The 128,577-nt window shown below is 44.2% G+C and overlaps 1 protein-coding gene across 2 annotated transcripts; it reads left to right on the forward strand.

The window, feature by feature from the left end:
• Positions 1 to 15,635: 15,635 nt before the first annotated feature.
• On the forward strand, positions 15,636 to 116,543 carry TTLL10 (tubulin tyrosine ligase like 10). Of its 2 annotated transcripts, XM_073656977.1 has the most exons (12): positions 15,646 to 15,805; positions 38,123 to 38,490; positions 58,401 to 58,557; positions 74,748 to 74,866; positions 75,502 to 75,613; positions 76,980 to 77,065; positions 88,849 to 89,014; positions 107,787 to 107,958; positions 111,055 to 111,195; positions 111,496 to 111,612; positions 113,880 to 113,973; positions 114,592 to 116,543. In XM_073656977.1, exons 2-12 carry the CDS (start codon positions 38,166 to 38,168, stop codon positions 115,272 to 115,274), a joined length of 2,172 nt encoding a protein of 723 aa, XP_073513078.1. In that variant the 5' UTR covers positions 15,646 to 15,805; positions 38,123 to 38,165; the 3' UTR covers positions 115,275 to 116,543. The 2 variants fall into 2 exon arrangements, with proteins under 2 accessions (XP_073513079.1, XP_073513078.1); XM_073656978.1 differs by lacking the exon at positions 113,880 to 113,973 and having other exon boundaries at positions 15,636 to 15,805; positions 114,592 to 114,762.
• The last annotated feature ends 12,034 nt before the right edge of the window (positions 116,544 to 128,577 follow it).

A 128,577-nucleotide genomic window follows, 5' to 3' on the forward strand; every position in this document is an offset into this window, starting at 1 on the left:
GCTACTGTGACCTCCACCACTCTTCCAAGGGGCTTTAAAACAGTCTGGTTAAGCTACTGTTACCTCCACGTCTCTTCCAAGGGGCATTAAAACCGTCTTGTTAACCCACTCTGACCTCCACGTCTCTTCCAAGGGGAATTAAGACTGTCTTGTTAAGCTACTGTGACCTCCACTTCTCTTCCAAGGGGCATTAAAACTGTATTGTTAAGGTACTGTGACCTCCACCACTCTTCCAAGGGGCATTAAAACCGTCTTGCTAAACCACTCTGAACTCCACGTCTCTTCCATGTGGCATTAAAACTGTTTTGTTAAGCTACTGTGACCTCCACCACTCTTCCAAGGGGCATTAAGACCGTCTTGTTATGCTACTGTGACCTCCACGTCTCTTACAAGGGGCATTAAAACCGTCTTGTTAAGCTACTGTGACCTCCACCACTCTTCCAAAGGGCATTAAAACCATCTTTTTAAGGTACTGTGACCTCCACATCTCTTCGAAGGGGCATTAAAAGCGTCTTGTTAAGCTACTGTGACCTTCATCACTCTTTTAAGGGGCATTAAAACCATCTTGTTAAGCTACTTTGACCTCCACCTCTCTTCCATGGGGCATTAAAACTGTCTTGTTAAGCTACTGTGACCTCCACGTCTCTTCCAAGGGTCACCAAAACCGTCTTGCTAAACCACTCTGACCTCCACGTCTCTTCCAAGGGGCATTAAAACTGTCTTGTTAAGCTACTGTGACCTCCACGTCTCTTCCAAGGGGCATTAAAACCGTCTAGTTAAACCACTCTGACCTCCACGTCTCTTCCAAGGGGCATTAAAACTGTCTTGTTAAGCTATTGTGACCTCCACCACTCTTTCAAGGGGCATTAAAACTGTCTTGTTAAGGTACTGTGACCTCCACCACTCTTCCTAGGGGCATTAAAACCGTCTTGTTAAACCACTCTGACTTCCACGTCTCTTCCAAAGGGCATTAACACTGTCTTGTTAAGCTACTGTGACCTCCACCACTCTTCCAATGGGCATTAAAACCGTCTTGTTAAGCTACTCTGACCTTCACGTCTCTTCCAAGGGGCATTAAAACCGTCTTGTTAACCTACTGTCACCTCTTCCACTCTTCCAAGGGGCATTAAAACCGTCTTGTTAAGCTACTGTGACCTCCACCACTCTTCCATGGGGCATTAAAACCATCTTGTTAAGCTACTGTGACCTCCACCACTCTTCCAAGGGGCATTAAAACCGTTTTGTTATGCTACTGTGACCTCCACCCCTCTTCCAAGGGGCATTAAAACTGTCTTGTTAAGCTACTGTGACCCCCACCACTCTTCCAACGGGCATTAAAACCTTCTTGTTAAGCTACAGTGACCTCCACCACTCTACCAACGGGCATTAAAACCGTCTTGTTAAACCTCTCTGACCTCCACGTCTCTTCCAAGGGACATTAAAAGCGTCTTGCTAAACCACTCTGAACGCCACAGCTCTTCCAAGGGGCATTGAAATGTTGTTTTTAATTAACTCTAACCTCGACGTCTCTTCCAACGGGCATTGCATTTCCTCCTAATTTTAGTCAGCCTTTGCTTTTCAATGCATAGGCGAACTCTAAGGGAAACCCACTCCCCAATAATGGGTAGAAAGTTTTTAGTACGCTGTAATCCACGTCTGTTTCAAGGGGCATTGCAGTTCCTCATAATTTTTGGAAAGCCTTCCATTCACTGCTTAGGCCCACAGTGTACAGGAGACCCAGTTGCTATAAATAGAAAAAAAGGTTTAGTTAAGGTAGGCATTGCACTCACTGTATTCCCTATAACCGTGTAGCCGAACCGCTCTTTTTGGTACAGAAACATATGCTACAAGACATGTGTGGTTGACTGGCCTGATATTGATGTGAATGGTCCCTGTTCCTCCTGCTCTTTCTCCTTTGCCACCACCTCATCCATCATTCATCACCTGAAGCTTTGTTTTAACGGGAGTCATAGAACTGGGATAGTAGCAGGAAAACATCGGAGGAGGAAGGATATGCGCCAAAACGCTGACCACCTCAGGCCTAGCCGCTACTACATACATGCGCTTGCATTCCAAGGAACAGAAAGCTAAGGAGATGGATGGCCTCATGATCATGAATTATTTACTCTTTGTGTAGGAGGCCGACCACTGCTGCTGTCTACCTTCTGAACTTTGTGTTGAAGCCTGATTGACCCAGGACCCACAATCCTCTATGTCTGGAGGACGTGTTGCATCCCAGTGTCCAACTGTGTCCCGGCTTCCACAATATTAACTCAGTGTGAAGGCGTCAGTCAGATGGACCATCCCTGGCCACATTCACTTGTCCACGTGTTTGGACGTCTGGGGACTGAGTATGGATACCAGGCCACCGACGCAGCCATGACGTGGTGGCCAGATTCTGCCTCCACATGCCTAAAAGGCCCAATTTCAAGTGCAAGCAAGCAGTATGGTATTGCAGCCTTGGGTGGGTGGGTGGCAGGCTGCATACTTGCGCTTGCATTGCAAAGAATGGGGGAGGTACAATTGAACACTGCCCTGGGACAAGGACTTGCACGGGGATAGTTGCAAGTCTGCATCTTGTGATGCGGCAAGGATCACTTCTGATGGGCAAACTTTTAGGCAGTGACCTGGGTGTCAGAGATGCTTCCAGGGGTCTTCCCCATGCTGTTCCCATGTCTTTTCAGCACTGTATGCATGTGTCACACAGCATAAGTATGGGCACCCTTATCATTTTCTTGTTTTAAATACTCCTACCTACTTTTTACTGACTTACTAAAGCACTTTTTTTGGTTTTGTAACCTCATTGAGCTTTGAACTCCATAGCCAGGTGTATGCAATCATGAGAAAAGCTACTTAAAGTGGCCACTTGCAAGTTGTTCTCCTGTTTGAATCTCCTCTGAAGAGTGGCATCATGGGCTCCTCAAAACAACTGTCAAATGATCTGAAAACAAAGATTATTCAACATAGTTGTTCAGGGGAAGGATACAAAAAGCTGTCTCAGAGATTTAACCTGTCAGTTTCCACTGTGAGGAACATAGTAAGGAAATGGAAGAACACAGGGACAGTTCTTGTTAAGGCCAGAAGTGGCAGGCCAAGAAAAACATCAGAAAGGCAGAGAAGAAGAATGGTGAGATCAGTCAAGGACAATCCTCAGACCACCTCCAGAGAGCTGCAGCATCAACTTGCTGCAGATGGTGTCTCTGTGCATCGGTCAACTATACAACGCAGTTTGCACAAGGAGAAGCTGTATGGGAGAGTGATGCGAAAGAAGCCGTTTCGGCAAGCACGCCACAAACAGAGTCGGCTGAGGTATGCAAAAGCACATTTGGAGAAGCCAATTTATTTTTGGAAGAAGGTCCTGTGGACTGATGAAACCAAGATTGAGTTGTTTGGTCATACAAAAAGGCATTATGCAAGGCGTAAAAAAAACACAGCATTCCAAGAAAAACACTTGCTACCCACAGTAAAATTTGGTGGAGGTTCCATCATGCTTTGGGGCTGTGTGGCCAATGCCGGCACCGGGAATCTTGTTAAAGTTGAGGGACGCATGGATTCCACTCAGTATCAGCAGATTCTTGACAATAATGTTCAAGAATCAGTGATAAAGTTGAAGTTACCCAGGGGATGGATATTTCAGCAAGACAATGATCCAAAACACCGCTCCAAATCTACTCAGGCATTCATGCAGAGGAACAATTACAATGTTCTGGAATGGTCATCCCAGTCCCCAGACCTGAATATCATTGAACATCTGTGGGATCATTTGAAGAGGGCTGTCCATGCTCGGTGACCATCAAACTTAACTGAACTGGAATTGTTTTGTAAAGAGGAATGGTCAAAAATACCTTCATCCAGGATCCAGGAACTCATTAAAAGCTCCAGGAAGCGACTAGAGGCTGTTATTTTTGCATAAGGAGGATCTACTAAATATTAATGTCACTTTTCTGGTGAGGTGCCCATACCTATGCACCTGTCAAATTTTGTTTGAATGCAGATTGCACATTTTCTGTTAGTGCAATAAACCTCATTTCAAGGCAGAAACATTACTGTGTCCAACAGTTATTACATATATCAAACTGAAATAGCTGTTGCAAAAACACCAATTTTAAGAAAACATTAAGCTTAAGATTAATAGGGGTGCCCAAACTTTTTCATATAACTGTATTTCACAGGAAAACCGTTTCAGTTTCGTTTTTGAACGTTTTATTGTGAGCCTGTAAAAGTGGCTTAATACCTCTGACCACGTTGTTGACAGCAGTGACCTGGGGGTCAGAAATGCTTCCTGGGGCGATCCCCATGCTGTCCCCATGTCATTTGAGCACTGTCACTATCGTTTTGGGCACTTTTTAGGCTTTCTACAGACAGCAAAAATGCTCGAGTCTCCCATAAACTAACATTGGGCTCGTTGCTCGGGTCGAGCACCCAAGTATCATGGTGAGCTCGGCCCGAGCTTCGAGCACCCGAGCATTTTAGTGCTTGCTCAACACTAATGGTCATATAACAACTGAGAAGAGCTCAGAAGAATGAAGATAACACGTATAAACTCTCCCGTCAGAGCGAGCTCACTGGTGGATTCTCAGTTAACTCATTCTGCAGCCAGCAATAGACAGTGCAAGCCAGAGTCTATACTATGCAAATAGTGCAAAATTTTGAAAGAAACTTGAATGCAAATATTATTTTTAGCCAAAAAAATGTTAATTTAAAGGGGTTTTACCACAAACAAAAGTACATTTTAATCAGTAGATCTTGGAATAATAATAATTTCCATAATTGGATGTGTTTAAATAAAATGTTCCTGTTCTGAGATAATCTTATAAATGTGCCCCTGCTGTGTACTGTGTAATGGATGTGTCTGACCGTGCAGGAACATTGCCCCAGGTGCCCATATACTTTAAAAGGAATGTGCCACAAATTATTATTTTTTTTTAATAATAAAAAGTATTTGTGATTTAATGTATTTTTTTTTTTTTTAAATAATTAAAGTAACAGTTGTGTTTTTTTTTCTGTATTAGTTTTTTTCTTGACATCGTGGGCTGATTTTTGTATTTGCTAGTGTGTAATGTGTCAGAACACAACACTTAAACATAGCAAATATAACACACACAGGACTTATTAGAGTAAAGATGGGCTCCAACGATATCTTTTATGCTGTGGCGGTATTAGGTGTGCACCGTGCATGCTCCCTGCAATGCGCAGTTCACACCAGGAGTGTGAGACTGCCAGCATTTATTTGAAGTCAAATTTTTTTTCTAAAAATTATTGCAAAAAATAAAACAAAAAGAAAATAGCTGCAAATTGAAACTTTTTAGAATGAATAAATATATACCGATATATATATATATATATATATATATATATTTATATAGTACACGCTCACTCGACCGAGTGATCTTGTGTTCTCTGTGGAAATAGTGGAAGATGAGAAATAATAGTTCCTCACTTTCTTTGCAGAGAGAAGCACTGTAATGCCAGCTGAACTACGTACAATGATACATAGAGGATGTAGAAGCCAAACAGTCCAAAATCAATGATTAAACCCTATTACAAAACAATGGTTTTAAGCCAAAAAATACAAACACATTAAAAATTGACTCAAAATGTACCCATGCCATTTGGAAATGTTGTAAAAAAAATATGGGTAAATAGAAAATAGTAATAAAATAATAAACAATAAATATAAATAAATAATACAAAATAAATAATAAATAATACAAAATAATCATAATATAACAAAGAAATCATCCAAATCCAATAAGTAGTTTAGCTCCAATAATTGGCTTTTATGGTGAAGTCTGAGCAGATCAGACAGCAAATCTATGTAGGTAATTAGAATCTCATTATTGGGCTGGTTTTATTAGACCCTCTGTCAGCATTTGGTGTCTTTATTGCACTTATGTGACGCCGCGTTTTGGACACAAGATCCATAGATAATACTATAAGGCATAAAACTAGCACAGAAAGAACAATAGGACCCAAGGAGGAAACAGCGCGACAAGGAAGAATAACTGCGCTGCAGCATTATAACGCAGAACTGTAAATTCAGCAATCACATTGTATTCACCAATTATACATCTGCAAAAGGGGAAATATCAGAGTTGCTAAGTGATAAATTGAATGTTTTACGACACAACCACAACTTATACAACCCCAATTCTTTCGACCTATGCCAGAATAGGGTAAAATAAAAAGTAGAGTAGAGCAAAAAGATCTGCAGGCTCCTGATTGGTAGTATCATCATGTGTATGTCATGCCGCAACGGTGACATCGCTCCGGGTCTACTAATCAGGAGAAGTGCTGGAGAAGGTCGGAGAAGGTCCTTAAGGCTCCGGTCCGGTGAGTATGGCTAATGACATGGCCATCGGACCAGGGTCATGCAAATCTTTTTACCCAACTCTACATTAAAGCATTTGCTTATAATAGAGGATTGTTAAAATTTCTGCTTGTTCAGGTAAGCTGCAATGGATATGATCACTATACATAAAGAGGTCTAAAGAGGAAACACAGATTCTCCTTCATGTGTAGACTACTAGCTAGCGTAAGGAGAGTTATGGTCTCCACAATGCACCCTGGGAAAAATTAGAAATGTAAATTAGATCTCTTCAACAAGGAAGAAAGATGGCTCTTTAGTGCCACCTGTTGGAGGCAGAGACCCCTTTACTGAGCCTTACAACATGAATAGGGATATATAGCAACTACCATCTCCTACCTGAGTCTGTCTTCACTGAATACAGATTTTCTCCCTGAATTGAGGATTTTGAGAGTGAAAAATCAGACCAGGAGGGGAAAGAAGCAGATTTCTCTGATAAGATATAAAACAAAGTTTAATATTTTAGTGTGTTCTATTGATTTATGAAATAAAAATTAAAACGACGGTTATACTTTAAAACCAGGAAAGCACCTATTAGAGGAACTGTCACTTGCAATAAATATGTCATTTTTTTAAAATCTGGTGTAAATGCCGCTGTTCTCCTGAATCCGGCAATGTTTTTCTTTTGTTCCTGCGCCTCTCAGTTCCTGAGATATGGCCCCTTCTTTCCTGTATGTAAATCTAGTCTTTATGCCTAAGGGGGTGTGGTTCTGAGGAAAACACCCACAGTAAGCAGTAGTGGACCACGCCCATTTACATAAAAAGACTAGATTTCCATACAGGGAAGAGGAGGCCATATCTTAGGAACGGAGAGGCGCAGGAGCAAAAGAAAAACATCGCCGGATTCAGGAGAACAATGGCGTTTACACCAGGCTTAAGAAAAACAAACATATTTATGGCAAGTGACAGGTCCTCTATAAGGAGTGCCCACCCAATGTAAATACTATAACAATAATGTGGCATTTACCACCATAAACTATTCCATGACGTTTACAGGACTCAACCTGACAGTTAAGTACTTAGAGCTTGAGATAAATAGTAACGAAGTTTTTGAAGTGGCGCTTGGAGACAGCATACATGTATCTATCAACAGGATTATGTACTGTAATCTTCATGCCTTTGTAGTAAAAGTCTGCCCAGAACACAGTATTTACATTCCATCAAAGACTTAAAGCGTTTATCCAAGACTATTTTTTTTTTTACTATGGGCCTAAAAACTAAACAGGTAGGTAGGTGCCACTTACCTGCTTGTTGTGTCCGGTGCCGATCTCTGCCGGCACAGAGCAGTCTTGGACTGCTCCTGGTGGCGATTCCATGGCTTCACGACTTCTTCTCCACTCTGTTCTGTTGACGAGGCGTGAGTGCCAATGTGATTCTGATTGACAGTTGGCTCCCCGCTGCGTAACTGCGGGAAGCCAGATGTAAATTAGCAGGATGTCGGCAGTTATGTCTTGTTGACAGAGCAGCCCAGAAGAGAAAGATCTGCTCTGTTGACACGGATCAGTTGAATTGCCGGCAGGAGCAGTTGGTGACTGCACTGTGCCAGCGCCGGGTAGAACAAGCAGGTAGTTAGCAGTTAGTTTTTAATCCCATAGTAAAAAATAAAAGTTCTGGACAACCCCTTTTACCAAAGTTTTATATAGAAAACCATTGTAGGCACTAAATGTGATATACCATGAAGGGGTAAAAAAAAAAAAAGTCTTTGTCCTTATATCTTATGTATAATGCTATATTAACCTCTATTATTATGTAGCATTGCCAGATTTTGCTTTTATGACATTTAGGTCCATTCCCATCCCATTATCAATGCAATATCTGGAGATGGGGGGATAATTTGACATTTAGGGAATAATCCTTTAAAGAAAAATAATCTATTGCGCAGAAGTAAATGTAGCAATTTAATCTGTTTATCAAAGCAAAAGCTCTGCACGTAATCTGCCTTTTTATCTTTAATAGTTTCCATTGTGTCTTACATCTGGCAGCTATTGTGTCCCTATGGAGTCATTCTCTATCACAGACACCGCTGTGGTTGTGATGTAATATATTTATGGGCAACGCTAGTTTGATATTATGCATGTGCCATTTATCATTTTCACTGCTCTTCATCATTCTTCCTAGTCTAACATTTCAGACTGTGTTTGGCGCCATCTGTGGGTTAAATAGTGAATACCAGGAATTCTTGACTACCTGTTACTGGACGTTGGGAATCACCTGGACTGTATCTGCTTTTCCCTCTTTACATGAATTTACCTAAGAAATCATGACAATCATGAGCAGAGTTTACCCTTTTTCTGTCCTCGCCATACTGTGACTAATAAAGTGAGAAGAGACCACATATTATATACTCACTGAAGATTTTCTGGCTGTCTGGACCCCAAAAACTCAGCTTTAATACATGGGGGTATCCAGCATCTAAAACACGAGGTCCTCATCAAATAACACAACTAAGTTCTGAAGCAGATAACCTCTTGAAAGGGAATCTGTCACCAGGTTTTTGTTGCCCCATCTGAGAGCAGCATGATGTAGGGGAAGAGACCCTGATTCCAGTGATGTGTCACTTACTGGGCTGTCTGCTGCAGTTTTTATAAAACCACTTTGTTATCTGCTGCGAATCTACCAGTTCTCTGAGTGCTATATAACACCGGCCCCACACCACTGATTGGTAGCTTCCGGTGTACACTGTGCATAGGCAGAAAGCTTCCATTCAGTGATGTGGGTGGGGTTATACAGAGTTCCTGAATATGGAGGACTACATGGTAACAGCTACTGCTGTTAAAACAGGAATTTTATCAAAACTACAGCAAGCAGCCCTGTAAGTGACACATCATTGGAGTCGGTGTCTCTGTCAATACATCATGCTACTCTCAGATTAGGTGGCAAAAATTTGGTTTTCTCTACCTCTATTTTTTCTTCCTGTCCTACCTAATTTTTATTGGATGTACCAACATGTTATATATATATTTTTTTTAAAAAATGAATAAATAAAGCTTTTTTCTACATTTTAATCGAGCTGGATCACCTTTTTCTTCAGTGCAAGTTCATTCCACGTTTGGCAGGAACAGGACTCTGTGCTCCAACACTGGACTATAATGGAAGTCTTTCACGAGGGTGAGCTGTAAAAACACTTTTTGTCTACTGCAAAAATTTGATGACAGATTCCCTTTAAGCAGTCAAAGAAATACAAGTATCTTACAATAGTAAAGTCATGACAATTCATACAGCATGGCTAGATAAAAGCTTCTACGCCCTCTTTGGAAAGATTGTAGATGCGGTGAAGACCCATTAATGTGTGCAGTGTGGTATCTGCACCTCTGAATGGTCCTCTGTCCAAGAGAGTAATGATAATGGCTACAAGTGCTGTAGTGGCACCCGGCTGCGGAGCTCAGGGCAACCAAGAAAGGTCCCTTTGGCCCATACTTGGAGACCAGGTCTATCAAAAACCCCTGAGAGTTGGGTGCCCTGTTGGAGATTCTGCATTGGGGAAGATCTGCTTCAAGTTAGTCCACTGCCTCTGCCTGTGCTGTGTCCCAGGGGCCCCGATTATAATATGTATGTGGACGCATGACTGTGCATCATATAACAGGAAATCTCATCCAAATCTATTACTTCTATTATTTATCTATCATCTATCTATTATCTATATATTATCTATCTATCTATCTATCATCTATCTATCTATCTATCTATCTATCTATCATCTATCTATCTATCTATCTATCTATCCCATATCTATCTATTATCTATCTATCTATCTATCTATCCCATATCTATCTATCATCTATCTATCTATCTATCTATCTATCTATCTATCTATCTATCTATCTATCTACAGTGGTGGCCAAAAGTATTGGCACCCCTGCAATTCTGTCAGATAATACTCAGTTTCTTCCTGAAAATTATTGCAATCACAAATTCTTTGGTCTTATTATCTTCATTTAATTTGCTTGCAAGGAAAAAACACAAAAGAGAATGAAGCAAAAATCAAATCATTGATCATTTCACACAAAACTCCAAAAAAGGGCCAGACAAAAGTATTGGCACCCTCAGCCTAATACTTGGTTGCACAACCTTTAGCCAAAATAACTGCGAACAACCGCTTCCGGTAACCATCAATGAGTTTCTTACAATGCTCTGCTGGAATTGTAGACCATTCTTCTTTGGCAAACTGCTCCAGGTCCCTGATATTTGAAGGGTGCCTTCTCCAAACTGCCATTTTGAGATCTCTCCACAGGTGTTCTATGGGATTCAGGTCTGGACTCATTGCTGGCCACCATTGAAGTCTCCAGTGCTTTCTCTCAAACCATTTTATAGTGCTTTTGGAAGTGTGTTTTGGGTCATTGTCCTGCTGGAAGACCCATGACCTCTGAGGGAGACCCAGCTTTCTCACACTGGGCCCTACATTTTGCTGAAAAATTTGTTGGTAGTCTTCAGACTTCATAATTCCATGCACACGGTCAACTAGTCCAGTGCCAGAGGCAGTAAAGCAACCCCAAAACATCAGGGAACCTCCGCCATGTTTGACTGTAGGGACCGTGTTCTTTTCTTTGAATGCCTCTTTTTTCTCCTGTACACTCTATGTTGATGCTTTTTCCCAAAAAGCTCTACTTTTGTCTCATCTGACCAGAGAACATTCTTCCAAAACGTTTTAGGCTTTCTCAGGTAAGTTTTGGCAAACTCCAGCCTGGCTTTTTTATGTCTCGGGGTAAGAAGTGGGGTCTTCCTGGGTATCCTACCATACAGTCCCTTTTCATTCAGACACCGACGGATAGTGTGGGTTGACACTGTTGTACCCTCGGACTGCAGGGCAGCTTGAACTTATTTGGATGTTAGTCGAGGTTCTTTATCCACTATCCGCACAATCTTGCGGTGAAATCTCTCGTCAATTTTTCTTTTCCAGCCACATCTAGGGAGGTTAGCCACAGTGCCATGGGCTTTAAACTTCTTGATGACACTGCGCACGGAAGACACAGGAACATTCAGGTCTTTGGAGATGGACTTGTAGCCTTGAGATTGCTCATGCTTCCTCACAAATTGGTTTCTCAAGTCCTCACACAGTTCTTTGGTCTTCTTTCTTTTCTCCATGCTCAATGTGGTACACACAAGGACACAGGACAGAGGTTGAGTCAACTTTAATCCATGTTAACTGGCTGCAAGTGTGATTTAGTTATTGCCAACACCTGTTAGCTGCCACAGGTAAGTTACAGGTGCTGTTAATTACACGAATTAGAGAAGCATAACATGATTTTTCAAAGGGTGCCAATACTTTTGTCCACCCCCTTTTTTAGGTTTGGTGTGGAATTATATCCAATTTGGCTTTAGGACAATTCTTTTTGTGTTTTTTCATTGAAGACAAATGAAATGAAGATAATAATACCAAAGAATTTGTGATTGCAATCATTTTCAGGAAGAAACTGAGTATTATCTGACAGAATTGCAGGGGTGCCAATACTTTTGGCCACCACTGTATCTATCTTTCTATTATCTATCTATCCCCTATCTATCTATCTATCTATCTATCTATCTATCTATCTATCTATTATCTATTATCTCTCTATCTATCTATTATCTATCTACTGTATCTATCACTTATCTATCTATCTACCCCCTATCTATCTATTATCTATCTATCTATCTATCTATCTATCTATCTATCTATCTATCTATCCATCTATCTATCCCATATCTATCTATTATCTATCTATCTATCTATCTATCTATCTATCTATCTATCTATCTATCCCCTATCTACAGTGCCTACAAGTAGTATTCAACCCCCTGCAGATTTAGCTGGTTTGATAAGATGCAAATAAGTTAGAGCCTTCAAACTGCAAACGAGAGTAGGTTTTATGAACAGAAGCATAAATCTTACAAACCAAAAAGTTATGTTGCTCAGTTGAATTTTATTAAATTTTAAACATAAAAGTGTGGGTCAATTATTATTCAACCCCTATGTTTAATATTTTGTGGAATAACCCTTGTTTGCAATTACAGCTAATAATCGTCTTTTATAAGACCTGATCAGGCCGGCACAGGTCTGTGGAGTTATCTTGGCCCACTCCTTCATGTAGATCTTCTCCAAGTTATCTAGGTTCTTTGGGTGTCTCATGTGGACTTTATTCTTGAGCTCCTTCCACAAGTTTTCAATTGGGTTAAGGTCAGGAGACTGACTAGGCCACTCCAACACCTTGACTTTTTCCCTCTTGAACCAGGCCTTGGTTTTCTTGGCTATGTGCTTTGGGTCGTTGTCTTGTTGGAAGATGAAATTACGACCCATCTTAAGATCCTTGATGGAGGAGCGGAGGTTCTTGGCCAAAATCTCCAGGTAGGCCGTGCTATCCATCTTCCCATGGATGCGGACCAGATGGCCAGGCCCCTTGGCTGAGAAACAGCCCCACAGCATGATGCTGCCACCACCATGCTTGACTGTAGGGTTGGTAGTCTTGGGGTCGTATGCAGTGCCATCCAGTCTCCAAACGTCATGTGTGTGGTTGGCACCAAAGATCTCGATCTTGGTCTCATCAGACCATAGAACCTTGAACCAGTCTGTCTCAGAGTCCTCCAAGTGATCATGAGCAAACTGTAGACGAGCCTTGACATGACGCTTTGAAAGTAAAGGTACCTTACGGGCTCGTCTGGAATGGAGACCATTGCGGTGGAGTACTTTACTTATGGTATTGACTGAAACCAATGTCCCCACTGCCATGAGATCTTCCCGGAGCTCCTTCCTTGTTGTCCTTGGGTTAGCCTTGACTCTTCGGACAAGCCTGGCCTCGGCACGGGAGGACACTTTCAAAGGCTGTCCAGGCCGTGGAAGGTTAACAGTAGTTCCATAAGCCTTCCACTTACGGATGATGCTCCCAACAGTGGAGACAGGTAGGCCCAACTCCTTGGAAAGGGTTTTGTACCCCTTGCCAGCCTTGTGACCCTCCACGATCTTGTCTCTGATGGCCTTGGAATGCTCCTTTGTCTTTCCCATGTTGACCATGTCTGAGTGCTGTTCACAAGTTTGGGGAGGGTCTTAAATAGTCAGAAAAGGCTGGCAAAAGAGATCTTTAATCCACACATGTGAAGCTCATTATTCTTGGTGCCTGAACTACTTCTTAATACTTTAGGGGGACCAAACAGAATTCATGTGGTTTGAGGGGTTGAATAATAAATGACACTCTGAATTAACTTTTAACGTTTTAAAAAAAAACAAAAAAAAAAAACAAAAACAAAATTTGCTGCAGTGCATTTCCCACTTCCAGGCTGATCTACAGTACAAATGTCACAATGCCAAGTTAATTCCGCATGTGTCAACCAGCTAAATCTGCAGGGGGTTGAATACTACTTGTAGGCACTGTATCTATTATCTATCTATCATCTATCTATTATCTATCTATCTATCTATCCCATATCTATCTATCTATCTATCTATCTATCTATCTATCCCATATCTATCTATTATCTATCTATCTATCTATCTATCTATCTATCAAGCTTCAAGTTAGTCCACTGCCTCTGTCTGTGCTGTGCCCCAGGGCCCCTGAATATAATATGTGGATGAATGACTGTCCATCATATAACATGAAATCTCATCTAAATCTATCTATTACTTCTATTATCTATCCATCTATCTATCTATTACTTCTATTATCTATCTATCTATCTAATTCATACATGCACACTAGTATATCTAAATATGCACACGGACGTATCACATACATAAACATAATGATATTTTTGTGATACACTTGTATACACGCCCTAACAATTTTTTTTTTACTCATTGACTCATAGTTGTAACTGCCATCATTTTTTAATGTAAGGTATGAGATGTCGTTTTTTTGCGAGATGAGGTGTAGTTTTTCTAAATGCCAACTTGTCAAACACATCTGTAATTGTTACATTTGTCTTTATTTTTTTACATGTTTAAAAATGTTAAAAATTAAAAATGACCGCTCATCAGCTATATAGAAGCAGATTGGTGGTCGGTCATTTAATGGCCTGTTTAGGTGATTAAAGGGGTTGTCTGGTCCAAATCGATAAGCTTACAGTCACTCTGTGTGACTGCTGACTTGTGAATCCCCCCAGAGCATTCACTGTGTGCTGCGGGGATTTGCCGGTTTCTGAGCCGGGACTGGAGGGTATGTATGAGTTATACATACTCCGGGCCAGGGCCCGTCCAGTGGGCGTGGCCTTCCACCATACGCTTATATGGAGCGAGGCCGCGCCCTCTATTGATTCACGCCCACTGGACGGCTGTCACTAGACAGGGCGCGGCCTCTCTCAATACAAGTGTATTGAAGTGAGGCAGCACCCACTGGAGTAAGTATAGCTCAATTTCAGGAGTGCCCAAACGTTTACATGCTACTGTATAATGGCTTGAGATAGGCTCATTATTTCGTGATCTGAATAGTCCCCACATAAGAGCAAATAAAATCCACTATTTTGGAAATATTTTCTGGAGTGCTGTCTTTTCTTGGCTTCTTGATATTGGAGCCAATACTTCAGTGACTGTGCAAAAGTGTGGATCATATATTTGTGCAGCTTTACTAACTGGTCAATGTATCTTTACATACCCATAAGTAAATATCATACGTGAACACATAATACACAGAACTCAGACCTCATCTGGAATACGGTGTTCAGTTCTGGGCACTACATTTTTAAAAATACATCGAAAAATTGGAGCAAGTACAGAGAAGAGCTACCAGGATAGTGAGCGGACTGCAAACTATGTCCTACGAAGAACGGTTAAAGGATCTGGGAATGTTAAGCTTGTAAAAAAGAAGACTGAGAGGAGACTTAATAGCTGTCTACAAATATCTGAAGGGATGTCACAGTGTAGAGGGATCATCCTTATTCTCATTTGCACATGGAAATGCGAGAAGCAATGGAATGAAACTGAAAGGGAGAAGATACAGATTAGAAATTAGAAGAAACTTTTTGACAGTGAGGGTGATCAATGAGTGGAGCAGGCGGCCACGAGAGGTGGTGAGTTCTCCTTCAATAGATGTCTTCAGAGGCTGGACAGACATCTGTTTGAGATGGTTTAGTGAATCCTGCATTGAACAGGGGGTTGGACATGATGACCCTGGAGGTCCCCTCCAACTCTAACGTTCTAGGATTCTATGATAATATTTACAGTTTTTTTATGTAAAGTTGACACTTGTTTGTGTTCCGTCACGGCAGGATGTATCAGACAATGGAGCGTGTGTTATAGTGGACAATGCCCTATACAATATGGTCTCCAGCCAAGAGTTGCTAGGGAACAGGCTGCTAAAAGGGAGAAGGGGGGTGTTTTTGTAGGCAGTGCTACACTTTGACAAGCCAGAGTTGTGGAACACCCTTCGGTGTCCCAGCAACAAGAGAAGCAGCTTCTACAAGAAAAAAAATAATAATAATAATGACTTCTTGCACTGAGTGGATCTGTCAGTATCACACAGGTGAAGCCAGGTTAGTGCTTATGGGGACGTAGTGCTAAATATAAAAAAAATAAAAAAAGCAAACCAAACAGGAGGGAGTAGCACTGAAAAATCCAGGAATGCTGCAAAGTATTGAAAGAATCAGGGTAAAAACAAATAGAATTGCACATTTTATCTTTATGTCACCTTCATGTTATTATATTGGATGTGAAAGGTTACAGAACGGAATGAGGGCAGAAAAATGTGGAGTTTCTCAGCCTTATTTCATTATGGAGCGAGCATTGCAGGGAACAAAAGCTGCAACATTTAGAAACAAAACAAAACACAAACAAATAAAAACAGCCATATATCTATAAATATGATAAATATTTGTATCACATTGCTATATCATGTCAATAAGGAAAGAGAGAAATGTCTCCCTTATTCCCAGCACATACTGTACTAATAGCAAAACATGGCAATATTGTAACATTGTATTATATTTTGCCTTCATCTCTGTGTACCCTATGGGGACAGATATTTCTCTTTACTATTACAGATAAAGCATTCAAAACAGCTGTGCACTTTATAGAGGTGAAGGTGTCAGTGTGACCAAGGTCTTATTAAAACCTAATCTCTTAGGCTTCGTTCCCACAATGAGTTTTTGGTGAGCTTTTTTTACGCTGCGGGTTTTCGAAAAATTGCAAGTAACCTGTTTTACTTCATAAGTGCAGAAATTGTGCAGAGAATCTGCAAAATCAAAACCTTATCGAAAACTCATTGTAGGAACTTATAATAACGTATTGCAGTTCTAAAAAGCATCCTGAAAATGAAATGCTCCCTTAATTTTTAGCAAACTTTGCATAAATCAATTGTAACGTACAAGCAAAAAAAAAAAATTGTAATGTATCTTATTGAAAAAATGTTACTTTCTCCATTTATCAGTTGCTTCTTCTGGTTATTGAAATCTATGGAGAGGGGAGTGGGACACTAATCTCATCAGGTCTAAGAGATCTAGTAAACCCATAAGTGCCATAGGACGTAATAGTATGTCTTAGGGAAGAGTCAGACGGACAAGGATCGCAGCACAGTGCTCGGACTGGCCATCGGCTCTCCTGACAGGAGCGTGACAGCATGTATTTCTATGCAGCTGTCACATTTGTGTCGGGAGAGCCGACGGCCAGTCTAAGCATTGTGTTGCGATCCTCGTACAAGTTATATGGTCGTGTGACTCTCCTCTTATGTTCAGTTTCCTTGTATGCAGCAGGCACAAGAGCTGAGCCTGCACCCTTCCCAGCAAGTGCCAGTTGTGTAACAATTCAATCGCTGCTGTTAATCACTGACAATGGCATTTAAAGGGAACCTGTCACCATTTTTTTCTGATATAACCTACAGCCACCACCTTTCAGCCCCATGTGACAGCATTCTATAATTCGTTCTTTAAGGCAAAAAAAGACCTTTTATTATACTCATCTACAGGGCAATCCGGTCCGATGGTCTTTGTACGGTGCCTCCTATGTGCTTGCGATGCCATCTTCCTTCTGTGCTTTGTGTGGAAGACACGTTCTACGTCATCCACAAAGTGTTCCCCTTCGCGCTTTTGCACATGCGCACTTCTCTCTGCCCTACCAAGGACAGAGCAAAGTATTCCAGTGCGCATGTGTTGGGAAAGGTCAAAAGAGCACTGGCGCATGCGCACTGCAGTACTTTGCTCTGTCCTTGGTAGGGCAGAGAGAAGTGCGTCTGTGCAGGAGCGTGATGCTGGACACTCTGTGGATGACGTAGGACACGTCATCCACACAAAGCTGAGAAGGAGGATGGCATTGCAATAAGGGAGGAGGCACTGGACCAAGACCAGCAACGCCTATTGGTCCGGACCGCCCCCCTTTTGAGTATAATAAAAGGACTTTTTTTGCCTTGCAGGGTGAATTGGAATCATATGTGCAGCATTATAGACTGCTGTCCCATGGGGCTGACAGGTGGTGGCTGTAGGTTATATAAAAAAAAGCTGGTGACAGGTTCCCTTTAAATGGCACAATCATGCGTTCACTGGTTCCCATCTGCCCTCTTACAACAAGACGCGTGGTGCTGATGCATTGTCATGGATGCTGGCATTCTGCTGACTGCCCCTATGACTGCCATCTTTGTCCTCTTGTGAAGCCCAGATACAGGCTGGGCTTCACCGGAAGATATTATATACAGTTGTATCCTCTAAGGGGGCTAAAAAAAAAGTTTTTTAAAATGTAAAAATTGATAAATCCCATTTTCTCCCCATTAAAAATAGAAAAAAAAAGCAGATTTGGTACAACCACGTTCGTAACAGTCGGATCTATCAAAATGTAAAACTAATTAACTCAAATGGTCAATGCCTTAAGGAGGAGAAAAAATGAAAACTCCAGACTTTTTTGGTTATCACAATTCCCTACAAAATTACAATAAAAAAGTGATCAAAACGTTGTATGTAACCCAGGATGGTATCGATAGCCCTTTAACAGCTCCATCAATGCAAAAATAAAAATGTTACGGGTCTCCGAAAAACAGTGAAATAAAAAAATGTGGTTTAAGGTGTCGAAGTGTTGCCGAGGAAAGATGAGAGATTAAAGGAAACCTGTCATCCCATTTTCACATATGGAAGTAGTGCTATGGATGTATAGTTGCTTGTCCCTCAATAAAAATGATTATTTGGTTTGTAGAGATCCAATTTGAGAAATCTAGTGTAATAGTCATATGCAAATTAGACTGAAAGTGCATTGGGGCGTGTCAATGCTCTTGGAAGAATCGATCCAGATACAGTGACCAGCTCCAAGTGCACTTCAGACAGATTTACACATGACTTTCACCTTCGTTTCTGATGATTGGCACATTGGATCTCTACAAAACAGGGATAATTTCTGTTGTAGGACAAGCACCAATCCAGTCATACCACTTATTCCATATGTAAAAATTAGCGTGCAGGTTCCCTTTAAGGGCACAATTGTCAGCTAATAACTTTTGCCCTTTGTGATTGGTGGAGGATCAAGACCCAACAGATCACAACTTTCGACATATTTTTGTTGGAGCCCATACTGATTAAACACATTTATGGCATATCCAGTTAATATATGACCTATTTAACCCCTTTACTTCGCAGCCAATTTCCATTTTTTTGTTAAGGTTTTCTTCTCCCCTTCTTCCAAGAGCCATAACTTTTTCATTTTTCCGTCCTTCTAGCCGTGCGAGGGCTTTTTTTGGAGGACGAGTTGTACTTTTGATTGACACTAATCATTTTATCATGTGATGCACTGAAAAGTGCATGGAAATTGCAAAAAAAGTACAATTCCACAATTGATTTTTGTAGTTTTTATTCACCATGTTCCCTAAAGGTAAAATAAACCTGGGAATATGATTCTCCAGGTCAGTACGAGTACGCAGATACCAAACATGTATAGGATATTTTTTATTTCAGTGGTGACATTTTTTGGGGAAATTTGTAAAATTTTTGTTGCGTCGCCATTTTCTGAGACCCATAACTTTTTGGGATCTGGGGCTTAGTGAGGGCTTATTTTTTGCACCCTGAGCTGACATTTTTACTGATATCATTTTGGGGTAGACATGATGTTTTGAACGTTTCACATTGCAGTGTTGAGGCTGCCAAAAAAACCCATAATTCTGGCTTTTTTGAATTAACGATCGTATTAATTCATTATTACATATTAATAGATCGAACTTGTACTGACATAGTGATACTAAATATGTGATTATTTTTTAATTTAATAGGTCAAAGGGGGGTGATTTTGAACTTTTAGATTTTTCTTATTTCTTTTTGCCTTTTTACTGCATTTGTTAGTCCCCTTAGGGGACTTGAACTTGAGATCATCTGATTGTTTGTACTCTACATAGCAGTGCAGTGCAGCCTTCATCTGCCAGGAAAGATGCAGGCTCAGCGTGTGAGCCCGAACCAAAAACAAGGACCCGACATGTGACGTAAGTGTACATCATATGTAGGGAAGGGGTTAAGCTGAAGAACACAAGTACAGCATATGCAGAAAAGTATCAGTGGCCTAAACTATGTCTAATTGGACGCCACATCCACTTCTGTCCTCGCAAAAAGTCACAAATCTAGTTTATTTTAATTTCAGTCTTAATGAGGCTGTCCCTTTTCAAAAAAGCTCCTACTAATTAACAAACGGAATATTACTTACCTCCTTTGGGTACAGCGCTGGTTCTCCATAGCTTCTGAGGTCTTAGACCTCACGGACATCAGGTCAACATTAGAGATGAGCGAACCCAAACTTAAAAGTTTGCGGTTCGTACCGGACAATTAATGTCCGGTGCTAAATGCTGAACATAGACTTCTGCAATGTTCGGAGTTCCGAAGGAAATAGACAGAGAGAGAATATTTTCCAGATCAAAAGTCTGGGGTTCAAGTTCGGGTACCCAAACTGAACTTTGGAATAAAGTTTGGGTCGGGTACCAGAACCCAATCTTCCACAGGTCTGTTCATTCCTAGTCAACAGCTCTGTAGCCAGTCATTGAGCTCAGTTGCACTGCCACTGATCCCTGTTGTTTGTCTGCAGCGCTGACCTATCAACAGGGCTGCAGTCAATCAATGAGTTAACAAGCTCTTGCTTGCGGAGCTTAGTGACAATGCCTTTAAATGTCTTGAATTTTGAGGTCCACCTCTTGATGAGAAAGAAGACATCTGCATTTCCTTTGTGGTTCTATAATATCTCCTATATAAAGAGAATTCTAGTTGAACAAAAGGATGACCCCCGGAGCCTGGTCCGTACTTGGCTTCTGTTAATAGTCCCTGAAAAAGAAATCTGATTTGTGTGAGAAAACCGGAGTGTTGTATGTCTCAGTGTGCTGGAGAAGCCTAGGGTGTGGATGTGATACGAGGAAAGGCTCAGCCTCCTCTTTCCTGTGATCATATGACACCTTTATTAGGGCCATTGTGTCCGTGGCTTCTTAGGTTTTGGAGTTTATTTTGGAGCCAGAGTCTATTCTTACAGACATTAAGCTTCAGCTATGGACAATGATGTATTTAATCAACTCAATTTCTTTGAAGAATCAACCGGAAATTTAGCCGAGTAAATGAAGATTCCTTTAATGCTGACGTGTCCCTCACGGTGGGTTTCTCATGATTGACAGCAATGACAATTCGGGTAAAGCAATCATTTGATCTCTGATCTGATCTGAGGCTGACAGGGAAGCTATAATCAGAAAATAATCAGGTTCTTGTTTTATATGAATTTAAAAAACAAATAATGTGGCATTTTTTATAAAGAAACACAATTAGTAATCTTGCAATTTTTCCACTGGCCTCTGGCTTTTTAAGACTTATACTTCCAGTCCTTTTAGGAAGAGTTTTAAGCTGTTTTTTTATCATCAGAGGCAGGATTACAATGAAAGGTAACACCTCTATATACCTTAGCTAACAATAGATCCACCAATCACAATAGCTGATGTCACAGCTCACCTCCTCCCCCTCCTGCACAATGACTGGTAACACCTTTATATACAGTAAATAACGCAGGATCCACCAATCACAATAAGTGGTATCACAGCTCACCTCCTCCTTCCCCTGTACAATGACTGATAACACCTCTATATACAGTAGATAACAGGATCCACCATTCACAATAGGTGATGTCACAGCTCACCTCCTCCTCCTCCTGTACAATGACTGATAACACCTCTATATACACTAGATAACACAGGATCCACCATTCACAATAGGTGATGTCACAGCTCACCCCCTTCTCCTCCTGTACAATGACTGATAACACCTCTATATACAGTAAATATCACAGGATCCACCATTTACAATAGGTGATGTCACAGCTCACCTCCTCCCACTCTTGTACAATGAATGATCACACCTCTACATACAGTAGATAATACATTATCCACCATTCACAATAGGTGATGTCACAGCTCACCTCCTCCCACTCTTGTACAATGACGGATAACACCTCTATATACAGTAGATATCACAGGATCCACCATGCACAATAGCCTATGTCACATCTCACCTCCTCCTCCTCCTGCACAATGACTGGTAACACCTTTTTTTATACAGTAGATAACACAGGATCCACCATTCACAATAGGTGATGTCACAGCGCACCTCCTCCTCCTCCTGTACAATGACTGATAACACCTCTATATAAGTAGATAACACAGGATCCACCATTCACAATAGGTGATGTCACAGCTCATCTCCTCCCACTCTTGTACAATGACGGATAACACCTCTATATACAGTAGATATCACAGGATCCACAATGCACAATAGCCTATGTCACAGCTCACCTCCTCCTCCTGCACAATGACTGGTAACACCTCTATAAACAGTAGATTACGCATAATCCACCAATCACAAAAGGTGATGTCACAGCTCACCTCCTCCTCCTGTACAATGACTGATGCCACCTCTATATAAAGTAGATAACACAGGATCCACCGTGCACAATAGGTGGTGTCACAGCTCACCTCCTCCTCCTGTACAATGACTGGTAACACCTCTATATATACAGTGGGTAACCAATCACAATAAGCGATGTCACAGCTGACTCTGCTCCCCCTCCCTTCACAATGATCTTTGCACACGGCTATAAAATACTTCAATACAAATGATAGGGTCAGAGTCTGTTTATTGTGACTATGTACATGTGTTGTTTCCTGAAATAACAGGAAATTATAGTCTAAAAAAGCCCCAGTGGTCAGTGTGAAAATTGCAATACTTTTATTTTTTTTTTAATAAAGATTGTGATATGGAAAAAAAAGTGGCCAAAATGTTTAAAATAGTTTTTTTTTGTGTTTAAATGTAATTTTTTAAAACAATAGGCCATTTTCTGACAATAACTTCCCTTTAAGCCCCACCCCCTCCCCCCCATGCACATTATATAGCTGTCGGCTGAACAATCGTTCGGCCATTGTTCAGCCAACAGTTATCTCTCCAGAGTCCCCCACCAGAGTCCCCCCACCCAGGGACGCTCCGCTTAGCTGGATGCTCCTGTGTTCCCTATGAGAGAGACAATACAGTGTCGTACAGGGACTTATCTCCTGGAGAACAAAAGGATCGGTCATTGGAAATCCGACATGCTGAAGCAAATGATGACAGGTGCGGAGAGGAGCTTTGTGGTTGAATAAGTGAGGGGCTGGGGAGAGGTGAGTATAACTTTTTTAACCCCTTTTGGGGTCCTTAAGGGTTCAGCAAAATGGCGGCAGGCAATTTGTTGAATCCTTGAATTTTGGCAAATTCTAAGCAAATTTGATTTATTTATAATCAATTGGCTTTTTTTTTTACAATTTAGTTTCATTAAAACATTTGCTTTTACAGACTTTTTATTTCCCTGCATGTTAAACTTTGATGTGGTCTGTGGTCATAAATCAGCTGAGAGGAGTTCAGAAAAAAATCAATCAACGGTTGCAAACTCTCCCGTTAGACTGTCAGAATGAGCTCACTGATCGATCCTCGGTTGGCTCCTTCTGCATCTGGCAATAAACAGTGCAATTCACATGCTTTAAAAGGCTAACGGTGCAAAATTTTTAATGAAAGCTAATTAAAAAAATATATATTTTTAGCTAAAAATACACGCATTTAATAAAATAATAAGGCCTACAACCCCTTTAAATAAACAAAATGTTTGTGTAATATTACTAAAAAATGTTCTTTTTTTCATATGCAAAAATTGTGACCCTTTTTTTTTTATCAGTGATCCAATTAAAAAAAATACTTGAACAACCTCCCATAGATTGTAATGGGTATATAGATAACAAATGTGAAAAACGGATGTCTGAATTGGGTCTTAGTGATTGATCACTGGAGGTTTCAGCAGCCTCTTGTGAACTGATCATGTGATCGCTGGAAGACTTCCTTATGACCCTATGAAGCGCCTAATTTTTCGAAGTGAATTGTCCGTGACTGGTCATCATTTATGTAGAGCGTAAAGCGTAATAATCAGTACTGACAGAATAAGAATTAGCACTGGAGTCCTGGCCAAGTCATTTTTCACATCCCTTCACTGTAGTAAGACGTATGAGGTCATTTCAGATCCTAAGCGCCATATGAAATTTCATCCAAGAAAGTAACACAACTACTTCTAGCTGCTCACTTTATGGGCAGGAGATCAGCTTTTGGCAAGTGCAAAATGTTCCTTCAGATTAGAAAGTTATGAGCCATCGTCTGTTTTTCATTTTCATTCATGCCAGCAGCTTTCTTTCTTTCTTTTTTTCATTTTTTTTAATAAGTAACTTGGCATGTCAGGTCTCTAGTTTCCAGTATAGGTGGATTGGATTTCATCCAGGTCATTGTCTTTTCTGTTGTATTCACACTTGCCCTTTTCTGGGTATACAATGACCTGCAAAGGAGCAGGAGAAGAAAGCAACTAAATCTGAGATCATTGCACCAGGTCGGAACACAACGCTTCTGGCAGAACCAGCGTGTGAAAAACCACCTGTAGGTCCATTTGTTGCAGGCTTTGGTGACTCGTGCTTCGCCATCTGGTGTGCAGCCAACTGTTTAAAGGGAGTCTGTCAGCAGGTTTTTGCTTCCTCATCTGAGAGCAGCCTGATGTAGGAAAAGAAAAGCTGAATCCAATGATGTGTCACTTAGATTACTGTGTGCAGCTGTTCTGACACAATCAGAGCTTTTAGATTTAGAATGAAGCAGAGCTGAGAAAGCTAATCCCACCCACATCACAGCTAACCTCGTCCACACCACTCCTAACCCCACCCACATCAAAGCTAACCCTGCCCACATCAAAGCTAACCCTGCCCACATCACAGCTAACCCTGCCACACCACTCCTAACCCCGCCCACATCACAGTTAACCCTGCCACACCACTCCTAACCCCACCCACATCACAGTTAACCCTGCCACACCACAGCTAAACCCACCCACACCAGGCTCTCCATGTACAAAGGCCATAGACAGTGAGCTGCTTAGTTGCCAGACTAGTCCAGCAATGTTAATCTCTTAGTGATAAATCTGCCTGAACTTGCACAAACACGGCAGATTATATTATTAAGTAATTTATTTTTTATTATTGGAAATAGGGGGGCAATGAAAACTTTTTTTTTAAATCTTAACTTTTCTTTAAAACTTTCTATTTATTTTTTAGGCCCATTAGGGAACTTGAACCTTCAATTCTTTTATCACTTGTACTATATATTGCAGTACTTTGGTTTTACGGTACATAGTGGCCTATAAAGCCCGTGGCCTGACTTCACAGGAGTACCAAGATGGCAGCCACTGGATGCCATGGCAACCTATCACGTGAAAAGGGGAAAGACAATGGGTGCTGTGGCGCCTCTGAGGGTTCAGTCGTCACAGGGGTACTGCACCTCAGATAGAGGTGTGGTATCTCCTCTTCCAGGTAAGGATGGAGCATCACTCAGGACCCCACTTCACACTCAACACTACACCACTCCTGTCCTGAAGGGGGCCTAAATGCACCAGGCTGCTGCCCTGGCCCGGGATAGAGGAGATTGGGTGGAACCAAAGATAGGGGAAACCATGTAGTGGGTGAGGGTGGAGGACACACTTACAGGAAGCACTTATAGATTGATATATAATCTACGGCCATCTTAAATTCAAGGTCTTTGATTGTGGTCTTCTGTCAGGGTCCAGCAAGAGTCTGTAGCTGGCTGAAGATACACGGTCCTCGTACTCTGGCCTTGAGACGAGGAGCGGGTCAGAGTTAACCACTGTCTCTACCCGGTCAGGGTCCTGTCCTAAGAAGGCCTTGGAGGGGAGCAGAGGAGATAGGCTCCACAGGCAAAAGGATCCCAGGGGGATACGGACGGAGCGGAGTCGCCACCTGTATTCTTCACTCTGGCTTTGCCAGAGGGATTCCTGCTGCAAAAGGGGTGACCGGCCCCCGATATCTGACTGTGTACTTCACGTCACTGTTGGAAAAGCCCGGCGGCTTAGTGGATCCAGGGAGGAACACAAGCGGGTAGAGAAGAAGAAGGAGAAGGAGAAGGAGAGGAACACATTGACGGGGTCTTGACAGGTGCTCCTGATCTACCTGGGAAGTGCTGAACCCCCTTCCCGGTGGCCGCAGTATGCCGTGTGTAGCAGAGAGAAGCTTTGTGGCTGAAAGTTCATCTAAAGTGAGTAAAGACCCGGATGACTTCATTCACCGCCTCCGCTTGTTTATTCCTGCGCGGCACTGCACCCACCATACCTCCACACAATCTTATCTACCACTGCCCTGAGGCCTACTCCGCCTGTGGGGAGTAGTACCAACCGAGCTGCCCAAAACACCAGCCTCAGAGGACTGTCGCAGCACTGGTGGCCTTCACCAGAAACCACAGGTGGCGTAGTTGAACAACCACTCATCCTAAAAGAAACTCATTATTTTCATGTGACAGCCCTGGGCATGGAACGGGTCTAGGCCACGACTGCATCCCCGCGACACCTACACTGACCCGGCTCCGAGTTCCCCCCAATTGCTCAGGGAGGGCGTCGCAACTTGGCGTAGTCGGCAGGATTGCGTGCCCGCAGCAACGGAAGATGTTAATCCCCATTGCCGACAGGTACTGTGCGCCCTTTCACAAAAAGACTGTCGTTGTACACTCAATGTGGCGCTCGCCCAAGAAGAACGGACGCCATTATGTGCAAAAACAACAGCAACCTAAGACCTACCATCGTGGGCCTGGCTCCCCAATGGCGCCAAAAGTGCAGACCGCCCCCTCCAGCAGAAACAGTCCGCATAGTAGTGTCCGTCAAGACGGATGGGACGTCCCAAGGAGTGCCCGTCAGCCAGCTGCCCTGGAGCAGCCCCAAAAGAAGGAGGAGAAACAGACCGCACCCAGCAGCAAAGATGGAAGCAGCAAAGGAGATGTCCTCCGTCGCAGGCCCACCTGCTGCTACCTCCCTCACTATGGAGGGAATCCACCTGACCGCAGAGGAGGCCGAGTTCCTCCGTGGTGAAACGCAGGAATTGACCCGGAGGGTCGAAGAGGCCCAACGACTGGCCGCCGCAGAATGGAGAGAAGAGGTGTTGCGGAGGATCAGGGCCCGCCGCCAGAGCTCATCGTGCCTGACAAGTGAGGCTCCAGCCCAGGCGGAGGAAGCCCAGGAGGCCCTGTGCAGCCCAAATGCGGGTAAGGCTGAAACCCCTATCCCGGGTGCGGGACGGACCGAAGCCCTCCTAGATATCCTGCCGGCACCCCTATCCCCGGGCGCCATCGTATGGGAGCAACTCCTGGCCCCGGAGGCCGAGACCCGAGCCACCGCCACTGTCGGAGACTTGCTATGCCTCCCGACTCCCGATCCGGGAAACCCTGCGCCTCCTTGGGTGAACACCTGCCCCAACCCGGACAGGGCCGCACCGACAGAGGGCCCGCAGCAGCCCCTGTTACTGCCGCTACCCGCACCTCCGGTCACCTGTCAAGCGGCCGAAGAGTTTGCCTGGGACAACCGGGGGGGGGCGACCTGATGGGCTTCCCCCGGGAAACCAAGACCGAAGCGCGTAGGCGGGAGGAGACTTGCAGAAAAGAGCTCCTCCAGTTTGAGAAGGAGCGGCGTGACAGGAGGATCCGTTGTGAGCGCCTGGAGGTGCGCGCCAAGGCTGCCAAAACGCAGGCCCGCCAGACGGAGGCCACCCGTCCAGGCCCCCGGGAAGAAGGCGTTATTGTGCGCTTCCACCAGGTGGCAGGATGGGGCTTCATCCGCAGCCCACAGTTCAACCGGGACGGGTTCGTCAACCGGCGGGACGTCGAGCCGCGGCTGGAGCAGGGCCACCCTGGCCGGAACCTCTACCCGGGCAATTTGGTTTCGTACACCCGCCACCACGGGGAGCATAGATGGTATGCCCTGGATGTCCACAGGGTATTCAAGGAGGATGCCCCCACTCACCTACCTACAAAGGACCGGTCAGGCTCTGTCGGGAAAGATGAGCCATTTCCCCGGTGGGGATACCACTTTTGAGCAGCCCCGGGAGATGCATCTCCCCTTTGTGTGAACTTTTGTGTGAACAGTTATTTGTTTTCAAGTTTTGCTACACCCGGATTCAGTTGGAAGAGACATTTGTCCCTGCGGACGCTAAGCATGTGACAGACTAACTTGTATATAGTTTGCACCTATTTAGGTGCTCCCTATTGGTTTTATGCAAAACCACCTCTAACTCAGACCTCAGAAGCAAAACCTGTCTGGTGTGGCTCTAATGGAGGTCCAACTCGGGATCTCCATGCCCTGCAGCAACCCCAGGGCCTACGTTGAGGGTTTTGGGCAGGTCCCTCATGCTGCTGAACTGACACTTTATACCGTATTTTCTACAGTACTAATGTCTCTTTGATGTTTTCTATATTTATACTATATATATATATATATGTACAGTACAGACCAAAAGTTTTGACACACCCTCTCATTTAAAGATTTTTCTGTATTTTCATGACTTTGAAAATTGTACATTCACACTGAAGGCATCAAAACTATGAATTAACACATGTGGAATTATATACTTAACAAAAAAGTGTGAAACAACTGAAAATATGTCTTATATTCTAGGTTCTTCAAAGTAGCCACCTTTTGCATTGATGACTGCTTTGCACAACTCTTGGCATTCTCTTGATGAGCTTCAAGAGGTAGTCACTGGAAATGGTTTTCACTTCACAGGTGTGCCCTGTCAGGTTTAATAAGTGGGATTTCTTGCCTTATAAATGGGGTTGGGACCATCAGTTGTGTTGTGCAGAAGTCTGGTGGATACACAGCTGATAGTCCTACTGAATAGACTGTTAGAATTTGTATTATGGCAAGAAAAAAGCAGCTAAGTAAAGAAAAACGAGTGGCCATCATTACTTTAAGAAATGAAGGTCAGTCAGTCCGAAAAATTTGGCAAACTTTGAAAGTGTCCCCAAGTGCAGTTGCAAAAACCATCAAGCGCTACAAAGAAACTGGTTCACTTGAGGACCGCCCCAGGAAAGGAAGACCAAGAGTCACCTCTGCTTCTGAGGATAAGTTTATCCGAGTCACCAGCCTCAGAAATCGCAGGCTAACAGCAGCTCAGATTAGAGACCAGGTCAATGCCACACAGAGTTCTAGCAGTAGACACATCTCTTCAACAACTGTTAATAGGAGACTTTGTGCAGCAGTGTCACGGGTGTGTCGCCACGAAGATCGTCACGATTACACAGCCTGACTTCTCGCAGCTGACTTTTTGGTGCTTTGTGTTTTCGGCAGTGAGGGAGTTAATTCTCTCTCTCTCTGTGCTAGACGAGGTCCAGCCTCGCCCAGCTGCAATCAATGTTGCTGTAATGAGACTCCTTCAAATGCCTGCTGGTCTGTTTGGGAAGTGTCGGTGAAAGCATTTCATACTGACTAACAGAGCGGATCGTGGTATTTGGAGTTTCTGAGATAAGTGTATTTGGAGTGTTTTTTCCCTTCCTCGCTTTATCATTTATCTCCTTTCCCGTTGGTGTTCCCTCTGTTGTAGTTGTGTAGTTTTTGTATGCAAGGTGGTTTTGGTTTTTCCCTTGTACTGTCTCGTTCGTCTAAGTACTGTGTGTGGGCATATTATTACTTGTCCTCTTTTGTTGTGATCGGGGTCCTTCTCAGGACTAGATTACTTAGGTGCAGGGATCCTCAGGAGGTAGGGGTTACGCTGGCGGCCTGGACCTCTGTACCTTTAACAGTACCTCCAGGTTGAGGGATTAGTCAGGGCCCCAGCTTAGGGTCAGCTTAGGCCCCCTACCTCCAGTATACAGAGACAGCGTGACATTTTCACCGACCCACTTAGTTTTTCTCCAGCTACCATGGATCCAGTAGCCGGTCTAGCTCGGCAGTTGCAGAGTTTGTCCATGGAGCTGGCGGACGTTAGGTCCAAGGTTTTGCATCCTCAGGAGCAAGCCGGACCAGAACCTAAAGTAGCTCTCCCTGACAGGTTCACTGGGGGGCGGGACAAGTTTTTTGTTTTCCGGGAGGCATGCAAATTGTACTTTCGGCTGCGGCCTCGGTCATCGGGGAGTGAAGAACAAAGGGTGGGAATTGTCATCTCGCTCCTACAAGGGGACCCACAATCTTGGGCGTTCTCTCTTCCCCCGGGCTCCCCGGCTCTCCAGTCAGTGGATAGGTTTTTCGCTGCTCTGGGACTCGTATATGATGACCCAGATCGGATCTCCCTTGCTGAGTCTAAGTTACGTAGGATCCAGCAGGGAGATCGTCCGGCGGAGGAATTCTGTTCGGAGTTCCGTAGGTGGGCCACGGACACCCAGTGGAATGACCCGGCTCTTAGGAGCCAGTTTTGTCAAGGTTTATCCGACAAATTACAGGATGTGTTGGCACAGTATGACTCTCCCGCGTCACTGGAAGCCGCTATGGCCCTGGCTATTCGCGTTGACAGACGGCTTCGGGAGAGGTGCGGGATAACTCGACCCCCTGTGATGACTCCACCTCCTACAAGGTCCCCTCATATGGTGGTTCCCCTGGTCAGTCCAGAGGAGCCTATGCAATTAGGAGGGACATAATTTCGGGGGAGGGGACCGGTGGTGCGCCATAAGACAGGAAGGTGTTTCTTCTGCGGGAGAAAGGGACATTTTATTGGGGGGTGTCCATCCCGTCCCTTGCAGAGTGAAGAGTCGTCGGAAAACTGTTGATCCCAGGTTGTGTGGTGGACGGCAATCTGGGAGTAGGTATTTCGTCCCTAGGTTCGTCTCAGTTTCTCGTACCGGCGGAGGTGGTGGTGGGTACGAGAACTGAGAGGATATCTGTTCTTCTGGATAGTGGGGCCGGGGCTAATCTGGTTGATGCTCGGTTTGCCCGGGTTCAAGGTATGCGATTGAGTGAGTTGGCTAAACCCATCCCCATATTCTCGATCGATGCCAGGCCTCTCGGTCAGGGAAGTTTTTTGCAAGCTGTGCATGACGTAAAACTTCAAGTGGGGGCGATACATAAAGAACTGTTGTCTTGCTACGTGTTGGAGGGTCTTCCCACTCCTATAGTGTTGGGCCTTCCTTGGTTAACTAAGCATAACCCGGTTATTAATTGGCAAACCAGAGAGATAAGCCAATGGAGTAAATTCTGTAATAAAAACTGCATGAACACGGTCATCGGTGCGGTTACTCCTTGGGTCTTACCTCCATTTCTGGCGGACTTTGAGGATGTATTCTCGGAGAAAGGGTGTCAGGAACTACCTCCTCATCGCGAGTATGACTGTTCTGTAAAACTGCTCCCTGAGGCCAAGTTACCTAAAGCTAGGTTGTATAACCTTTCTGGTCCTGAGAGGCAGGCCATGAAGGATTATATTTCAGAAAGTCTGGCTAAGGGGCATATTAGACCTTCATCTTCACCGGTGGCTGCGGGGTTCTTCTTTGTTAAGAAGAAAGATGGAGGCCTACGCCCTTGCCTGGATTTCCGTGAACTTAATCGGATTACGGTCCGAGATCCGTATCCACTCCCACTTATTCCCGATCTCTTTAATCAGATCGTGGGCGCCAAATGGTTCTCTAAGTTGGATCTCAGGGGGGCGTACAATCTGATTAGGATGAAGGAGGGGGATGAGTGGAAGACGGCGTTTAACACTCCGGAGGGGCATTATGAGAACCTTGTTATGCCATTCGGTCTGACTAATGCCCCGGCGGTGTTCCAACACTTTGTTAATGACATTTTTCGCCGCCTGGTGGGACAGTTTGTTGTCATATATCTGGATGATATCTTAATTTACTCGCCGGATCTGGTGTCTCATCAGGAGCACGTTAGGCAGGTGTTACAGATCTTGCGGGATAATAAACTGTATGCCAAATGGGAAAAGTGTGTGTTCGCTGTACAGGAACTCCAGTTTTTAGGCTTCCTGGTTTCAGCGTCCGGTTTTCGTATGGACCCTGGGAAAGTGGGGGCAGTTCTTGAGTGGGATCGGCCAGAGAATCTTAAGGCACTACAACGTTTCCTGGGGTTTGCTAATTATTACCGGAAGTTCATTCGTAATTTCTCGTCCATGGTTAAGCCTCTCACAGACATGACTAAAAAGGGGACGGATTTTTCTAGGTGGTCTGACAAGGCTTGTCAAGCATTCTCCTCCTTGAAAAAATGTTTTGCCTCGGCACCCATACTCATTCAACCTGATGCGTCACAGCCATTCATTGTAGAGGTAGACGCTTCCGAGGTAGGGGTGGGAGCAGTATTGTCACAGGGTTCGTCCCCTGGTAAGTGGCATCCGTGCGCCTTTTTCTCTAAAAAATTGTCGTCCGCTGAGAGGAATTACGATGTCGGCAATAGGGAACTCTTGGCCATTAAGTTAGCTTTTGAGGAGTGGCGCCATTTTTTGGAGGGGGCAGTCCATCCGGTCACCGTCATCACCGATCACAAGAACCTGCTATATCTGGAGTCCGCGAAACGTCTGAATCCCAGACAAGCTAGGTGGTCATTGTTTTTTACCAGGTTTAATTTTGTCGTTACATATCGTCCTGGGTCAAAAAATGTAAAGGCGGATGCCTTATCTCGTAGTTTCCCTGGGGCCGGGAATACGGACGACCCGATTCCTATTCTTCAGGAGGGGGTGGTGGTTTCGGCAGTATGCTCTGAGCTGGAGGAGGAGGTATTGGAGGCTCAGGGGGACGCCCCTGTTGGACCTCCGGGGAGACTGTTTGTTCCAGATCAGTTGCGACAAAAGGTGATCGAGGCACACCATAACTCAGTTTTGGCAGGACACCCGGGGAGTAAAGCAACTGTGGATCTCCTCTCGCGTCGGTTTTGGTGGCCTAACTTACATAAGGAGGTGGTAACTTTTGTCGCGTCCTGTGGGGTTTGTGCGCGCTCTAAGACCTCACATACCCGTCCGTCTGGGGCCCTCTTACCTTTGAAGATCCCGGAGCGTCCTTGGACTCATCTGTCTATGGACTTTATTACGGACCTCCCTCCGTCTTCGGGTAAAACGGTCATACTCGTTGTAGTGGACAGGTTCAGCAAGATGGCACATTTTATCGCTCTTCCGGCTCTCCCTAATGCTAAAACTCTTGCGCAGGTGTTCATTGGGGAGATTGTGAGGCTTCACGGGGTACCCTCCGATGTGGTGTCTGATCGGGGGTCTCAGTTTGTGTCCAAGTTCTGGAAGGCGTTTTGTGCACGGCGGGGGATGCATTTGTCATTCTCATCGGCTTTTCACCCTCAGACCAATGGTCAGACGGAACGTATGAACCAGAGCTTGGAGACATATCTCCGGTGTTTTGTGTCAGAGAACCAGGAGGACTGGGCTTCTTTCTTACCTCTGGCAGAGTTTGCTCTTAATAATAGGCGGAGCGAGTCCACTGGTAAGTCCCCGTTTTTTGGGGCATATGGTTTTCACCCCCAGTTTTGTACTTTCAGTAGGGGGGGCTCTTCGGGGGTTCCTGAGGAGGAACGATTTTCCTCATCACTCGCTTCAGTATGGAGAGGGGTGCTGAAGAATCTGAATACTATGGGGAACCGATACAAACGTATGGCTGATAGGAGGAGAGTGTCTGGTCCGGACCTAAATGTGAACGATCGGGTATGGTTGTCTACCAGGAATATTAAACTTAAGGTTCCCTCCTGGAAACTGGGTCCCAGGTTCATTGGGCCGTACAGAATCAGTTCTATTATTAATCCGGTGGCATTCCGTCTTGACCTCCCCCCTACGTTTAAAATTCACAACGTGTTCCACAGATCGTTGCTTAAGAGGTATGTGGCGCCGGTGGTACCGTCACCTTTACCTCCCCCTCCAGTGGTGGTCAATGGTAACTTGGAGTTCCAGGTATCAAGGGTCATCGATTCACGTTTTAATCGCCGGTCCCTTCAGTACCTGGTTCATTGGAAAGGGTATGGTCCTGAGGAGAGGATGTGGGTTCCTGCGTCGGATATTAACGCAGACCGATTAGTTCGGGCCTTCCACACGACTCACCCGGATAAACCTGGCCCTGAGGGTCCAGAGGCCCCTCGTAGAAGGGGGGGTACTGTCACGGGTGTGTCGCCACGAAGATCGTCACGATTACACAGCCTGACTTCTCGCAGCTGACTTTTTGGTGCTTTGTGTTTTCGGCAGTGAGGGAGTTAATTCTCTCTCTCTCTGTGCTAGACGAGGTCCAGCCTCGCCCAGCTGCAATCAATGTTGCTGTAGTGAGACTCCTTCAAATGCCTGCTGGTCTGTTTGGGAAGTGTCGGTGAAAGCATTTCATACTGACTAACAGAGCGGAACGTGGTATTTGGAGTTTCTGAGATAAGTGTATTTGGAGTGTTTTTTCCCTTCCTCGCTTTATCATTTATCTCCTTTCCCGTTGGTGTTCCCTCTGTTGTAGTTGTGTAGTTTTTGTATGCAAGGTGGTTTTGGTTTTTCCCTTGTACTGTCTCGTTCGTCTAAGTACTGTGTGTGGGCATATTATTACTTGTCCTCTTTTGTTGTGATCGGGGTCCTTCTCAGGACTAGATTACTTAGGTGCAGGGATCCTCAGGAGGTAGGGGTTACGCTGGCGGCCTGGACCTCTGTACCTTTAACAGTACCTCCAGGTTGAGGGATTAGTCAGGGCCCCAGCTTAGGGTCAGCTTAGGCCCCCTACCTCCAGTATACAGAGACAGCGTGACAAGCAGGCCTTCATGGTAAAATAGTTGCTACTGGTAAAATAGTTGCCACTGCTAAGGACAGGCAACAAGCAGAAGAGACTTGTTTAGGCTAAAGAACACAAGAAATGGACAATAGAACAGTGGAAATCTGTGCTTTGGTCTGATGAGTCCAAATTTGAGATCTTTGGTTCCAACCACTGTGTCTTTGTGCGACGCAGAAAAGGTGAACGGATGGACTCTACATGCCTGGTTCCCACCGTGAAGCATGGAGAAGGAGGTGTGATGGTGTGGGGGTGCTTTGCTGGTGACACTGTTGGGGATTTATTCAGAATTTAAGGCATACTGAACCAGCATGGCTACCACAGCATCTTGCAGCGGCATGCTATTCCATCCGGTTTGCGTTTAGTTGGACCATCATTTATTTTTCAACAGGACAATGACCCCAAACACACCTCCAGGTTGTGTAAGGGCTATTTGACCAAGAAGGAGAGTGATGGGGTGCTACGCTAGATGACCTGGCCTCCACAGTCACCAGACCTGAACCCAATCGAGATGGTTTGGGGAGAGCTGGACCGCAGAGTGAAGGCAAAAGGGCCAACAAGTGCTAAGCTTCTCTGGGAACTCCTTCAAGATTGTTGGAAGACCATTTCCGGTGACTACCTCTTGAAGCTCGTCAAGAGAATGCCAAGAGTGTGCAAAGCAGTCATCAAAGCAAAAGGTGGCTACTTTGAAGAACCTAGAATATAAGACATAATTTCAGTTGTTTCACACTTTTTTGTTAAGTATATAATTCCACATATGTTAATTCATAGCTTTGATGCCTTCAGTGTGAATGTACAATTTTCATAGTCATGAAAATACAGAAAAATGTTTAAATGAGAAGGTGTGTCCAAATTTTGGTCTGTACTGTATATGCAACGTTAAAGTATCCAAGACTCCCATAAAGGGAAGATTGTTTAACTGTTTACAAAAACTTTTAAAATTTGAATGTCTGTACCTGTATTTTACTCTATAGCAGCCCGCGGACGTGCTGTGTTTTACCGGGTGGGAATGTGGTGCCCCTGAGGGTTCAGTCGCCACAGGGGTACTGCACCTCAGATAGAGGTGTGGTATCTCCTCTTCCAGGTAAGGATGGAGCATCACTCAGGACCCCACTTCACACTCAACACTACACCACTCCTGTCCTGAAGGGGGCCTAAATGCACCAGGGTGCTGCCCCGGCCCGGGATAGAGGAGATTGGGGGGAACCAAAGATAGGGGGAACCATGTAGTGGGTGAGGGTGGAGGACACACTTACAGCAAGGACTTATAGATTGATATATAATCTACGGCCATCTTAAGTTCAAGGTCTTTGATTGTGGTCTTCTGTCAGGGCCCAGCAAAAGTCTGTAGCTGGCTGAAGATACACGGTCCTCGTACTCTGGCCTTGAGACGAGGAGCGGGACAGAGTTATCTACCCGGTCAGGGTCCTGTCCTAAGAAGGCCTTGGAGGGGAGCAGAGGAGATAGGCTCCACAGGCAAAAGGATCCCAGGGGGATACGGACGGAGCGGAGTTGCCACCTGTATTCTTCACTCTGGCTTAGCCAGACGGATTCCTGCTGCAATAGGGGTGACCGGCCCCCGATATCTGACTGTGTACTTCACGTCACTGTTGGAAAAGCCCGTCGTCTTAGTGGATCCCAGGGAGGAACACAAGCGCGAAGAGAAGGAGAAGGAGAGGAACACACTGACGGGGTCTTGACAGGTGCTCCTGATCTACCTGGGAAGTGCTGAACCCCCTTCCCGGTGGCTGTAGTACGCCGTGTGTAGCAGAGAGAAGCTTTGCGTCTGAAAGTTCATCTAAAGTGAGTAAAGACCCGGATGACTTCATTAACCGCCTCCGCTTGTTTATTCCTGCTCGGCACTGCACTCACCATACCTCCACACAGTCTTATCTACCACTGCCCTGAGGCCTACTCCGCCTGTGGGGAGTAGTACCAACCGAGCTGCCCAAAACACCGGCCTCAGAGGACTGTCGCAGCGCTGGTGGCCTTTACCAGAAACCACAGGTGGCGTTGTCGAACAACCACTCATCCTAAAAGAAGCCCATTATTTCATGTGACAGTCCTGGGCACGGAACGGGTCTAGGCCACGACTGCATCCCCGCGACCCCTACACTGACCCGGCTCCGAGTACCCCCCAATTGCTCAGGGAGGGCGTCGCAGTGCCTGAACAGACACCCCAATAAGCTTCTGATACTTAAATGCCGCTGTAATCGGTTACACAGCAGCGATAGTGGCTAGCTCTGATCACTGATGCCCGCTATGTGAGGAGCGGGCTCTTGACTCTCTTGACTTGTCTATTGTTGTAAGGACAACTTAGAGTTACCATTCCCCTTGTCTACGTCCTTGGACACTGACATGACAGGTTGAGGTGAAACAACAGGAGTGATAAGGCCCACAGGTCAATTGACCAGTTACCATGTAACTGTCTCTGCTGCCCATAGCAACCAATCACAGCTCAGCTTTCATATTTTAAACTGCTCTGGTAAAATGAAAGCTGTGCTGTGATTGGTTGCTACGGGTAACGAAGAACTTGTTTACAGACAGTAGTCAGTCCAATACTTAGGCCTCACACAGCCTTTCTCAAGCAAGTATTTCACTAATGGCAATTACACCGTGCTGAAATAATTGCTAAGACGGTTCTACAAATCACCTAACTCATCTTTGCCATTGTGACGTTCATCGTAGTTTTTGTTTCTATATTCAGCCAATAAAACAGTACACTACCTGAGCAGTGACCCCATGGCCATACTTAAACCTAGGCAAAACAATTGGTTGTGGAAATTATAGGAATGTTATGGTCATAGCCTAGGTGCACACTGAGTTTTTTGAGGAGGTTTTGGAGCAGAAACTCTCCAAATCCTCCTCCAAATCTCAAAACCCCTCAAAAACTTGGAGTTTCTGCTCAGATTTTGCTCCGAAAAAATCAGCAAAAAGACTTTGCATGCACATAGCCATACAGAGTTTCTTGAGACTTTCAAAAATGACTAGTTTTTCAAGTGAAAACCACTTCAGGAAAGTTTGAAGGAGTTTTTCTTCTTCGGAAGAGATTGTGAAGAGTTTAGGATGTGTTTTTTTGCTGTCTTTTCATTGGACTGTGCCTAGTTTGGAGCAGATTCCATGAGAAGCCTCTTCAAAGAAGTGACTTGTTTTTGTTTTTTTTACCCACCAGAGTTTTTTCAGAATAAAAAAACTCTCAAAAAACTTCTCATGTGAACAACGTTGTGGATATTCCATATAAATGAAAAGGTAGAGACTTCCAAGTAGTTTTTTGAGGATGATTTTGGAACGATTTCACTCCCAAAAAAGTCCTAAAAAAACATAGCTTAAGGGTATGTGCACAGAACGCTTTTTTTCTGGTAAGTTTTCCCAGGAAAAGCCACGCTAGGAAAACACGCACTATCTTTTTACTGAATAAACTCACTGGTGGCTGTGTTGTCATATTTTTGTCAGTGGCTCTGCTAAAAAACTCATCCAAAAAAAGAAGCATTTCATGAAGCAGTGTCTGCTAGAAAAATTTAATTTTTGACCACCTAAAATATTTTGTGTAAACATAGCTTACAGGTATGTGCACACAGATTTTTGAGGAGTTTTTGGAACAGATACTTGCTATGTGCACATGGAGTCCTTTAGGAGCGGAAACTGGGCAGAAACTCTTGAAATCCTCCTCAAAAACTCAAAATTCCTCAAAAACTTGGAGTTTCTGTTTCAAAAATTTCTAGAACACCTCCTCAGTAATAAAGACTGTGTATGCATATATCCATAATGTTCATTTATTTTCTAGGTTTCTAAAATTTTCTACATTTTATCTCCCACCCTCAAAACTAGTAAAATGGCCTAGGTTCACTCCTCAGCGCTGGAATCTCCCGATATGCAGTTGAAGAGCAGTCCATCTGAGCCAAGGGAGGAAAACTCACAGCAACAATTGTACGATACATCAAAACATCATTCACAGCCAGTGGGAATCAAAAAACATGAAAGACAACATAATACAAAGGACACTATAGAAGAAGCAACATCATCTGCAGCCAATAATGAGAAAGACAAGTGGTCGGAAAATAATCATTCACAGGAAAAAAGCCATCATCGGTCTACAAGCCAAACCGTGAAGGTTCAAAGGTCTTCAAGGAAAGCACCCTCCACGGCAAAAAAGAAGAGGAGGCACCAGCTTTGCTCAGATTCACGAATGTTACCAGGTATGTTAAGAAATGTATGTGGTTAATAAAATTATTTAAAAAGTTGTGTTATCTTGGTTTTAAAAGAAAGTTTTCACCAATACTTCTGATGAGGACCTAACATTTTCTTAAGTTGTTGGCTGGTTTTTGGAGCAGAAACTGAGCGGAAACTCAAAACTCCTCAAAAACTTCAAGTCTCTGCTCAGTCTGCTCCAAAAACTCAGCAAAAAAACTCAGTGTGAACACACCCAAAGGCTATGTGCACACACCCAAAGGCTATGTGCACACACCCAAAGGCTATGTGCACACACCCAAAGGCTATGTGCGCACACCTAAAGGCTATGTGCGCACACAGTTTTTTTTAGCAGAAATTGAGTGGAAACTCTCCAAGTCTAAAAACGCCTTAAAAAATGTGAGTTGCCGCTCAGTTCTGCTCTAAAAACTAAGCAAAAATACTCTATGTGCTTTACAACACTTTAGCAACTAAACTCCATTTTCCCAGGGGGTTGCAATAAAAAAAAACCTGTACTTCTCTCTCTCCTATGTTCTCTGTCAGACTGCTGGCATCAACATTTGGAGGTAGGTGTCACGTAATGGCTGCGGGAAATTAGTGGCCGCTGATTGGTTGCAGATTTCTCATTCTGTATGATCAGGAAACCGGCACAGGTGTCCTGCTCGTATGGCTTGATAGATCTGCAGCCAAGAGTGAGCGAGGTCTTGAGGGCAAATGTATTCAAAATGCTTCCACCAACCTGACTGACAGATGCAGTGTGAGATCTAAGCAGCAGCAGGCAGGAGGGAGACTGAGGAGTTATCAATTAGGCTATATAGGTGAAGATTTAATAGCAGCAGGGAGAAGGAACACTGAGGAGTTGTCAATTAGACTAGGTGGGTGGAGATTTAGCAGCAGGAAGGAGGGACACTGAGGAGCTGTCAATTAGACTAGGTAGGTGGAGATTTAATAGCAGCATGGAGGAGGGACCATGAGGAGCTGTCAATTAGACTAAGTAGGTGGAAATTTAACAGCAGCAGGGAGGAGGGACACTGAGGAGCTGTCAATTAGACTAAGTAGGTGGAGATTTAATAGCAGCAGGGAGGAGGGACACTGAGGAGCTGTCAATAAGACTAAGTAGGTGGAGATTTAATAGCAGCAGGGAGATAGCAGCAGGGAGAAGGGACACTGAGGAGTTATCAATTAGACTATGTAGGTGGAGATTTAATAGCAGCAGTGAGAAGGGACACTGAGGAGTTGTTAATTAGACTAGGTAGGTGGAGATTTAACAGCAGCAGGGAGAAGGGACACTGAGGAGCTGTCAATTAGACTAAGCAGGTGAAGATTTAACAGCAGCAAGGAGGAGGGACCCTGAGGAGCTGTCAATTAGACTAAGCAGGTGAAGATTTAACAGCAGCAGGGAGAAGGGACACTGAGGAGCTGTCAATTAAACTAAGTAGGTGGAGATTTAACAGCAGCAGGGAGGAGGGACACTGAGGAGCTGTCAATTAGACTAAGCAGGGGGAGATTTAATAGCAGCACAGAGGAGGGACCCTGATGAGCTGTCAATTAGACTAGGTTGGTGGAGATTTGATAGCAGCATGGAGGAGGGACCCTGAGGAGCAGAAGAGAGGAGGGACCCTGAGAAACTGTCAGTCAGTCTGGGTGGGAGGAGATTGCATATACACTTTCAAAAAGAATTATGCAGCCATTCTAACATGGATTATCAAAGCAAATACACTAGCTTCATCAGGTCTAAGAGAGCTATCTAATAATGTATTCAGTTTGTATTGTGAAATTTGGTGACAAATCTCTCCAAAGCAAAGTAGACAACAGCGTGATCACTTCTGACATTATTTTCACTCCAGAGTGGTGCTGAAACATCGGGGTAGCCATAAATATGTGAACCCATCCACCCTTAGAAAGTTACTAAAGTTTATCTTCCTTTTTTACTCCAAGTGTATACTCCTATAACATATGGAGACACACAGAACTCCTCTAAGATGTCTTATTGCTCTGATTATACTTATTTAAATCCAGGGATTATAATCTGGCCCTCATCGTACCATGAAGTGTTAAAGGAAAAGAAACCCTCTAATCAGCTTTTCAGTAAGTAAAGCTTGTTATTACTAAGTCCCCTGATTAAACAGAAAGAGAAGCGCGACGCGCGTTGTGCTTGCTCATTACACTGCAAGGTGAGTCATGGCCGGCACTACTGGAACCAGCTATGTAATGCCCTAGATACATCTATTTATAACCGCTGCCGCTTGACATTTCCGGATTGGCATTCAGCCTTATTACATCTGGTTGTACTAAAAGAAATAGGATTTGATAGATATGAGCTCTACTCCCTACAAAAAATTCCATAAAATACACATTTATGGTATGTGATAATATGGAGGCGAGGAATCTATATTCCAACTCCCGGCTCCACGGTCATCCATGGTCAGAGTACGTTCTCAGAAGTTTCGGATTCCGCTGCATACTAAATTTTCAGGACTGAGCAAAATATTGTGTTTTATTTCAAGGATCTGGTTAAAACTATAAAAATACATTATTCACACGTGTCCTAGGCCCTCACCGGTCCTTATGCCGCCTCCACCGCAGCTTTACGTTTCTTTCAGCTTTCATCTCATCTGTTTTTCCACCACTCTTTTCCACTGCTGACGCCACTGAATGGCGGTCTCGTTGGGGGCAATGCAAATCTTTGACATCACCACATCATCTCGTGAGGCCGATCACTGACCTCAGTGCTGGCAGAACCCGGTCACTGTATGGTAGTATTGTTAGGTTAGTTTATGCAGTATTTTTATATTGCTATAAGGTGATGTTGGTCATTTACCGCATGGCGGTATTATTCAAGCATGGTTCGGTGCTTTTATTCGGTCATTGCTCATCAACTGTATGATAGCATTATTACATCATTTAATGGTGGCATTATTCAGCCACTGTATGGTGGTATTACTCAGCCATGCTATGGTAATGTTACTTAGTCACTGTATGGTGATAATGTTCAGTCATGGTATGGTAATATTATTCAGCCACAGTATGGTGGTATTACTCAGTTGCGGTATGGTAATATTATTTAGTCACTATATGGTGGTAATATTCAGTCACGGTATTGTAGTATTATTCAGCCACTGTATATTGGTATTATTCAGTCACTGTACGGTGGTAATATTCAGTCACAGTATGGTAATATTATTCAGCCACTGTATATTGGTATTATTTAGTCACTGTATGGTGGTAATATTCAGTCACAGTATGGTAGTATTACTCAGCCACTGTATATTGGTATTATTCAGTCACTGTATGGTGGTAATATTCCGTCACAGTATGGTAGTATTATCCCGCCACTGTATATTGGTATTATTTAGTCACTGTATGGTGGTAATATTCAGCCACTGTATAGTAATATTATTTAGTCATGGTATGGTGGTAATATTCAGTCACGGTATGGTAGTATTATTCAGCCATTGTATGGTGGTATTACTCAGTTATGCTATGTAATGTTATTTGGTCACTGTATGTTGGCATTATTAGGTCACTAAATGACAGTAATAACCTGTATTCTGTGGCAGTATTATTCTGTCACTATATGGTGATATTAGTCAGGTATTATTCAGTTACTATTAAGTGATATTATTCAGCAATTATAAAGTTGTTTTATTGAGTCACTACGTGGTGCTATGATTGAGTGATGGTTTGGTGGTGTCATTTAGGCACGGTATGGTATTAACACTACATCACTCTATGATGGCAATTTTATTTAGTCACTATACAATGACATTACTCAATCACTGTTTGACGGTATTATTCACTCATGTTTGGGTGGTAATATTCAGTTATGGCATAGTGGTAATGTTTTGTCACTGTATAGTAGAATTATTTACCTGTGTGGTGGTATTATTTGGTCACTCAATGGTGATATTTTTTAGCTACTGTTTGGTGATATTACTTGGTGATGGTATAATAATATTTGATCACAGTATGGTGATATTATCTAGTCGAATGATGGTATTGTTGAGTCAATGTATTGTCGTACTGGTTAGTCAGTGCATGGTGCTATTTTTTATACAAGGTATGGTGCTCATATTCAGTAATGGTATGATGGTAATAATTAGTCACTGTATATTGATATTATTTATTTACGATTTGGTATTAATACTCACTATGGTAATATTAGTTTGTCACTGTGCTAATATTTGGTGTTAATTGCTATGGTGTTATTGTTTGGTTGCTGTATGGCAGTATTCCATTACTATGTGATGGTATTATTTAGTCATTGTATGGTGGTATTGTTAGGACACCTTAGTAGTAACATAGTAACGTAGGTTGAATAAAGACCTAGGTCCATCCAGTTCAACCTTTTGTGACATGCAGAAGTAGTGCTGTTGCAGAGTGTGACATGCAGAAGTAGTGCTGTTGCTTTAAAAGCATTCAGCAACTATTAGAAGTAACACAAGCACATGAGACAGGAAGTGTTGTGCTCCAGAAGCATCCAGCAACTAGAGGGGTTAACATAGTCACAGGAGAAGGGAAGTGTTTTAGCAGAGCCCCTGAGGGATTGTTGCATGTTGTTTACTGTCTGGCCGGAGTCGAAGAGAAAGGTGGTGTGTGTGTTCTGTTTCTCACAGAAGCGCCCCTGCAAGTGAAAAGGATTTAAGTCAGGAGTGAAGCTAAGCACAGGTCAGGTAGCGTTCCTGAACTAGCAGTGCAGAGTATTGTCAGGCAGAAAGATAAGGACTGGAAGGAATGGTGTCACAGGGATCATCTCCCTCAGCAAACCATTCCCCCTCCTCCACTGTGCTGTAAGGAATGCTGTGTTCATTAATGTGCCTTTGCATTAGAATTGTGCTGTCCTGTACTACTGGGAAGACTGTGAACTGCTGTGCTGCTAAGGAAACTGTACTGTTTGTCACTGGAGCCTGTTGCTCATAAGACTTAACTTGCACTGGCTGTGCGGCTTCTTATTAAATGCTACTGTTCTACCGTTTATGAGGACTCTTGTCAAGTGTGTCTGGTCAGCAAGTGAAACAACCTACATGTCTGTACCTGAGGGTCAATACCCCTGTGTGCCTGAGAGAAGCTGCAGCACATGGTCTATGGTCGCCCTGAGTAACGGTTCCCCCAGGATTCCAAAGAATTCATGTAACCTGTCTCGCCCCTATCGGAACCTAGCGGCGTGCGTGTAACACCCAATTGTACTCCCTACACTAACACTACACTAACTTACTGGGACTAGGCCTCACAAATGTATTATTACCATTTTTATTATTCCTGCACCATTATAATTCAAAATGAACCCGTTTATAATTTTTTTTATTAGTTTTATATTTTGTATTACTCTTATGATTCTAATTATGGTATTAATAAAATCCCTGTACCTACAGTGGTGGCCAAAAGTATTGGCACCCCTGCAATTCTGTCAGATAATACTCAGTTTCTTCCTGAAAATGATTGCAATCACAAATTCTTTGGTCTTATTATCTTCATTTAATTTGCTTGCAAGGAAAAAACACAAAAGAGAATGAAGCAAAAATGAAATCATTGATCATTTCACACAAAACTCCAAAAATGGGCCAGACAAAAGTATTGGCACCCTCAGCCTAATACTTGGTTGCACAACCTTTAGCCAAAATAACTGCGAACAACCGCTGCCGGTAACCATCAATGAGTTTCTTACAATGCTCTGCTGGAATTGTAGACCATTCTTCTTTGGCAAACTGCTCCAGGTCCCTGATATTTGAAGGGTGCCTTCTCCAAACTGCCATTTTGAGATCTCTCCACAGGTGTTCTATGGGATTCAGGTCTGGACTCATTGCTGGCCACCTTAGAAGTCTCCAGTGCTTTCTCTCAAACCATTTTATAGTGCTTTTGGAAGTGTGTTTTGGGTCATTGTCCTGCTGGAAGACCCATGACCTCTGAGGGAGACCCAGCTTTCTCACACTGGGCCCTACATTATGCTGCAAAATTTGTTGGTAGTCTTCAGACTTCATAATGCCATGCACACGGTCAAGCAGTCAAGTGCCAGAGGCAGCAAAGCAACCCCAAAACATCAGGGAACCTCCGCCATGTTTGACTGTAGGGACCGTGTTCTTTTCTTTGAATGCCTCTTTTTTTTTCCTGTACACTCTATGTTGATGCTTTTTCCCAAAAAGCTCTACTTTTGTCTCATCTGACCATAGAATATTCTTCCAAAACGTTTTAGGCTTTCTCAGGTGTTATGATAGGCTACAAGCACTAAGGAAAGACAGGAGATCTGTCCCTACAATAGAACTAAGCTAGATCCCTACGATGTAACGGGGAACCTGATCCTGCGATCAGACCCGCTAAAGTCCTCAGCTAGTCTGAACGAAGACCTATAGATGTGAGGGAGGGATCCCTACAAGAACTAGGGACTGGGAGAAAGATGGACACCTCCTAGCAGAAATTGTAGCAGTAAAAAGACAAACACACAACATAGAACATAAAGGTCAAAAGACTTAGCTAAACTGACTGAGAAAGGTTACAAAGCACCTGGCTAGCTTAAGAGTAGAAATTACAATGAAGTCCAGCTGACATGGCCACACCTTGTTGCTTTTCTTCTTCCTCCTTTTTCGGGGCGGTTCCTGGGCGGAATGCTGACAAGCCCGCCTTCGTTCTGCCCATCCAGTTTGACGGGCATTACCCCGCGGACAGTCTCTGATGGAAGGGGCAGTCTACATTTTTGGTGCCAAACAGGAGCCCCGCCCACGATGGGAGGCGTTCAAAGACAGTCTTTTTACAGCGTTATGGCGTCTGTTCTTCTTGGGCGGGCACCATTTTAAGTGTAAAACAACAGTTCAAGGTGTAAGGCACACAGTACCTGATAGCAATGGGCACTCTTCTCTGTTGCTGCGGGCACGATATCCTGCCGACTACGCCAGGTTGTGACGCCTCTACTCAGAAAGCCCGTGTTTTACCCTGGGTGTTGGGGGACTCGGTGTCGGGCCCTGTGTCGAAGAGATGGGATGCAGCCGTGGCCGGGCCCGACCCGTGCTCAGGGCCGTCACATTAGAAAGAGATGGTGTGGGCTAATCCGGGTTGAGTGGCTTAATTAACGAATACGCCACCTGTGGTGTCTGGTGAAGGGCCACCAGCACAGCTAGCAGTCCGCTGAGGCCCGGTGTCATGGCGGCTAAAGTTCTCGCTGCTCCCCACAGGCGGAGCAAGGCCTCAGGGCAGGCAAGGCAGGATGAAGGGGGGTGTAGTAGTAGTAGTAGTAGTAGTAGTAGTAGCGCGGGGAGTACAGGCACCGCGTTGCGTGGCATGGCGCGTAATGAACAGTTCGGAGGCAATAGGGGTGAATTTCCAAGGCTTTACTCACTCAGAGATATTAGCGGGAAGGCGACTCCCTGCTCCTCGCGGAGTCCTGCGGCCACCAGGAACGGGGGTCCGACTACCTCAGAGGAAGTCCAGTGTTCGGTAGCGACCCTACACCAGAGTGTTCCTGCACTACAGACTTCACCCTTTCCCGTCTGTGCGTGTGTGGATAGGCCGGGTCTCCCTCTGAGCTCCTCTCAGGTGTAGGGCTTGGGTGGCAATTCCTCTCCATCCGACGCCCGGCGGGATCCTCAGGGCCTAACCGGGCTTTCCCGTCCTGGACGTAGAGTACAAGGTCGGGTGTCGGGGGCCGGTACCCCACTTGCAGCCGGAATCCGTCTGAATAGATCAGGTAGGCGAGGACAGGTGGCGTACTCCGCTCCTTCTGCATCCTCCCCGGGACCCATTTGCTAGGGAGCCACACTCTAAAGCTCCCGGGCCTTCTTGATCCTGGTCCCCGGCCGGGTTGAGACATTCCTTGTCTGCAACCTACCTCGTCCCATGACCAGGGTACGAAGGCTGTGTCCCTTGCCGGTGCAGGCCCACACAGGATCTGCGCTCCCGGAGGGAAGTCACATACACACAGTATTTTGACAGCACATCAACAGCCGACAGACTAGCAAAGGCTAGACCTGTTATGATCTGCTACAGGAACTAAGGAAAGACAGGAGATCTGTCCCTACAATATAACTAAACTAGATCCCTACGATGTAACGGGGAACCTGATCCTGCGATCAGACCTGCTAAATTCCTCGGCTAGTCTGTACGAAGACCTATAGATGTGAGGGAGGGATCCCTACAAGAACTAGGGACTGGGATAAGTTGGACACCTCCTAGCAGAAATAGTAGCAGTCAAAGACAAACACACAACAAAAAGCATAGAGGTCAGAAGACCTAGCAAAACTAACAGAGAATGGTAACAGGGCACCAAGCTAGCTCAAGAGTAGTAAATACAATGAAGTCCAGCAAGGCCAGGAGGGCGGAGCCGGATTAAATAGGCAAAAATGGTAATGTGACCAGCAAACTAAAAAAAAACTAACAGGAGAGTTCTAACAGTACCCCCTCTTCTAAGAGGATCCTCCGGATCCCCTAGGCCCAGGCTTATCAGGAAACCTTCTGTGAAACGCTCTGACAAGTCTGGAAGCAGAAACATCATCCGCCCTCACCCATGAGTTATCCTCAGGTCCGAAACCCTTCCAAGCTACGAGATACTGCAAACTCCCTCTATACCGTCTAGAATTTAGGATGCGGGAAATTTCATATTCCCCGTCCTCCACCACCGGAGGAACAGTGGCAGAGGCGTCATCATCCGACACGTCAGCTCTTTTCAACAGAGAAACATGAAACACCGGGTTAATCTTCCAGGAGGTAGGAACCTCCAACCTAACAGCAGATTGGTTAACTATCTGAAGCACCTTAAAGGGCCCTACGAACTTGGGACCCAATTTTTTAGAAGGAATCCTCAATCGCAGATTCTTAGAGGACAACCAAACCATGTCACCAACAGCAAACAAAACCTCTTGCCGTTTCCTATCAAAGTACCTCTTAGATTTTTTGTTAGCCTCCTGAAGATTACCACGTACATCCGTCCAAACTCTCTCCAAATCACCGGAAAAACTCTCCTCCTCAGGCACAGCCGATACCAATTTGGAGAATGACCCAAAAGACGGATGTCTCCCAGAACAACAAAAAAAAGGCGAACACCCAGCAGAAGAGGATGTAAGGTTGTTAAGAGCAAATTCAGCAAGTGGCAGAAACTCAGACCACCCCTCTTGATTGTCTGCCACAAAACAACGCAAGAACTGCTCAACATCCTGGTTCTTCCTTTCTGTCTGGCCATTAGACTGAGGATGATATCCGGATGAAAACGACAAATGAACTCCCAACCTGTCACAAAAGGCACGCCAAAAACGAGCCACGAACTGAGGTCCCCTATCAGAAACAATGTCAGTAGGAACACCATGTAGTCTGACAATTTCCTTGGCAAAGGCCTTAGCGAGTGTCTTAGCGCAAGGCAGTTTGATGAAGGGAACCAAGTGACACATCTTGCTAAAACGGTCCACGACCACCCAGATGACCGTGAAACCTTCAGAGGGGGGAAGGTCAGTAATAAAGTCCATAGCCAGATGTGTCCAAGGTGCACTAGGAACCTCCAGAGGGCAAAGCAACCCCACAGCAGGAGCATGCAAAGACTTGGATCTAGCACACACAGTACATTGACGCACCCACTTAATGACTTCCTTCTGCCATCCAGGCCACCAAAAACTGCGACCCACAAGTCTCTTGGTCTCAGAAATTCCTGGATGACCTGCCAACCGAGACTCATGACACTCAACAAACAAATCTCTCCTAAAGGTCCTAGGCACAAACAACCTCCCATGGGGAGTGTTAGATGGGGCATTCTCCTGAGCTTTAAGAATCTCATCCTCCAAAACGGAGTCCAAAGCAGCAATCACAACACCTTCTTGTAAAATGCTCTCCTCTTCCTCCTCAGCACCGACCATGGGAGAAAAGCTGCGAGACAAAGCATCCGCTTTAACATTCTTGGTACCCAGGATGTAAGTAACGGAAAAATTAAACCGCGAGAAAAAAAGTGCCCACCTAGCCTGACGGGCATTCAAGCGCTTGGCAGCATCAAGATAGATCAGATTTTTATGATCAGTGAAAACTTGAATGGGAATTTCAGCACCTTCCAAGAGGTGACGCCAGTGTTCAAATGCGAGTTTAATAGCCAGCAATTCCCGATTACCAATATCGTAATTAAGTTCAGTCTCAGAAAATTTTTTTGAAAAAAAGGCACAGGGATGTATTCCATCCTTATTTTCCTGAGACAACACCGCACCGACCCCCACAGAGGAAGCATCAACCTCAACCAAAAACGGCTTAGTCACATCAGGCTGAATAAGGATGGGAGCAGAGGTGAACCTCTCCTTAAGAAGCACAAAAGCCTCAATGGCCTCAGAAGTCCACTGAACCGCATTAGCACCTTTCCTGGTGAGATCGGTCAGCGGTTTGACAATAATAGAAATTTTTTTTATGAATTTTCTGTAATAATTGGCGAAACCCAAAAACCTCTGTATCGATTTCAAACCAATAGGCCTAGGCCATTCCTGCACAGCTTGAACTTTAACCGGATCCATCTCAAAACCTTCACTGGAGATAATGTAACCCAAAAAACTAATTCTCTGTACAGCGAACTCACATTTCTCTAGCTTAGCAAAAAGCGAATTGTCCATTAATAACTGTAAAACTTCACGTACGCTCTGCCAATGAGACTCCAGATCAGGCGAATAAATCAGAATGTCATCCAAATACACAACCACATTTTTGCCGATTAAAGGTCTAAGGATGTCATTAATAAGATTCTGAAAAAATGCTGGAGCATTGGTAAGACCAAAAGGCATAACCAGATTCTCAAAATGACCCACAGGAGTGTTAAAAGCAGTCTTCCATTCATCACCCTCCTTCATGCGCAACAAATTGTATGCCCCCCGGAGATCAATTTTAGAGAACCACTTGACCCCCACTAACTGGTTAAATAAATCAGGAATCAATGGCAGTGGGTAAGGATTGCGTACAGTAATTTTATTAATCTCACGAAAGTCCAGACAAGGACGTAACCCGCCATCTTTTTTTTTAACAAAAAAAAATCCAACAGCCACAGGAGACTTGGAAGGCCTAATGTGACCGGCGGCCAAGCTTGTCTGTATGTATTCCTCCAAAGCCTTTCTCTCAGGAATAGTAAGATTAAATAAACGACTTTTAGGAAGAGTCGCTCCAGGGACAAATTCAATGGTACAATCATAGTCTCTATGGGGAGGCAAAATTTGTGACTCCTCCTCAGAAAAAACTCTCCAAAAATCCTGAATAGGTACAGGTAATTCCCCTTTATCCACAGCAGCAATGCGCCCGTTACAACACTTGTCATAACACTTAGGGCTCCAGGACTTAATTTCATTGGTAGACCAATCCAGTACAGGATTGTGCAATTTTAACCAGGGCAACCCCAAAACTACTGGAGAAGGCAAATTATTTAATACTACCAAATCCAAATTCTCTTGATGAATACCATTAATAGTGAGGGGAAATTCACAGACCTTATGAGTAACACTCTTCAAGGGAGAGCCATCAACAGAAACCACAGTAATAGGGGATGACAAAGTTTTTGGTTTTAATTTAAGTTTTTCCAAGAATCCCCCATCAATCACATTCAGAGTAGAACCGCAATCCACAAAAACCCGAAATTCAATTAATTCATCCTGAGCAGCAGTAGTAGCAGATAGGAATACTCCCTTAGAATTTAAACAGGCTATTCGTGCATGACTGACCATCTTTTTTTCTTTCTTCATACGAAGCACACAGTTCTTAATAAAATGACCAGAATTTCCGTAATAGAAAACAAACCTTCAGAAAGCCTGCGGTCTTTTTCCTGAGAGCGGGGTGCCATCGCCCCAATCTCCATCGGCTCTCCTTTGTCAGCACAGACCGTCTCAGGACTCGGAGCTGACATAGCAGAGGATTTGCTCTCATTAACTCTTGCACGCAGTCTCCTGTCCACCCGTATAGCTGATTGCATTGCCTCCTGCAAGTTTCCAGGTGTGGGATAAGCAATCAGTAAATCCTTAACCCTTTCACCAAGCCCTGCAAGAAACAAGCTTTTCAAAGCTGAATTGTTCCACCCCACCTGGGAAGACCACCGACGGAAGTGAGAACAATATTTTTCCACATTACCTGAACCCTGCCTCAGATGTCTCAATTCAGACTCAGCAGATGAGACACGATCAGGATCATCATACAACAAACCCAAAGCAGAAAAAAAACTATCCACTGATCTAAAGCACGGATCACTAGGTTGGAGAGAGAAGGCCCATCCCTGAGGATCTTTGCGCAAAAGTGACATTATGAACCCTATGCGCTGTGATTCATCACCAGAGGATCCGGGTCTCAAACGAAAATACAATAAACAAGCATTTTTAAAAGAAAAAAAGCTTGTTGTTCGCCAAAAAATAGATCAGGCAGATGTACCTTTGGTTCCACAAAATGTGCTCCAGAACAGCTACTCACGTGTTGCTGGAGCTTGTCCACCTCCAGAGTGAGTCCCTGCAAGCGTTGAGCCAAATCTTGAACCGAGACCATGATGGAAAACTGGAGGTCTTTCCTTAGAAAAAATTATTATTATTTTTTTTTTTGGGCTGGACTTACTGTTATGATCTGCTACAGGAACTAAGGAAAGACAGGAGATCTGTCCCTACAATATAACTAAACTAGATCCCTACGATGTAACGGGGAACCTGATCCTGCGATCAGACCCGCTAAAGTCCTCGGCTAGTCTGTACGAAGACCTATAGATGTGAGGGAGGGATCCCTACAAGAACTAGGGACTGGGATAAGTTGGACACCTCCTAGCAGAAATAGTAGCAGTCAAAGACAAACACACAACAAAAAGCATAGAGGTCAGAAGACCTAGCAAAACTAACAGAGAACGGTAACAGAGCACCAAGCTAGCTCAAGAGTAGTAAATACAATGAAGTCCAGCAAGGCCAGGAGGGTGGAGCCGGATTAAATAGGCAAAAATGGTCATGTGACCAGCAAACTAAAAAAAACCTAACAGGAGAGTTCTAACAAGACCAACACTAGCCAAAAAGGACCAGAGAAGAACGGACCAAGATCAAAGATGGCATTCTATTAAGTACTAAATTTAAAGTGTAACCAACTAGTTGTTCCTCCACCCACACCCACTAACTGGTTCCTACTACTTTGTGTTCCCCAGTCTCCCTGTAACCAGGGGAGAAGCACCTAGTGCATACTAGCTCCCTCTGGTGGAATGTGGTGTTGGATGCAAAAGGCTAGGTCACTACCATCACACTGGCCTTACCTCAGAGGAGGAACACCACACTCCATTGGAGAAGTGCAGCATTCCTGTGGCGGTCGAACCCTCAGGGGCGCCACAGGTACAGTCGGCAAGGTACTCCCTCAGCATCTTCCCAAACTTTGCACTCCTTGTGAGAGTACCCCGCGCCTCAGGGCTTGTGCGATGGGAGGGGCTGAGAAAATTCTCCCAGAACTTTGACAGTGTTCCCTTGCCTCTGCTGGATTGGAGTTGTGTCTCTCTCGCCTGTACTCCTTGGTTGTCCAACGAAATGTGACCTCTGCCGTCAGCATTTTCAGATGGGAATATTTTTAATAGTTCCGCAACAAGGGCCTTCTGGTACTGCCCCATTTTTATAGACCTGTCTGCCTCAGGAATAAGAGATATAAAGTTCTCCTTGTAGCGTGGGTCTAGAAGTGTCACCAACCAGTAATGACTGTCACCCAAAATTTTGAGAACGCGAGGGTCATGGGAAAGGCAGCATAACATCAACTCAGCCATGCATGCCAGACTGCTAACAGGCAAGACTTCCATGTCCTCACCAAGAGAACGACTGACCATGCTCTTCTCCTCCTCCTCCTCTTCTCAGGCCATCCACGCTGAACAGACGCTATGAGAGTTGTGCAGGTAGTACCGTCTATAGCACATGAAACTAGCTCCTGTTCTTCCTCCTCCTCTTCCTCATTGTCACCCAATCCACATTGGGATGAGATGAGGCTGGGCTGTGTGTAATCACCCTGTATGTTTCCTTGCTCCATCTCATTGTGCTCCGCCTGCAATGCATCCTCTTTGATTGTAAGCAGAGAGAGTTTCAGAAGACAGAAAAGCGGGATAGTGACGCTAATTATGGCGTCATCACCGCTCACCATCTTGGTGGAGTCCTCAAAGTTTTGGAGGATGGTACATATGTCTAACATCCATGTACACTCCTGAGGTCTTATGTCTGGAGTCTGAACTGAATACCGGCGGCCTTGTTGATGCTGGTACTCAACAACTGCCATCTTCTGCTCACAAATCCTTCCCAACATCTGCACTGTAGAGTTCCAATGCGTCATCAGTCTGTGAGCCAGAAGCTGAAAACGCTGCTGTAACACGGCAAGGGCGGCGGAAGCTGTAGGTGACTTTCTAAAATGGGCACACAGGCGGCATACTTTAACAAGCAGATCCAGCAGCTCCGGGTAGGATTTGAGAAACCGCTGAACCATGAGGTTAAGCACATGGGCCAGGCAGCGAGATGTACCGTCCCTGCCCACAAGCACTTGTCCACGTGTCCGTGGTTAGGTGGACTTTCCTGGTAATTGTGTTGTTGAGGGCACGGCTAATGTTTTGGGACACGTGCTTGAGTAATGCGGGGACGGCACACCGGGAGATATAGTAGCGGCTGGGGACCGAGTACCGAGGGACGGCTGCCGCCATCAGGTTGTGGAATGCTTCTGTCTCCACGAGCCTAAAAGGCAACATTTCGAGCGCAGTCGTGAAATGTGGTAATTTAGTACTGTGGCCTGTGGGGCATTGGCTGCGTATTTGCGCTTGAATTCCAAGGACTGGGGTATGGACAACTGAACGCTGAGCTGGGACAAGGACTTGGACATGCTTCCTGATTCTGCTATTTGAGAGTGTGCAATGATAGGTGCAGGGCAAGAGGCATCTTCGCATGCACCATGGACAGGGGATTGGCGTGCACGCACAACAGCGTAACAAGCAGTGGTGTCACCCGCAGACACTGTTCCTGGACCTGGGGTTCAGCCCACAAAGTCGGGTGCTTTGCAGCATGTGCCTGATCATGCTGGTGGTGGTCAGGCTGGTACTTTTGCCACCCCTGCTGATGCTGGCCTGGCAGGTGGTACAAATGGCCTTTTTGGGGTTATCGGCAGAGTCTTTAAAAAACAACCAGACTCGGGAAGACCTAACACTTGTACTGGCAACTTCCTTCATGTTGGTGTTACGGGGAATGGTTGCTTGCCTTCTGTCTGCGGCCACCACACGGCTTCTTCCTGCCTGTTGGGGTGCTCTGCCTCCCTTCCCCTGTGTGCTACTGTCCTCGCTCTGCATGTCCTCCAGCCAGGTTGCGTCAGTTACTATATCATCCATCACCTCATCTTCCACTTCTGCACCCTGGTCCTCCTTCTGACTTTCTGGCAATTGTGTCTCATCATCGTCCTCTTGTGACACTTTCCCACTGTCGCCTTCGTGTGACCGTGGCTGCTCAAATATTTGGGCATCGCTTCACGCAATCTCCTTTTGCCCTGCTTCAAGTGGACTGGGTGAGAGGCCCGAATCTATAAATGGAAAAGTGAACAGCTCTTCGGGGTGTCCAAGTGTGGGATCAGTTGTCTCTGGGCACTCGGCATGGTGGGAGGAAGGAGAATCTGGGTGAGGAATATGAAGTCCAGGCTCACGGCTACTGAGACTTGCATGTGTGGAAGACAGGGTGGTGGTGGTGGTGGCTAAGTGACTGGAAGCATTATCTGCTATCCAACCAATAACCTTTTCACTCTGCTTCATGTTCAATAGTGGTATTCTGCGGTCCCCTATTAATTTGGACAGGAAGGTCGAGCGAGAAGATGTGGGTGTTTGTTGTGGCACAATTTCAGCTTGCCCACGGCCTCGGCCTCTGCATGCACCATCACCATCATGTCCAGTTCCCCGTCCCTTGCCAAGTGCCTTGCCCATTATTTTACATGCTCACTACATATGGCTGAATTTGGAGTGAAGTTATATGTAATCCATGTGACGGAGAAACCAGTTTTAAATACCTGGCCTGTAGGTAACTTTTTTGAACAGCAAACCGGTGTCAAAAACTTTGCTGACACACTGAAAAAAAATTAGAATGGTGGCCAGAAATGGCAGAATTTTCAGAAAACGTATATGTGATCCGTGTGACGGAGAAAGCACAGTTTTAAATACCTGTCCTATAGGTAACTATTTTGAACAGCAAACCGATGTCGAAAACTTTGCTGACACACTGAAAAAATTTGAATGGAGGCCAGAAATTTCAGTGCAATTATATGTGATCCGTGTGACAGACAAACCACAGTTTAAAATAGTTGGATTTTTAGCTGTAATATCGAAAGGACCTGGCTGTATTCTGCAGTGCCAACAAGCAAATGGCGCAGAAAAACGGTGTTCTCTGTATTGCTTTTTAAACAAATAATGAGGATTAAGATCCAAATAAAATTATTCCTGGCCCCTGAGACCTGGGCCTTTGTCTAAAAATTTTTGACACAACCAGAAAACGAGCCCTAGAATAAGAGAGCCCAGATGACCAGAGTTTTTTTGAACAACAATATTACTTTATTAAACATATGTTACACTATTAAAACACCATAGTGCTACACAGAGAGGACACTGTCCGCACTTGTCACTTTAGTTTAAATGGGGTAGAGAAGCAGTGGTCTGAGGTAACCCTCTATATTATATATTTTATATGTACCCTAATCATGTTTGACTGTGACTAAGGGAATATTGGAGCAGACAGTGTCCTCTCTGTGTAGCACTATGGTGTTTTAATTGTGTAACATATGTTTAATAAAGTAATATTGTTGTTCAAAAAAACTCTGGTCATCTGCGCTCTCTTATTCTAGGGCTCTGTTTCTGGTTGTGTCAAAAAAATTTTGGAGTTTAATATGATATTTTGGAATCCTTATGAGTATGATGTTCTTTGTCTAGAAATGTCTAACAGCAGCAGAAGGCAGAACTGGAATGGAGCCTCTTGCGCTATATGCACTGCAGTCTGCTATATACACCGCCTGCCTATATACACTGCCTGCCTGATATCTCTGCAGATGGATTAGTCCTCAGAAGGACTGTTTGTTGAGATGAATATGTGTCTCTAATATAGTCTGGTGTACCTACACTAACTAGAAACAAGCAAATCTCTCCATAGCTCAGCAGCACCTCTCCCTACACTGCCTGATTCCGGAGTGATGAGCATGGCGGCGCCAGGTCTGATATAGACCTGATGACGCTGTGCGGCCAGCCAATCACTGTAATGCCACAACCAACATGGCTACGGCATTACAGTGAGTGGCAGGCAATCCCTGGATGTTCATTGGCTCTGTAAAGAGCACCAAACATGCAGAGAGGGGACCCGAGCATCCGCCGAGCAACCCCGGAAATACTCGCCGAGCGCCGAGCATCTCGAGTACTGAGATGCTCGGGCGAGTACCGAGTACTTGCGAGTATGCGTACTCATCACTAGTCCCCACTGCTGACTATGTCCCATTTAGAGAACGTACCATTTATGACGACTCTTTGTTTCCTATCATTTAGCCAATTCCTTACCCATTTACGTATAGTTCCCCCAAGTCCTTGCTTCTGAAGCTTCAGTATAAGGCTGTTATGTGGTACAGTATCAAATGCCATTGCAAAGTCCATATAAATCACATCAGCCGCATTAGCAACATCCAGATTTGCACTTAACCTCCTCATAGAACCCAACATGTTGGTTAGACACGACCTATTTTTCATGAATCCATGCTGATTATCATTTATTATATTATTCTCTGCGATATCACCCTGCAGCTTATCTCTTATGATGCCCTCAAAAGAGTTGCACACTACTGATGTCAGACTTACCGGACGGTAGTTACCTGGATCCACCTTCTTACCTTTCTTAAATATCGGTACCACATCGGCTATCCTCCAATCCTGTGGCACTACCCCTGTTACAAGAGAGTCTAACAGCACGAGATACAGCGGTTTGTCAATTACTGATCTCAATTCCCTCAGTATCCGTGGATGAATACCATCTGGGCCGGGGGATTTGTCAATGTTTCATTTGCTCAGACGCAAGCGTACTTATTTTTCTATTAAACTAATTATATCAGGTGGTAAACTTTTATTTATTATCATTATTTAGTCACTGTATGGCGGTATTATTCAGTCAGGGTATGGTAGTATTATTTAGTCACTGTATGGTGGTATTATTCAGTCACAGTATGGTAGTATTATTCAGCCACTGTATAGTGGTCTTTATTCAGTCACGGTATGGTAGTATTATTCAGTCACTGTATGGTGGTAATATTCAGTCACGGTATGGTAGTATTCTTCAGTCACTGTATGGTGGTAATATGCAGTCATGGTACAGTAGTATTATTCAGTCACTGTATGGTGGTATTATTCAGTCACGGTATGGTAGTATTATTCAGTCACTGTATGGTGGTATTATTCAGTCATGGTATGGTAGTATTATTCAGTCACTGTATGGTGGTATTATTCAGTCACGGTAAGGTAGTATTATTCAGTCACTGTATGGTGGTATTATTAAGTCATGGTATGGTAGTATTATTCAGTCACTGTATGGTGGTATTATTCAGTCATGGTATGGTAGTATTATTCAGTCACTGTATAGTAGTATTATTCAGTCATGGTATGGTAATATTATTCAGTCACGATATGGTAATATTTTTCAGTCACGGTATGGTAATATTTTTCAGCCACTGTATGGTGGTAATATTCAGGCAGGGTATGGTAGTATTATTCAGTCACTGTATGGTGGTATTATTCAGTCATGGTATGGTAGTATTATTCAGTCACTGTATGGTGGTATTATTCAGTCACGGTAAGGTAGTATTATTCAGTCACTGTATGGTGGTATTATTAAGTCATGGTATGGTAGTATTATTCAGTCACTGTATGGTGGTATTATTCAGTCATGGTATGGTAGTATTATTCAGTCACTGTATAGTAGTATTATTCAGTCATGGTATGGTAATATTATTCAGTCACGGTATGGTAATATTTTTCAGTCACGGTATGGTAATATTTTTCAGCCACTGTATGGTGGTAATATTCAGGCAGGGTATGGTAGTATTATTCAGCCACTGTATGGTGGTAATATTCAGTCAGGGTATGGTAGTATTATTCAGTCACTGTATGGTAGTAATATTCAGTCAGGGTATGGTAGTATTATTCAGCTACTGTATGGTGATATTATTTAGTCATGGTATGGTAGTATTATTCAGTTACTCTATGGTGATATTACACAGTCACTGTATTCTAGTATTCATTTACTGTATGGTAGTATTATTCAGTCACTTTATGGTGGTAATATTGAGCCACTGTATGGTAGTATTAAGTCACTGTATGATGGTATTATTCAGTCACTCTATGATGGTATTATTCAGTCACTGTATGATAGTATTCAGTTACTGTATGGTAGTTTTCAGTCACACTACGGTAGTATTCAATTACTGTATGGTAGTATTCAGTCACTGTATTCAGCTATTCTATGGTGGTATTATTCAGTCACTTTATGGTGGCAATATTGAGCCACTGTATGGTAGTATTCAGTCACTGTATGGTGGTGATAATACAGCAAACATACACATTGCGCTGAATAACTGAAATGATTTTGTATTACTTCTGTTGCTTTGTTATTACATTGTGACCAGCATTAGCAGCTATAGACATGTATGAGCTTGGCATACAGTATAACAGCATCAGGCTACTACTATGAATCCTTTGCATGCCATCCTTTCCCCACAGTAACATCCTCAGTCATTACCTTTTATCTGGGATGGACTCATTATTGCCATCCTATTGCCACAGCTCGTGGTTGTCCGGTGTTGACATGAGCTTCACAGCTGAGGTTGAATAGATATACCGTATGTGTGCTAACAAGCTGGCACAGACGGATATGGCGCTGCATAAATAACTCTTCTCTACAGATGAATGACGAGTATAACGTGGCATTTACCCTATCACTTGTCTTATCCTAAAAAGCTGGATTGGAGACTGCCGAGGCAGAGGCCTTAGAAGCATCGAAAATGGAAACATCCACAGTTCAACAGAAGCCATCCCATCTCCCAGAGAAGAGGCCGGAAGAGCCACGGGGTCCAGGAACTTTCTTTTACTTTGGTGGCGGTAACGGGGCACAATTGTAAGTAACCTAATATTCATGTGTAATTGAGAGTAGATGGTATTATTTACTCACAGTATAGAAGTCAATCACATACGGTTGTATTTATTGGTTACTGTATGGTGGTATTATTTAGGCACATGTTGTAGATTACAGCTTTTGAGAAGATACATATGTAGCATTAGCATAGCTATAAATGGGTAGAGGTGGAGGGATTTTTGGTCAATATAAGATGATATTGTTTATTCACAAAGGATAAAATATCATCATAGTATGTGAGTATTTTTCGTCAATATATGGTAGTATTATATGGTCATTTATAGCTCTCAGTGTTAGAAGATTTACATTTGTAGCAGGAGTATAGCTAAAGGAGCGCAGAGAACGCTTAGTAATTTTTAAGACGGTATTGTTTGGACTCTGTATAGTGGTATTATTTGGTGATATTTTTGTATCAAAAGAATAGCTAATTGTGGTGCAGATGTAGAGGTGTTTGGGGTACTATTTAATTACTGTACAGTGGCTATTATTTAGTCACTCTATAGCTGTTTTATTTAGTCATTTACAGCATAAAGGGCTATAGGGGTGCACGCACAGGTAGAGGTATTTTCGGTCAATTTTAGATTGCATTATTTCTGGTTATTATAAGATAATATAATTAGGTCTTGATATTTTGATAATTGATCACTGAATGATAGTATTATTTAGTCATTCAATAGCGGGATTATTCACTCATTTATAGCTCACAGTGTTTATTAAGAAACATTTGTAGAAGAAGAATAGCTATAGAGGTATAAATAAGGTCAGAAATGCATCAGTCCCCTTGTTTTTTTGTCTCCATATTAATTGTGCCTGCTTTTAAAATGTTGGTGAAGATATAAATAAATTCCCTATTTATCCTGGGCATTTTGCTGGTGCTTATGGATATACGAGGCATTATTTGGTCACTGTGTGGTGGTATTATTTGGTCACTGTGTGGTGGTGTTATTTGGTCACTCCGTGGTGGCATTATTCAGTCATGTACAGCTCACAATGTTTGAGAAAATAAATTTGTGTTTGTAGCAGAGGTATAGCTACAGGGGTGCAGAGGTGGAGAAATTTCCAGTCACTGTTGGATGGTATTGTTTGGTCACTGTATAGTGGTATTATTCGGTGACATTATAGCAGCAGTATTCAGTCATGTAGCAATGTTACAGAAGATACGTTTATAGCTGAAGTATAGCTACAAATGGTGCAGAGGTAGAGGTGATTTGAGTCACAAAAAAACAGTAATGGTTGGTGACTACTGTATATGGTGTTAAATAATCACTGTATGGTGGTATTATTTAGTCACTCCACAGCGGTATTACTCAGTCAGGTATAGCTTGCAGTGTTTGAGAAAATATATTTGAAGCAGTAGTAAATCTATAGTGTTGCAGAGGGAGCAGTCAGTCAGACTCTGGTGCCTAAGGGAAGGGGCAAAACCCCAATGCCACATAGCATTGTATCAGTATTATACTGTGAATGGCAGGTATTTGGTGTTACAGATTTTGCACTGGGGCGAAAAGCACTCCCATCAAAATTTTTATCTTCTTAATATATTGCAGTCATCATATTTTCTCTCACTGTGTACTTACAATTGCTCATTTTGCCTTTCTATCCAATTAATTCTTCTCTTTTCCATTAGATCTATGACATCATGTGATTACAAACTGACTAACTGAATCCTTCTAAGCTCTATGTAAAAACAGGAGGTCAATTTTTCCTGTATGAGTAATAAGTTACTGCAAAAGGGGAAGGAGGGAGCATCTGAATCAGGAGCTGAAGAGGGGAATCAAAAATGCAGGGACAAGAGACTTCCTGTTTCTACTGTATGTAAGGGGCACAGGGCGGTATTCATGGATGAGGGGTTGCTTTGCTCCCACACCCTGGCACCCCACAAGTAAATAGTGTCCCATTTGTCTTGTGCTCTGTGTGAATTGTATAACACTCACGTTTTGTCCAGAGGACTCAACTGTCTCCACAATCCCGGATCCAGGAAAAGCCGTACATTCAACAGCAGACACTTTGTTCTTTTCAAACAGTTTAACTTTTCTAAGCAGTCCAAGTTCAAATGTTGTTACAGCACAATGCGTTGTTATTGTAATGGTTTCTTCAGCCTGAGCTATCCCTCTCTTCGCTGGCATTTCTGGCCCCTGGGATACTCCACCCAGCTCCACAGCTCCCATAAATCTCCTCCCCACTTCCATACATAGTTCCCTGTCCAGCCTTCTCTTGTGGGAAGGGAATAAGGTAGGCTTCTCCATACCTAGATCGGACTGGAGGCCCCAGACGTCCTGGAAAGGTCCACTAAACTTTGTCGCGGCCGTTGTCATGCTGCTTCCACAGTCCGTAATCCTTTGTGCTCTCCAGCCCTCTGTCCCTGAACTTCTGCTCTCAACACTTTGATCTAATCTCCTCATCTGATCCTAATAAGGAAGGGTTCCCCTTTTTAACAAACCCTACCCCTCCCATGTTGGGGCTGTTCCCGTACACATTCCTATACTGTACATATCTACTTCCTGAATCTATTGTGCCCACAACTGCACTGTTCCCAGTCCTAACTTATATGCAAAGCTAAATCTATAGCCTATATCGAATCCTTTCCCTATGTCTAATACAACAGTACATTATGAGATCCACATCACTTAAGTATTTATAAAACTATATAAAAGTTGGACATATTATATCATTCACACTACCATACATAAACTGTTCACATTAGTGCCTGTAATGTTCTATGCACTTAAAATACTTCTTTAATACACAAAAGCACACCCGTTTTATTAGAGTGGAAAAAGAGTATGATTGTCCCTGACACACTCTTACAAGTACATAGAGCAGAGGAAAGAGAAGAATTAGCTGGGTAGAAAGGCAAAATGAGCAATTGTAAGTACACAGTGCTATATTATATGATGACTGCAATATATTAAGAGGATAAAAAGTTTGATGGGAGTGCTCCTTTAATCTCTTGTTTGTAGCTATTCCCCAAGTCACAGTCACATGAAAGCATTGCTGATTTATTTGTGTCCTTCCATGTACATTGCAGTACTTCCTCGTCAGTCCTCTTCTTCCTGATCCTCATGCATTGCTCATATACAGTATATGCCATTCAGGGTCTCTGGAATACTACAGTATATATACTGCTTTCTGTTTTATGTCATCTATGAAAATCCAGAATTCCTTACACTAATGGACGACTAATAACTGACTTATGTTCCAGGTCATTTCATTTATATGGACAAAGTGAATCAGTCATTGATTTACACTGTATGATGCATGATTTTGTATTGAGCGTTCAAGGCTGGGTCTAAACTTGACAGTTTTCCGCTATTTAAAAAAAAAAAAAACCCCACAGAAAACCCACTGATTTCATGCTCGGCAAATGGACGTTACGTTCAGGGGTGACCTTTGATAGTACTGTACAAGTGACATTAAAAGGTTTGTGAAAGACAGTAATAATTGTAGGTTGGTGGCATCAATAAAGCAGGAAGGTGTAAGTGTGAAGACAAGCAGCTTACTATCAATCACTTTGGGGTGACATAAAACAATTATCAATTATCAATTCTTACAGTGGAAAAGTTTGAGATGACATTTCTATCATGTGGTTTATAACATGGCTACAACAAACTTTACAGTATGAGTCTATCAGTAATATACAATGTCCTGGTTAAAGGGAATCTGTCACCAGGCTTTTGTCACTTATTCTGAGAGCGGCATAATACAGAGACAGAGACCTTTATTCCAGCGATGTGTCACTTACTGGGCTGCTTAATGAAGTTTTGATAAAATCCCTGTTTAATCAGCAGGAGATTTTCACTAGAGGACTAGTTCTCTTGTGCAATGTAGTCTTCTTGCTTGGTATAACCATGCCCCAAACACGGATTGAAAGCTTTCTGCCTATGCACAGTGTACACAGAAAACTTTTTTTGTTTTTGTTTCAATACAAACAGTGTTTTATCAGCTGGAGATTATCACTACAGGACTAAGTGCCTTGTGTCTCCTAGTCCAACCAAGCCCCACCACTGATTAGCATCTTTATGTCAATATACAATGTACCCAGGAGGATGGCGATCAGTGGTGTGGGTGGGCTTATACACAGCTCAGCATTCAGAAAACTGGTTGATCTGCAGTGGATAAACTGATTTTATCAAAGCTGTGGCAAACAGCCCAGTAAGTGATACATCTTTGTAATCAGGGCCTCTGCCCCTACATCATGCTGCTGTCAAATGAAGTAGAAAAACCTGGTGACAGATTCCCTTTAAGCATATTTTAAGTCCAGTTTGAAAGGGTTAATGTGACAAATTACACAATTTTTTTTTTTACAAAAGTATATATGAGAAGGGCGAGGAGAGCCCCTGCCTCCTCTCACCCTTCTCATTGTTGATTGACAGTAATTTATGTCTGTTACATGCAGCCACTTCTATTACTTTTATTACTGATATCGTTCATGTTTGTATGATGGTAGGACAGGACTGGTTCTTTATATTGAATGTTTTCCTAAGCGGTATCTTATATTTTTGGCCAACCTTATAGTATACATTGTTGCAATTTACAAATAACCGTACCATATAATAACTGATTATAGGCGCCAATCAATTTGGTGCCTTACATTTGTCAGCTTAATTAACAATTGCATCGAAACAATTTTGTACACAGCAAAAATAATATACTGTTATCATATACAGTGCATTTTTCTACTTGAATATTCCAAGCTGCCCCTAAAATTGATGATTTTCCTCCATTTAAAAAGAAGAAACAAACAATTATTTAAAAAAGCACTCCTCCCATCAAAATTTGTATTCTCTTACTATATTGCAGTCAACATATTATACAACACTGTGCACTTACAATTGCTCATTTTGTCTTTCGACCCAGCTAATTCTTCTCTTTCCCATTAGGTCTATGACATCACGTGATTAATAACTGACCAGCTGAATCCTTCTAAGCTCTATGTAGAAACAGGAGGTAAATTTTCTCTGCACGAGTCATGAGTCACTGCAAAAGTCTATGACAGGGGGAGGAGCGGAGCAGCTGAGTCATGAGTAATGCAGGGAAAAGAGACTTCCTGTTTCTATATAGAGTAGTGAAAGAGAAGAATTAATTGGGTAGGAAGGCAAAATGAGCAATTGCAAGTACACAGTGCTACATAATATGATTGCAATTTATTAAAAGGATACAAAGAATAGGTAAATGGGTCATCCAGAACTTTAACCCCTTCACGACATGTGATGTACATTTACGTCTTATGTCTTCAGTGTCGGACTGGGGTGCCAAGGGCCCACCAGTAACCAACTCCAGGGCCCCGATTTTCTACTACACGCAAATGTGACATTATCCTCAATCACAAATGTATATAACAATGAACTGGGTGGATTGTTACATGAATAAGATTTTGCCTTTGTCTGTATATAGTGATTCAAGTATATTGTGCCAAGTATTGCTCATATAAGAAGATGGTGGCCCACCGGAGGATTCCCCTGTACTCCGGTGGGCCAGTCCAAGCCTGTATGTCGTGTCCCTGCCTTTGATGTGAGCTTGCATCTTTCCCAGCACATGATGGTTGATTTAGTTAGCCATCATGTGCCTTTAACAGTCACTGGGGGAGAAGAGCTATTAACAGCTGTTAACCTGTTAAATCCCACTGTCAATCTCTGACAGTGTAATTTAACAGGCACCGGCAGAGGGGCACGTCGTTCCACGCTCCCATCGGCTGATGACCCCCTTGTCTGTCATTACGATACTTCTGTGAAAGCCAGACCGTAGTTGGCATTCATAGGATATGGATGATGCATTGCTATGTATAGCACAAGCAATCAGACAATCGCGGCTTAAAGTCCCCTAAGGAGACTATTAAATACAGTAAAAGGTTAAAATAAAATGTTTTTAAAAATATTAAAAAAATAAAAAAAACATAAAAGTTCAAATCACACCACTTTAGCCCCATTAAAAATAAAACAAAAAAATATAAAATACACATATTTGGTATTGCTGCATTTATATAAATCCAATCTATCAAAATATTATGTAAATTAATCTGATCGGTAAATGGTGTAATTCAAAATACCAAAATTATGTTTTTTTGGGCCGCTGCAACATTGTTATAAAAAGCAATAAGAGGCAATCAAAACATCGTATCTACCCCAAAATGGTATCAGTTAAAACATCAGCTCACGGTGCAAAAAATAAGCCCTCATCCGACCCCAGATTCTCAAAATTGAAAACGTTACGGTCTCGGAAAATGGCTACTAGAACCAAATTATTATTCTTTTTTTCTACAAATTTCTGAATTTTTTTTTTACCACTTAAATAAAAAAAAAAAACGATACATGGATAGTATCTGCGTACTTGTAGTGACTTGGAGCATTATATTGCTAGGTCAGTTTTACTATATAATGAACATGGTAAATAAAAAAAAACAATTGTGGGATTACGCATTTCTTGCAATTTCAACGGACTTGGATTTTTTTCCCCATTTTCCAGTACATTATGTGGTAGAATGAATGCTGTCATTCAAAAGTAAAACTTGTCTCACTAAAAAACAAGCCTTCATATGGCTATGTGGACGGAAAAATAAAAAAGTTATGGCTCTTGAAAGAAGGGAAGGAAAAAACGAAAACGAAAAACAAAAGCGGAAAATCATCATGTCATGAAGGGGTTAAGAAAATGTTATAAAAAAGAAAAGAAAAAACTTGAAATACTCTGGCACTCTAGCACCACCACTCTGGAGGTCCTTGGTGGTCATGATGAAATGATGTCACATACAGTGGGTACGGAAAGTATTCAGACCCCTTTAAATTTTTCACTCTGTTTCATTGCAGCCATTTGGTAAATTCTAAAAAGTTCATTTTTTTTTCTCATTAAAGTACACTCTGCACCCCATCTTGACTGAAAAAAACAGAAATGTAGAAATTTTTGCAAATTTATTAAAAAAGAAAAACAAGTATCACATGGTCATAAGTATTCAGACCCTTTGCTCAGTATTGAGTAGAAGCACCTTTTGAGCTAGTACAGCCATGAGTCTTGGGAATGATGCAACAAGTTTTTCACACCTTGATTTGGAGATCCTCTGCCATTCTACCTTGCCGATCCTCTCCAGTTCCGTCAGGTTGGATGGTGAACGTTGGTGGACAGCCATTTTCAGGTCTCTCTGTGGCGCCCCTGAGGGTTCAGTCGCCACAGGGGTACTGCACCTCAGTTCGAGGTGTGGTATCTCCTCTTCCAGGTAAGGATGGAGCACTTCTCAGGACCCCACTTCACCACTCAACACTACACCACTCCTGTCCTGAAGGGGGCCTAAATGCGCCAGGGTGCTGCCCCGTCCCGGGATAGAGGAGATGGAGGGAACCAAAGATAGGGGGAACCATGTAGTGGGTGAGGGTGGAGGACACACTTTTAGGAAACACTTATTCATTCACATTTAATCTACGGCCATCTTAGGTTCAAGGTCTTTGATTGTGGTCTGCTGCCAGGGTCCAGCAAAAGTCTGCAGCTGACTGAAGATACACAGTCCTCGTACTCTGGCCTTGAGACGAGGAGCGGGTCAGAGTTAACCACTGTCTCTACCCGGTCAAGGTCCTGACCTAAGAAGGCCTTGGAGGGGAGCGGCGGAGATAGGCTCCACAGGCAAAAGGATCCCAGGGGGATACGGAGGGAGCGGAGTCGCCACCTGTATTCTTTACTCTGGCCTAGTCAGAGGGATTCCTGCTGCAAGAGGGGTGACCGGCCCCCAATATCTGACTTTGTCACTTCACGTCTCAGTCAGAAAAGCGTGGAGGCTTAGTGGATCCCAGGGGGATACGGACGGAGCGGCCTACGCCACCTGTATCCCTTACACTGCGTTTATCCAGTGGGACCCGGCCTTACACCAGGTTCGTACCGCACACAGTCAGGAGAAGACTTAGTGGGAGAACTTACCAAGGAGAGGAACACACACCAGAGGGGTCTCGACAGGTGCTCCTGATCTATCTGGGAAGTGCTGAACCCCCTTCCCGGTGGCCGCAGTACGCCGTGTGTAGCAGAGAGAAGCTTTGCGGCTGAAGGTTCATCTGAAAGTGAGTAAAGACCCAGATGACTTCACACACAGCCTCAGCCTGTTATTTCCTGCGCGGCACTGCACCCACCATTCCTTCTCACACTGGCCTGAGGCCTGCTCCGCCTGCAGGTAGCCGTCCCATCTTAGCTGCCCGTAACACCGGCCTCAATGGACTGAAGCAGCGCTGGTGTCCATCACCGGAAACCGCAGGTGGCATAGTCGAAATACCACTTTTACTTGAAAGCCCAATATTTTTATGTGACAGCCCTGGGCACGGAACGGGTCCAGGCCACGACTGCATCCCTGCGACACCTACACCGACCCGGCTCCGAGTAACCCCATTTCCCAGGGAGGGCTAGAGCGTCACATCTCCAGAGATGCTCAATTGGGCTTAGGCCAGGGCTCTGGCTGGGCCAGTCAAGAATGGTCACAGAGTTGTTCTGAAGCCACGCCTTTGTTATTTTAGCTGTGTGCTTAGGGTCATTGTCTTGGAAGGTGAACCTTCGGCCAAGTCTGAGGTCCAGAGCACTCTGGAAGAGGTTTTCATCCAGGATATCTCTGTACTTGGCCGTATTTATGTTTCCTTCAATTGCAACCAGTCATCCTGTCCCTGCAGCTGAAAAACACCCCCATAGCATGATGCTGCTACCACCATGTTTCCCTGTTGGGATTGTATTGGGCAGGTGATGAGCAGTGCCTGGTTTTCTCTACACATACTGCTTAGAATTATCACCAAAAAGTGCTATCTTCGTCTCATCAGACCAGAGAATCTTATTTCTTATAGTCTGGGAGTCCTTCATGTGTTTTTGAGCGAACTCTATGCGGGCTTTCATATGTCTTGCACTGAGGAGAGGCTTCCGTAGGGCTACTCTGCCATAAAGGCCCAACTGGTGGAGGGTTGCAGTAATAGTTGACTTTGTGGAACTTTCTCCCATCTCCCTACTGCATCTCTGGAGCATAGCCGCAGTGATCTTGGGGTTCTTCTTAACTCTCTCACCAAGGCTCTTTGCCCATGATTGCTCAGTTTGGCTGGACGGCCTGGTCTAGGAAGACTTCTGGTGGTCCCAAAGTTATTCCATTTAAGGATTATGGAGGCCGCTGTGCTCTTAGGAACCTTGGCCAGATCTGTGCCTTGCCACAATTCTGTATCTGAGCTCATTGGGCAGTTCCTTTGAACTCCTGATTCTCATTTGGTCTGACATGCACTGTGAGCGGTGAGGTCTTATATAGACTGGTGTGTGCCTTTCGAAATCAAGTCCTATCAGTTTAATTAAACACAGCTGGACCCCAATGAAGGAGTAGAACCATCTGAAGGAGGATCACAAGGAATTGAACAGCATGTGACTTAAATATTGTAGCATCGGCGTCTCTGCCCCCTGCCAGGCAGAGACGCCGTTCCCCTTACCGCCGCAGTCCTGCTCCGGCGTCTTCCGGCCTCCCTGCAGCTGCTGCTGGTGCAAGCAGCTTCCCTGGCTCTGTGCTTAGGGCGCGCGCGTGCTCCCTCCCTCTTAAAGGGGCCGCGCGCCGTCCTAAAAAGTCCCCAGCCAATGGCCAGAGGACTTTCCCTATAAAAGGCACCTCCTCTAATATGGAGGTGCCCGTGCAAGGTTGTTGCTCTGTGATATTTACTTTGTTTCAGCCCTCAGGTCCTTTGCAAGTCAGTCCTGTCCGCCAGTCTGATCTTCAGCCCAGTCCGCAAGTCTGACTACTTTCCAGCCCGACAGTCTGCCTGCAGTCCAGTCCGCCAGTCTGTCTATGGGCTCTGCCCGCCTGCTTACCTGGAAGCTGTAACACGGGCACTTTAGATGCAGTGACACAGAAGCACAGAGCAGCCAATACAGGGTTAATAAACAGGGAAAGTTTATGACAACAAGATGAATCTCCACGCAGGGAGTAACAGGGGAAAATATGGGGAAATAGCAGGTATAAGTCTGTAACTGACAGTTTACAGTTTAACTAGATGTAGCAGAGTCAAACCGGTAACAAACGACAGTTTTTTCACTTAGCTGACTTGTATCCTCTACAAGGCAGTTGCCAGCTGGTGCTGGTGACACTGTCTTCAGGCTTCCCCACCCAAACAATGCTCCGTCTTCTGGCGGCAGCGGGCGGTCTCCGGTCTTACCCGCTGAGCCCCTAGTCCATAACAGTGCACCTCACGTACTCAGCTCCACGGACCCTGCGTCTCTTCTCCCTACAGTCAGCTTGACTCCTCCGGTCCACTGCACTCGGATCCCTTGCTCCAAGTCCTGTAGCCAGGAGCCTGGACCCTCTCGCACTGCTCTGCTGAGCTGGACACAGCTCCGCTTTCCCACGCAAACGTCCTCGTCTCTCCCTCTCTCGTCACACCAGGAGTCCCTATGTTACCTGACCTCCCAGCTCTCTCTCTCGACACACCCCCTGCTTCCCTGTCACATGACTCCTCTGCTTGCGGTCTGTCTTCCCCCTGCAACAAGAGGTACGGCCCCGGCAGTTCCGGATCCCTTGCTCTGAAAGTACTTACACCCCGGTCTTCCCCCTTACAAAGCACCTGCCTGTTACCTGCCGTGCCCGCCAGACCACTTACCTGGAAGCACCTGCCTGTTACCTGCCTTGCCCGCCAGCCTGCTTACCCGGAGCACCCGTCTGGCTATCAGCCGAATCAGCCTGCCTGTCTACCCGGACCACCCGTCAGCCTGCCTGCCATGCTCATCCGCTGTACCGGTCAGTTCCTGCCTTCTGACCAGTGGGAGTCACCTGCTCTCATACAATGTCGGTCCCAGAGTGGCACCTGGTCCCTCTGCTCGGTTCCTCCCTGGTTCACGGAGTCGACTCAGCCGCCGTGTGACCTGAATACTGAATACTTATGACCATGTGATATTTCAGTTTTTCTTTTTTAATAAATTTGCAAAAATTTCTACATTTTTGTTTTTTTTTAGTCAAGATGGGGTGCAGAGTGTACTTTAATGAGAAAAAAATTAACTTTTTAGAATTTACCAAATGGCTGCAATGAAACGAAGAGTAAAAAATGTAAAGGGGTCTGAATATTTTCCGTACCCACTGTACAACACTCACATGACAGCTGATGGATCCTGTGGGACTGCACAAGTCCTAAATCCCTAAGGACCAGGGACAGTGTTATGGGGAAGCAGACTGGGCAAATGCCCAGGGCCCGATCCACAAAGGGGGGCCCCCTGCTCCTGCAGCCCCTGCATGCAGTGCACAGAGGATTATATCAGTGCAAGGGTCAACTCACACTAGCGTATAAATCAGACGAGTGCAATCCGTATCTGATTACTCTTGGACCAAGGTTATTCAAAGAGGCAGCGCAGATCTGCATATTTTTTTCTCCATTATATTCAGCATGCTGTGATTTCACTCCGAAATTGGACAGTGCGAGAAAAAAATCACATGCCATTCGGACCATCAGTACAGCATCCGATTTTTAGAGATATATTACAATTCTGTAGCATAGGAAACTGTAAATGATTGTGTAAGAGATTAATAGCTGAGGAGTAAAAAAACGGATTGTACATGGTGCTCAGGTATGTACCGAGTAACGCGGGTGCTCGAGTCTCCGCCCCATATGTTTCGCGGCTGTTATACAGCCAAAAAAACTTCGCTGGGATTGCCTGCCATGCACGAGCGATCCCCGCATGTTTTTTTTTGGGTGTCTAACAACCGTGAAACATGCGGGGCAGGGACTCGAGCATGTCACTCGAGCACCCGCGATACTTGGTGCATATCCGAGTACCCGATGCAAACTCAAGTAGCGAGCACTTGCTCTCAAGACTAATGACAACTTATTCACTTACCCCATGTGCAGAGCATTGCAGTAGCTTAGGTATTCGTAGTTAAGACCATTAACAACTAACTGTCACTATATGAGTGGTCATAACCATGGATACCTAAGCTACCGCAATGCCCTGCAAATGGGGTAAGCAGCATAGCTAATCAGAAGAACTATACTACATTTCTAGTTGGAGGTATTGGGCTAATACTATTATAATTACACCTGCTACATATTGGGACTGGATCTTGGAGCTGGAAATACCACTTTAATACAGTCATGGCTATTTAATTTCCATAGTAGTCAATGATATTTTTTTGGGAATTTTGGAGTAATAGGTCTAAACATGTGAATATCTTCTATTGATCCATCTGAATGTTTTAGGATTTACCTCTTCGGTAACATGTAGAAGGTCAGAATGAATAGATCTATTCCAAAAAAAAGTCACATTCGTTTTACATATCCTATTACATGTCCTATTTTCTTAACTTTTAATCACATTTACAACAAAACACGCTTTATTAGGTAACTGTCATTGTGTCAAAGTCTCCCAACTGTAAAACGTGCAATAAAATCACAGGAGGACATTCAAAATCTGTGAGTGAATGTAGAGCGCCCCCTGCTGTACAATGAGAATATGGCTGGAGATTATAATAGCTGTTACAGCAGAAAAACTCATAGTCCCTGATTATTTTAAGTCACTTTTCTTTTTAATCTTGTTGTATTAGTATCAAGATGGCGCACGTGATTCATGAATTTGGTGCCAAGTCAAAAATTTACTTTTTTTCCTACCTTGAACTGTTCTTGCGACTTTTTGGGGCCAAAAATCTCACTTTGGTGCCAAAAAGTCATAAAACTTATTCCAAAACTCGAAAATACACCGGGGAGTGGGCGAAAGGGATGGCTGGAGTGAAATTGTGCCAAATTTTGTCGCAATTGTCGAATCTGGAATTACTAGACAGGTGAGCACATATAAAATAGACTTCAAAAGAGGTGCAAATAGAATAATTAATTGGGGGCAAAATACAGAAAACTAAGCAAAAAACAGGTGCAAAGGCAATGGTAAATCGGGGCCAGAGACTAGTCATCGTGGGCAGTTCATGAGATGCTGATTTCTAAAGTGTCTTGAAATGCAGGGTCGGAGAGAGAAAATGTATCAGGGCAGGCATTAGAAAACTGCAACCTGTGCCGCCACTGCCGAGAGTGCATTGGCCAACTCCAGCTTGACGGGCTACCTGGTACCCGATGCTTGTGACTACCGGTGATATTAAGTGTGTAGGTGATCCTATAAAAATAGTGAGGCACTGCTGCTAAGGCAGAGTATAGTTTACTAGTTTTGTAGTATCTGGTGGAGGAGGCACTTAGTACAATTGTTATTTTGGGGATTGCATGGAAACATTCATTGGCTTTGGCTGAGCACAGTTATGTGGGCACCAGCCTTCAGCTCGGTCTCGAACCGTGGCGAATTGATGGATGAACGCTCTGTAGGAAGATCGATCTTGTGCAATCCTAGATAAGTCCACCAGGATCTTCTCCGAATTGCATGGTAATTATAATTGATATGGTTATTTGTACATTGCACGATAGTACGCCATACGGTAGGGAGAGGATCATCTGGTCAAAGGGCATCTTCCACTATGATGCCGCCCACACAGGGTGTGACGCTATGCAGTCCTCCAGACTCGAGACTCCACACCTATCGTGCTTTAACCCAATTTAAGATTCTCTCTATCTGCTCAACTGAGTCACCAGTGGACTCCTCGGGGTAAAGAAGTGCCATGGCTCCATGACGTAAGCTTCTATATTTATAGTAAACCCAAGACACACTTAGAGCCTCGGCAAAGTAAACAACAAAAGGTATAATTCTAGATTCTCGATTTTTGCTTGTTCACTAGGTCATATTCTCATTGGGTGGAATGGAAATATGATAGGTTATAAGTATATTGTTTTATCTGCCGGCGTTTATAAGGTCTCCGAGCATCATTCGATGTAGCAAAGCATAGGTATTTGCTTGGGTATCTGGATGACCATGAATTGAAACACATGAGTAGAAGTCAAATGTTGACCATCCGTTACTTTAAGGCTGTGTGCCCACGATGCAGATTTAATGCATTTCCGCAGCAGAAATGCATTAAAATCGCTTGTTAAGATGTCTACCATGTTTCCCAATGATAATCCGCATGTGCTGTGCACATGCTGCGGAAATTTCCGCTGCAGATTATCATTGCGGAAAAATCTGCAGCACAACCAATTTGGGCGCAATTTTGCAGCGAAATCGCGCCCGTTGACTTACATTGAACCGCATAATATCCGCATGCAAGTTAAAAAAGAATTATAAAGTAAAAAATAAAAAAAAATATTCATACACACCTCTCCGGTGGCCCCCGGTCTCCTCCCGGCAGCGTCCTCTCTCCTCCTGGAGGCATCCTCTCTCCTCGGTGACCCACGCTGTACTGGCAGGACCTGCGGTGACGTCATTTAGTCAGCTGATGGTCACGCGACCATCACGTCGCCGTCAGCTGACTAAATGACATCACCGCAGGTCCTGCCAGTACACCGTGGGATGCTGAGGAGAGAGGATCGCCGCCGGGAGGAGACCGGGGGCCGCCGGAGAGGTGAGTATAACGTTTTTTTTTTTCTTTTTACTTGTTAATTCTTTTTATTTACACTAAATGCACGATTTGAAGCAGAAATCTCCTCATAAGTTGGCCACACAATATAAATCCATGCCGGTTGCTGGATTTATATTGTGTGACCAACTTGTCAAGCCCTTTTCCAAGTGATGCTCAAAATCGCTTGGAAAACCCCTGGAAAAAAACGCATGTAAAAACGCTTGAAAAACGCTGAAAAAACGCATGTAAAATCCGCATGTGTTTTTTCTGCCAGGTAGATGCAGAAATGCTCAGGAAATTTCTGCTTCAAATCTGCATCATGGGCACATAGCCTTAAGGGTCACTCTCTTTGTACTTCTCTATGTCCATCCACTGAAGGTGAGGGTGTGAGCTGCATCCAGTAGGTTGGATGGGTACAGTTGCCTAGAAAACATATAACTTGAAGCTCATGGGTCCCAATGCAGAAGCTTCAATTATTGCAAGTCTTTAATATTATTGGTCTCTTCATATAGACAAAAGGGACTTTTTGGGGCCTTTAGGCTCCGGGCCTTGGGTATGATTGTAACCCCTGAACCTATTGTAGTTACGCCCCTCCCTAAGGATAGCAGAAGTCCAGGAATGCATGGCCAACATGAAATTCTAGTGGGGCATTTCAGAACCTCATTCTCAGTATCAGTGGCATCCCAGTGATTAGTAAGTTATCTCATACCCTATGGATAGGTGATAACTTGCCGAGTATGGCAAACCCGTTTAAGGAATGGTATGGATAACAATGCAATTATAGAGCAAAAATTTCAACTGCAACTTCAGCTAATTTTGTATTTTTTACCACCTATCCTGGTCATAACAATTCAGCAAAATGGTGACTGGCTGACATTTAGCTGTAGTCGCATGAAGAAAGTCACAAAAAAATTTGGATTTGGGTGAATCCAATTTTTTTGTAAATTTTGAGGCAAATTCAATTTGCTTACAACTGATTTGGTCATCTCTATTTATTTCCAAGGGAGCAGAGCATGGCCTATAAGTCTCGCTACTCCAACTGGGTGATCTCCTTAGAGGGGAAGGGATCATCAGAAAATTACCTATTGTTTAAATCAGGTTTTTATAATAAATGTTTTTTTTTTTTACATTTCATAATCCAGTATTAAAAATATAATCTTGAAATCTTGCAATTCTCACATTGGCCACTGGAGATTTTTTAGACTGTAACTTCCTGTTGTTTCAGGAAATTTACACGAACATTAGACGCAATGAATTTTTGTGCTGAAGTGTCTAATGAGCGTGCGCAAAGTTCACTGTGAAGGGAGGGAGGACAGAGTCAGCTGTGTCATCACCTATTGTGACTGGTGAATCCTGTGCGTATGGTGGTTTTACCAGTTACCTTATTTTTTACACCAAGCGCTTTTCAAAACCTGAAAAAAATGCTGAAAACACTGAACATATAAACAGCAAAGTTGTTTTGCGATAGAAAGAGTCTTTCAAGCATTTTATAAGCGATTCTTGGGGCATTTTTTGGAGCTAATCTGCTCTTAAACTACTCATCAAAATTTTCCGACTCCCTTCTCCAGTTTGATAGAGTTCCCTATAACTCAAGCAGCAACTGCAACTTAGTCTGATAGCTTAATGCGGCCACACTGTCCCATAGCACTGCCAATTACGGTGCCCAAATAGCGTTCCCAGACACTGTGACCAAAATTATCTCATTGCATTGCAAGTCACTGCATCTAAAAAAGGTACACAAAATTAAATTAGTTTCAGGGCAGCTGATATACTTTTCTTATAGGGTAAGTGCTTATTGCCTGAGCAAAGGATGGCAACGAATCTACGACAACAAGAGGGATGATTACAAGCTGAAGTGGTGTGAGACCAAGAGTTCTGCTATCTACCATGCCTTCCGAGAAGGTAAGTGATCAGTAGGGTACAAAAATGAGAAGGAAATGAAAATGGGCCCCTTATTGGTGACCAAAGTTCCTCCACCCAGAAGATAAAGGCCGGTGTTTGTTTCCATCTCCATGCCGTTTCTAATAATAATATTGTTTATTTTTATATAGCTCCGACATATTATACAGCACTTTACATACTTTATCATCGCTGTCCCCATTGGGGCTCACAATCTACATTCCCTATCAGGATGTCTTGGGAGTGTGGGAGGAAACCAGAGGAAACCCACACAAACATGGGGAGAACATACAAACTCCTTGCAGATGTTGTCCTTGGTGGGATTTGAAAACAGGACCCCAGAGCTGCAAGGCAGCAGTGCTAACCACTGAGCCACCTGCCCATTTCTACAACTATTAGACCACTTCCCCACATATAAGTTGGCATAGAATACATTTCCTCTGTAGAGAGGAACCAAGAACCAACACAGATGAACATGAAAAGGAACCAACCAGAGATGTTCTCCACCTTAGTATACTGGATGAATGAGAGCATGAAGGCCAACTCTACTTGTACCTAAATTTTTGGTTTTGAGTAGAGGTAGGATTTTGGCAAAGGGTTTGGGTGATTGCTTATGTAATTAATTGTTTTTTTGCCAGGAGAACAACTTCTGTATCAAATACCCAACAATAAAGTACTCACCACCAAGATCGGGCTCCTTAACAGCCTGAGAGAATATGAAAGAGTCATGCAGAAAATCAACAAATCCAGGTAAGAAATTAATATTGGATACTTACAAATGTATAAGTATGGCAACTTCTAAACCTAATAATAAAAAGTAAGAAAGCATTGTGAAAGGGAACGTGACAGCCAATTCATGGTGGCCAAACCAGGGGCAGCTTGAATCAGACACGGGTTGATTTATTACAACCATCTATGTTTTACTCTAAAACGAGCTTCAGAAAAAATATGACTTGAAAAGCCGGCCGGAGGTCATGCTTCTCAAATGACTAGTCCGGGGACCAGTCCGAGGCTATTCAATGGTGGCTTCTCCCCACCACACTCCCCTAGATGGACAGGTCCCTCGCCATAGACACACATAGTGAGAGAACGGGTTGGGAAGAAGCCACCGTTGACTAGCCTCGGACTAGTCCCTGGCCAACTTTTCAAGCTATCTTTTCTAACAGTGCTTCAGAGTAAAACATCCACAGACAAACCCTGATTCATGCTGGCTGTGTTTAAGGGAGCATGAATCTCCAGTCAGCAAAGAGTGTGCCCAATATGCTGTGGAAAACCTGCATGACTTAATGTGCAATGCGTGTGGATTCAGATGCGAAACGTGTTTTTTGTCTTTGACCCTCTGCTCTTGTTGGAATCTGCGCAAATTCACAGCAGATTTGTGTTGAGATCCAAAGCTGAATTATTCCTTAAAAAATGTGAACTTTCCCTTCTAAGGGGTAACATTTCTCCTTGCGGAGAGCGACATGTTAGGCATGTCACGGTGAGGAGACTTTTAAAGCCCCTTCAAAACTCTTATTCATATACTCTTTTTGAACTTCAACGTTTTTTTTTCAAGGATCTCATTCTTGGCCAGAGTGGAAATTGGTGGTAAAGAGCGTCTCTTGCTCTGGAGGACTTGTCCTGTCCTATATTACACTGACATTCCACTGATTTGAAATGGACACTGTGTAATGCCTCCTTTTGCCAGTGGTGGCACTATAGAAAAACTGACATTGTCGAAGAACCCTTCTAACAAGCAGAGATTGCTCAATGAACCTACACAATGGGGGAAAGATATCACTACCACCAATCCTATGGAGCGCTGGACTCTTATCCCAGTACAGAGGGAGACAAATCCATAAGTTTCAAATCCCTAAGACCACATTCACACGTTCAGTATTTTGTCAGTATTTTACATCAGTATTTGGAAGCCAAAACCAGGAGTGGGTGATAAATACAGAAGTGGTGACGTGTTTCTATTATACTTTTCCTCTGATTGTTCCACTCCTGGTTTTGGCTTACAAATACTGATGTAAAATACTGACCAAATACTGAACGTGTGCACGTGGCCTAAAATAGATAAGGAAGCATAAAGATAAAGTGGGACAATTGTGTGATTATTTGGCTTTCTTAATAGGGTGCTGAAAATGGCAGATTTTTTTCCCGAGACTGTCCGCTTGGACATGAAAGATGAAGTAGAAGTCTTCTTTTCTACATATGAAGGTAAGAATACATAGTTTCTAGCAGGCTTGGACTGGCCCACAGGAGAACAGGGGAATCCTCCGGTGGGCCTCCACCCTCTTATATGAGCAGCACTTGGCACTATATACTTGCATCACTATGTGGAAACAAAGGTGGCATCTTACTCATTTAACAGTCTACCCAGTTCATTGTTATATACATTTGTGATTGAGGATAATGTCACATTTGCATGTAGCTGAAATGTGGGGCCCTGGAGCTGGTTACTGGTGGGCCCTTGGCACCGCTGTCCGACACTGGTTTCTATTACTCAGTGACTTTCTTAACTTTTCTCCCTTCTTTTATGCTTCTATGCTTTTGTGGCACCCCAGGAGTGCGGTTGCCACAGTGGCATTGCCTCCCTCACAGGGGGTGATGCCATGCCTGGAAGCAAGCAGAGGTCCCCTAGTCAGGTATACTAGCATGCAACACTTTCCTGGCTCCAGACCAGCAAGGGGAGCTCCTCCCCTTAGCAACTGGAATCTGGAGGCGGGGTTAGTTAGAGTTAGTGAGAGGAGTTGGATACAGGACAGCGAAGAGGAAAGACCTGGGGAGTGGAGCTGCACGGCAGCTCACCCCAGAGAGGAGCGAAAAAGAACCGGACACCGGAGTCCGAGGTTGTGGGGCACTGAAGGCCCAGCAGCAGAAACCGGAGGGCAGGAGACTGCAGGTCTCCTGGCCCCATCAGACGTCTGGAGGCTCCGCAGCACATAGGGCCCAGCACCGCCACGTGGGAGCGACACTCCAGGAAGGCCTGAGCTGCCTGCCATACGGGTGAGCACAAAGACGTTTTACTCAGGGACGAGGGCCGCAGCATAGCTATACGCAGCAGGGCCAAAGAGGTAGCGCAAAGGGAAGGCCTCCAACTTCACCTGGCGAGGTGGATTCCCAACTTGCTTCCAGGCCGCCCGGACCTCTACTACCAGCTAGTACCCGTGCCCCGGTCTGCCTAACCACCGCAAGTAAAGATAAGAGGAAACCGCCATTAAGTTGTGGACTGATTATTAACTGCGCCATCCTCTGCACTACACTGCACAGCAACATCTATAACATCATCATTTCCTGCCCTGGAGCTAAGCCCTGCCTGTGGAGAGCTGTCCCAACTCTGCTGCATCACCATCAGCTCCAGAGGATCTGCCCCATATAGCCGCATACCACAGGTGGTGTCACGAATGTTATATATATAAAACTTTAATTCCCCTTTTCTCAACATCCCCTTTTATTGACCGCCCTTGGTCACGGACCGGGTCACCGCCACTGTGACACCCCCAGCACCGACCGGCCCGGCTACCAAGTACCCCACGGCCCAGGGGGCGCATCACTTTTATATGTACATATACAATAGTTTATTGCGTTAAAGGAATGTGCCATCAGATAAATGAACTATTGTTTAAATCAGGCTTTGGCATTACATTTTTTTTTTACATTTGTAATTTTTTTTTCAATTTTCCATATCACTTTGTATATATATAAAAAAATCTGAAATCTTGCAATTTTCTCACTGGCCTCTAGGCTTTATATTAAACTCATACATCACATTATGTACAGAATAATTTTCACAGCTCACCTCCTCCTCCTCCTGTACAATGACTGATAACACCTCTATATACAGCAGATAACACAGGATCCTCCATTCACAATAGGTGATGATACAGCTCACCTCCTCCTCCTGTACAATGACTGATCACACCTTTATATACAGTAGATAACACAGGATCCACCATTCACAATAGGTGATGTCACAGCTCACCTCCTCCTCCTGTACAATGACTGATAACACCTCTATATACAGTAGATAACACAGGATCCACCATTCACAATAGGTGATGTCATAGCTCACCTCCTCCTCCTCCTGTACAATGACTGATAACACCTGTATGTAGATGACACAGGATCCACCATTCACAATAGGTGATGTCACAGCTCGCCTCCCTCTCCTCCTGTACAATGACTGATAACACATCTATATACAGTAGATAACACAGGATCCACCATTCACAATAGGTGATGTCACAGCTCACCTCCTTCTATACAATGACTGATAACACCTCTATATACAATAGATAACACAGAATCCACCATTCACAATAGGTGATGTCACAGCTCACCTCCTCCTCCTGTACAATGACTGATAACACCTCTATATACAGTAGATAACACAGGATCCACAATTCACAATAGGTGATGTCACAGTGACGCGCCCCCAGAGCCGTGGGGTACTCGGCAGCCGGGGCTATGGATGCTGGTGGGGGATATCACGGTGGCTGGCCCGGTCCGTGGCCCAGGGCGGTCAACAAAAAGGGGAATTATTTATAGGGGATTTGTAAAGTGTTCGTGACGCCGCCTGTGGAATGCGGCTAAAGGGAGCCGCCGCTGCGGAGCAGTCCTCTGGAGCTGGTGTTACTGCAGCAGGGATGGTGTGGCTCTCCACAGGAAGAGCTAGCTCCAGGGCAGTATAGGGGAATGGATGGTGGTACAGGTGAGAGACTGCCAGGACAGTTCAGGGAGAAATGACAGACACTCACATGGGGGTTCGCTTCGGTACCTTTACTGGTGTTGTTGCAGGTATGGTCCAGGGTACTCGGTATGAAGGGTGCACTTCTGGACTCTCCCCAGTGAGCGGGTATAGGGCCTCCTGATCCGTTGCTTTCACTTGCTAAGCTTCTGACCTGCCTGGAGCTAGGCCTGGCTTGATTACTGTCTCTCTCTCTTGCACCTGCTGACCTGGTGGTAGGACCTTCTCTTGGAGATCACTCTCCCTGGACGCTGGGGCCTCCGTGACTCCTAGCCCTGGTACGGTAGTCAGCGTTGGTCGACCTGGGACTTGTAGTCCTCCAGGTATCCGGTGGTCCCTACTGGGTATAAAGGGACCCTGTAGGCGCGGACCCGGGGTCCGGTGTATAGTTCTGGGTGAGCCTGGTACGCTCCTCTGCCCCCTCATTACTTCTCCTCTCTTGACGCCTTCGGCCACACTCAGGGCCCTCACTAGGCTTCAACTCGTGCTGCAGGCCTTGGCTCGCCAAAGCACAGCAGCCAGCGTGCTGCCTCTTCACTGGTCTAAGTGCCAGCACACTCTCTCTCTCACTGAGAGACTAACTGGTTCCACCCTCCATATATATATCCCTAACGGGCTCGCTCTGGTGGTCTGAGGTGGTAGGGTGGAGGTGTGTGAATGTGTGAGGGCCTCTTGTGGAGTAGTCCATCCATGCACCCTACTGGGTCCTGTGGTACCTGTGCGCAGCAGGGTGCCACAACAGCTCACCTCCTCCTCCTGTACAATGACTGATAAAACCTCTATATACAGTAGATAACACAGGATCCACCATTCAAAATAGATGATGTCACAGCTCACCTCCTCCTCCTGTACAATGACTGATAACTCCTCTATATACAGTAGATAACACAGGATCCACCATTCACAATAGGTGATGTCACAGCTCACCTTCTCATCTGTACAATAAACATAAAACATTTCTAGCTCAAATAAGTGCCTGTTCTATGACAGGTACAACTACATGCTAAAGACTAGTGATGGGCGAGCACTAAATTGCTCGGGTACTCGTTGCTCTGGTCGAGCACATTGGAATACTCGGGTGCTCGACCCGAGCAACGAGCCCAATGTAAGTCTATGGGAAACTCGAGCATTTTTCAGGCGACTCCTCCCGGCAGAAGGCCTAAAAATTGCCCAAGTCGATGGGAACAGTGCTCAAATGACATGGGAACAGCATGGGGAAGACCCCTGGAAGCCTTTCTGCCTCCCAGGTCACTGCTGTCAACAACATTGTCAGAGTATTACACCACTTTTACGGATTCACAATAAAACATACAAAAACGAAACCAAAATGGATTTTCCTGGGAAATATATTAAGGAACATCCTTTCCAGGGTAATGACTTGTATGTAAGGCAAAATAAATAACCAAAACCAAAAATACTCCTCCACACCTTGGGCTATGTGCACACGTAGCGTTCTTGATGCGTTTTTGCACTTTTGCATTGCTTTCAACCAAGACAAATGCATTCACTGGGAAATGTCATTTTAACATTTTACAACCTTATCTGGCCATGTGGTGTGTGACACATCATCAGACACATGCATACAGTGCTGAAAAGACATGGGAACAGCATGGGGAAGACCCCTTGAAGCATTTCTGACTCCCAGGTCACTGCCTAAAAGTGTGCCCTTCATAAGTGATCCATGGCGCATGTGAAGATGCCTCCCGCCATGCACCTGTCATTGCAGACTTGCAACAATCACCGTCCACGTCCTTGTCCCAGTGCAGCGTTCAGTTGTCCCTACCCCATTCCTTGGAATGCAAGCGCAAGTATGCAGCCAGCCACCCACCCACAGGCTGCAATACTATACTGCCAAATTTTTGACAGCTGCTTGCACTTGAAATGTGGCCTTTTAGGCTCGTGGAGGCGGAAGCTTTTTATAACCTCATGCCAGCGGCGGCCGGGTGTCCATACTCGGTCCCCAGCCGCAACTATTTCTCCCGGTATCGTCTCCGCTTTCCAGAAGCACGGATCCCACAACATTAACTGTGCCCTCCCCAGTGCACTTACTGGGAAGGACCGCCTAGCCACAAACACGTGGACAGGTGAATGTGGCCAGGGACGATACGGAGCCAGTCCACAGCTTTTTTTGCTGAGAGTTGTAATTAGCTCGGTGAAAGGACTGGCATAGAGAGAAACCGGATCTACTCCGGCTGTCATTTCTCCGTCACCAGGTTCCGCCCATTGTCACACACGACCATGCCTGGCTGTTTGTTCAGCGGTGAGAGCCACAGATCAGGCTGCTGTGTTACAGCTTTCAACAACTCTGCAGCGCTGGGCGGTTTGTCAATTAAGCATTAAGCATGTTATCTTCAGCACAGCCTGTTGCCGCTTGACCAAGGCAGTGCTGCAGTGCTGTCAGCTTGTGACTGATGTGGTCATTTCGGAGATGGAGGAGGAGGTACAGGAGCTGAACAATGTGATTACATTGAGGTTAAATTGGTGACGCTGTTTTTTATACTAAAGAAAGATCCTATTGTTTTGTTTTTTTTCAGTTATTTTTTAAGACAAATGCATTCATCGGGAAATGTCATTTTAACATTTTACAACCTTATCTGGCAATGTGGTGTGTGACACATCATCAAACACATCCTGTTTTACTTATGATGGAGGGACTCTGAAAGTCATAAAGCCTATTTTTATAGGGACATCAGACGGCCCTTACTATTCTTAAAAGGCCAGCAGTCGGCCCTCGCTATTGTTAGAGAGCCATCAGCCGGCTATGCTTTGTTGTTCCCATTATTAACAAGTGGGTCTCCTATACTGTTATTGCGTATCCAGTGACTGCAAGGGCTGCAAAAAATTGGACGCAACCCAATACCCCTTTGAAGAGACATAGAGGAGGGTCTCAGTAAAAAAAATGTTCCCATTATAAAGGAGCGGGTCTCCTATAGTGGTAATGCCCATGCTGTGACTGCAAAATTTGGGAAAACCCCCACTAAGAATTTAATGACACATAGAGCAGGGCTTTTGTAACGACAACTTCCATTTAGAAAGGAGAGAGTCTGCTATACAGTTATAGGGTATGCAGTGAGTCCAACGGCTGACCAATTTTAGGAAAAAAACCACTAAGAATTTAAAGACACACAGAGCAGGGCCACAGTAATAAGTACGACATGTTCCCATTAGAAAGGAGAGGGTCTGCTATAAAGTAATAGGGTATGCAGTGAGTCCAACAGCTGACCAATTTTAGGAAAAACCCCACTAAGAATTTAAAGACACATAGAGCAGGGCCACAGTAACAAGGTACGACATGTTCCCATTAGAAAGGAGAGAGTCTGCTATACAGTTATAGGGTATGCAATGAGTCCAACGGCTGACCAATTTTAGGAAAAACCCCACTAGAATTTAAAGACACACAGAGCAGGGCCACAGTAACAAGTACAACATGTTCCCATTAGAAAGGAGAGGGTCTGCTATACAGTTATAGGGTATGCAGTGAGTCCAACGGCTGACCAATTTTAGGAAAAACCCCACTAAGAATTTAAAGATGCACAGAGCAGGGCCACAGTAACAAGTACGACATGTTCCCATTACAAAGGAGAGGGTCTGCTATACAGTTATAGGGTATGCAGTGAGTCCAACGGCTGACCAATTTTAGGAAAAACACCACTAAGAATTTAAAGACAGACAGAGCAGGGCCACAGTAACAAGTACGACATATTCCCATTAGAAAGGAGAGGGTCTGCTATAAAGTTATAGGGTATGCAGTGAGTCCAACGGCTTACCAATTTTAGGAAAAACCCCACTAAGAATTTAAAGACACATAGAGCAGGGCCACAGTAACAAGGTACGACATGTTCCCATTAGAAAGGAGAGGGTCTGCTATAGAGTTATAGGGTATGCAGTGAGTCCAACGGCTGACCAAATTTAGGAAAAACCCCACTAAGAAATTAAAGACACATAGAGCAGGGCCACAGTAACGACAAATTCCCATTAGAAAGGAGAGAATCTCCCATAGTGTTGGCCTATGCAGTGAATGCAAGGGCTGTCAAAAATTTGGAGGCACTTCAATGCCCCTTGGAAGAGACTTAGAGGGCGTCATAAAAAAATGTTCCCATTAGAAAGGAGCGGGCCTCCTATACTTGTAATGTCCATGCACTAAGTGTATGGGCTGACAAACATTTACCCCTGGGGGTATACATGAACATACCGTATAAACATTTTTTTTTACGGGCATCATAAACACCCTTTAAAAAAATTATGTGGGTGTTGCATCACGGACCACAGTCACCCTGGTGATATGGTGGTGGAGGATGAGGAGAAGGAGGAGGACAAGAGCAAATAGCCAAAATCAGGAAGCGTATACCCATGTGTGGGTGTGAAAAGGTGCATGGGAATACACCTCTCAAGAAAAGACACTGGATTTGAGTTTATGTTACGCTGCTATCATTCAGTGGTGTTGAGAAGTTTGGCCCAATGCAGCCCTTGTTCATTTTTATAAGAGTCAGCCTGTCAGCATTTTCAGTTGACAGGCGGATGCGCTTATCAGTTATAATTCCACCAGCGGCACTAAAAACCCGCTCTGATAAAACGCTGGCGGCAGGGCAGGCCAGGACCTCCAAGGCATAGAGAGCCAGTTCATTCCACATATCCAGCTTGGATACCCATTAATTATAAGGCACAGAGGAATCACGGAGGATGTTGGTACGGTCGGCAAGGTACTCCCTCAGCATCTTCCAAAACTTTGCACTCATTGTGAGAGTACCCCGCGCCTCAGCGCCTGTGCGATGGGAGGGTCTGAGAAAACTCTCCCAGAACTTTGACAGTGTTCCCCTGCTTCTGCTGGATTGAAGTTGTGTCTCTCTCACCTGTACTCATTGGTTGTACAACGAAGTGTGCCCTCTGCCGCCAGCGTTTTCAGATGGGAATTTTTTTAATAGTTCCGCAACAAGGGCCTTCTGGTACAGCCCCATTTTTGTAGACCTGTCCGCCTCAGGAATAAGATATATAAAGTTCTCCTTGTAGCGTGGGTCTAGAAGTGTCACCAACCAGTAATGACTGTCAGCCAAAATTTTGAGAATGCGAGGGTCATGGGAAAGGCAGCGTAACATAAACTCAGCCATGCGTGCCAGACTACTAGCAGGCAAGACTTCCGTGTCCTCACCAAGAGGACGACTGACCATGCTCTCCTCCTCCTCCTCTCTGTCCTCTGGCCATCCACGCTGAACAGACAGTATAACAGCTGTACAGGTAATACCGTCTATATGGCTTGAAACTAGTTCCTGTCCTTCCTCCTCCTCCTCCTTTTCCTCATTGTCTCCCAATCCACATTGGGATGAGATGAGGCTTGGCTGTGTGTAATCACCCTGTATGGTTCCTTGCTCCATCTCATCGTGCTCCGCCTGCAATGCATCCTCTTTGATTGTGAGCAGAGAGCGTTTCAGAAGACAGAGAAGCGGGATGGTGACGCTAATTATGGAGTCATCGCCGCTCACCATCTTGGTGGAGTCCTCAAAGTTTTGCAGGATGGTACATATGTCTGACATCCATGTCCACTCCTGAGGTCTTATGTTTGGAGTCTGAACTGAATAGCGATGGCCTTGTTGATGCTGGTACTCAACAACTGCCCTCTTCTGCTCACAAATCCAACATCTGCAGTGTAGAGTTCCAACGCGTAGGGACATCACACACCAGTCTGTGAGCCGGAAGCTGCAAACACTGCTGAAACACGGCAAGGGCGGCGGAAGCTGTAGCTGACTTTCTAAAATGGCACACAGGTGGCGTACCTTAACTGTTAGAACCCTCCTGGTTTTTTTTTCCATCTTGTGTTTTGCGGTCACGTGACCATCTGCCTTTATATTCCAGCTCTTCCCTTTTGGCTGGGCTGGACTTCAGTGTTGTTTGACTATTTCTCTAGCCAGGTGCTACGGTGCCTATCTCTGTCAGTTTGCTTGGTCCTTCTGGGACCTCTAGTACCTTTTTGTCAGTTTGTCTTTTTGTGTTCTGCAACATCTTCTCTGTTTAGGAGGTGTCCCATTTCTGTTCCAGTCCTTAGTTCTTTTAGGGACCCCTCCCCTTATGCTATAGGTCTTCGTTCAGACTAGCCTAGGACTAGGGCGGGTCTGTTCGCTAGGAACAGGCAGCCCGCTACATCGTAGGGATTCAGCTTAGTCTTACTGTAGGGACAGCTTTCCCCTTTCTTTCCTTAGTACATGTTGCAGATCATAACATTAACAAGCAGATCCGGCAGCTCCGGGTAGGATTTGAGAAACCGCTGAACCACGAGGTTAAGCACACGGGCCAGGCATGGTACGTGTGTGAGCTCGCCTCGCCTCAGAGCCGCCACCAGGTTCTGGCCATTGTCACACACGACCATGCCTGGCTGTAGGTTCAGCGGTGTGAGCCACAGATCTGCCTGCTCTTTCAGAACTGTCCACAACTCTTCAGCAATGTGCGGTTTGTCACCTAAGCATATTAGCTTCAGCACAGTCTGTTGCCGCTTGGCCGAGGCAGTACTGCAGTGCTTCCAGCTTGTGACTGATGTGGTCATTTTGGAGATAGAAGCTGAAGAGGAGGAGAAGGCTGAGGAGGATGAGGTGCAGGAGCTGTAGACCGTGGGGGCAAACCTGATTGACCTAGGGCCCGCAATTCTAGGCGTTGGGAGGACGTGTTCAGTCCCAAGGTCCGACTGGGTCCCGGCTTCCATTATGTTAACCCAGTGTGCCGTCAGGGAGATGTACCGTCCCTGCCCACAAGCACTTGTCCACGTGTCTGTGGTTATGTGAACTTTCCTGGTAACTGCATTGTTGAGGGCACGGCTAATGTTTTGGAACATGTGCTTGTGTAATGTGGGGACGGCACATCGGGAGAAATAGTGGTGGCTGGGGACCGAGTACGAGGGACGGCGGCCGTCATCTGGTTGCGGAATGCTTCTGTCTCCACGAGCCTAAAAGGCAACATTTCGAGCGCAAGCAGTCGTGAAATGTGAGAATTTAGTAGTGTGGCCTGTGGGGCGTTGGCTGCATATTTGCGCTTGCGTTCCAAGGACTGGGGTATGGACAACTGAACGCTGCGCTGGGACAAGGACATGGACGTGCTTCCTGATGCTGCTACTTGAGAGTGCGCAACCACAGGTGCAGGGCAGGAGGCATCTTTGCATGCACTATGGACAGGGGATTGGCTTGCATGCACAACAGCGGAAGAAGCAATGGTGCCACCTGCAGACACTGTTCCTGGACCCTGGGGTTCGGCCCACAAAGTCGGGTGCTTTGCCGCCATGTGCCTGATCATGCTGGTGGTGGTCAGGCTGGTCGTTTTGCCACCCCTGCTGATGCTGGCCTGGCAGGTGGTGCAAATGGCCTTTTTGGGGTTATCGGCAGAGTGTTTAAAAAACAACCAGACTCGGGAAGACCTAACAGTTGTACTGGCAACTTCCTTCGTGTTGGTGTTACGGGGAACGGTTGCCTGTCTTCTGTCTGCGGCCACCACACTGCTTCTTCCTGCCTGTTGGGGTGCTCTGCCTCCCTCCCCCTGTGTGCTGCTGTCCTCGCTCTGCATGTCCTCCTGCCAGGTTGGGTCAGTTACTATATCATCCACCACCTCGTCTTCCAATTCCGCACCCTGGTCCTCCTCCTGACTTTCTGGCAATTGTGTCTCATCATCGTCCACCTCTTGTGACACTTTCCCACCATCGCCTTTGTGTGACCGTGGCTGCTCAAATATTTGGGTATCGCTACACGCGATCTGTTCTTGCCCCGCTTCAAGTGGACCGGGCGAGAGGACCGAATCTATAAATGGAAAAGTGAACAGCTCTTCAGAGTGTCCAAGTGTGTAATCTGTTGTCTCTGGGCACTCAGCATGGTGGGAGGAAGGAGAATCAGGGTGAGGAATATGCGGTCCAGACTCACAGCTACTGAGACTTGAATGTGTGGAATACAGGGTGGTGGTGGTGGTAGTGGCTAAGTGACTGGAAGCATTATCCGCTATCCAACTAACAACTTTTTGACACTGCTCTGGGTTCAATAGTGGTGTGCTGCGGTCCCCTAGAAATTGGGACAGGAAGGTCAGGCGAGAAGATGTGGGTGTTTGTTGTGGCACAATTTCAGCTTGTCCATGGCCTTGTCCTCGGCCTCTGCATGCACCATTACCATCACATCCAGTTCCCTGTCCCTTGCCACGTGCCTTGCCCATTTTAAATGGAGGACAGTATCTTCCACGCTCACTAAAAATGACTGAGTTTGGAGCGAACTTATATGTGATCTGTGTGATGGAGAAAACAGAGTTTTAAATACCTGGCCTGTAGGTAAGTAGTTTGAACAGCAAACTGGTGTGAATTGCTTCAATGACACACTAAAGGAAATTTTTAATGAAGGCCAGACCAGAAATGGCAGTATTTTCTGACAACGTATATGTGATCTGTTTGACGGAGAAAACAAAGTTTTAAATAGCTGGATTTCTAGCGCTGTAATATGGAAAGGACCTGGCTGTATTCTGCAGTACTAACAAGCAAATGGCACAGAAAAACGGTGTTCTCTGGATTGCTTTTTAAGCAAATAATGAGTATTAAGATCCAAAAAAAAGTATTCCTGGCCCCTGATACCTGGGCCTTTGTCTAGGAATGTCTAACTGCAGCAGAAGGCAGAATTGGAATGGAGCCTCTTGTGCTATATGCACTGCAGTCTGCTATATACCCTGCCTGCCTATATACACTACCTGCCTGATATCTTTGCAGATGGATTAGTTAGTCCTCAAGAGGACTGTTTGTTAAGATGGATATGTGTAATGTACGGTTTTTCTCCCTACACTACCTAATACACAAGCAAATCTCTCCCTAGCTCAGCAGCACCTCTCCCTACACTGTCTGATTCCAGAGTGACTGTAACGAGCATGGCGGTGCCATGTCTGATATAGACCTGATGACGCTGTGCAGCCAGCCAATCACTGTAATGCCACAACCAACATGGCTACAGCATTACAGTGAGTGGCAGGCAATCAATGCATGTTGATTGGCGCTCTAAAGAGCGACAAACATGCAGGGAGGGGACCCGAGTTGTCACCCGAGCAACCCCGGAAATACTCGGCGAGCACCGAGCAGTAGCGAGCATGCTTGCTCATCAATACTAAAGACATATCACATATCCAGGGCATGTTCTCCTCTGATACTTACACACTAACGAACAAAGACAAAATCAGGACTCACAGTTCCAGGCTCCATGGTGTTAGTAAAGGACTAATGATGATATGACCAGTGCTATATTAATTCTTTATTCAGATGGACAAATGTGGATTTGCAAACCCACTGGGCTGAATCAGGGACGCGGTATTTATTTGCTGAAAAACCAAGAACAGATCATTGCCCTTCGTTGCCAAATGCTTAGTATAATGGAAGATTGTCGGAAACCTCCATCAAAAGGTCCACAGGCCCGGATAGTGCAAAGGTAAGATTTCTGATGGATAAAGTTTACAACGGGAGGAATTTATGAAAACGTATTGTGGAAAACTATTTTATCTTGGCATCAATGGGATTACAGTTGCTATCCTCCAAGGATAAAGTTGATCCTCCAAGGAGCCCGGGCTCTGACACAATAATGGGTCCCAATGGTCGAACAGAAAGCAACCTTATTTGGAGCTGACTTTTTAGTCATTCACTTGCCAGTAGAAACTATTTCTAAAGTCTAGCAAACAATAATACCACGGATGCATCAGATATCACCTATATTGTTGTACCTATGTGCACTACATTCAATCAATCGGTTCAGTTATATGATACAATTTACAAATGGGAAATACACAAATTTCACGACCCTGTCATGGCTGAGATCATTAGAGAGTCACTATTTTTTTAAACTAGTTATACTCCATGCAAAGTTACAAAGTTATACATTTTTGTAATATACTTCGTTACCTTATTTTGCTTCCTTCTCTCCTAAACACTAGGATACGTTCATGCTTTAAAAATTCATGGCAGGAGACCCACGGCTAGGTCCGTGCATGGGACGTCTGAATGAGCCCTTACCCTGCAACAAACAAGACCTCATATAGCTCTGTCAATGGAAAAATAAAAAGTGATGGGTCTCACAATACTGCGATACCAAACCATGTTTTTTTAAAGTTTTTGTTGTGCAAAAGTAGCAAAACATGAGTAAAAACTATTTCCTATTGCCAAAATGGAATCATAGAATTAGTTCATATCACAAAGGGACAATTATTAGAAAACGAAACCTAAAAATTGGGTCCTTCAAAGGATAAGCCACCAACTGTTTAGATTTTTTTCAAAGAGGTTGTCCACTACTTTAGCACTGATGTCTGATCGGTGGTGGTGGAGAGTATCAGGTGAAGACATATTTAACGGGGGGGACAATGACCAGGAATTCGCCACTGCGAAGCGAGAGGCAGACAAACTTTCTTTCCTTGCCACACAAGAAGAATCACTTTGGTACCTACATGCCTACTGATTGGGCCATACGACATCCCACTGGGATGATCCCAGGTGCATAATAATAATATGGGCAAGTTCATGGTGATTATGCTCTTGTTATATAAATACAGCTGTGTCTGATTTTTCCACCCAAGCTCTATTCTGCGCTCCATACGGATTTTGGTCTGCATCACATTTTCTGAAATTTAGAAGCAAACCCCAACACAGTGCTCATCGTAGAATCCAAGAAGAATGTTAGCCAGGTATTAGGTAGCTGTGGGATTATAGCTACTGTTACATGCACGCCCCCTAAGTTCAGATAGGGGCGAGACCGGTTATACAGTACAGACCAAAAGTTTGGACACACCTTCTCATTTAAAGATTTTTCTCTATTTTCATGACTTTGAAAATTGTACATTCACACTGAAGGCATCAAAACTATGAATTAACACACGTGGAATTATATACTTAACAAAAAATTGTCAAACAACTGAAAATATGTCTTATATTCTTGGTTTTTCAAAGTAGCCACCTTTTGCTTTGATGACTGCTTTGCACATTCTTGGCATTCTCTTGATGAGCTTCAAGAGGTAGTCACCGGAAATGGTTTTCACTTCACAGGTGTGCCCTGTCAGGTTTAATAAGTGGGATTTCTTGCCTTATAAATGGGGTTGGGACCATCAGTTGGTTTGTGCAGAAGTCTGGTGGATACACAGCTGATAGTCCTACTGAATAGACTGTTAGAATTTGTATTATGGCAAGAAAAAAGCAGCTAAGTAAAGAAAAACAAGTGGCCATCATTACTTTAAGAAATGAAAGTCAGTCAGTCCGAAAAATTGGGCACACTTTGAAAGTGTCCCCAAGTGCAGTTGCAAAAACCATCAAGCGCTACAAAGAAACTGGCTCACATGAGGACCGCCCCAGGAAAGGATGACCAAGAGTCACCTCTGCTTCTGAGGATAAGTTTATCCGAGTCACCAGCCTCAGAAATCGCAGGTTAACAGCAGCTCAGATTAGAGACCAGGTCAATGCCACACAGAGTTCTAGCAGCAGACACATCTCTACAACAACTGTTAAGAGGAGACTTTGTGCAGCAGGCCTTCATGGTAAAATAGCTGCTAGGAATCCACTGCTAAGGACAGGCAACAAGCAGAAGAGACTTGTTTGGGCTAAAGAACACAAGGAATGGACATTAGACCAGTGATGAGTCCAAATTTGAGATCTTTGGTTCCAACCACCGTGTCTTTGTGTGATGCAGAAAAGGTGAATGGATGGACTCTACATGCCTGGTTCCCACCATGAAGCATGGAGAAGGAGGTGTGCTGGTGACACTGTTGGGGATTTATTCAAAATTGAAGGCATACTGAACCAGCATGGCTACCACAGCATCTTGCAGCGGCATGCTATTCCATCTGGTTTGCGTTTAGTTGGACCATCATTTATTTTTCAACAGGACAATGACCCCAAACACACCTCCAGGCTGTGTAAGGGCTATTTGACCAAGAAGGAGAGTGATGGAGTTCTACACCAGATGATCTGGCCTCCACAGTTACCAGACCTGAACCCAATCGAGATTTTTTGGGGTGAGCTGGACCGCAGAGTGAAGGCAAAAGGGCCAACAAGTGGTAAGCATCTCTGGGAACTCCTTCAAGATTGTTGGAAGACCATTTCCGGTGACTACCTCTTGAAGCTCATCAAGAGAATGCCAAGAGTGTGCAAAGCAGTCATCAAAGCAAAAGGTGGCTACTTTGAAGAACCTAGAATATAAGACATATTTTCAGTTGTTTCACACTTTTTTGTTAAGTATATAATTCCACATGTGTTAATTCATAGTTTTGATGCCTTCAGTGTGAATGTACAATTTTCATAGTCATGAAAATACAGAAAAATCTTTAAATGAGAAGGTGTGTCCAAACTTTTGGTCTGTACTGTATGAATTTGTTGGAATCCTGGGGAACCGTTACTCAGGGCGACCATAGACTGCAGCTTCTCTCAGGCACACAATAGATTCAGTTGCTGACCAGACACATCTGACAAGAGTCTTTTTCAACAGTTTAACAGTGGAATTTAATCTGGAGCACGGCCAGTGCAATTCAGGGATATTACAGCAACAATCTTCATTACAGTACAGTCTCATAAAGCAGGCACAGTAACATCAGTCTCTTCAGTAGCATAATTCAGCACAGATTTGCTCTCTTAGCAGCACACTTCTATGCATACACAACTACAGGCTTTTCCTTCACAAGGACTCAATAGTACACAGCATTCTTTATCCTGCATGGAAATGGGGGGGAGGGTTTGATGAGGGAGATGATCCCTATGACACAATTCCTTCCAGTGCTTATCTTTCTGCCCAATAATACTCCACACTGTTAGCTCAGGGAGTCTCTGACCCGTGTTTAGCTTCCCTCCTGACCTGAATTCTGTTCCCTTGCCTTCTGTGAGATACACAACTTCCCCACAATATCCCTGGGGCTCTACTAACCACTCCTTGTGTCCTTTGACTGTGTTAACCCCTCTAGTTGCTGGATGCTTCTGGAGCACAACACTCCCTGTCTCCTGTGACTGTGTTAACCCCTCTAGTTGCTGGATGCTTCTGGAGCACAACACTTCCTGTCTCCTGTGCTTGTGTTACTTCTAATAGTTGCTGGATGCTTTTGAAGCAACAGCACTACTTCTACATGTCACACTGTGAAACAACACTGCAGCAGGGTGTTCTTTAGAATCAGCTTTCAAATGCTGCTCAGTCAAAATCTGTACATTATTTACTAACAGAATAGGAGAATTCCCGTCTCTGAGCCTCTGTATTTTTCACTCTTAAACTCAGACAGGGGAATCCTTACACTCCGTAAAAAGAGTAGAGCTTTTGGATGAGCAGCAGTTGAATGCTGCTTCTAAAGAAGCATGCATTTGACTAGCCCAGGGGATGGGGATGACTCGGTACCCGGGCCTTTGCCTTGGGGATGTCGCGGTGGTCGGCTCCCAGGCCCGTACCCTGGGGTCACTCTTTAAAAAGGGGCTAATAAATTTGTTAGTTTTATGAAAGTTCGTGACGCCACCTGTGGTTTCTGGTGAGAATCACCAGCGCTGCGCAGTCCACTGAGACCGATGATAAGGCAGCTCGATGGTATAGCTCCCCACAGGTAGAGCTGGGCCTCAGGGCAGCGTACGGAGAGGGGGATGCAGGACAGGTGAGACCCAGCCAGGTCAGAGCAAGAACAGGGACAGACACTATAGTCACTTCAGTACCTTTTACTGATGGAAATTCAGGCACGTCCCGGAGCACTGTAGGGTGAAGGGTGCATATCAGGATCCTCCCCAATGAGCGGGTGTAGGGCCTCCTGTTACTTTCCTCTGCGTAGTAAGTTTCTGACCTGCCTGGAGCTAGGCCTAACTTTGTCTCTGTCCTGCGCTGGCTGACCTTGTGGTAGGGCCTTTTCTTGGAATACACGCTCCTCAGCTTGCGGGGCCTATGTGTTTCCCGGCTCTGTTACGTATCAGCACTTTAGCGATCCTGAGACCTGTAGTTCTCCAGGGATTTCGGTTATACCTTACTGGGTCATAGAGATCCCGGTAAGCTCGGACCCGGTGTTCGGTAACTGCTTCAGGGTGAGCCGGTTAAGCTCCTCTGCCCCTATGTACTAACTCTCCACTCGCCTTCGGCCTACTCGGGCCCTCACTAGGCTATACACACTAACGGCAGCTTGCCGCGCTTCACCGATCTTATGGCGCCGGCACACCTTAAGCTCTTACTGAGCTACAACTGAGTCTAGACTGGGCTTACCTCTGCAGACAGACTTCTGCAGGAACCGAACTGAGAACTCTGTCCCTCTCTGGCTGTGAGCAGGAACTCTGTTCTGGCTAGACTGAACTGCCTGGCTCCACCTTCCCTATTTATATCCCTAACGGGCTCCCTCTGCTGGTCTGAGGTGGAAGGTGGAGATGTGTGAATGTTTATGGGGGCCTCTTGTGGAGGAATCCATCAATGCACTCTTCTAGGATCTGTGATACCAAGCGCAGCTGGGCGTCACACATTGAGCATGTGAAACTTCACTGCAATATAGCGTTTGACAAAGAAGGAAGCAAATTAAAGTAATTAAGTATATTGCAAAAATTCAGAACTTTGCAATTACTAGAGGATAAATAATAACAAATTTACTTCTCTCTCAAATACCATACTGCAGTCCTGTTTCACATGGCCAGCTCATGCTTTTTAGATGAAGTTTTTAACTGCCGTCAGACTAAGTCCATGCTCTATTTACTATAGAATTCACTTTACTTGAGAATGGGTGTGGAGAACAGAGAGGTTCAGAGATGGGAATTTTCCTACCTTCACTGTTTGTAAGTAAAGTAGGCATTTTGGTTGAGCAGCAGTCGAAAGCAGCTTTTTAGGCCCTAGCCCACCTAAACCCACTTATCCCAAGCAGCCCATGGCCCTTTCCTTATGCAGTTCAATGCCATTAATGAACAAGCTGTAACCAAAACCTGCGGTCATCTCTTGCGTTTCTCAAATGTGAAGATGAACATTTGCATGCTGATTTGCATAATTTAGTTTTCGCAAGAGATTTGCTTCTTGTTGTGAAGAGCGTTTTAAAACATCACCTGCTTCATGTAGGGAAAACGAAATATGCATTTACAAAAACTGTAAATCTATATGTTTTGACCTTGGCTGGTCTTAAAAATATAATAGATGAAGGTCGCACCTACGAGGCTCCATTAAAGACCCCCAATTAATGTTCTTGGCTAGAGAAATCGGTCTCATTGATTTCTATGGGGAGTGCAGGTGTTGGCTTCTGAAAGAAAAAAGTGAACAAAAAAGTATATACTCTTCACATATCTTATTGTTACCAATATTGTTGTTTAGTCGCAACCTCTAGCTCCAGTTCAATCCCACCCAAAACTCCCACTTAGTAGGCTTTGTGTAAACCCCATTCCTTTTTTTTTTCTGGGGAACCACAATTTTTTCTGCAACTGTTTCTGAGAAATTAGAAAAAGCTATGCCAAGTTCAGGCAAGGTTGGTATAATACATAGCTGACCTTTCTCACACTGGCCGGTCTCTGTCCCATCTGCTGCACTACCCCAGACTGCACCCTGAACTTTACGTCAGTGCTGGAAGTAACGGCTCGGCTCACTCCCGCCTCCGATTCACCGTCACAGATGTCCACTCCCGGGTCGGGGTCCTCATCGGATCTTCGATGCTTGTGACGAGCCCAGGGGATGGGGAAGACTCGGCGCCCGAGCCTTGTTGTTAGTTTTGGGGGATGTCGCGGTAGTCGGCTCCCGGGCCCGTACCCTGGGCCTCTCTTTAAAAGGGTGGATAATTATATGAAAGTTTGTGACGCCACCTGTGGTGTCTGGTGAGGTTCACCAGCGCTGCGGCAGCCCACTGAGGCCGGTGTAAAGGCAGCTTGGGTGGTATAGCTCCCCACAGGTGGAGCTAGGCCTCAGGGCAGCGTGAATGTAGGAATGCAGGACAGAGGGGACCCAGCCGGGTCTGAAGAAGGATAGGCAAACACATAGTTCACTTCAGTACCTTTTACTGATGGAAATCCAGGCACATTCTGGAGCACTGTAGGGTGAAGGGTGCATATCAGGATTCTCCCCAGTGAGCGGGTATAGGGCCTCCTGTTTCTTGCCTTAGTGTAGTAAGTTTCTGAGCTGCCTGGAGCTAGGCCTAACTTTGTCTCTGTCCTGCACCGGCTGACTTTGTGGTAGGGCCTTCTCTTGGAGTACACACTCCCAGCTTGCGGGGCCTCCGTGACCCCTGGCTCTGGTACGTATCAGCTTTTGGGTGATCCTGGGACCTGAAGTCTTCCAGGGGTCTCCGGTTGTCTCTACAGTGGATATACGGCCCTGTAGACGCGGACCTGGTGTCCGGTATATATTTTCTGGGGTGAGCTTGTACAGCTCCTCTGCCCCCAATGCTACTCACTCCTCTAGCCTTCGGCCTCGCTCGAGGCCCTCACTAGGCTATACACACTAGCGGCAGCTTGCCGCGCTTCACCGCTCTTATGGCGTCAGCACGCCTTGGGCTCACTAACCTGAGCTTCACTTTAGGCTTTTTCACTAGAGGAACTGAACTGAGAACTCTGTCCCTCTCTGGCTCTGAGCAGGAACTCTGTTCTCTAGACTGAGCTCGACTCTGTATTCAGATCTGTACTTGCTGAACTCTCCAGAGGAACTACTCACAGACTAGACTGAGCTCCACTGCAGGCTGACCTCTCTCAGGCTTCTCTACTGCAGGAACTGACTGCCTAGCTCCACCTTCCCTTTTTATATCCCAAACGGGCTCCCTCTGGTGGTCTGAGGTGGAAGGTGGAGGTGTGTGTATGCTGTGGGGGCCTCTTGTGGAGAAATCCGTTCATGCACCACTCTAGGATCTGTGGCACTCATGCGCAGCAGGGGCGCCACACTTGACCTACGATGATCGACTATCAGGCCTGGATGGACGAGGGCTGAGTCCTGGGCCTTGACTGGTGCAGACTGGTTCTCGGATCTTGTCTGGCGCAGATCTGGACCTCAGGTCTTGACTGACATTGTCTGGTCCACAAACCTTAACGGCATCATCTGGACCCTACTCACGGACACACGATAACCCGCTGGTTTAGGCCTCCTGGCTCATTCCGGGATCTCAGCCTCAACGTCCTCCTGCACACACATGCTGGTCGTCTCGCCGGTTCACGCCAAATCTCTTCCCGCCTTGCTGCTCTGGCCTCTTAAATCAGGCAACTGCGTCATCAAGGCCACATGACCCGGTGCTCTGTCTAGACATTTCCTTCCCAAAACTCTTCCTCTTCCTGTTAGTTCCGCAGGGTTCTGATCAGACAATAGGTAGTAGTCTCCAGACACAAATGTCACATAGCGCTGGGAAATGTCATCCTTTGCGGCACACCATCTTAAAAGAGTGATGTAGCATAGGTTGCCAGAGCCCTAGGGAAGGCTTTATGCTGTAGGCTCCTTGCTCTGCCACATGATCTAATTGCATCGGCCATTTGCTGATGCCGGTGTATTTCAGAGTGGCATTTGGTGATAGATCCGGAAGTCTGGGACGAGTACACTAGATATGCTTTAATTTTTTTTTCTTCTGAAATTTTGCGCCTCTAAGATATTTGCACCCACGGCATGCCACCTCTGTCACCCTCCCATGCTGTGCCACTATGGGATGGTAGCTTACAAATGAGACCGAAGAGGATTTAGATGGCTGGCTATGAAAAAAAGGTTTATCCATTGCATTACAGTGACACCATCCTTTCTTCATGCAGATATTTTCTGTGCAGCATTGCGGTAGTTACATCACAAAAGTTGCATAATAGAGGCAATATCACACTGTAACACTGTATCATCAGGTTTATTTATATACAATCTGCGTTTATTTGCAAAAATAAAAAGAAGAAATCTCATTTGGGTATTTAAGGTGACCACACTGCACCGAGGACAGAATCACGTTTCCTTTGATAAGAGCTCCCCCTGGTGTCCATCTGTAGGGCAGGATTTGGCTGGTCGGTGCTGCAAATTCAGGGAAATGATCAACAAAGCTGCAGAGATGTGACCGATGCTCGCGATCATGGTCCATTTCATACTACTATACTGCTTGCAGTTGCTCTCTTTGTGTCTTCTATGTGAGGCGTTTTTGTCCAAATTTTGCAGGAGAAAAAAAAATCATTAATATTATTTTACTATGAAATTCCTTTTATAAAAGGGCTCTCCACTTTGATTGTTCCCTACTTGTTAAAAGAATCCTTCGACAATAAGAAGATCAAAAGCGTCCACCAGCAATCAACAATACTCTATGAGAAAACCTGACCCTAAACCTCATTCTGATGTCCCTCTACAGACTTGGCCGTGGGTCTCCTGTCCCGAAGTAAACAGCCTCATATATGTCAAGTTCATGGCAGGAGACCCATGGCCCGGTCCGTGCATGGGACGTCTGAATGAGCCCTTACCCTGCAACAAACAAGACCTCATATAGCTCTGTCGATGGGAAAATAAAAAGTGATGGGTCTCACAATACTGCGATACAAAACCATGTTTTTTTAAAGTTTTTGTTGTGCAAAAGTAGCAAAACATTAGTAAAAACTATTTCCTATTGCCAAAATGGAATCATAGAATTAGTTCGTATCACAAGGGGACAATTATTAGAAAATGAAACCTAAAAATTGGGTCCTTCAAAGGATAAGCCACCAACTGTTTAGATTTTTATCAAAGAGGTTGTCCACTACTTTAGCACTGATGTCTGATCGGTCGGGGTCTGACACCTGGCACACCCACCAATCAGCTGTTACCGGTGTTGTCGACGGCCACCAGCTGGAAGTGCCCACTTGCGCAGCTGGCGGTCTTCTGATGGCCTCCTCCTGGTGGCCAAGGCTTGTTACTACACATCTGCTTCCTATTCAAATTAATAGGAGTCGGATGTGTAGTACCCTGCGTTGGCCACTATTAGAAGACGGCCAGCTCCGCAAGTGAGTACTTGCTTCTGGTGGCCACCAATAGCAGTCAATGGTGCAGAGCGTCAGACCCCTACCGATCAGACATTTATGACCTAGCCTTAGGATAGCTCATCAATGCTAAAGTAGTGGACAGCCTCTTTAAGAGAAAATAGGAGGAGAAGCTAGCTACTTGCTTCCTCACTGCTGCCAATATTGAGCTGCATTTTCCAGCGTTCTCTGTTCTCCACCAAGACTCTTATCTGTCTGACCTACGTTTCATGGACATATAAATGCAAATTAGGTTTTCACTTTATAGGGTATGCTGATTGGTGAAAGAGATTGAGGGGTTGGGTCCTTCACTGTGACTGATTACCTGGCAGAGCTGGATTGGGGACAGAAGGAGCCTTTTGGTGACTGAATGACAGATAATGCATATTAACCATGAGATCAAATATGGCTGCAAGTATAAAAAAACTTTAAATTTATTGCAACGCGTTTCAGAGTAAAACCTACTCCTTCGTCAGATATAAATTAGGATATGTCTGAGGAAGGAGTTGATTCTACTTCGAAACGCGTTGCAATAAATTGGAAGCTTTTTATACTTACCGCCTGGATTTACCTTTGTCAGCGGCAGCGCCTGGGATCCACCGCATTCCCCTCTCCTTTACTTTTTATGTCCTCTCTCCATTTGGTGCGAGTACAGCGGCCGCAGCAGCAGCCACAATTCTTCACGTAGTTGTGTCATGTACAACATGGTCAGGTGATCGACCAACCCTCCAACTCGCCCTCACCTATCGCCCATGGTGTTACCCAGGGAGCGCCTCTTGTTTTTTATCCCTCTACCTTTACTAGCAAAGGAAGACATGATACTGGCCTTTTAGCCCATGCACCAAAAACAATACATTTCAACGTATTACACTAGAACTAACACCAAAAAAGGGTGCCAGGACCTCTGTAAGCATTTACAGTAAGGCTCACACCTGAGATAAGTGCAGGAAAAGGAAGCCATAAAGGTGAAGCTATAAATATGCAAACACAAGCAAAATAAGTTAAAGAGCGATAATAACAGTCCTGTATAACAATGAGCTGCTATATGTTGTTTTTAGGCTAAAAAATTGTTTGGTTTAATTTAATAACTCTCTGATATGAGTATAGGAGGCACCAGTGGTGTAACTAGAGTTCGAATGGCCCCGGTGCAAGATTTGGACAGCCCTTTACCCCCTCCCCTTATCCTGGTATATACTCTTTATACAGTGGTGGCCAAAAGTATTGGCACCCCTGCAATTCTGTCAGATATAATACTCAGTTTCTTCCTGAAAATGATTGCAATCACAAATTCTTTGGTATTATTATCTTCATTTAATTTGCTTGCATGGAAAAAACACAAAAGAGAATGAAGCAAAAATCAAATCATTGATCATTTCACACAAAACTCCAAAAATGGGCCAGACAAAAGTATTGGCACCCTCAGCCTAATACTTCGTTGCACAACCTTTAGCCAAAATAACTGCGAACAACCGCTTCCGGTAACCATCAATGAGTTTCTTACAATGCTCTGCTGGAATTGTAGACCATTCTTCTTTGGCAAACTGCTCCAGGTCCCTGATATTTGAAGGGTGCCTTCTCCAAACTGCCATTTTGAGATCTCTCCACAGGTGTTCTATGGGATTCAGGTCTGGACTCATTGCTGGCCACCTTAGAAGTCTCCAGTGTTTTCTCTCAAACCATTTTATAGTGCTTTTGGAAGTGTGTTTTGGGTCATTGTCCTGCTGGAAGACCCATGACCTCTGAGGGAGACCCAGCTTTCTCACACTGGGCCCTACATTATGCTGCAAAATTTGTTGGTAGTCTTCAGACTTCATAATGCCATGCACACGGTCAAGCAGTCCAGTGCCAGAGGCAGCAAAGCAACCCCAAAACATCAGGGAACTTCCGCCATGTTTGACTGTAGGGACCATGTTCTTTTCTTTGAATGCCTCTTTTTTTTCCTGTACACTCTATGTTGATGCTTTTTCCCAAAAAGCTCTACTTTTGTCTCATCTGACCAGAGAACATTCTTCCAAAACGTTTTAGGCTTTCTCAGGTAAGTTTTGGCAATTTTTCTTTTCCGTCCACATCTAGGGAGGTTAGCCACAGTGCCATGGGCTTTAAACTTCTTGATGACACTGCGCACGGAAGACACAGGAACATTCAGGTCTTTGGAGATGGACTTGTAGCCTTGAGATTGCTCATGCTTCCTCACAATTTGGTTTCTCAAGTCCTCAGACTGTTCTTTGGTCTTCTTTCTTTTCTCCATGCTCAATGTGGTACACACAAGGACACAGGACAGAGGTTGAGTCAACTTTAATCCATGGTAACTGGCTGCAAGTGTGATTTAGTTATTGCCAACACCTGTTAGGTGCCACAGGTAAGTTACAGGTGCTGTTAATTACACGAATTAGAGAAGCATCACATGATTTTTCAAACAGTGCCAATACTTTTGTCCACCCCCTTTTTTAGGTTTGGTGTGGAATTGTATCCAATTTGGCTTTAGGACAATTCTTTTTGTGTTTTTTTCATGGAAGACAAATTAAATGAAGATAATAATACCAAAGAATTTGTGATTGCAATCATTTTCAGGAAGAAACTGAGTATTATCTGACAGAATTGCAGGGGTGCCAATACTTTTGGCCACCACTGTATGTCCTCCATCCTGCTATAAATGTCCCTCATCCTGGTGTGTGTTTATGTATGTGTATATATACAGTACAGACCAAAAGTGTGGACACACCTTCTCATTTAAAGATTTTTCTGTATTTTCATGACTATGAAAATTGTACATTCACACTGAAGGCATCAAAACTATGAATTAACACATGTGGAATTATATACTTAACAAAAAAGTGTGAAACAACTGAAAATATGTCTTATATTCTAGGTTCTTCAAAGTAGCCACCTTTTGCTTTGATGACTGCTTTGCACACTCTTGGCATTCTCTTGATGAGCATCAAGAGGCAGTCACCAGAAATGGTCTTCCAACAATCTTGAAGGAGTTCCCAGAGATGCTTAGCCCTTGTTGGCCCTTTTGCCTTCACTCTGCGGTCCAGCTCACCCCAAACCATCTCTATTGGGTTCAGGTCTGGTGACTGTGGAGGCCAGGTCATCTGGCGTAGCACCCCATCACTCTCCTTCTTGGTCAAATAGCCCTTACACAGCCTGGAGGTGTGTTTGGGGTCATTATCCTGTTGAAAAATAAATGATGGTCCAACTAAACGCAAACCGGATGGAATAGCATGCCGCTGCAAGATGCTGTGGTAGCCATGCTGGTTCAGTATGCCTTCAATTTTGAATAAATCCCCAACAGTGTCACCAGCAAAGCACCCCCACACCATCACACCTCCTCCTCCATGCTTCACGGTGGGAACCAGGCATGTAGAGTCCATCCGTTCACCTTTTCTGCGTCGCACAAAGACACGGTGGTTGGAACCAAATATCTCAAATTTGGACTCATCAGACCAAAGCACAGATTTCCACTGGTCTAATGTCCATTCCTTGTGTTCTTTAGCCCAAACAAGTCTCTTCTGCTTGTTGCATGTCCTTAGCAGTGGTTTCCTAGCAGTTATTTTACCATGTAGGCCTGCTGCACAAAGTCTCCTCTTAACAGTTGTTGAAGAGATGTGTCTGCTGCTAGAACTCTGTGTGGCATTGACCTGGTCTCTAATCTGAGCTGCTGTTAACCTGCGATTTCTGAGGCTGGTGACTCGGATAAACTTATCCTCAGAAGCCGAGGTGACTCTTGGTCTTCCTTTTCTGGGGCGGTCCTCATGTGAGCCAGGTTCTTTGTAGCGCTTGATGGTTTTTGCAACTGCACTTGGGGATGCTTTCAAAGTTTGCCCAATTCTTCGCACTGACTGACCTTCATTTCTTAAAGTAATGATGACCACTCGTTTTTCTTTACTTAGCTGCTTTTTTCTTGCCATAATAGAAATTCTAACAGTCTATTCAGTAGGACTATCAGCTGTGTATCCACCAGACTTCTGCACAACACAACCGATGGTCCCAACCCCATTTATAAGGCAAGAAATCCCACTTATTAAACCTGACAGGGCACACCTGTGAAGTGAAAACCATTTCCGGTGACTACCTCTTGAAGCTCATCAAGAGAATGCAAAGAGTGTGCAAAGCAGTCATCAAAGCAAAAGGTGGCAACTTTGAAGAACCTAGAATATAAGACATATGTTGTTTCACACTTTTTTGTTAAGTATATAATTCCACATGTGTTAATTCATAGTTTTGATGCCTTCAGTGTGAATGTACTATTTTCATAGTCATGAAAATACAGGAAAATCTTTAAATGAGAAGGTGTGTCCAAACTTTTGGTCTGTACTATATATATATATATATATATATATATATATATATATATATTGTAGTTCGGCAATGTTCACACTGTGCGGTAATGAGGCATTGACCCACTACTCCGCCGTATGCCTCTGAGGTGCGTCAGAAACTTTGCCTTCTTGGGCTCTGTGTTCAGGTGACACAGGCCAGTATTGCAGAGCCTCCTGCTCTGCAGCTTGCAAACACAAAACTGACACACCCAAACCTTTGCAAACCGCGCCACTGCCATCCTGTAGTTCACTCCAAAAATCCAAACTTACTTTTATTTTGCACTGCAACCACAGCTGTGCCTGTGATTGCAATGCACTCCAGCGGGATCAATATGCTTCTATGCGCATCCTAGGGGACACATACCATCCCTCGCATATAATTTTCCTCACTCCCTCACAATATGTATATATACAGATGTTTCTCACAAAATTCGAATATCATCAAAAAGTTAATTTATTTCAGTTCTTCAATGCAAAAAGTGAAACTCATATATTATATAGAGTCATTACAAACAGAGTGATCTATTTCAAGTGTTTATTTCTGTTTATGCGCTAAGATTTCTCATTTATTTCTATTTTTCACAGCAGTAATGCTATTCAAATTCCATAAATTTCATGTTCGTATACTTAGCGTTACAGTGTGCTGCTTTGTTTGTTAGTTGTATTTGGAGGTAGCTGCTCCTAGTAAGCACCTGTTCACACCTATTTCTTGTTTTGGACGTGCCGGCCACTTTTTTCTGTTTCAGTATGCAAGCAACGGAAGCGCATGATGTCACCGCCATGCGCCCCCATTCACATGCACGCCAACGTCACCTGCTGGCCTCTCATTGGCCGGCAGTGTGAAGTGCCGCGCACGGACCCAACAATATGTCGCCGCAATGTGCCGCAATATACACTTCAATTGAATGTGCGTCCAAGGATGCATATCCAGTTGAAGTCTGTGCTGGCATTGACGGGCGGATGGATGTTATAAATTGTTTTGTTACTATTTTGCTTCTATGTAGACTATGGCCCCGTTTCATTAAGACTAGCATTCTGTGCGCCAGTCTTACCGAGGGACGGGCAGGAATAAGATTTCATGAAGCAGGAATAAGATTTCATGAAGATGTGCATACCACTTAATAAATTCAACACATCTTTTCAGTTACTGCAGGGGCTTTAGTAACATTTTCAACGTGATGTATGCGGCCACTTTTGATTAATTTGTCTGGCGGGTGTAACCACACACTGGCTCTTCCCCAGTTCTGCCCACTTTGGCGGAGCTGGACGAAAGTGGCAACTTTTCAAAATGTTTTACGGAACCACTTTGATGAATTTGAACTTTACAGACAACAAATAAACCCTATGTAATCTAATCATACACTGATACTCCTTCTATTAGCTGGTAGGAGAATGCATTGAGAGCAAGCAAGAGACATGATATTAGTAGGAGTGTCCATAGTATAAAAGAAAAAAAACCTGTAAACATTATTATATTGATCTTTCAGGCATGGACCTTATGAGGTTGGTGTATTTATTTTGAACATCCATTTCAAAAAGGCTGTATAATCATATTTGAAAGTTTAAAGAGGTTGTCCACTATTTTAGCATTAATGACCTATCCTTAGGATAGGTCATCAATGTCTGATCGGTCGGGGTCCGACACCCTGCACCTCCGCTGATCAGCTGTTATCGGTGTCGGTGGTTGCTGGCCGGAAGTACTCATGGTGGAGCTGGCCGTCTTCTGATTTTGCCCACCACAGGGCACTATACATCCACCTCCTATTGATTTGAATAGTAGGCTATGTTAAGTACCAAGCCTCAGCGACTATCAGAAGACGGCCCGCTCCGCAAGTGAGTACTTCTGGCCAGCAGCCACCGACACCGATAACAGCTGATCGGTGGAGGTGCAGGGTGTCAGACTCCGACCGGTCAGACATAGATGACCTATCCTAAGGATAGGTCATTAATGTCAAAATAGTGGACAACCTCTGTAAACTCAATCTCCACCCACCAATCCTGATTGACTGCTCCTCAATGTCTCTCCATCCAGCTTCTGAATCTATGCATGTTTATGTACCAGACCTGCGTGCAGGTGGGGAGCATCAGACCGTGTGGGTGGCTTTGTAGTGGGGCTGTCTATGGTGGGCAACAAACTGTGTGAGGAGAAAATGTACTGTGGGAGCATTATACTGTATAATGGGCTCTGTGGGTGGGGTCTAATGGGGCATCACACTGTAGGGGGGATTTATGTTGGGGCATCATACTGTGTGGGGGATTCTGTTGGTGGGGTCAGATGGGGAATCATATAGTGTGTTTTGTGGAGAATGTACTGTAGGGACATCACAATGTATGGGGGGCATTATGGGGGCCATGAAATGGGTAACATACCCTAATTCTGTGTGGATCCATATAAAAGACTGGACGAGGTTAGAAATCAAAATTATCACGGTGCGCTCCGCGTGCTGCAGTATGTGTCCCTCTTTCTTAATCTTCGAAGTAAGGAGGTATGCTCTTACATTGTTAGTGCATGGCGTATTAAGTGCTTCTTTACTTAGATATCTATTTTTTGGATAAATTAAACACCTAATAAATTTAAAAAAAAATGAATGTAAGACACAAAAGACATCGATATTCACATAATTTATTGGTCTGAAAGAAAAACTTCTATTTGTTCCAGGAGGTTAAAAAAACAACAATGAATCCACAGATATGTATAAAAGGGGCTACTGTGAAATGTGTGGCCATATTCAGACTGCGCTGTTCTCTTTATCAATTTTATAAACAGGACTAATAAAAAGATCACTAAAAATTCCATTAGCCGCTCTCAAACACTTCTTCTGCCTCTACTAAGGGATTAGTGAAAAGACTATTTTGTCTTTGTCCTTTCTTTGGGGAATATAATGGCAGAAATAGCCTGACATCTAAGAAACAATACTGGAAGCGACATAATGGCCCCATACAAATAAATGCCATAAAAACCTCAGCAAATAATAGCAGCAAAAGCAGCACAATACCCAGAGCTGTCTGCTCCCAGGACTAAGGCTCTGTAATAACCATGGAGTAATGGGCGATGGCAGGACTACAATAAAGTCCAGATTCACCCTGGTCGTTTTTAGTGAAAAGGGTATTGTGTAAGAAGAACAGGGAGCAGTGCCACGTCTAAAGCAAAACTAAAGGAGTAAAAAACAACTAAAAAGTGAGAAACTTTCACCAGTATTCTAGGCTGATTGATATGATCCTGGTCTGGGAGGAGGTGAATATAAGCTGTTTTTATTTTCAATGTGACCCTGTGTCATTTAAAAAGGGGTTGTGCTAGTAGTGGTCGATGTAAAGAGTTATTCCCATCCGATACATTATGGCATATCCACAGAATATGCCATACATGTCAGATAGGTTCGGCTTCAGGGGGCATTGGGTGCCACTGGGAATAGAGAGGTATCGGCTAGAGATTAGCAAGTCAATCCGATGTGAAAATAATTTGTCAATTTTTAACAATCTGCTGAACCCTCTAAAATGTAACTATATTTGATTTCGCTTAAAAAGGCTGCCACTATTTTTTTACGCTGCAGAAGATTTCATCAGCAAGAAAAGGCTCACAAAACCTCAGAGACGACCCCCATGGGGTTAACTATAATGCCTTACAGCTATGACATCTCATAGTATATGGCACCCAATCAGGAAGAATGATCATAGCCTGTATAAAAGCATAAGCAGGGAATTCAGCAGCCAAACTCTGCTCCTACAGTTTTGTGATAGAGATACTAAGATCAATCCAAAAGCTGTAGGTAACTTGGTGACTAGTTGAGAATGCCTTTTTACACATCCAGTCACTGCAAATATGCCATTATTGAATTATTAACCCCTTGATGAGCTATGACGTATAGATACGTCATATGTCGTATCCCGGCATTTGATGCAGGTATCTTTTCTGCCACATGACATTTGATTTGATCAGCTGTCATGTGCCCCTAACAGCCGCAGGTGGAATCGCGATCCACCCGCGGCTGTTAACATGTTAAATGCTGCTGTCAGAGACTGAACACGCGCCAGAAGAGCGTCACAAACCTCGCCCATCGGTGCCCCTGTCACATGATCACGGGGCGCCGTTGGATTGGCATGACAGTTGGGGGTCTGTAGAAGACCTGGTGCTTGTCATTGCAGATCTCCTATGAACGCCGGCCCGCGACCGACATTCATAGGAGATGATGATTTTTGCTACACATAGCCCCGCTATGTGTAGCACAAGCGATCAGAAGATCGCAACTTCAAGTCTCCTAAAGGGACTATTGAAGCAAGTAAAAAGTAGAGAAAAAATGTTTTTAAAAATATAAAAAAAAACTAAAAAAATGTAAAAGTTCAAATGACCATCCCTTTTGCCCCATTCAAAATAAAACAATAAAAAAAATACACATATTTGATATTGCCGCCTTCAAAATCGCCCGATCTATCAAAATTTAAACTAAATTAATCCCATCTGTTAACGGCGTAATGAGAAAAAAAAATTAAAATGCCAGAATTACCTTTTTTTGGTTGCCGCAACATTGCAATAAAAGCTGTTCAAAACATCTTATCTTTCCCAAAATAGAATCAATAAAAACATCAGCTTGGCGCACAATAAATAAGCCCTCACCCGGCCCCCCGATCCCGAAAAATGTAGACGCTACGGGTCTTGGAAAATTTTTTTTTTTTTTACACAAACTTTGGATTTTTTTTCACCACTTAAATAAAAAAGAACCTAGACATGTTTGGTGTCTACGAACTTGTAATGACCTGGAGAATCATAATGGCAGGAGTACAACTTGTCCTGCAAAAAACAAGCCCTTACATGGCAATATTGGCGGAAAAATAAAAAAGTTATGGCTCTGGAAAGAAGGGGAACAAAAAAAAAACAAAAAATGCAAAAACGTAAAATCCCAAAGTCGTAAAGGGATTAAATCATTTTATCAAACATCAATGCAATCAACAGAGTTGTCTATGTTATCAACTCTATATTAACTGTTTTGTGCCCTGCAGGTATATACCAAACCCTTTGCTTCTCGGAGGGAAGAAGTTTGACATTCGCTCCTATCTGCTGATTGCTTCTACTGTACCCTACTTTGTATTTTTCCGCCATGGTTATGTTCGTCTAACCTGCAACCCTTACGATCCAGAGTCTGATGACCTCACAGGTCACCTAACCAACCAGGTACGTGGAATTTTCTAAAAATTGCTTCAATCACCACAAAATTGAATTTATTCCTTAGTCACAGGGTTAAGGAATCTGTAAAGGGTTTGGCCTCTGCTTAGACCTTAATGGTCTATTAATAAGTGATCAATATCAGAATGGTCAGGTTTCGGCAACACCACCCTATGGTCAGTGGCCAGATGTAAACAGTGAATGGAGCTGAAACAGCACAGCTCCATACACCGTGTAGTGGCTGTTCTCAGGTACTGCAACTCAGCTCCTAGTAAAATGAATAGAAGAGTTGCAGTACCTGAGAATGTCCACTACCCAGTGAATGGATCTGTTCTGTTCCGACACCGTACACTGTTTCGTTCCGGTTGCCGCTGATTGGTAGGGATGCCGGATCTCAAACCCCTAAGGATGTATACTAAGGATAGGCAATCAATTTCTAAGTAGTGGACAATCCCTTTAAAGGAAATCTCCACTTTTAAAACAACAATACTTTTTGGAAAAAAATATTTTATAACTATTATAACTATATTTTAATTGAATTTCTTTACAATACTTTGCTTTACTTATCTTGATTTTGAGCATCATTAATAGCCAAAGCCATTAAGTCATGTAGATCTGAAGACCCAGATACTCTGTCCATGTGTCTGAGAATTCAGTGTGACAACCCTTGTGGGGGCTGAAATGGGGCCATGTTGAATGTCAACCATGTTTTTCAAAAAAACCAAAAAGACAATGACTCAAGGATGTAAATATTGACTGGGAGTTTATGTTTCTCATGTAAAAGGCTCATTATATGTTTTATACATTCATATTCCCGGTGGACTCACCACTGCGACTAGGAGTAAAGCAATGGAAGCTCTTTGTGATAAGTTGACAGCTGTGTCCTGTTTAGGTTCCTGGTATGTCTTTGCTGACGTATTGTGCTGCTATATGACTTTTCCAAGTTCAAGGGAATGTTATATGTTGCCTTCAGCCCTGCAGGTGTTACTGTGCCACATATCAATGAAATAAGATCTGCTGGTCTAACTGGCAGCTAAAAGAAGGTTCTGGAAAATAAATCTGAACAGTAGAGGCAAAAGTTCCTAAATGACCAAGTGTTGGCTGCATTATAACAAGACATTATTTCATGAAAGGGTTTTGCCAAATGTTTAAGTTATTCATAGGATAAGTTTTCACCCAAGTTATCCTTATCCAGAGGATAAGTTCTCTCTTAGGTTATTCCTATCCAGAGGATAAGTTATCCCCATCCATAGGATAAGTTCTCTCCTAGGTTATCCCTATCCATAGGATAAGTTCTCTCCTAGGTTATCCCCATCCATAGGATAAGTTCTCCCCTAAATTATCCCTATCCATAGGATAAGTTCTCTCCTAGGTTATCCATACCCATGGGATAATTCTCTCCTAGGTTATCCCCATCCATAGGATAAGTTCTCTCCTAAATTATCCCTATCCATAGGATAAGTTCTCTCCTAGGTTATCCATATCCATAGGATAAGTTCTCTCCTAGGTTATCCCCATCCATAGGATAAGTTCTCTCCTAAATTATCCCTATCCATAGGATAAGTTCTCTCCTAGGTTATCCATATCCATAGGATAAGTTCTCTCCTAGGTTATCCCTATCCATAGGATAAGTTCTCTCCTAAATTATCCCTATCCATAGGATAAGTTCTCTCCTAGGTTATCCATATCCATAGGATAAGTTCTCTCCTAGGTTATCCATATCCATAGGATAAGTTCTCTTCTAGGTTATCCCCATCCATAGGATAAGTTCTCTCCTAAATTATCCCTATCCATAGGATAAGTTCTCTTCTACGTTATCCCCATCCATAGGATAAGTTCTCTTCTATGTTATCCCCATCCATAGGATAAGTTCTCTCCTACGTTATTCCCATCCATAGGATAAGTTTTCTCCTACATTATCCCTATCGATAGGATAAGTTTTCTTCTATGTTATCCCCATCCATAGGATAAGTTCTCTCCTACGTTATCCCCATCCATAGGATAAGTTTTCTCCTACATTATCCCCATCGATAGGGTAAATTATCTCCTAGGTTATCCCCATCCATGGGATAAGTTCTCCTAAGTTATCCCTATCCAAGTTTTCATAGATTAGGGAATAACTTATTGATCTCTATGGGTCCAAATGCCAGGACCCTGCAGAATCTGGTCCAAAAAGAGTGGAAGTTGAGTATTTGCACCTCCACTTTATTCATTCTCTATGGGAGTTGCTGGAGTTTGGCTATTTCTAGTGTTCCCTAAGGCTGGGTTCACGTAGCATTTGCCACTAACTTCAGTGGGTCTGTCGGGGCTTACGTCCTTAAAATGGGATTCGGCCGTAAGCACCGACATGGCCATTGTCTACAATGTTTCAGATGGAGTCACAGTGTGCTCTGTTGTCCATCATTTTCCACATGCAATTGATCATAATCCACATGCATAGCATAACCACATCTAAATGGCCTTAGTTAATTGTAAAAGTGGTTAAAGGGATAGTTATCTTAGATATTTATGGCAATTCTATAAATATCTGATGAATGTTGGGCTTTCTCAAGGGCCAGGAACCACTGCTACCTCTGTACCCCTGGCTTTTATTGGGGATCGGAGCAGAATTCATACTAGCATTATATCTGTAATTTCAGTATATTCAGTTATTTTCTGACTCATGTGATAAGCGGACTGTTTTGCCTTAAGTGCTATTAATTCTTGTCCTGCCCATTTTCATAAAAAAGTTAATAATAATAGTTGTGGGATTGTCTCACTCTTTACAGTTTTTGCATCTTAAAAACAATAACAGTAATATAAATGTCTCAGAGTTATGGGCTAGTTGTACATCTTAAATGTAATACCATGCCTAACCACATGGGTTGCTGTTCAGAGTCCACATGACTTTCATTCGGCTATGTCTAGTACAAAGCTATGCCACCTACTGGTAGAAATACTGTATTTTTGTACAGTCATTACTATTTTCTTATTTTCAAATGCAAATGATACATTTTTAAAAGTCAATTATGTTACCGATGCCTGTTTGGTGCAGATCTTGAATGGACAATTTGAAGACTTAAACATCGCTCTGCTGAGTATCCTATTTTTTTATTTGATTCCTAGTACATGCAGAAGAAGAATCCTCTTTACAATGAGTTGAAAGAAGAAACGGTATGGACAATGGAAAGATTCAACAGCTACGTCAACGAGAAGTTTGCAGAAAGCAAAGGTCTACCTAAAGATTGGGTGCTGAATACCTTTACGGTAAGACGACAGGGATGACCGACCACAGATATAAGAAGAAATACTGTTTTTTGTATTTCCTCTGTCTACAAGTCCTTTCCTGAAACCCTCATCATCATGTATCACTGAACATCTAACGTTTTGGGGATATTTCATGTCCTAGAACGTTGTCGTTAGACATGAAGCATCTACTCTTGGGTTGTAGACCCTTTGCCGTAAGATTTCCTGACGAGCCGGTCATTTTGGATATAGGAAGCCTCGTTCTGCAGGAATGTTTGCTCTTGTTTTCATCTTATGTCATTTTCTTCCTGTCTCTGATAGAAAAGGATGCAGCAGATAATGATCCACTGTTTCTTGAGCGTGAAATCAAAGTTGGAGTGCCGCCGGGGATTCTTTGACCTTATTGGCTGTGACTTCCTGATCGATGATGATTTTAAGGTATTAAATGCATGCTTAGGAAATCTGCCATTATTGAAAAATGTAGAGCAGGACAGTAAAGGCACTCAGCAATAGTAAAATTACATCTTTATTGAATACTAAAAAAAGACAAAAGTTCTGGTGGATACATGCTGGAGCGTTATCGACAACACCAATTTGCATATATTCACATATCTGCGGGTTGGAAGGTATGCCTTCTTTTATTTTTTTTCTGGATGCCATTATTGGTTAGTTGTACGTGATGCAAAAATGTACAAAAATGTATATATTCAATAGAGTATTCAATAACGAATGTAAAAGGATCATTAGGGATGACAAGGATCAGTTTGCTTCTGCCATTTTGTCTTTATCTATAATATACTAAATAGAGTGTAGTAAAATGGTAACATGGCCATAGTAGCAGCTGGGCTCGGGCTGGCCCACAGGGTGACAGGTGAATCCTCCGGTAAGCCCCTATGAAGGATGCGCCATCCATGAACCTACATGAGCAGTAATTGGCACAGTAGACTTAATGCAACACGTACGTACAGACAGAGACAGCACCTCACCATTCATGTAGCAAACTACCCAGTTTATTATTATAAGGAAGCATAGGAAAAAAGGGTCAGGAAATATTTCAGGTAGCTGAACATTGGGCCCCCAAAATTAATGTAACTGTTGGCTCCTTGATGTCTCAGTCCAACTCTGGTAGTAGCTATGGCCAAAATATATACGTTCTAGGGCTTTATACTGTTATGTGCTAGGCATGACTATAGTATTCCCATGTTGTAAAGATATTTTGAGTTCTAAGACTCATGCTCTATGCAGATGCAGCCATCTTGACACCTTAGAGCAGGGATGTCAAACTCAAATACACAGAGGACCAAAATGAAAAACTTGGAAAAAGTCATGGGCCAACCAGTATAGAGTATAATGGGCCCCACATAATCCTCCATACAGTATAATGGGCCTCACATAGTCCTCCATACAGTATAATGGGCCTCACATAGTCCTCCATACAGAATAATGGGCCCCACATAGTCATCCATACAGAATAATGGGTCCCACATAGTCCTCCATACAGTATAATGGCTCAACATAGTCCTCCATACAGTATAATGGACCTCACATAGTCCTCCATACAGTATAATGGGCCCCACATAGTCCTCCATGCAGAATAATGGGCACCACATAGTCCTCCATACAGAATAATGACCTCACATAGTCCTCCATACAGAATAATGGGCACCACATAGTCCTCCATACAGAGTAATGGTCCCACATAGTCCTCCATACAGTATAATGTGCCCCACATAGTCCTCCATACAGCATTATGGTCCCACATAGTCCTCCATACAGAATATTGGGCCCCACTTAGTTCTCAATACAGAATAATGGGTCCCACATATAGGTGGTGGTTCTGGTATTGTGGGCCAAATAAAATCACTCTGCAGGCCAAATTTGGCTCATGGGCCAGAGTTTGCATGTATACCTTAGTCCATGAGCTTTCGGTAAAAATTAATAATGACAGGCTTAAAGTGCCAAATTTTGTAACTGGACCCAACATATTATGTGCCATTTACAACATTGGTGCTTTCTTATGTAGCAGCAGGGCCTCTCAAAAGGAGCTCACCTGGGGCATAACTATAGTGGGTGCAGGGGTTGCTGTCTCATATGGGGCATGGAGCCTAAGGGGGGCCAAAAGTTTCCTTTGGCCCATAGGAGAAGACCAATGCTATTTAAGACTTGTGATAATTGGGGGGGCTATTGGAGAGTCTGCATTGCAGTCCACAAGCTTCAAGTTATACCACTGGAGCGTTGAAAGAAATAGCCTATTTTGACCACAAGAAACAATCATTGGCTTGGTCAATTAAATGGCTGATCATTTTGACTGCTGAGCTACCGCCGATAATATTCATCATCGTTCAAAACATAAGTGAGGCATGTTGGATTTTTTCTTTGACAATGATCGGCACTGGTTTCATCAGTCAATGATATCCAATATGGGCCAATGTGATGTATTGTGGGACATCGAAGATCGAATGTTCGTTGATCCATTTTCATCTAATATCTATGGAGGCGTTAAGTCACCAGTTTGTGGCTGGAGCTGATACCTCCTCAGCCTCAAGAGTTGTGCTCCTATAATTAGGCTTCTATGGGGGCTAAATCTGAGACCAATGCTCAGTAAAGTGAAGGCTTTGAGTTTTGGGTTTGACTTCAATCTCAAACTTTCTATAACTTTGTAAATGTTTGTACATGAAAGAAACTTCCCCATTCTGATCTTCCAGGTGTATCTGCTGGAAATGAACTGTAACCCTGCCCTGCACACTAACTGCGAGGTATTGAAAGACGTCATCCCCGGTGTTGTCAATGAGACTCTTGGTACGTTGCTCACATCTGGACTTGACATCTGAAAATAGATCTGAATTTCTAATATACTGGTCTTACGGAGGGCAGCATAATCAAACGATGGATCTGCTTTAAACAACAGTTAAAAATTGGACCTGTCCTTTCACACAAAACCTGTAGAAAAACATAGTGTTGATGCTCTCATACCCACAATAGGCTGAAACTGCTTTTAGGGCACATACCAATCTAATATGTCCAAGAACTGATTCTCATCAGCCTTCTGCCAAGTCTAATCAGCCAGCACTATAGGTGCTGGAACTTCCATTCCCCAGTATGCACTGCACCTGCCATTATCCAATAGCTTGCCTACTGTGAACCTAAACAACGCCTCTGTGTTATGCCTGTGTGCAGTTTGGCAGACAGGAGCTCAGGAGCAGAAAGACAAAGAGGACAGCAGGTCCTAGCGGACAGCATTTTGTAGCAATATTTTTGGTAGTAAGACAATATGATTTATGAATACAGTGATTAGGAGATTGCCCATTTATTACAATATCTATCGTATGCACTGAGAATTTAGACCTAAGATTCTTTTTAACGTCACTTTCTTTTTAGCCCTGCTTCACAGAACGTTCTCAAATTTTTCTTTTGTAGACTTGGCCCTCGAAATCTTCAACAAAAGCATAAAAGGCCATCGCATTTTACCCCTGAATAATCAGAGCAAGTTCATACTATTATATAACGGAGAGACAAATGAGCAGACCATAAAATTCAACTGGCCGAGGAGCAGCAGTCCAGTGAAGACACAGAAGACCATGCCAACCGAAAACCTCAATGGACCGGTGAAACAGCTGGAAAAGCCTCATAGACCATTAAAGACCTCCACAGACAACAGTAACCACATTATAACTAAAAGAGCCATCTCAAGGTCTCCTCAGAGGGCAACGTTGCCGATGACTCCAGTTAACATGACAGGACTTTACGATAACTTAACTCTCTATACGAGAAGCCATAAAATCAAAAATGAAAGCCCCCCAAATAACTGTGTGATGGAGGAGAGCCAAAGGAGAGGAAAAACTGAACAGCAGAACACGATAGCCAAGATATCCTTTACTGGTCCACCAAGGTTTCGAATCCTCGGCAGAAAAACTCCCCAATATATGAAGAGGACCACACCAGAAGTAACCATAACCACCAGCACCGTCATCGGCCAAGGAGAGAAACCTCAACCTCCCAGCACAGGTTCCCGTCAGGAGCCTGAAGACACCAGGGGGCTCAATTGTCTAGAAGATATTAATAGCAATGACCAGATACCCCTAGAATCCTTGAAGAACTGAGGCCAAAAATGCAATAAAATAAGAGTGAAGTAAATGCCTTTCTGTGTTGTTAAAAATAACACTAAAAAACAAACAAAAAAAAAATTCTCCTCCTTGTCTTTGATCCTATTTTATTTCATATTACAGTTAAAGGGAATCTGTCAGAAGGTTTTTCTTCCCCATTTAAGAGCAGCATGATGTAGATGCGGAGACCCTGATTCCAGCAATGTGTCACTTACTGGGCTGCTTGCTGCAGTTTTGATAAAATTACTATTTTATCTGCTGTAGATCTACCAGTTCTCTCAATGCTGAGCTCTGAATGCTCATCCCACACAACTTATTGGCAGCTTTCTGTGCACTGTGCATAGGCAGAAAACTGACAAACAGTGGTGAGAGCGAGTTACAGAGCTGAGGAATACATGGCAGCAGGTTCACCAGTCTTATAGTGATAATCCGCTGCTGATAAAACTATGATTTTATAAAAACTACAGCAAGCAGCCCAGTAAGTGACACGTCGCTGGAATCAGGGTCTCTGTCTGTACGCTGCACTGCTCTCAGATTAGGTGTAAAAATCTGATGACCGATTCCCTTCAAACTGAAACAATTTCTGTGTGTTTCTCAGGATCTCAGCCATGCCACCTCCTTCTCCTCCTCACTGTCCAGTGTCTGGCTGTAAGACAACTAGCTGCAGCAGGAGCATCTCCCCACTGTCTTCTTTTCAATAGGACAAAAAAATCATTAAACCAAACATCCTTGATTATTAATTAGTAGGAGTTAAATCCCTGTGTGTTCCGAAGTATTTTTACTATTGTGACTGTTTCAGGATCATGGACAAGCAGTGAAGACATCTATATTCCTTGTTTAATTGAAACACTCACTTCTAGGTTTTATGGTCCTCTAATTTACCTTCGAGTGCTCACGACTTTATCGTCTAAACATATTTTATTTTTCAGTTTTCTGCGATACTTTTAGTATTTCATATTTATTGCGCTGAAATTTTCTTCTGCTCCAGTTTATGGTCTCGTGTCCTGTTTTACAAATGATAAAAGGATTGAATGGGATTAGAAAAAAAGTAGCACCTCTCTTGTCCATGGGTTATTTTCCTATATACTTTATATGTTCTGCATTACCAGTTGTAGCCTACAGATAATAGTGGCACAGTTTCTGGAAATAAAATTTTACCCTTTTTATTTTAACTTTTTGCTGCTCTGTGTTTCAGATTAGCCAATAACTATATTTTATAAAATATGTATATTTTATTTACTCGTATATTAAAATACTTATATAGAAGACTTGTAGTCTGAAATGAGCGAACCCGAAGTTCAGGGTTGTACCAGACTTCTCCTGGAAGTCCGTTGCAATGTTCCGAATTATAGGGGAAGTCCATTGCAGAGAGATATTTTTTTTCCAGCTCAAAAGTTTGGGTCCCCATTATTTTCAATGGGGTTCGGGTAATGGTTCGAGCTTGGGTACAGTTCTGGTACCTGAACTTTGAAATAAAGTTTGGGTTGGGTACCAGAACCCGAACTTCCACAGATTCGCCCATCCCTACTTGTAAAAGCAGTTACAATGTTACTGTTTCTTGTGTTTATTATGTCTCATTTTGCATTAAAAAGTACAATGTAATAACAGTATTATGTTTCCTAAGACGGTTCACAAGACCCTAGTCCTAGTCCAGCTTGCAAGTTGGTGCTCCATTGCAGGTGGCCCAGAAAGCGTGAACTTCCTCACCTGCCACTTGAATGCTGGCATCCTGTGTGACTCTTTTGATTATTAGCTCCCCCATGACCTGATGACTAGGGTCCTACAAATCTCGACTCGACTCTAGTAGAAACCATAGACGGCAATATGGTTGGCACTCCGGTACGGTGGGATGCTTAGTGATAGGATTGTACATGAGTAAGAACCAGACACAAGTAATTACTCAGATCCCTAGGTTTCTTTTTTTTTTAGCAGGAGCTAATTTCATGACCTTGCAAAAAAATCCTGTTTTAAACAGGTAATTTTCTGATGACATCTTCCCTTTAATGTATTTTACATGTATTTTTTGAACTTTTGTTTTTTTTCTATATCACAATATTTATTAAAAGTGAATGGTAGAAATCTAGCAGTTTTCCCATTGGTCACTGGGTGTCACGTAATGACTAGGGACTGTGGTCACCTACCCGATCCCTCGAACAAGGGGGTGCCCTAGGCTATCTCTGTCCCCCGGATTACCTTGGATGGTGGAGACGCCAGGGTTATGTACCTTGCTATGCTCCTATCTTAACACTTATCTGTTCGCTCCCCCACCTAAGGAGGTGTGAGTCCGAAGTGCATAGGATTACATTAACCAGGGAGACAGTGGTAGACAGACAGGGATAAAAGAAAACTACAGTCATACAAATACACTCACAAAACAACAGGGTGGGAAACAGGTGAGAAATAGGAAGGAGAAACCAAATGGGAGATGATAAAGAAACCAGGGGAGGAGTCCTGAGGAGTCCTGAGGAGATAATTTGCATATTCCCACTGCATTTTGGGGTAAGTGAAGAGTCTCCGCGAGCTCAAAGAACACTGGATTTTGGCTGTTGGAGCTGAAAAGAGGACATCGGTAAACCAGGGGAGGAGTCCTGAGGAGATAATTTGCATATTCCCACTGCATTTTGGGGTAAGTGAAGAGTCTCCGCGAGCTCAAAGAACACTGGATTTTGGCTGTTGGAGCTGAAAAGAGGACATCGGTAAACCAGGGGAGGAGTCCTGAGGAGATAATTTGCATATTCCCACTGCATTTTGGGGTAAGTGAAGAGTCTCCGCGAGCTCAAAGAACACTGGATTTTGGCTGTTGGAGCTGAAAAGAGGACATCGGTAAACCAGGGGAGGAGTCCTGAGGAGATAATTTGCATATTCCCACTGCATTTTGGGGTAAGTGAAGAGTCTCCGCGAGCTCAAAGAACACTGGATTTTGGCTGTTTTAAGCTTTTTTCACTGTTTTCAGAACATTAACAATAAGAACATGGAAGAGTCCAGGAGCCATTTGGTGAGCTGCATATCCTGCTACATGTTCACAGACTTGCCAGTGGAAAAGCCAGACTTCACATGCCAGAAATGCAAGCTTGTGTCCCTGTTGGAGGAAAAGTTGCGAAATCTAGAAGAGAGGTTAACTACCTTGAAAATCATTAAGGAAGGTGAAGAGTTCTTAGACAGAGCAGAATTATCTCTTCATGATTCAGAAAGAGAAGAAATTCGAACTGCACCTGACGAAACAGAGGAATGGAAGCATGTGACCCACAGAAGCAGGAGGATCGAGAGGCATTCAGCACCCATACTGCTCAGGAACCAGTACCAGGCTCTCACACAGGAGAACCATGAAGAAATACAGCAAGATAAGACTTTGCCAGCAATGAATAACCTTGTAAGCCCTCAGAATCCTCCTGGATGGAGAAAGAAGAATGTTGTGAAGAAAAAACGGAGAGTGGTGGTCATGGGGATTCCCTGTTAAGAGGAACAGAGGCCGCTATCTGCAGACCAGACATAACCTCAAGAGAAATGTGCTGTCTTCCAGGAGCAAAAATTAAAGATGTGTCTGACAGGATATCAAGACTCTTCAGACCTACAGATCACTACCCATTCCTGCTAATACATGTGGGGACAAATGACACCGCAAGAAAGGACCTGGAAACCATCTGCAGTGACTTTGAAGACTTAGGCAAGAAAGTGAAAGAATTGGGAGCGCAGGTGGTCTTCTCATCCATCCTCCCAGTGGATGGCCATGGAACAATGAGGTGGAATAAGATTCTACAGGTGAACAACTGGCTACGTCGATGGTGCCGTCAACAAGGATTTGGATTTCTGGATCACGGAATGAATTACCTATACGATGGACTACTTGCTAGAGATGGGGTGCACCTTACGAAGACTGGAAAACATGTATTTGGAAGTCGCCTTGCTACACTCATCAGAAGAGCTTTAAACTAGAACAATGTGGGAAGGGAAGCAAAAGGCCAGAAAAAGCCATACAGCTGACAAATACTATTGAGATCTCTGCTACTGGAAGTGGAAAAGAAGAACAAAGACAAAAAAATCTAAATAATAAAAATATGGGAGGAAGAGAAACCAATCACAAACTAAAATGTTTTTATACAAATGCACAAAGCATGGGCAACAAACAAGGAGAATTGGAACTACTAATGCAGGAAAAGGAATATGATGTCATTGGAATCACTGAAACTTGGTGGGACGATACACATGATTGGAATAAAAGGCTAAAAGGATACAACTTATTTGCAAGAAACAGACTTGATAAACGAGGAGGAGGTGTTGCATTGTATGTTAGAAAAGCGTATATCTGCACAGAGATTGAAGCTTCAGAGACTGGGAGTTCTGTGGAAACTGTTTGGGTAAGAATACAAGGAGAGAACAACGGAAAGGACACCATTGTAGGCATTTACTACAGGCCACCTGGGCAAGCTGAAGATATGGATGAACTCTTTATGTATCAAATGACCAAGTTCTCCAAAAAATATGACGTAGTGGTCATGGGAGATTTCAACTATCCAGACATTTGTTGGGAATCTCTCTCAAGTAAAACTAACAGGTCAAGCAAATTCTTATCCTCTCTTGCTGACAACTTTATCTTCCAAAAGGTAGGGGAGAAAACAAGGGGATCTGCTACTTTGGATCTAATTCTTATAAACAGGGAGGAAATGGTTGAGGAGGTAAAGGTGGCTGGGACCCTAGGAGGCAGCGATCATGCTATTATAGAATTTTGGATAACTAGAGGAGGAAGACATGTGAAGACTCAAACTTCAAGGTTAGATTTTAGAAAGGCAGATTTTAAGAGACTCAGAAAGAGAATAGGAGGGATCCAATGGCTGGATGTCCTTAAGGACAAAAATGTCCAGGAAGGATGGGAAATTTTTAAAAATGAGATTCTCAAAGCACAATCGTTAACAATCCCGAAAAGTAGGAAGAATGGGAAGCATTTAAGGAAACCAGGATGGATGAACACAGAACTTAAACACATGCTAAAAAGAAAGAAAGAAATGTTTATTAAATGGAAAGAGGGAGGCATATCTAAAGAAGATTATAATGCAGTCTGCAGATCCTGCAGGGCACGTATCAGGTTAGCTAAAGCTGACAATGAATTAAGGCTTGCAAGAGATGTCAAAAGCAATAAAAAAGGATTTTGGGGGTATGTCAAAAGTAAAAGAAAAGTCAAAGATGCTATAGGATTTTTACAGGATGAAAATGGAGAAATGGTAAGAGAGGATGTTGAGAAGGCCGAACTTTTTAATTCCTATTTTGCATCTGTTTTCTCTCAGAAAGAAAATGTAACATCAACTGATGTTCACTGTCCTTTTAAAGGAATAGAGGAATCCAAGTTATCAGTAAACAGAAAGATTGTGAGGGAATATTTAGCTAACATAAATGAGTTCAAGTCTCCAGGTCCAGATGAATTACACCCCAGAGTACTGAAGGAGATTGTAGAAGAAATTTTAGAACCACTCTCCATAATCTTTGAAAATTCTTGGAGAACAGGAGAAGTCCCAGAAGACTGGAGAAGAGCAAATGTTGTTCCTATCTTCAAAAAGGGGAAGAAGGTGGACCCAGGGAACTATAGGCCGGTGAGTCTGACTTCTATACCAGGAAAGATCTTTGAACAAATTATTAAACAACATGTATGTAAGTACATGGATAAGAATGAAGTGATTAACCAGAGTCAGCATGGGTTTGTAACTAACAAGTCATGTCAGACTAACTTAATTTCCTTCTATGACAGAATCACTGACTGGGTGGATCAGGGAAATGCTGTAGATATAGTATATCTTGACTTCAGCAAAGCATTTGACAAAGTATCTCACATCATCCTTATTGAAAAAATGACCAAGTATGCAATGGACCAGGCAACTGTTAGGTGGATTCATAACTGGCTTAGTGATCGGACTCAAAGGGTGGTTGTAAATGGCTTCACATCCAGCTGGATGAATGTCTCAAGTGGGGTACCACAGGGCTCCGTCCTGGGACCTGTATTGTTCAACATCTTTATCAATGATTTAGATGAAGGAATTGAGGGTAAACTGATTAAATTTGCTGATGACACAAAGCTAGGAGGGATAGCTAATACTAGAGAAGAGAGAGAGAGGATTCAAAAAGACCTAAATAAACTGGAGCAGTGGGCAGCAACCAACAGAATGGTTTTTAACAGGGAAAAATGCAAAGTACTACATCTGGGCAATAAAAATGAAAAAAGCATATACAGAATGGGAGGAATAGAGCTAAGCAACAGTACATGTGAAAAAGACTTAGGTATACTAATAGATCATAGACTGAACATGAGTCAACAGTGTGATGCAGCAGCAAAAAAGGCAAATACAATTCTGGGATGTATTAACAGAAGCATACAGTCTAGATCACGTGAAGTCATTATCGGTCTTTACTCCTCTTTGGTCAGACCTCATCTGGAATACTGTGTACAGTTTTGGGCACCACATTTTAAAAAAGACATAGACAAACTGGAGCAAGTTCAGAGAAGAGCGACCAGAATGGTGACTGGTCTGCAAACCATGTCCTATGAGGAACGGTTGCAGGATTTGGGAATGTTTAGCTTGCAAAAAAGAAGACTGAGAGGAGACTTAATAGCTGTCTACAAATATGTCAAGGGCTGTCACATTGTAGAAGGATCATCTTTATTCTCATTTGCACAAGGAAAGACTAGAAGCAATGGGATGAAACTAAATGGGAGGAGACACAGATTAGATATTAGAAAAAACTTTTTGACAGTTAGGGTGATTAATGAGTGGAACAGGCTGCCACGAGAGGTGGTGAGTTCCCCTTCAATGGACGTCTTCAAACAGAGGCTGGACAGACATCTGTCTGAGATGATCTAGTGAATCCTGCTTTGAGCAGGGGGTTGGACCAGATGACCCAGGAGGTCCCTTCCAACTCTACCATTCTATGATTCTAAGATAAACACGCAAACCATGCAGAAATTTCCTGAACAACTCTCCAACCACCTACTCCAAACACTGAACTTCACCTCCAACACCAAACCAGGTAGTAGTACTATCACTGGTAATTCCCAAGTGCCAGTGGCGAGCATATATACCAGAGGGGAGTGGCCAATACAGAACAGCTGAGAAACTTCAGGACGGAGAGCTCTTGGTGACCATTGAACTGATTAACCCTTGCAATGACAAAGCAAGAAAAAACTGCACTGTTTAATAGGATGATGAAGCAGTTCTAACCAGTGAAGGAGTTTGTATAACCAGACGCCGCAATCTTCTCGCCCTTCTCTGTCGCGGTATCCCAATGATACTGGGGCTTTGATAGACTTCACTTTCAGCAGGCTTCTTATCATAAGAGGCAGAATTACAATAGACAAAAAACATCTCTCTATACAGACAGAATCCATCAATCACAATAGGTGGTGATCTCATAGCTGACCCTGCTCCCTTCCCTTCTCAATGACCTTTGCACATGCTCATTAGATGCTTCAATACAAAAAATAAGGTCAGAATCTGTTCATTACTACTAATGTACATGTGACTCGCCCAGGGGGATATGGGGGGAAACTCGGTACCCGGGCCTTGACCTTCTGTGGGATGTCACGGCAGTCGGCTCCCGGGCCCGTACTCTGGGGTCACTCTTTAAAAGGGGGTTTGTTAACAGTGACGCCACCTGTGGTTCCCGGTAATGAGTACAGGCACTGCTGCAGACCTCCGGGGGTGATGGGATGGCAGCTGGGATGTTTATGCTCCCCACAGGCGGAGCGGGCCCCTGGGCCAGAGTTGATGGAAGGGATGCAGATGGTAATGCTGGGCATTGTAGTGCAGGCGTGGTAGCATGGTAGAAATAACTGACAGAGACAGTGGAGTGCAGTCGTCCGAGTTTACTCACAGTCCTTTTAGGTTCCTCGGGTACACTGTCCAGGTGTCAGCCTCCCGCATCGCACTGCGTTTGCCAGGCAGGGGTCCAGCACTCCCTCAAGTATATCAGAAGCACTTAACGGGACCCCCTTTCTTTATGTTCCTTCCTTGACCGACTTCCCGCGCTGGGTCTTCTCCCTCCTGCCCTGCGCTCCCCCACACAAAGTCCCGATAGGGTACTCTGAGATCCCTCTGGGCAATCTGGAGTTCCCGGACCTACTTGGTGCCCTTCACGGCGACTTGGGTGACGTTGTGGCAACTGCACCATGGAAGTGCAGAAGCCTCCAGTTTTTCAGCCGAGACCTGGAGTAACACGGCTGGTCCAGGGACCGGTTCCCTTCCTGCGGCCTGATCCCTCTGACGCATAGCAGATTCGGGCATATGGGTGCCATCCTGCACTCACTGTACCCCCTGGGATCCCTTCTGTTACCGGAGCCTTCCTCCCTGACTCCCCTCTCACTCCTGGGCCTCTCCTACTAGGCCCCACTCTGGAGCAGAGCTCCTGAAGAGACTCTGCTCCTCAGACTGCTCCTCTCCTCTTCTCTCTTTCTGAATCCTCTCCTACCCAAGATGGCTTCCCTTTATATATCTATTCTCTAAGTGCTCCCCTGTTCTACGTCCTCCACCCACACCCACTACTGGTTCCACCTCACTTTGGTTCCCCCCACTCCAGCCAGGGATGGGGCAGCAGAAGAAGTGCGTAAGGCCCTTCCAGCCGGCCTGGAGTAGTGTAGTGTTGAGTGCAGGTGTTGGGGTCCCGGGCAGTACTCCATCCTTACCTGAAAGAAGGAGATGCCATACCTCTGGGTGAGGTGCAGTACCTCTGTGGTGACTGAACCCTCAGGGGCGCCACACATGTGTTGTTTCCTGAAAGGACAGGAAGTAAGAATCCAAAAAAGACCCAGTGGTCCGTGAGATAATTGCAAGATTTCTCATTTTTATTTGTGATATGGAAAAAAATGGATTTAAACAATAGGTCATTTTCTAAAGACACATTCCCTTAAGGGGGTTTATATCCAAGTTATGAAGTTATTGTAGCGCCCCGAGGGTTCAGCCGCTACAGGGGTATTGCACCTCTGCCAGAGGTGTGGTATTCCACTCTCAGGTAGGGATGGAGTATGGACCAGGGCTCAGTTAGCTGCATACAGCACACTCACCCCATTTCCGAGGGACAGTTCAACGGTGCTCCCATTAGACAGAAATGCAGGCACGACAGACCATGTCCCTGGCTGGAGTGGGGAGGGGGGAGGAAAACCCAGTGATGTAGGAGCAGATAGGGGACGGTTCCTGAGCGTAGATAGGAGCTCATTGGTTGCTGGTCACCTGAGCTCACACACTAGGGAAAGGGTATATAAGGTGGGCACCATCTTACTTCTGGGTTCTGTTCAGTCAGAGAAGAAGCAGAGTGGAGATGTGACAGGGAGCTGTGGCTCCCTCTCGGCCCAGCTCCATGAGACAGGCCTAGAGAAAAGGCCAGGAACAGAAAGGAACAAGAACAGAAAGGAACAAGAACAGAAAGGAACAAGAACAGAAAGGAACAGAAACAGCAAGGAACAGAAACAGAAAGAGAAGTATCCAAAGTGTGGAAAGGCTCAGAAACAAGAAGGTGGAAGGGACCCTAAGAACCCATGAGAATACAGGGTGAAGGGTCAGGCAGATTAAGGGTACCGGATCCCAAGTTGGTGGAGGAGAAACTACCTTCAGCCAAAGACCGGAGGTCGTGATCATTTATTGGTGCGACACCTCATCAAACCTGCTAGGAAGGCACCATATAGAACAGCGGGGAACGGGATCCACGTTTACCCGCACAAGTTCGCGGCAGCTGGACAAAAGTGGGTCACTGGTGAGGCAGGCCAGAGAAAGGATAAAAGGGGGTCCTGGGCCATGCTCCTGAACTGCCTGGGGGTTGACCGAGCCCTTCACCTGGTGGACACCGCACGGCTTGGGTGGTCACTACCTGTACAGAAGTGACCCGGAGAATCTGAACTGTGAGTAAAAGGCATTGGACAGCAGTACGTTGTGTGTGTACTCCTTCGCTCCTCCAGCACTAACGGTACTGGGACTCCCTGCACCATCACCCCCACCATCCATTGCACTGCCCTGGGGTTACACTCTTCCCGTGGGGAGTTATACAAGCTCAGCTGCGCATACCATCAACCTCAGGGGACTGCCTTGCAGCGGCGGTTCCTAATAACCGCAATCCACGGGTGGCGTAGTCGGACATTATCAATAGCACGTAGCAGACTACCATTGGCCTGACCACCCTGAGCCACGGAACCGGGTAGCCACTACTACCCCCATCGTTCCCCTATTGCCCGGATCCGAGTGCCCCACGGCCCATGTGGTGAGTCATTATCACCTGTTCATAGGATGGGTGACAACTTGTTGATATCTGAGTGTAGCGCTCGACTATCTCTACAGTTCCATATACAATGAATAAGGCGGAGTTGCGAATGCACAGACTTTGCTCTTTTCAGGCTTTACAGAGCACCGTTCTCTGGCCTAAAAGGCTTCCCAGTGGTCAGACACTAACCAACCACTTCATATAACTTCCTATCTTAATACAAACCCTTTCAATTAATATTTGGTTGACATTGGCATGGTGGACATATCATATTTGCCTGACAGTATATGCAGCTACAAATGGGCTCAGTAGGTAATGAGGCTCAGAAGAGGAGAAGTAGGTTGGTGCAGCACTGTGGAGAGGACAGGTAGGGTGGTGAACAGAGATGAGGAGGAGATGTAGGTTGGTGTAGCACTGTGCAGAAGACAGGTAAGGTGGTAGATAGAGATGCGGCAATGTAGGGTAGTGCAGCACTTTGGAGAGGACAGGTGGGGGGGTAGACCGAGATGAGGAGGAGATGTAGGACGGTGCAGCACTGTGAAGAGTACGGGTATGGTGGTAGACAGATGAGGAGATATTGGGAAGTGCAGCACTGTGGAGAGGATGAGTAAGGTGGTAGACAGAAATGAGGAGGAGATGTAGGGCAGTGCAGCACTGTGGAGAGGACAAGTAGGGTGATAGACAGAGATGAGGAGGAGATGTAGGTTGGTGCAGCACTGTGAAGAGGACAGGTAGGGTGGTAGACAGATGAAGAGGAGATATAGGGAAGTGCAGCAATGTGGAGAGGATAGTAGAGTGGTAGATAGAGATGAGGAGATGTAGGGTGGTGCAGCACTGTGGAGAGGACAGGTAGGGTGGTAGACAGAAATGAGGAGATGTAGATCGGTGTAGCACTGTGGAGAGATTTGTGGGTGAGAGTGATCATTTTATGTTGTTTGATTGGCACAAGGTAGATGCATCTGTAGGAACTTAACAGAAATCAGAAATATGAGGCTGTCTCCTGCATTCAAGATAAATTGGAGAGGGAAGAGCTTAGTGAGAAGAAGAATGATTAGAAACGACCACGGTCACCGCTACGACTGGGCCCGACGGGTGAGGGCCGGGGCCTGCTGACGAAAGAAAAAGCTTCAACTGAATGTACGTCTTCGGACGCACATACAGTTGAAATGTATTGCTGCACGCAGGTCCGCGCACCACAATACACACTACCGACAAATCAAAGGCCTGCAGCTGACGTCATGTGCACGTGACGGGGCGCATGGCAGTGACATCACACACTCCCATCGCACGCCGGAGTCAGCTGCTGGCTCCAAAAGAGGACACACAAAGCATGGCAGCAAAAGAACAGTGAGTAATTCTTCATTTATTTTTTCAAATATGGGGTACATTATACTACTATGCATGACTATGGGGATGCATTATACTTTATAGGATGACTATAGGGTGCATTATACTTTATATTATGACTATAGGGGTGCATTATACTACTATGAATGACAATGGGGTTCACTATACTTTATAGAATGACTATGGGGGTGCATTATACTTCACTTTATGGGATGACTATGGGCGTGCATTATGCTTTATAGGATGACTATAGGGGTGCATTATACTACTATGAATGACAATGAGGTTCATTATACTTTATAGGGTGACTATGGGGGTCCATTATACTTCACTTTATGGGATGACTATGGGGGTGTATTATGCTTTATAGGATGACTATAGGGGTGCATTATACTACTATGAATGACAATGAGGTTCATTATACTTTATAGGATGACTATGGGGGTGCATTATACTTTACTTTATAAGATTACTATGGGGGTGCATTATACTTTATAAGATGACTATGGGGGTGCATTATGCTTTTTAGGATGACTATAGGGGTGCATTAAACTTTTTAGGATGACTATGGGGATGCATTATACTTTATGGATGACTATGGGGGTGCATTATACTTTATAGGATGACTATGGGGGTGCACTATACTTTATAGGATGACTATGGGGGTGCATTATACTTCATAGGATGACTATAGGGGTACATTATGCTATATGGAGGACTATGGGGGTGCATTATACTTCTTCTATGGAGCCCCATGACTTCTATGTATGCCCCTGCTGAGTATAATAGTTTATTTTCTTATATACATCAAAGAACAGCAGCAGAACGGGGGACATATATACCAGGATGGGGGATATATATGCCATGGTGGGGCACAGGATAAGGGACATATAGCAGAATGGGCGATATACCAGTACATACCAGGATGGGGGACATATATACCAGGATGGAGGGCACGAGGGACAAATATATACAGGATGGGGGGCCCGCTCCAAATCAGACTCTAGTTACGCCACTGGCAGTAGACAAGAATGAATCAGAGCGACAGTAACAGATTTTGCACTATACATGGTGCAGATGACATGAGACAGTGACTGGATATTCGGAGTGAAGGAAAGATCTGAGTCAGGTATAACCCCAAGACAGCGATCGTGCTGCCTGGAAAGCACTACACATAGAAATGGAAATACGAGATGTGGGCATAACACTACAGGAGAAAACACAAGAAATTCAGTATTGGAAAGATTAAGTTTCACCTAGAAAGTGACCATGAAGTTAGAGACAGCGGACAGACAGTCACTGGTGTTTTGTAATAACCACTGCACACACATGGGTGGGAGCTGAATATAGCAGCGGACCCCCTGCTGGAACAATATATGGACCCACTATAACTGTGCGTCAAGAAATCCATTAGCTCTGTGCAGTCTCATAGACAGGCAGAATCTATTTTTAAGGGTGGAGTCCATCCTCTTACCTACTGAGCCAATGTGCAATTGCACAATAGTATGTCTGCCCCTATTAAACCTCTGAATCTTTTCAAAAGTTAATGAGAAATGATACCCCTTAGACCTCAGTCCAGAGCCTCTCATTTAGCCAAATCAGTTCTCATACTTTGCACTGACGAGGGGCAACAGCCCGAAACACTTGTGTCTGCAAATTGAGATTCTGATTTGGCTTTTATCCTAAGTCATATTGCAAGGCTCGTTAAAGGGTTGATTGTGACTTT

The sequence above is a fragment of the Phyllobates terribilis genome, unplaced genomic scaffold (assembly GCF_046119375.1).
Source record: "Phyllobates terribilis strain yellow unplaced genomic scaffold, ASM4611937v1 Scaffold_12__6_contigs__length_324123572, whole genome shotgun sequence".
NCBI lineage: Eukaryota > Metazoa > Chordata > Amphibia > Anura > Dendrobatidae > Phyllobates > Phyllobates terribilis.

Excerpts from the sequence above, each read along its gene's own strand:
- TTLL10 (XM_073656977.1), top strand. The coding sequence starts at position 38,166 with ATGCAGTTGAAGAGCAGTCCATCTGAGCCAAGGGAGGAAAACTCACAG. Across the intron at positions 107,959-111,054 it reads CAGGTCACCTAACCAACCAG|TACATGCAGAAGAAGAATCC; the intron begins GTACGTGGAATT and ends TTTGATTCCTAG. Across the intron at positions 111,196-111,495 it reads GGGTGCTGAATACCTTTACG|AAAAGGATGCAGCAGATAAT; the intron begins GTAAGACGACAG and ends TGTCTCTGATAG.